At 48.5% G+C, this 144,179-nt stretch overlaps 1 protein-coding gene across 1 annotated transcript; it reads left to right on the top strand.

Annotated features, from left to right (window-relative positions):
* The first annotated feature begins 60,372 nt into the window (after window positions 1–60,372).
* On the top strand, window positions 60,373–80,339 carry LOC146796698 (NADPH oxidase organizer 1-like). The gene is made up of 8 exons (XM_085629379.1): window positions 60,373–60,503; window positions 64,624–64,704; window positions 64,805–64,880; window positions 65,558–65,735; window positions 70,789–70,985; window positions 72,987–73,100; window positions 73,800–73,917; window positions 75,547–80,339. Exons 1-8 carry the CDS (start codon window positions 60,429–60,431, stop codon window positions 76,232–76,234), a joined length of 1,527 nt encoding a protein of 508 aa, XP_085485505.1. The 5' UTR covers window positions 60,373–60,428; the 3' UTR covers window positions 76,235–80,339.
* Window positions 80,340–144,179: the final 63,840 nt, after the last annotated feature.

Raw genomic sequence — 144,179 nt, 5'->3', positions numbered from 1 at the left:
AATTGGCAAACCCTGGACACATGTCAGCCCCTGGTAAATGGTACCTTAGGTACCCAGGGCCTTGTGACCACTGAAGGCCTCTAAGGGCTGCAGCACTCATTGTGCCACCCTTAGAGGCCCTGTACCCTAACACACACACACTGCCCTGGCAGGCTGAGTGTCTGGGTACAAGACAAAACAAAGAGTCGACATGGCACACATCCCTGTGTGCCATGCCCACCACCTACACTGCCCTGGCATACATCAGCCACCCCTCTAACTGGGTGCCCTATGCCAGTGGTGTGGGCACAGGAGCATGAGCCCTGTGCCCCTACAGTACCCAGGTCCATTCCTGGGCACTGTAAGTGCAGTGCAGCCATTTAAGAGTACATGGTGCTGAGAGCTCGTCAAACACAAATTCCACAGCACCATAATGGCAACACTGAAGACTGAGAAGTTTGGTATCAAACTTCTCAGCACATTAAACCCGCACTGATGCCAGTGTGGGATTTAATGTACCAAGCACCACAGAGGGCATCTTAGAGATGCCCCCTGAAACCTAACCTACAATCCACGTCTGGTCTGAGAAGCTGCCTAGGCTGCCACACATTAGACATGTTGCTGGACCCCTGGGTAGGAGAGCCCCTGCTCTCCTGGGCCTGCAACAATGCACATCCTGGGCGAGGTGCTAGGGCTCCTCCCCCAGGATGGACAGGGAGAAGCTTCAAAGGTATGCCGCCTCTGTGAAAACCCCAGGCCACTTGCAGCCCCCACTCTGGTGGGAAGCCTGGCCGGAAACCCCAAATAAGGACAGGGGATGTGCCAGCCTGCCAACCTCACCCCTCAGGTGGGGGAGGCGAGGTGAAGCACATCTCCGGGCGCTCGCCATCTTGGAGATGGGAGGCCCTGCCCAATCAGGACTAGGCTACTGCCCCCCTCCCACAGGAGAGTGGCAGAATAGGGGGTGTACCCACCCTAGGACAGGGACCCATTGGTCCCTGCCCTTTACCTACCTGTAACGCCTCTAAATCTAGTATTTAGGGGCACCCTGAATCTTCCTTCCCCAGATTCCAGATTCCAAAATACAATGAAGAGCAAGAAGAAAGAAGACCTACCGTGCAGCTGTTAAGAAGAGGAAGACACCAACTGCTTTGGCCCCAGCCCTACCGGCCTGTCGACCCTCGAACCTGCTCCTGCTACAACCCTGCACCTCTTGTGGCTAGCAGCCTCAAAAACCCCGGAGGACCTGGCTACCTTTTGGCTCTAAGCACCTGGGATTCCCATGAGCAGAGGCTCTGCTCAAAATCAGCATCCAATCCCTGGCATCAGCCCGGAACCGCGAATCCTGCACACTCTGCACCCGCCAAGTCTGGCCTGTGCCGGAATGAACAAAGACCACGAGGACGACCCCCCGGCGACTGTGACCCTGAGTCCGGCACCCAAGGACTTCCCTCGTCTCTCCTGACGACGCCTGCAGTCTCAGAACCAGGTACCCCTCAACCGCGATCAACGGAGGGTAAGATTTCCCGACACCAAAAGGCACCCCTGCACCCGGCACCCTGCGGCCCCCTGTGCCCAACTCCTGGGTACCTACCTATCCTCCAACTACCCAACTTACCTCTCGAAGTGGTGGCGGCACCTGAAGAATCTTCGTCCCCGAGCTTGCAGTCTTTTTCCAAACCGGAGCTTTCCCATTGAAATCAATTGAGCGCCCGAAGGCTCAAAAGCACCCTGCACCCAGCCGCCCGAGTGGCCCTGGCAGTGTAACCTCTGCACCTATCTACTTCCCCATTTGCCCTGAGCAAGTGACCAGGAGCCCAGCTCCCGCAGCCGCGTGGCCTGCTAGTTAGCAGCCACCAACCAGGGCCCCCCTGCCTCCCATAGGATAAAATTGGGCTTAACTCACTCTGCACCCGGCTGCCCCTGCACTGCTGAGGGTGTAACAACAGTACCTACCTGACCCTGGGAGACCCCTGAGTCTGTGCCCAGAACCTTAACTCTGCCAGTCGAGTACTTACCCAAAAGCCGATAACTCAATTTTCTCCATAGGGTAACATTGACTGGTTTCTTCTGAAATGTAATATTCACCAAAAATCAGCCGAGTAACGAAAACGAGAATACTCACCTGCTATTACGAGAGATCCCAGTGCTGGATCTTGGTACCCAGCACTGGCCCTGAAAAATATTCACAACCATACTTACCAGTAACCCAATTTTCTTCCATAGGAAATCATTGATTGAAATTTCTTCTGTCGATTTTTGCAAACTTCAAATATTCTTTAAAAATCGTACAAATCGCCGGATCAGGTCTGAGGGACTAATATTAGGCCTCGCTCTGGACGAAATTGATGCCATTTTTGACCATGCGTCTGTTCGTGTAAGTTCCCCTCCTATGGAGGTTGTGTGGGGTCTCTTGGGGGTTCTCCCTCCTCCTCTGGGGGTCTAGTCAGTTTAACTATCTATGGGGCGACAGGTACACTGCACGTTGGGGGGGCTGTTTGGGCTCATGCAGGGGTGCAGGGAGGGGGGAGTTTTGTTGGGGCGGGTGGGCAGGGGTGGGATGTTGTTCGTTTTTATCACAAGGCAACCTTTTTTTGTGTTGGTTTTAAGGTGCTCTCGGGGGGACGAATGATGGCTTCTGTGTATGATGGGGGGTAGGGAATTAACTTTGTTGTCTTGGAACGTTAATGGACTGGGGGACAGGATCAAACGAGGTGTGGTCCTGCAGTTTTTGAAGCGACTCTCGCCCGATGTAGTATTTCTGCAGGAGACACACCTTATTGGCAATTCCTTCTGTGCCATGAATCGGCGTGGCTACCTCCTAGTGGCCCACTCGGGCTTCACGTCAGGCTCAAGGGGTGTGGGCATCATGGTAAAGAACTCGCTCCCGTTGGAAATTGATGAGGTGCTCCACGATGATAGGAGACGTTACACTGTCTTGGTGGGGAGAATGGAGGGCAAAGTGGTTGTCTTTGTGTCAGTCTACGTCCCACCGGGGCTGCAGTCGACCACCTTTGCAGACCTGGGGCGCCTCCTCCTTGGCCTTCCGGGGGGGCTTCTGGTGGTGGGGGGGGACTTTAATGCGGTGGTTTCTGGGACTGTGGATCGTCACCCCCCTAGGGACCTCCCCCGGGCACAGGCGTGGCTATCCGGCCTCTTGGATACACTGGGATTGGTGGACTGCTGGCGCTTAAAACATCCCACGCAGCTGCAGTACACATTCCACTCGGGGGCTCATGGTAGTCTCTCACGGCTTGATTATGTCCTTGTCCCGGCGGCCTATGTCGGGAGGGTGGGGGAGGTGCGCCATTTAGCACGGGGTATCTCAGATCACTCCCCGCTCCTGTTAAATTTTGATGTCTTTCCGAGGGGTGAGGGTAGGGTAGTCCCAATCAATTCCTGGTACTTGCGCGACCCCATCATTCGCGCTGACTTGATTAAATCCTTGCAGCGATATTTTGATGAGAATGTGGGGTTCGTGCCTTCGGCTATCTCCCTGTGGGAGGCCTTCAAGACAGTTCTTAGAGGGGAGACCCTATCCCTTATTTCCCACGCCCGGAGGCGCGAGCGGGAGGAGGTGACCCGGGTGGAGGCTGAAATAGCCGAATTGGAGGGTGATCTGGAGGGTGGGGTGACGGATGCTGCACTACATGTCCTCCAACTCAAGCAGGCGGCCTATAGGGCCCTCGTCACGGAGGCGGCCAGGGGCCTCAGTAGAGAGCAACAGGGGCGACTGTATGATGTGGGTGATAAGGCTGGTAAACTGATAGCGTGGTTGGACAAAAAGGAGAGAGCGACTCGTGTGGTCCCGCTGATTGAGAAAACGGATGGTGTGTGTGTGACTGAGCCAGAAGAAATTGTCTCCTGTTTCGCGGATTATTTCCGTGAGGTGTATTCCCCGGTCTCTTCCTGCTCTGAAGAGGATTCCCGTGCTCTGCTTAGGGATATCGCGCTGCCTTCCCTCTCAGAGGAGGACAGGGTGTCGCTGGACGCCGCTCCCACCTCCGACGAGATCGCCCTCGCCATGCGTTCGGTCGCTTCTGGCAAGGCCATGGGCCCGAATGGTATCCCTATCGAGTTGTACAAGTTGCGACCGGATACACTGGCGCCCCACCTCCGCGCAATGTTCCTGGCGGCCCACTCGCTGGGCTCCCTCCCGCTGGACCAGCGTCTGGCTACAATTGTGGTGATCCACAAGGAAGGGAGACCTCGGGACCGGGTTACATCCTATCGGCCTATCTCGCTATTGAATGCAGAGCCCAAAATTCTCACCAAGGTACTGGCCAATCGGCTGGTCGGCGTGGTGGGCGATCTGGTTCATCAGGACCAGTCCGGCTTTATTCCCCATCGCAACACGGCCCTTAACCTGCGGCGTTTGCATGGGGTGCTCGCACGTGTCCCATTCATACGGGAACCGGCCATTTTGGCGTCCTTAGACGCCACCATGGCGTTTGATACGCTTGAGTGGCCATACATTTGGGCGATGCTTGCGAAGTTTGGATTTGGCCCAGGGTTCATTAGTTGGGTCAAATTGTTGTATTCGGGCCCATTGGCGCAGGTGGTGGTGAACGGAAGAGTATCGGCCCCGTTCGAGCTGGGCCGGGGCACGCGACAGGGCTGCCCTTTGTCGCCGCTCCTGTTTGCGCTTGCCTTGGAGCCCCTGGCGGAGTGGCTGCGGTGGCATCCTTCTATCCGTGGTCTCCGTTGGACCCCCGAGTATGAAGACCGCGTGTCCCTATATGTTTTTTTTTTTTTTTTTTTTTTTTTTTTTTTTAAATTTTTATAAATTTTTAAACAAACACAGAAAACTAAAAGAAAAACAAAAGGCGAGGCATAAAAACAAACGGCGCAGGGCAGGCTTCCTCCGGGGAACTCCAGGTCAGACCATTAAGCAGCACACGAACGGAAGGAGTACCGGGAGGCTGGGGACGGGGGGGGGGGGGGGGCCAAGGGAACTGAACGTCCATATATAGTCATTCCAAAAGGTGCCCGGAACCGTCAAGGGTCAGGGGGACATGGCGATATCGGTGTCCACCAGGGGGGGCGTACAGATACCCCCGCGATAAGCATTCCATTGCCCCCAGATTCTGCCCCATGCCCCCGGCTTACCACGGGCAACATACACAGTCTTCTCCCTGAACATACACCAGTCCATATTCTCCTTCCATACCGACACGGTGGGCGGCCGCTGGGCACCCCAAAGCTGCGCTATATCTCTCTTGGCAATCATGTTCCCCAGGGCCGCCCACCGAGTCTGAGCCGCGCTATAATCATTGGGCTCCCACACATTCAGAACACAACGACGCACCTCCGGCAGCAGCACAACCCCAGTGACCTGTCCCATAACCGTATGTACCCGGCGCCAGTAGTCCGCCACCTCGCGGCACTCCCACAGGATATGGAGAAAGGTGGCACTGAGCCCACAACCCCGCTTACAGAGCCCATCGTCGGAATATCCCATCGAGACCAAGCGAGGACCCGTCACATACACCCGGTGAAGAATCTTAAGCTGTACCAACCGGAGACGGGCCGGAATGGCGACCTCTTTGGGGGACGACAGTGCAGACTGCCAGTCCTCGTCGTCCAATTCCACCCCATCCCCCGTCCACGCCTCCCGAAGGCGCACCAAGAGGTCAGCCCGATGATTAATCAGTTTCTTATAAATTAAAGAAATAGTGCTGTCCGGGACATGTCCGTCAAGTATGCGGTCCTCGAGGGGCGAGGAAACCGGGATCGTGGTCCCCTCTCCAAAGACCGAGAGCAGGGCGTGTCGAACCTGGGCATAGCGGAAGAACTCCCTATCCGTAAGCTCATATTCGGCCTGAAGAGCCGCGAAAGTCTTAACCGCGCCCTTATGCCACAGGTCTCCCACTTTGCTGATGCCAATCGTGTCCCACTGGTCAAACCCCTTCGTAGTCCAGAGGCTCCCCAGGCGATCGGAGGCGAACAAAGGAGTAGCACATGTCAGTCGCTCACCCCAGCCCGTGGCAGCAGTGGCGGCCCTCCAGGTCCGCACAGCAATCTTAGTAGGACCCGTAAGGGTCCGGCCAGCCGAGCGGGAGTACAGCGCCCTGTTATAGTCCCCGCCGGGAAGCAGGAACTTGTCCATCTCATACGCCGGGTTCAGGCCAGGCGCATACGTGGCATGGTTGATGGCCGAAAGCTGCGCGGCCCAATAATACCTGCGAATGTCGGGAAGCGCGATGCCCCCGTCATACCAGGGGAGAGTAAGCTTAGCAAGAGCAATACGCGCCCGCCCGTCCCACACCAGTCTCCTCTGCAGGCTCTCTACCTCCCGAAAGTAGGCCACTGGGATGACGTCGAAGGAATTCTGGAGTGCATAGAGGAACCTGGGAAGGGACATCATTTTGAACAGCGCGGCCCGACCCAGCGGGGACAGGGGCAGCCTGCACCACCGGGCCGTATCCTCTCGCAATCGCCGAAGCGGTCGCAGGAGATTCAGCTCATAGCGAGCCACCGGGTCCAGCGAAACGTATATCCCCAGGTACTTAAAGCCGCTCAGTGATACCTGGATCGGAAGCCGAGGCGGTAGGAGTGGAGGACCACCGGAGATCGGATAGACGCAGGATTTAGACCAATTGATCGTGAGACCCGAATTATTCCCAAAGGAAGTCAGAACGTCAAAGAGGACGTTGAGCGACTGCCGCGGTGAGGTGAGATATAGGAGAATATCGTCCGCATACAGCGAAACCCGATCTTCAAAGCCCGGGGCCCACCGGATCCCTTGAAGCGAGGGCTCCCAGCGGAGCCAAGCCGCGAGTGGCTCCAGGGCGAGAGCGAAGAGCAAAGGGGACAACGGGCATCCCTGCCTCGTGCCCCTGCCGAGGGCAAAGGGCCGAGAGACCCGCCCGTTCACCACCACCTGAGCCATGGGCCCCGTGTACAGAAGCTTCACCCAGCCAATAAACCCTTCCCCAAAGCCAAATTTAGCCAAGACAGCCCAGAGGAATGGCCACTCGATGGTGTCAAAAGCCATCGTGGCATCCAAAGAAACCAGCACGGCCGGTTCGGAGAGGAGCTCCGCCCTGGCAAGGGCGCCATGAAGACGCCGCAAGTTAAGAGCGGTGTTACGATGCGGGATGAATCCGCATTGGTCCGGATGAATCAGATCGCACACGACGCTCAACAGACGATTGGCAAGGACTTTCGCCAGGATCTTAGGCTCCGCATTTAGCAGTGAAATAGGCCGGTAAGAAGTACAGCGATCTCGCGGCTTGTCCTCCTTGGGGATAACGACTATCGTGGCCAAACGCTAATCGGCCGGGAGGGAACCCGCCGCCAGAGACTCACGGAACATGCGACTGAGGAAGGGCGCAAGCCTGTCAGGGCGCAATTTATATAGCTCAATGGGCAGACCGTTGGGACCCATAGCCTTGCCCGAGCGAAGGGAGCGGATCGCGGTCGCTATTTCATCCACCGACAAGGGGGCGTCCAGCCGCTCACGGTCCTCAACGGACAGGCAGGGCAAGGCGATATCCCTCAGTAGAAGGCGAGAGTCGTCCTCATCCCTGTCAGTCACTGGGGAGTACACAGCCCGGAGGTGGTCGGCAAAACATTCCACAATCTCGTCAGGCTCCGTCACACACACACCATCCGCAGCACGCAACTCCGGGACCACACGATTCACTCTCTCCTTCCTGTCCAGCCACGCGATCAACTTTCCCGCCTTGTCCCCGGCATCGTACAGTCGACCCTGCTGCTCCCTATACATAGTTTTGGCCGCGTCAGTGACCAGGGACCTATATTCAAACTGTTTCAGGCTGAGGGCATGGAGCCCGTCCGGAGTAACATTCGCCTCCAAGGCCGACTCCAGCCCCAAGATGTCAGTCTCCAGCCTCACCACTGCCTCACTCTTGACCCTCTTAGCCACCACTATCTGGGAAAGGGCGTGTCCGCGGATCACGGTTTTAAAGGCTTCCCACAGGGACATTGCAGAAGACACCGACCCCTCGTTATCCAGGAAGTATTGGTCCATAGCCTTAACCAGGCTGTCACGAGTCGTAGGGTCTCGCAGGTACCATGGGTTAATGGGAGCGATCCGCCCTGCAGACCGCGGCCCGGTGTCAAAAACAAGCCACAGCGGAGAATGGTCGGAGATACCCCGCGCCAGGTGCCTGACCTCTCGAATCCGACCAGTCTGCGCCGCGGGCATAAGGAAGTAGTCTAACCTAGAGAGACTCCCATGCGCCCCCGAGTGAAAGGTGAATTGACATTGGGTCGGATGCATCAATCTCCAACTATCCACCAGGCCGAAGGTCTCCAGCATCCCACCCAGCCATGCCTGGGCAGCGGGGAGGGTCCTTGGTGGGTGACGATCCAGTTCACCCGAAACCACAGAATTAAAGTCCCCGCCCATGAGCAGGAGGCTGTCCGGAAGGTCAAGCAGCATTCGACCCAAGTCAGTGAGGGTGGAGTTCTGGAGGCCCGGGGGGACGTAAACTGAAACCAGGGCAAGGGGCTGCCCCTCCCACCTCCCAATCAAACACACATAGCGCCCTCTGTCATCCGAGACTATCTTAGTGATCTCCACCGGAAGTGAGGTTCGCAGCAGAATGCCCACCCCCCTGGAACCAGTTGTGAAACCAGAATGGGCCACGAGGCGGTATCCCCCCCTGTTCATTGCATGACAAACATTGCCAACCAGATGCGTCTCCTGGAGAAACACCACATCAGGAGTCAGACGACGCAAATATTGCAGTACTACACCCCGCTTGATACGGTCCCCCAACCCATTGACGTTCCATGACATAAGCCTCAACCCGTCCCCCCCCATCCCCCCCAATAGATCAAGGGTCCCCCAGCCTGCAGCACAGTTCCCAAATGTGGACAAAAATCAGTACCTCGCCCTGTAAACAAAAAACACACAGCAAAACAAACCCTCCTCCCCCCCAACCCCACCCCAGGACCAACTCCCCCCACCCTGCACCCCTGCGGGCCAAAAAACCCCCCCAACTTGCAGTGTGCCTGTCGCCCCACTAACCCCATTCTACGAAAAGAACCCCGAGGAGGTAAGGGACCCGTCCCCGCCCGCCCCCCTCACTGGTCCTGGTAAAACACAATATGCAAATGAAATAAGACCCGATTGTACTGTGCAAAAAGGCAAAATCAAGGACCAAAAGTCATTCTAAAGGGGACCCATCACCTGCGGTGCCCGCAGAGGGTCCGGCACGGCCACCTCCGTCCGGCAGAGAGTCCAGCCAGTCACTTGCAGCCACAGGAGAGTCAAAAAAGGCTGTCCGATCCCCATGTTCCACTCGGAGTTTTGCAGGGTAGAGCATCGAATACTTTAGGCCCAGCTCACGGAGACGACGCTTCACCCCTTGGAATCCCATCCGTTGTTTCTGGACCAGTTGCGTGAAGTCCGGGTAAAAATTGATGGTCGAGTTCTCATGGCGAACCGGGCCGTGGGTCCGTGAGGCCTGAAGAATAGCGTCGCGGTCCCTGTAGTAGAACAGTTTGGCCACGATAGGCCTCGGGGGGGCTCCCGGCCGTGGCCGACCGCCCGGAACTCGATGGGCCCGCTCCACGGCAAAGAACTTACTTAGGCCAGCCGAGGACAACTGTTTCAGGATAAGTTCCTCGACCACGAGGTCAACCGGGCGGCCGTCAGAGGACTCCGGTACACCTATGACGCGGATGTTGTTGCGTCGGGCCCGTCCCTCGAAGTCCTCAAGCCGCCGGGCCATATGGTCGTTAACCACCCTAATGTCTCCAAGCGCGGCCCGCAGATCCGACACATCCGCACCGAGGGTGGAGGTCCGTGCGTCGAGAGCCTGGACCTTCTCGTTAGTTTTGGAGAGGTCGGCCCGGATCAGGGTGACATCGATCGCGACAGTGTCAATCTTACGGGCCAGGGCCTCATATTGCGTCGCGATGGTTTCCCTGATGCCATCAATGGCGCCCATAATGTCCTGCAAGGATAGTTCCGTAGTGGCGGTCGCGCCTCCTTCCGCAGTATCCGAGGGGAGGCCAGCAGCGCCAGAGGGCCCCCTGCCCTGGGTGTAGCGGTCCATGTTATTGCTCTGGACTGCCCCCCCGCGGAGGGAAGCCTTGGTCTTGCGGCCCTCGGGACCCCCTTTGCCCCCCATGTGAACACGGTCACCCGAGGGGACCTCCAATCAAGAGGTGTAAGGCACCAGCAAGAAGACCACAAAATGTCGGTATAGGGGGTCCGAGGCGATAGGCGCTCTAGTGGCAGATGAAAGAAAACCTCATGCAGAGGCCCAGGAAGCACCTCTCCACCCCGAGCGCACCTCCCTGCCGGTCTCCTGAAGTGCAAAACCGAAACCGAAAGTGGTGGATCGGCAGCTGGCACCGCGCTGAAGCCGCTGTTGTTCAATTGCAGCCCGGTCCCTCGGGTCACCTTCACCCCGGTCACCTCCGTCGGGTGGGTCCCAAAAGTTCCGACGACGACAACTCAGGATTCCCAGGTCCGATTTGAGTTTTGAAAAGAGATATACGCTCAGCTGGTCTTTATCTCCCAGATTCCATAAGCCAAGTCAGGATATTCTCAGGATAAATTCCGAGGAGCAGAGAGGGTCCGGGGAGCCCTGTGCTCACGCGACCATCTTGGATGCGCGCTAGGCTCCTCCTCCCCTATATGTTGATGACATCCTTCTGTACCTAGCCTCCCCACGTAAATCACTAATAGTACTGGTTGATGTTTTACATTCATTCGGCCGCAACTCCGGCCTTGTCATCAACTGGGCTAAATCATGTGTGTATGTGCTCTCTGGGGAGGCTCCCATCCTCCCGCGGGGCTGCCTGATCCAGATCGCCTCGCGGGGGTTTAGGTACCTGGGTGTCTTCATTACTCTGGACCCGGAGGCCCGCTACGAACGGAACTTGCTTCCCCCCCTCCAGCGCCTGAAGGAGGACGTCGCGCGCTGGCGGCGCCTGCCGCTTTCGCTGCTCGGCCGGGCGGCATTGTTCAAGATGATGTCGTTGCCGCGCTTCCTGTACGCTTTGCAGAACACTATGGACTTAGTCCCGGCGCGCTACTTCCGTGAGGTGGAGAGTCTGCAACGCCGCCTGTTCTGGGACGGGAGGCCGCGTATTGCCCTGGCGAAGTTGACGCTCCCATGGTATGACGGGGGGATTGCCCTCCTGGATATTAAACGGTACTATTGGGCCTCCCAGCTAGCTGCAATTAACCATGGCCTATACGGGCCTGCCTTAAACCCGGCATTTGAAATGGACAAGATGCTACTGCCAGGTGGCGACTACAATCGAGCGCTCTATTCTAGCGCGCCCGACGCTCGTCTGACGGGCCCCACGCGTGTCATGGTGCGAGTGTGGCACGCGGCCAATGCAGCTATGGGGTGGAAGGACCGTTTGACCCGGGCGTCACCACTATATGCGTCTGAGCGGTTGGGCTCCCTGTGGACCTCGAAGGGCTTCGAGAAGTGGGACATAATAGGCATCAGTAAAGTGGGTGATCTCTGGACGAGGGGAGGATTTAAAACGTTCGAGACGCTGCAGACGGAATTTCAGTTGCAGGGCAGTGAGTACTTTCGGTACTTGCAGGTCCGTCATGCACTGGGCTCCGTCTTCCCAGACGTTGCCTCCATCCCGGAGTCTTCCCCCCTGGAGAATAGAGTGCTGGATGGCCACGTCCCGGACAGCACGATCTCACTGATCTACAAAAAACTGATCAACGACCGCTCGGGCTTGCTGACTGCCCTCCGTGAGGCTTGGGTTGCCGACGGGCTGGAGTTGGACGACGAGGACTGGACCTCCGCGGTGGCCTCCCCGAAGGAGGTGGCCATACCGGCTCGCCTTCGCTTCGTCCAGCTCAAGATACTCCACCGGGTCTACATGACGGGGCCAAGGCTTCTGCGTATGGGCTATGCTGAAGATGGGTTGTGTAAGCATGGGTGTGGTGCTTTGGCGACCTTTCTGCATATCTTGTGGGAATGCCCGGAGGTGGAGCGATTCTGGCGTGGTGTGCATGAGGTCCTGCGAGTGGTTACGCATGTGGCGCTGTTGCCTGAAGCGAGGAGATGCCTGTTGAATGTGTGGGAACCAACTGATTACTCGGCTCCGCAGACGTGGTGGGTGACTCTGGGATATATGATAGCTAAGCGTGATATTGCTCAACTGTGGGGAGCCCAGAGGCCCCCGACGGTATCGGCCTGGAAAGAACACATGGACTGGTGCATGTTTCGAGAAAAGGTGGTGTATGTGGCGAGGGGTAAGCCTGGGACATGGGTGAAAGTATGGGGCCCCTGGAACGCCTACCGCGGGGGTATCTGTGCACCACCGTTGCTGCCTGCTACCTCACCAGCCCCGTCCCCTTAGCCGACTCCTTCCCCCGGCACCGGGCACAGGGTTCCCCCAGTCCTCGCTCTGTTCTCTTCCCCCTCTTTAGACTCCTGTGGATAGTTGGGATCCCCCATTTAGGGGAGCACGTGCTGCTATTTTCGATTGCGGGTTGCCTTGTGGGTGTGGTTTTTTTTGTTGTTCGTAATTTAAAATGAAACCGTATTGTGGGGTCTGGCTGATGTGGCTTATGACGTTGTTACCTCCTGAGCATGCTCCTCTGCAACGCCACGTGTTTTATAAATGTATGTCTTATGCTCCTATCATTACTAGCGGCCGGCCGGAAGGTTGTAGGCCCATACTTGTATATTCTTGAGACTTGTAATAAACGGTTTCAACAAAAAAAAAAAAAATCGTACAAATTGTGAAAACGTAATTACTTACCTGTTTTAGATAGAGGTCCCAGTACTGAGTCTAGATACCCAGTACAGGATTACAAAAGTAACGAGAACATACCATACCTGTAACTTGAATTTTCTTCCATAGGGAATCATTGACTGTTTTCTATGAAATTTCTTCTTTCAACTTTTAAAATAGCAAAATATTGCCTAAAAATCATAACAGTAACTAAGTCGACTTTTATGACTTGTTTCTAAGAACTGTCCCAGGACTGAATCTAGGATCCAGTCCTGGAATCACAAAAGTAATCCTGAAAGTAATCTATTGCAAATAACTTAAAACTTCCATTGAACTCAATGCATTATTGTGTTTAAAACTGTGTTGCCTATTGCAACAATTTGTAACTTTCTACTAAAGCCAATTGCATATTGCAAAAGTATTTACCTAAAGCATCTCATTCTGAGAAAGTATATTTTAATACCTATTGTTGGTTCTAAATTAAAACAGACATATACTTTTTATATAAACCATTGGCCTAGAGTTCAGTTATTGAGTGTGTGAAACATTTTGCTGACAGAGTGTGTACAACAAATGCTTTACACTGTCCTCTGATACTGCCTTACTGCTCGACCAAGCTACCACTTTAGAGAGTAAGGTTATATCTAACTTTAGCCTCTGCCAAACCTCTGGGGACTGTGGACTCTGTTCACACTGTACCTATTTGGGAACAGTATATACAGAGCCACTTTCTCATAAAGGGTATTTCTCACCACATTTCAGCGGGAGGGGACACGTGTTAGACCTGGTACCATTGGCGTGAGTCTCCCTTCCATTTTTTCTGATTTCCTCCTCTGTTTTTTATGTTTTGCTGGTTTAGATGCTTTGGGCACTGTGCCACTGCCATTCAGTGCCACAGTGCAAGTGCTCCATATGTTAAATTGATGTATTGATTAGTGACTCCATGATTGGGTTATTTGATTTACTTGTCAGACCTTAGTACAGTGCACCATGTGTGCCAAGGGCTTGTAAGTCAAATGCTGCTGGTGGGCTTGCAGCACTGGTTGTGCCACCCACAGAAGTAGCTTGTAAAGTGTGTCTCAGGTCTGCCATTGCAGAGCCTATGTGCAGTCTGGTACTGCCATGCTGACTGACCAAGTGCACCCACTTGCCAGTCCCTAAACCTTCCCTTTTCTTCATATCAGACACCCCTATGGTAAGCCCAAGGGCAGGGTGCATTGTAAGTATAAGGTAGGACATGCCCTGGTGTATGTGGCATGTCCTAATAGTGAATTACAGCCATTTTCGTTTTTCACTATTGCAAGGCTAGCTGTTCCCCATAGGCCAGAATGGGCAGTTTGACTATTACATCGTATAATCCTAACTGACTCCGGGAATATGGTAGAAATTCAAGTTTAGTATGCCTGAACTCTGTGTTTGAAAATACCCCTTTTAGAAAGTAGGTATTTTCTTGCTTAACTGTCCAAGCCTGCCTCTGCTAGGTTGTGTATTGTGTGTCTGGTTCTGTGAGTGACAGGGGCTGGGGATTCCAGGGAAGAGGGTGAGTCAGCACAGGGCTGAATAGGAAGATCTGCATGTAGATGGGCGGGAGGAGTTGCACCTGGGACCTGAATAGGGCTGTGCCTTCCCTCCACAATGCTGGCTCCACCTCCTGTGGTGTGTCTGATGTCTCTGTCCTGCACTCTAAATGGAAAGAAGGAGTGAGGTAAACAAAGTGCTCCAGGACTGACCAGAACTGGTTCCGACTAGGCAAAGGCCTCTCTGCCTTCAGAGAACAAAGAGAAAAGTAGTATAATAGGGGACCCAGACCCCAAGACTTTAGATCACTTCTGGAACAACAAGAAGAAACCTCTGCCAAGGACAAGAACCAAAGGAAGCTGTAGGAGTTGGACTGCCCCCCTGCCAGTGTGTTGTGTTGTTGGGTTGGCCTGCAGTGGTGTCTTCATTGCCAAGGAGAGGAGAAGGAACATTTACAGAACTTTCATCATTTTCAGAATATTGCTCCAAGGGCTTGAACTTGTGCTTGCCTCCTGCTGAAGTCTCAGGGACAACAGACTTCACCACCAGCTCCCCTCTGAATTTCCTTGCTGGTAATTCTATCTGCAGAAGCCTGCGTGTCGCTGGGAGCTGGAAGCGCGACGCAACGAGAAGAAGCGTGTCGCTGCCACAGCTGTAGTCATTGCATCGCCGGAGAAGCGTGGCGCTGCCTCATCTCCCAGAAGCGTGTCTTCTCGCAGCACCGGAGAAGTGCGTCGCAACCGTGATGGTCAACGTCGCATCATCAGAGAAGCGTGTCGCAGGGCCTGTCGCGGCTCCAAAGTACAGAGTCGCCGCAAGGCTGCCAGGGCGTGCCGCATCGTCTCAACGTCGTCGCATCAAGGGCGCCATCTTATCTCATTACACCGGATTGGCGCATCGCATCGAGGCGCCATCTTGCCGCATCGCAGCTGGGCTGCAGCACGAGAAACTATGGATCAACTCCTCTCCAGTAAGGATCAAGACGCATCCCCTACTCTGCGCAAGCATTGAGGTGCGACGCATCATCTCCCCTGAAGCAAGGAACCGATGCATCTCCAACGCTGTGAGCCTTTTGTTTATTTTGCGTTACGCATCCAGGTACTTTTGTGAGAACTGTGTCGCATTTACCATCAACTTGAACTAAGTTAACTCTACCATTTTTAAGTCAATTTTGAGTACAGTATTGTGGATTTTTGTCTTGTGTTAAGTCTATATAAAGAATATTTATTTTTATAAAACCTGTGTGGTGTCCTTCTGTAGTGTTTTCACTGTATTACTGTATGTGTTCACAAATACTTAACACACTGCCGCTGAGATAAGCCTGTCTGCTCGTGCCAAGCTACCAAGGGGGTGAGCAGGGCTTATCCAGTAGTGTAATCCCCTTTCCCTGACTTAGAAGCAAGGGTCCCTATTTGGTCAAGGGTACCTACCCCTGCCAACTAGAGACCCCCAGTTCTAACAGGGCCTTATTTACAAGGCAGCGTTTAGCCAAGTTAAGTAGCTTAACAGCACCTTGTAAATAAGGTAAAGGGCTTATCGCCACCAGACCGCAATAAAAAGTGACGTTCTGATGGCGATAAGCCCCTTTAAATATGCCCGAGTTTGCACGCTCTTAGTATTTCCCACAAACGTGGGGCATCCCAGGTGGCGTAGCAAAACTTGAGAGGGGCCCCCCTGCAAAGTGCATACAGGGGGCCCCCTATGCACCTGACCCAGTCAGGAGTTCTTAGGCCCGCCCGTGCACAGTGCCAGAGGGGGCTCCCTTGGAACTCGCGTCCCCCGCACCACGGGGCTGTGGGGGCTATTGTTACGCCACTGCCAGGGTTGTGCATGAAAATCTGCCCGTGGTCACTGTGGAGCTGCAAAAATAATAACATGTTTTATTATATAGCGCATCATAAATAATTCGGAATATCTAAGCTTTGTAAATTTAATGGTACTTAATTTACCGACCTTGAAATAATGTTAGGCTGAGTCTACAGATCACTGCATACCTCTTTGATGGCCATTCACTTACTGAGCCATCATGCCGTATACTAGCGGGGTCAGCTCGGTATCTGCTGAATCTGTGTGCCCCCTCACAATATGAAGATGTTTTGTAGTCCTTCGAGGGGCGGAGAATATCTTTGCCTGGCACGCACCAGGTGTAGGAGGGGGAGAAACAAGGGGTCGAACCAAGGAGAAGCATCATCAAGTTTCTCCAGAAAGGCAAGAATCCTTGCGAAACATCAGGTACATGGTTGTTGTACAAGTCAAAGGCTTTTAGGGCTTGTGAACAACGAGCAACAGCAACGTGTGTGCACTTTATGTAAACAAGCACTGGCAAAGTCAATAAGTCTGGAGTTAGTGTGTTATGCATGCAATGTTACCACATAAGAGAGAAATTCACAGCAGGGAGATTGCAGGAGCAAACAGAGGACTTTGTTATGAAATATTCCCAAATGCAGTTCAATACAAGCACTCAAGTGGAGGCAGAAGGGTACACAGCATTAGTTGAGAAGAATACTCGACTGGTTTGAGCCAAGACATGATTGACAGAGTCTCCAACCAATGGCTGAAAGAGACTGGTTGAAGAAAGCTAATGGTTGAAAGGCGTAGACCCAAAGATCACTATTTAACATTGTAAGCAGATTCTCGTAAGTGGTGCTGTCAAAAACCAGACCTAATAATGTAGAGAATAATTAAATATCATTTCAGAGTATGTACTAATAAGTCGATTCTTAAAATTCTGAATTGTAGTGGGTTGGATTCTGGGCTCTCTCTCATGAATATTAAGGAGTTAGATCTCAAATTACAGGAGGCAATGACAGCAATTGTGATATGGTGGGGACAGCAGACCACCATGTCCTGCAGGAGTCCTAAAGTACCGTAAATTTAAAGAACAGCGCCCTCTGATCGGCCAATTGGAGCTTTTTCTAAAGTCGGTCACTTTGATACGGCAGGACCCGTAGCGATTCTGCATTAGACGGAGTGTTCTATTGGCCAGCAGCAACTTGGAAGAATGTTTTGCGGCGCACCTCAGCCCTCCTCCTTCCTCCCTCACAGCAGGGTCTGACTGGCCTATTGGGCAATCACTAAGCAGTAACAATGTTCACAGGGAACTTATTTTAATGAAACAATTAATCAATAAAGAGCACAAATGTATATACTCATAACTGATTCAATCCAAAAACAGGGAGAAAACCATTTCAAATCAATTGAAAAATTACTTCAGTAACCTTGAGAATTATTTACTTCAGCCGAAGTAAATATAATTTATTTCATGAATAACAATTTACTCACAAAAATTGTTTCATCACAAATTTTTGATGCTACAGGCACAGGGATAGAAAGTGAAAGAAGGAACCCAGTGAAGTGATCATAGCCTTTAAGGTGAAGAATATGTGAATAAGGAAAAGGTCTTAAAAACAATGAGAGGCATTCAACAATAACATAATTCTTTTTTGCTCTCTCTTGGTTTGTGTCGACGACGTTTCAACCCACGTTGGGTAGGGGGTCTCTTCAGGACAGTTATCTGGGGACTAAAAATTTAAATATTTTATGTGCCAGTAGTAATTTAGAACCATCCGTCACATTTAATTATACGGACGTGGGTTACTGATTCGCTTACCCAATGTAAGTCTCGTATCTCCACAGTATTCTACGTTGAACCCACTGATCGAAACAGGGTATGGGTGGGATTAAATCTCTTCAATTCAGCCTAATACAAACAATATAGACAGACGTGTCAATTCAGTAGGGCATTGTGTCAAGAGATTAACACAATTCAGTACAGCCTAACTGAGATGATAAGAATTTGCTCCAATAAAGCTATAATCTATGACCCATGGAACTCTCCTTAGTGTGCCCATTATCATCGGTCTGTATCTACCACCGTTAGTGTAATAGTTAACTCGTGAGGTTCAAATAACCCCTCATGTTATTAAATGTAATACTCAAAAACGATTAAGGAACACTCACATAAGTTGTAAGTCTCTCTCACTTGTCCATGATATAGATGGGCCGCAGGAATGATATAAAGCTGAAAAGACCCAGGGAATTGTTAGTGGATGCCTACTAATGTTTGGAACTCGCATAAGTCTTAGCCTCAGCCTACGGTATAACAGAACTTACTTTGTATAAATCCCTTGGACGATGAGTTAAGCGTCTCCTTCGCAACGGCTGCAGTGCCAACAATCCTACGAGGGTAGTAAAAATAGAAAACCGGACCATTCCCCGCATGCGTAATTGAGTTGGCAAAAGGCATTCATCACGGCCATCTTAGAGTGCCAGAACCTCCATTAGTGTTCCCTATTACTAAATAGAGGGTGTAATCTACTCAATTAGACGGTATCTAATTCCATCTATTTCTAAAGGAATTCATGTATTTAAAATAATTATATCTCCATAAAAAGTTTTTAAAGCCAGTAACGATATATCGGGTGAATTAGACCCCATGTCCACGCATGCGCTCTCAAATGGCATCGGGAGATCACTCGCGGCCATCTTAGAGTGGTTAATTTCTCTAGATACATAGGGCAAAGAGCCCATATTGGGATTAATCCCATCTCAATAGAACCGGGAATTGTTAAGGGAACCATTCAGCTTCACAGTTCCTAAGTAGGGCATGGATAAAAAGTACGAGCAGGAGTCCCACCAATGTACAGTCAAAAGTGATATCCACACATACCTATGAGGTTACCAATTAATTAGTGGCCAAGGTTCATAATCCCTATGTAGAGCATGAATATAAGGTGTGAGGCGGAGTCCCACCAATGTACGGTCGAAACTGATGTCCACACACTAAGAGATTGCCAATTCAATCGTGGCCATCCTAAGATAACAAAGTTTGCCTGACTGATATCCGTTTCCTACAACAAGAATATAAAATTGGGGGGCGTGGCCTGCAGCCAAGCAAGATGGCCGCAGCCTAGTTGGGCTCCGGGGGAACGATCGACTCCCCCCCTCATCCGTAACATATCCGGGCAGTGATCCGATCCCTAAGGTCTGGAATCGTGCAGCGGACACACAGCGTTGCACCCCGGTCCAACTCCGGGGTCCCTCGGACGCCCACGACGGAATCGGCAAGACCTGGACCTCTGCGGCCTGCCTCAGCGTGTGCGACCGGGGCCTCGAGTGACGGGGCGGCCCTGGGCGAGGCGTGCCCGAACAGATCTACACTGCGGCGGTGGCGGAGGCTGGACGCCTGCGGCAAACACTGGCGACGGCGACACCTGAGGTGGCTGAGGCGGGAGTGAGGCGAGCGTTGGACGACCCCCATCGGCCCGGGACGAAGGGCCTGCGAGAGGCGCAAGGATCCGCTGTCCATCCGGTGGGCCTGCCCGCGCTCAAGCGAGCTGCTGCCGGCCCCTGGGCCTGCGCTGCACAGGAGACTACGCTCCGGACCTGCATCGGGCCCCGCCGAGATGTGAAGCCGGCCCCTGCCGATCCGTGCCGACCCCCCCCCCCCCGACCCCCTCTCGGGGACGACCGGAGACGGGGATCGCTCCCTAAGCTGCCTGAAGGGTTCAGGCCCGGCCTGGGGGGCCCCTGGTGCATCGCTCCCCCGTTGCTCTGCGGGAGTGACATTTAGGAGGTATCGCTAACGCCATGAGCGGGAAAGGAACCAAGGGGCACCACCAAGGCAAGCTTGCTAAGTTCGCTTACACCAGGGACTCCGAGGTGTCGGACCGCGGCGGCCCCACTGGGAAGATGGCGACGACCACCGACTCGCCGAAGGTGACGCTGGAGGACATCATGATGGCCTTAACGCAGGTACAATCCACAGTGGGGTCAATCTCTACGGACGTATCCCTGCTCCGCGCAGACTTCCAGAAGATGTCCGCCAGGGTAGCAGAGGTGGAGCAGGCAACGGAGACTTTGGCGAAGGACTCCAAAGGCCTCCTACAGAGAGTGTCGCAATTGGAGTCGGAGAACAAACGCATGGCGGCCAGGCTGGACGACCAAGAAGGGCGCTCTCGCCGCAACAACGTGCGCATTATTGGGATTCCCGAAAGTGAGGGGCACCCGGCCATGGACCTCTATGTGGAAGAATTGATTAAGTCCAAGTTGCAACCCCGGGGCCTCTCGACATTCTTTTCAGTGGAGCGCGCACATAGGGTACCGGGAGGGCGCCCGAAGGTTGGGGCGCCTCCGAGGCCTGTCTTGGCCCGCCTGTTTAATTTTAGAGACAGGGATGCCATTCTACAGGCGGCGCGGGTGGCACCGCCGATTCGGCTTCAGAACTCCACAGTGTCCTTCTTTCCGGACTATACGGCTGCAGTGGCGGCGCAGCGGCGGAGCTTTGTGGAGGTCAAGAAGAAACTACGGGCTCGCGAACTTCCATATGCGATGCTCTTCCCGGCGCGTCTCCGGGTGGCGGCGGAGGGCAAAACTTTCTTCTTCGACACACCAGAGGAGGCTCATGACTGGTTGGAGGGGTGGCGCCGTGCTGGTGGCGCAGGGCGTTCGAGCCGAGGGACAAGGCGTCCCGGGAGTGAGATCGATCCTACTGGACATGAACAGCGCCTTGAGGAGGTTGAGGAGGAACCCACGGGTTGATGCGGCGGCTCGCATCCTGACCGAACTGCAGTTCAAGACTACCCGCTGGGAACTGATGCTGATGTAGTGTCCGCATACTGATTTGGGGACATGAACGATGAGACCTGGGGACGGGGGATGTCCGGGTCCCCCTCGGACTCCACGCTCCCTAAAAAGCGCAAGTACTGTTCGGGGTTCAAGGGACTGAGCACTCTGCTAAGTTGGGGTGGCGGGCAGTTCTGAGTCCGTGTGGCAGGGAGGCAGGGAGGGGGGTGGGGGGACGGGGTATGTTTCTTGGTTTTGTTTCTTTGTTTTGGTTTGATAGGACACAGCTCTTTGACTTACATCATACACATGTTCTGCACACAACCTGGGCCACACTATGCTCTACCCGCTTATGGCTTTATCTCCTCTCCCACCCGCCGTGAAGTCAGACTTGACTACTCCAATAGCCTCTGACACTGACTTGACCCCGGTGCAGCCCCTCTCCTTACTGACCTGGAATGTACGGGGTTTAGGAGACAAAATCAAACGAGGTCTGGTCCTGCATAGTATTAAACGGTGTGCCCCGGCGCTGGTCTTGCTTCAGGAGACCCATCTCACCGGCACGGCTACTAAAGCGCTGGACAGATGGGGATATAAGATGGTGGTCCACTCTGAGTTTACTTCTGGGTCCCGAGGGGTTGGCATCTGGCTGCGCAAACAGTCCCAATTAATAGTGCTTGATGTACACACGGACGGAGCCGGGCGGTTTGCCGCGGCTCACATACAATGGGAAGGGCATCTTTATAATGTAGTGTCGGTCTATATCCCTCCTGGGTTGCATGCCACGGCGTTCCCGGCACTTAGTGAATTTCTCCTTACCTTACCGGAGGGAGAGGTGCTGCTTGGGGGTGACTTTAATGCGGTGATGAACGATCACATTGACCGGTCTCCGCCTCGGGCACAGGGTAGCGGCGCAACGCGACTAGCAGGCTTCGTGGCGGCGCTAGGGCTCACAGATCTTTGGCGCTGGCACCACCCAGAGACACGCTCCTATACATTCCATTCTGGGGTGCACAGCAGTCTAACCCGCATTGATCACTTTCTGGGCTCTCCCGGATGCCTCTATAACGTTGAAAGTATTGACATTAGACCCAGAGGCATCTCTGACCATTCCCCGATCCTTCTGCACTACCACAGTTCCCACCTGATGCGCCGCCGCGTTTACCCGATACGCCCCAGCTATCTGCGCCTCCCGAAGATTAGTAAATCCATCACACAGGGGTCGAAACTCTACTTTCACGAGAACGCCGCTTCGGTTGACTCTCCCACAATTCTTTGGGAAGCGTACAAAACGGTGCTGCGAGGCCAGGCGATGGCGGCCATCACAGGATATAAGCGCATGCAAACGTCTGAGTTGCAGACGCTGGAGCTTGAGCTCCGGGCTGCGGAGGCTCGTCAGGCCGAAACCCCCTCCCGTGCAACCTCCCATGACCTACGAGTGGCTCAAGTAAAACACAGGGAGCACCTGGCAGACCGTGTTAAACAGCGACTTGAGGCCTCACGGCATACGGTCTACGATGTCGGCGATAAAACCGGCAGGCTACTGGCGTGGTTGGACAGGCGAGACAGCGGAGCCCGATGGATCGCGCAGTTGGCTACGGCCGAGGGGTCGACAACGTCAGACCCACGAGAAATAGTGCGCACCCTGGCGGGGCACTTTCGTGGTGTGTATTCCTCCAACTCCTCCATGTCGGAGGAGGTGGCGCTGACATACATTAGTGACCTGCAGATGCCTAAGCTCTCCCCTGAAGCCAGGGAGTCCCTGGAGGCCGATCTTACGGTCGAGGAGCTGCAGGTGGCTATTGCGGCATTACAACCTGGCAAGGCACTGGGTCCTAATGGCATCCCGATTGATCTGTATCAAAGGCTGCCCGAGATGCTGACCCCACACTTGCTGAATATGTACAAACATGGCCTGGAGATGGGGGAGCTCCCCGCGGACCAACGGACGGCCACCATCGTGGTACTGCCAAAGCCGGGTAAGCCGGCGGACCAATGCGCCTCCTATCGCCCCATCTCTCTGCTTAATGCAGAGGCCAAGATCCTTGCGAAACTGTTGGCCCTCCGACTCACGCCACACTTGACTGACATAGTGCACCCGGACCAGTCGGGCTTTATGCCCGGGAGGAGTACCTCCCACAATCTGAGGCGCTTACATAGCGTGCTGGCCCGAGTGGACCGAATTCAAGAACCCGCTGTTATTCTCTCCCTTGATGCCCGTATGGCATTCGATATGGTGGAGTGGCCCTTTCTCTTCGCAGTATTGTCTCATCTGGGGTTTGGGCCGAAATTCTGTGCCTGGATCCGACTCCTGTATACCAAACCACTGGCCCATGTCGCGGCCAACGGGCACATGTCGGAGGATTTCCCCCTGGGGCGAGGTACGCGACAGGGCTGCCCGCTCTCGCCGCTGCTTTTCGCCCTAGTACTCGAGCCCCTCGCGACATGGATACGGTGGGAACCTATGATGAGAGGCCTTCGATGGTCGGCGAACTGGGAGGACCGCGTCTCCCTATACGCGGATGACATACTGCTTTACTTGTCATCCCCGAGGCGATCCATCCTTACATTACTTAATATTTGCGTGGTGTTTGGCCGGGCATCCGGCTATACGATCAATTGGTCAAAGTCGGTCCTCATGGTGCTGAGGGGCCCCCCCCCTCGACTGTCGGAGGGCTGCCAGATACAGGTGGCGAAGGGGTCGTTCAAATACCTGGGGATACATGTTGCCTTGGATCAGATGGAATTTTTCAGGTGTAACTTAAGCCCTCAACTGGACCGCCTCAAGCAGGATGTGCGGCACTGGGGAACGTTGCCCTTGACCCTGGTGGGGAGGGCGGCACTCTTTAAAATGATGGCCCTGCCGAGGTTTCTCTATGTGTTGGAAAATACTCCTTATCCGGTGCCACCGGCTTATTTCCGAGCGGTTGCAGCGCAAGTCTCTAATTTACTCTGGGGCAACAAACCAGCACGCATTGCACAGGCGAAACTGGTCTGTGGGTGGTACGATGGGGGAATTGCTCTCCCAGATATCCAGTTGTATTATTGGGCGGCGCAGCTCAAGGTGATCAACCAGTGGCTCCATGCGCCGCAGTCAGATCCAGCGTATAAGGCAGATAGGGATATACTGGGCGAAAGGGGTATGCTTGCCCCATTGTATGATGCCCGGCTGGCCCCGCAGCTGATTGGCCCTCTGCGTCAGACTGTGTCTCTCTGGCACGTGGCACAGGCCAGGCTGGGGTGGCGCGGAGTCCTGACGCAGCTTACGCCTCTCTGGGACACGAAGCGACTGGGACGGCTCAGGGACAGCAAGGGCTTTGCCGCTTGGGACGCTATCGGGATCTCGGTGATAGGCGACGTGTGGCACAAAGGGGAGGTTGTTCAATTCGCTCGTTTGCAACAACAGTATGAGCTGGCTCCCTCAGAATGGTTCCGATACCTGCAGATGAAACACGCCCTAACGACACAATTAACCCCAGGTGTGCAGGTTCCAGAGGCATCTCCACTGGAAGACAGGCTGCTGACCGAATACATGCCTAAGCGGGCCACATCTTTCACATACCGCAAACTGATCAACAATTTGCCGGACCCTATGGGGGTCTTGCGGGAGAAATGGGCTGACGAGGTCGGCGATTTCGATGACCCAGATTGGCGGGAGGCGCTGGCGTCACCGCGCGAGGCGGGTATACCCTCACGGCTGCGTCTTGTGCAACTTCGTATTCTACATCGCTCATATTTCACCAGAAGCCTATTGCACAAACTGGGCAGAGCACCACATCCCTTCTGCCTGCGGGGTTGCGGGGAGGAGGGGACCTTCTATCATCTGCTCTGGGACTGTCCGGTTCTTCAACTCTTCTGGAGGCGAGTGCTGCGAACGATGTCGCAGGTGTGCGGGGTATCACTGCTGCCAGAACCCAGACGCTGTCTGTTGAATGTGTGGGAGCCCACAGATCTTAGTCGCCAGGCGCAGGGCTGGGTGACGGTAGGGAACATGATGGCTAAACGGATCATAGCCCAAAAATGGGGAGCGGTGGAGACACCGCTACTGTCGATGTGGAAAAAGGACATGGATGGGGCTATGTTTGCTGAACGTTTTGTATTTATCAGGCGGGGTTGTCCTCGAAAATGGGTCAGAGTGTGGGGAGCATGGAACAAATATAGGGGCAACATATGTGATCCACCACCTCTTTCTGATGAGGAGTCATCTGACTCGGATGACTAGAGAAGCTGAAGGGAAGAAGGGGAGGGTGGCTGATAATGATGGCCTCAGGGGGCCCGATCTAGGTCTACTTGGAGAAATGATGATTAGGTATGATGTTTTGTCTACTTTAATATGTATACGATCTGATTTCGTGTCCTTTGTTATAACTTTTGTGAAAACAATAAAAATTTCTTTAAAAAAAAAAAAAAGAATATAAAATTGAGCTAAAGTCTCACAATAATCAAACATTTTTGACATCACATTCAGTATTTACAACAATCATTTACATTTAGATCTATTGCATATGTACTAAATGATTATTCTATTCAGTTGAACATTTGCAACAGGCAATGAACCATAACATAAGGTCACTTTACAGTACTGACCAAGCGGCAGGTGTATACCAAAATAAATCAAAATATATTTATGGCAAATGGTCTAACAAGCATCGTCATTGATCACAGTATCTACCCGTCAAGGCAGGAAGAATATTCAATTGAGCAGATCCCTACTCAAAAAAATATATCTATAAACCCTTTCAATGGAGGCTGATGAATCTTCGCCATTCTTCCAGACTATTCAACCCTCTACTTGTCGATTGACATTTGTCAATCCATTTACATTCTAGGGTTTGTAGTAGTAGAGAAATGTCACCTCCTCTAGTCGGTAACTTTGCTTTTTCAATCACCTGCCATCTGATGTCATCTGGTGAATGTGCTTTCTCTTTATAGTGTTCTACCAAAGGGGCATTCTCTGTCAGACACCGTATCCTACTCCGATGTTGGCAGATACGGGCTTTTACTGGCTGGGTAGTTTGCCCTATATAGATCAATCCACATGGACACCAGATACAGTATATTACATTAGATGTTAAACAATTAGAAAATTCCCGTAATGTATGGTTTATGTTTTCATGGGAAAAGGATTTTGTTTCCACAGTAAATATACATGCAACACAGCTGCCACATTTAAAATGACCAGTTATTGGTGGTAAAGCCCAAAGCTCATTAATAGTTGTTTTGGGTTTAGTGATACTGGTATCAGAGTGAACCAGATGGTCTCTTATATTTTTACCTTTTCTGAAAGAGAACATAGGTAATTCTTGACCCACTTCCAAGGTGTTCAGAGTGAGCCAGTGTCTTTTAATGATCTTTTGAATCTGTGTACTCAGTGGAAATTACCCAGTTCATAGGGACATATGGGTTGCTCTTGTGTTTTCTAAAACTATTGGGCAATCAGGCAGTTCCTGATGGGCTGGTCGGACAGGTCAGTGCGTGGGCCAGTGGCGTAGCAAAGGGGGGCAGGGAGAGACGGTTCGCCTCGGGCGACACTAGCTATGCCACTGGCCTCAGACTTTTTTTTGCAATTTTAGGTGGTTTTTGTGGCCAGGTGGGCCAGTTTTCACTGTGGATTTCCCTGACATTACCACTTTTTTTTTTAACTATATGCTTCGCTAATGTGGGCCACTTTTATTATAGTGCCCTGGCCTATTTACTGATATCGCTGCTTTGTCTATTCAGGCAATAAACCATTTAGTGGCCACTTCAATACCAGGACACGCTGTTAGGAATTTCTTTAAATTTAATTTTTGATAATTACTATTATTTAATTCGTAACATGATAATTCTTTAGAAATTATACTGATAGTGTCACTCTAATTCAGTTTCACTTTGTATTTGTTATGTTTATTAAATTAGCCTTTATTATTTGAAAGTTGTTGCTACTGTTGTCCTGGCCTTCACATGATCTGCAGTCCCACTGCCAACATCTGGAAGGTATGTGGAAATTTTTACTTAAGGCTGGAGAACATGCTGTGTCCTTGGGTCTTTTGATATTGACAAGTATGTCTGTGAGGATAGACATGTAAGTAACATGTGCTCCCTATCTGGACAAGTCCATTAATCTACAAATATTTCTAGAGCATAGGAATTTATTGATAATGCCAATATATTCTTCCATTGCCAGTTCATTTTTCATTTGTAATTCTAGCCCAATTATTAGTTGTATCTTGATCCTCTTCCAGATATACTAAAATAGCTCACCCTGTGTATACACCTGTATGTGGATGATACTCGGCTGTACATGAAGTTGTCATTTCTGAAGGATATCCGTACATTAAAGGCCATCCTTCTAAAGATACAGTCCTGGATGTCAAACAACTTCTTCCTACTAAAGCCTCAAACAGCAGCTTTCTTACGCATAACCCCGAGACATAACAACAAACTGGCCGCAACCATTCTGAGTAAACTCTCCCTCAACATCTTTCTTCAAAATGTCTGACCAAAGCAAAATCCTTCAGCTTCACTATCAACCATACTCTGGCTCTAATAACACACATCATCAAAGTGGCCCAGTCAGTAAATTACATCCTTTAGATCCTGAAAAAAAGCAAACTATCTTCTGATCCTCAATGATCTAAGAATCATGGCCCGCACCCTAATCATCTCCTCCCCAGACTGAGGTACTGTAATTCATGCAGGAGTTCCTCTGTCTTCTCTCATTCCTTCACAGCGGTCTACCATGCAGTTGCTCGGTCGATCTCCTCCTCAAGGAAATTGGACCACATAACAACAGTAGTGAAGGAACTCTACTGCCTTCTCACCCATGCTAGAATATAATTCAGAAATTGGAACTATCACTCACAGGGTCATTCATTTCAAGACCCCTGCCTACCTTACTTCCTTTCTTCCCATCTCTGGTGGATATGGAGGACTTTGGAGGCAGAACTTTCTCCTGCCATCTCAGGTGCCTTAGTGCAAAGATAGTCCTTCTTGGGAGCCGCAATAACCTCTGGATCTCCCTTCCTCCTTCTTATGAAAACTCAAACTGTCCATCAAGACTCGGCTAAACACCACTCTGTTCCAGATTCCCCCCAACAAACTGCTTCCAAATATGCCTGGTTGTCCCTCGTTGCAAACATTGTTGCCTTGTTGTGATGTGTATGCCCATTTCTGTTTCTCTTTAACATTGTATCTTCTGGTTAAAACACAATTTACACCTTTTTTTGGCATAGCTGCACAATAGAAACCTGTAAATAAATAAATAAATGTGTTTTTCAATTCTCAGGGACAAAAATAAGTCTGGGTGGTGAACTCCGTCTATGGAGTTTTCCACACTCCGTGTTACGCGAAGCTCGTGGAATTCAGAAAAACTCCGCTTCGCATTGCAGAGCGGAGTTTTTCTTGTTGCTCGCGTTTGTCAATATCAAGTTGGTGAGCGCGAGAGAGGAAAATCCACCTCCCAGCGAGATTTTTCCTTGTTCCCGGTCGTCAACATCAAGTTGGCGAGCGCAAGCGTGGAAAATCAACCTCCCGGCGAGAATTCCCATCGCAGGCGGTCAGATTCCTCATTGCGAGTGGTCGCGTATGCTCCCGACCGCTCGCTTTGAGAAACTGCCCACTCTCATTGAGATGCTGCAGCTCGAGTAAACATCTACTCAAGCGGCAGAAAAGAAGCAGCGCCCACTTGTGCTGTGCATGATGCCGTTCGTGATGATTGTATAGTGCGGACAAGCACCTGGCACTGACAATCACCGCAAACTGCATTTATCTAAAGAAACTCTGCCGCTCGCGGAGCTCACTCCTCAACTTCTGCCCAGGGTTAGACAAAAAACCTGGCTCTGTAAAACAATATATGGCGATTTCCTTCCTTTTTCACTTCACCCTAGTTGACGGCTGCCGATGTCAATTGCGTGGTAAAGGCATGCGTGGTAAAGGAATGCGTTGTTTAGATGCATTAGTTGTTAGGGCCGTGTAGTAGAGGCAGGTGTGGTTTAACCATGGTTGCCTCTGTCATAAAACCACTGGAGCCACTTCCATGGTAGTTCTTAGTTTATGGGAATTCATTGCAAGTGATGCTGCCCTGGAGAGAGTCTAGTATATTTTACCCCAGAAGTGCAACATGACGGCATCACAAAGTGTAGGAGAGTGGCATCGACTGCATAGTTGCCCCCAACTTTTTGCTGATGTTTTGACTGTTTTATGACACTAGCCAGGCTGTGGCCCTGCTATCCAGGACCCCAGCCTATCTGCTTCTTCTCTAAACTGATGTGAGTACCCTAGGTACCTTCCAATTGGATACTGAGGACACCCTATCAGCCCCTTGTAGATGGTACCCTAGGTACCCAGGGCATGGGTCCCTCAGAGGCCTACCAGGGGCTGCAGCACTTATTGTGCCACCCCTGGGACAGCCATACCAAATGACACCACCAGACCACTACTGTAGTCTGGGTAAGGTGGTGCTTGCACCCCTTACAGGGATATAGGTATCCTGTATCCCACTTAATACAACTCATGTATCCTCATAGGTCACCCCTAGAGCATGCCTTGCCAATCCTACAGGGCAGGGTGCTGAGATATGTGTGAGGGGGGACCCCTACCTGAGTAGGGCCCCTCTGCAACCTTCGTAAAATCATTGCTGGGTTGTTTGTAGTGTAGCCATACCATATACTCTTAACCGCATTATAAGTATATCGCGATAGCGTGATAACTTGAGAATGGCTACACAGAACCATATAGTGTTTAGTGTCAAACATGTAGGAATCATACCCCCAATCCAGCCATGGGATTGAGGGCATGATTCTCCCCTGCTAGAGGGGCGATATGGGAAAAGCAGCAGAATTTAGACACCAATTTAAAAGTGCACGCGTAGTACAAAATGGATGCTACCCGCCACCCACACGACTCTGGCTGCCTGTTGCTGGGCAGAACTCCAGTCACGGCAGCTGGAAAATAGGGATCCTGTTGCAGGGAGTTGTTCCCACCTCCCCAGACAGACTATGTGGATTGGAACTGGGTGGGTGTACCATAGGATACCTTTCAGAGTTGCAGGTAGGCTTCTCCGGTGCCTACATTCTGCATACACCGCCTGGAACCGGTTCAGGGGCATCCTGTCCCCTGCCCTGGCGGAAAACACACAAAGGGGAGAGGGTGTAGCCACCCTTTCCCGCCGGACCTCTCATTGGTGGGCTCTGATCTGGACACTCCCCTAATCTTTGTTTAAAGGTGAATACTGGGTCCCCAGGGCCTCAGATTATTCTTGAACTTCACAGTCTTGACTTTCAACTTGCTGCCGCACAGCTACCTGAAGAAATCTCCCTTGGGGTAAAGGAGTTACCTCCCTGCTTGGCAGGCACCTGAAACACTGCAAGTGACCCAGTTGGAACCTTGCTGCTCTTTCGGACATCAACGACTCTTTCCTACCTTGAGGTGGGTTTCCAAGCATCCCAGAGGCCAGTGAATGTGCACAGCAAAGCTCTGCACCGTGGACCCCGTGGGCGCCGAGATCCCCAATACCCCAGGACACCAGCCACCTCTTGCACAGCACCCGACCCCGACAAGTGGGGAAGTTGTGCTTTGGCCCATTTTTGAGCCAACCTCTCAGCATCATCTGTACCAAAGATCGACACCCTAGCCCGCTCCGGCGATCCGTGGGCACATCTTTACGCACACCAAATTGCTGCCTCCCGCGGCCCCTTGTCTCTCACTTTGTGGGCCCTAGTGGAGGTCAATCTTTGATTCCAAGAGTTCCCCTGGTTGCTCCAGGCCTGCCCTTTAGTCTCCTTGCTGGAGACCTTGCTCAGACCTCGTGGGTCTGCACCAGTAGCTGCTTTGTGTTTCTTGCATGGGTTGCACTTGCCAAGGCTTAGTGGATCCAATCCGGATACTAACACCGCAGCGACCCTTATCCTTTGTGGGACAGTCGCCCTCCAGAAGCTGGCCTTCCTTGACGCCTCCTGGACCACGTGGCTGATGATCCAAGCTACACCTCTTCCACCTGGAAGCACCCGACATTGAAGGGCTCCTTGTCTTGAGCCCCGTGGTCACTGTGCCGTGACCCAGACTCTGTCCCCTCTGCTTTCAGGTCCTTCTCTACAAGATCTACATTTTCATTCTTCACAACAACAACGACGCTTTTGGCTCGCAGCAGTTCTTCACGTTTTGCCATTGAAAATCAGCCCGCGACCCGGCATCGAAAACGACCTATGCACCCGGCTTCCCTGGGGCAGGTAACAGTGGTACCTTGGTACTCTCGTGGGTGTGGGCCCTTCAAAAGCTTAACTCTAAAGTGTTGAACTTGAACTCCTGCTAGAAGTGTTTTTAAACTTGTAAAATTCAACCGCGACATTCTCCATAGGCGGTAATGGAGATCCTGACAGTAAATTTAGTCACTGCACGCGTCTCCCGTGGGTCCCCTTCCTCACTACCTTGGGTGGTTTCACAAGGGGCCAGCGACCCTAAATGCCCTAGGCATTGTCTGTAGAATTCTCGTGGTTCATATACCACTTTTTTGATATAGGGTTTGGTCCCCCCCTGGGGCCCTGTGATTCCAGTGCTATTTATTGTAACTATCAATGCTTGTTTGAATTGTATCTTCACCTCTAGCCTCATAAAGAGACTAGTGGGGTTATTCCTAGAGTAAATACATATATTTTATATATATACCTGTGTGGACTACTCTTTCATTTGGTTATTCAAGAGGTTATCTATGGTAAAACAATAAGCTTAACACTCCTTCAAGACTTAGCCTGAAGGCTGCTCTCCACAGCTACCACTAGGATAGCTTTCTTTAAAGGTTGTCTTTAACCTATCACCATAAGAGTCGAAGTGGACTGGTGCAAGGTGGCCACTATAACTAGTGACCAGCAAATGCCAGGCCAACTTCTCACATTGGTGGCAGCGGTGGGATTTAAGCTTGCCATTGTTTTACCAGATAACAAATTGAATTTCTAAAGTGAAAGCCCCTTGGTACTAAAGGTACATATAAATTTAAGCTTAGATTACAATAAGTTCTACTGAACTTAGGAGTTGTGTGTAGAGGGCTTAGCACACCTTGACTACAACTCAAGAAAGGGTTCAGTAGGCCACACCTAGTGTAGGTAGATACACCAGTACCACTACACTAGAAATGTCTTCAGGTTCAGGAGCTCATAAGGCCCTGGAAGGACCCTCAAGGGTCCCAGTCGACAAGTATGACCACCTCTCTTTTGCAGAGCTTAGGGAGATGGGCACTGCTAGGCAACTGAAGACAAACAAGGGTGCCAACACTCAACGTCTCAGGGAAATCCTGCTCATAGCAGACTTCAAGCAGACTCTAGTGTCTGAAGGGGTAGACAGGTTGGGTGGGCATCCTGCTGAAGATGACACCCAAGTGGTGGACTCTGAGGAGGACCAGGAAGAGGAAGTTGAACTTGACCTGGATGAATCAGACTATTCACAACATGGAGGTGATGGCCCAAGAGGCACTCCCTCCATCCCTAATGGGAGAGTGGTGGATTCAAACAGAAGGAACAGATCCCCCTCAGAGGGGTCTAACCATTCTGAGAGATCCAAAAGGACCTCTGCCTCTTCTCAGAGAAGAGAATCCTCCATGGAGAGGAAATCCAGACTGATCCAGTTTGAGCAGGCTAAACTTCAGCTCAGGAGAGAACAGTTAGCATTAGACAGGGAGTCCCTGGAGCTTCAGAAAGCTTCAAGAAAATGGGGTCTAGAGACCCCTGGTGGCAGTAATAATACCCCTAGAGTTAGAGAGAAAGCTCATGACAATAGGAACCTGCATAAGATTATGCCCCCCTATCAGTCAGGGGATGATATCCATAAATGAATCACTGCACTTGAGAGGGCCTGTAAAGTTCAGAGGGTCCCAGTAGAGCAGTGGGCAGCAATCTTATGGCTCTCCTTTGCAGACAAAGGAAGAGACAAGCTCCTCTCTGTCTGAGAAGAGGATGCAGATGATTATTTTATCTTGAGAGATGCTTTGATAGATGGGTTTGGCCTAACCACTGATCAATATAGATTAAAGTTCAGATACCCAGAAAGCACAGAATCAAGATTGGGTAGACTTTGTAGATTGTGCTACCAAGGCACTGGAAGGTTGGTTAACTGGCAGTAAAGTAAATGATTACCAAGGATTATACAATCTCATTATGAGGGAGCAGATCCTTAACAATTGTCAGAATCAGCTCTTACATCAGCACCTGGTGGACTCAGATCTGACCTCTCCCCAAGAATTGGGAAAGAAGGCAGACAAATGGGTCAGAACCAGGATCAAGCAGAAGGTCCAGCCCCTGGGGGGTGCAACTAAAAAGGAAGATGCCAAAAACTCTGAGAAGGGTGGGGAAAAGGGAAAAGACCAGCAGTCTTCAACAGGCCCCCAAAAATCAGCATCTGATAATTCCCAAGCTACTAAAGCGAAACAACCAAGGAAGCCATGGTGTAAAGTCTGTAAACAGAAAACCCATTGGACTTCAGATTGTAACAAGGCCAAAGACTTCACAAGTACCACTACACCTGCCCCTAAGGCATCTGTTCCCCTAGTTCAGCTATAGGTGGTGGTACACAGAACAAAGGGATAGTTGGGTTGACCCTGGGATCTGGAGAGGAATCTGGCCTAGTCAGAATGCCTACTCAGACTGCATTAGTTTGTGATGGGGACCTGTCCCTATTTGTGAGTCCCAGTGGTCTGGCAGTGGTCTGGGCAAATACAAGCAACAGCCTAGAATAAATGGAAGGGAGTCTCTAGCTTACAGGGACACAGGGGCCAGTGTCACCATGTTGACAAAGGACCTTGTGGACCCTAGCCAGATCATACTTGGAGAAACTTACCAGGTGACCAATGCAAGCAATGTCAGTACTAACCATGCTCTGGCAGTTGTTAACTTCTCTTGGGGAGGGGTAACTGGCCTAAAGAAGGTTGTGGTGAGTGCAGACCTACCAGTAGAATGTTTGCTAGGGAATGATTTGGAGACCTCAGCATGGGCTGAGGTGGAGCTAACTACCCATGCAGCGATGCTGGGTATCCCAGCAGAAGTGTTTGCCCTGACAAGGTCTAAAGCAAAGCTGACACAAACTGAACAGGCCTTGGATCCTGGAAAAAGGGACCAAGGACCTTCCAAGAGGAGGAGTAGCAGGGGTAAGGCAGTGCCTTCCCCCCAGGATCAGTCTGAAGAGACTCTCTTAGCAGAAGAGGATCTAGCACCTGAAGAAGGAACTGTCCCAGATGAGCTTGAACCTGATCAGGTTGAGTTCTTGGGGACAGGGGGACCTTCTAGGGCAGACTTGAGCCTGGAGCAACAGAGCTGCCCCACTCTTGAACCCCTCAGACAGCAAGCTGCTGCTGAGGCTGCCGGGAATGCCAGTGGGACCCATAAGATATATTGGGATGATGGACTTCTGTACTCTGAGGGTCGAGACACCTAGCCTGGTGCAGCCAGGAGGTTGGTCACACCTCAGAAGTTATGGGGTTTCCTACTCACACTGGCCCATGATATTCCCTTGGCAGGACACCTAGGCCAAAACAAGACTTGGGTCAGAATTGTGCCTCACTTTCATTGGCCTCAAATTAGTGAGGACTGTAAGAGTTTCTGTAGCTCTTGCATTACCTGCCAGGCCAGTGGCAAGGCAGGTAAATCCACAAAGGCCCCCATGATACCACTACCTGTGGTGGAGGTTCCCTTTGAACGGGTAGGGATTGACATAGTTGGTCCCCTTGACCCACCAACAGCATCTGGGCACAGGTTTATTCTGGTGGTAGTGGATCATGCCACCAGATACCCAGAAGCTATTCCCCTTACGACCATCACAGCACCTGTGGTGGCAAGGGCCCTCCTGGGAATCTTTTCCAGGGTGGGTTTCCCTAAGGAGGTCTTATCTGACCGAGATACAAACTTTATGAGTAGTTACCTCAAAGCAATGTGGAAGGAGTGTGGTGTCAACTACAGGTTCACCACCCCCTATCATCCTCAATGCAATGGGCTTGTTGAGAGATTCAACAAGACCCTCAAGGGTATGATCAGAGGGCTCCCAGAAAAGCTTTGGCGAAAATGGGATGTTCTTCTGCCCTGCCTTCTCTTTGCATACAGGGAGGTGCCACAGAAGGGGGTTGGTTACAGCCCTTTTGAACTTTTATTTGGTCACCCTGTTAGAGGGCCACTCTGTCTAGTGAAGGAGGGATGGGAGTTACCTCTCAAACCCCCTAAACAGGATATTGTGGACTATGTACTTGGTCTCTGCTCCCGGATGGCTGAGTATATGAAGAAGGCGACTAAAAACCTTGAGGCAAGCCAGGAACTGCAAAAAGCCTGGCATGACCAAAAGGCTGTACTGGTGGTGTACCAGCCAGGACAGAAGGTATGGGTGTTGAAGCCAGTGGCCCCAGCAGCCCTCCAGGACAAATGGAGTGGACCCCATACCATTTTGGAAAAGAAGGGAGAGGTCACCTACTTGGTGGACCTGGGCACTCCCAGAAGTCCCCACAGAGTACTTCATGTAAACAGATTGAAGCCATATGTGGACAGGGCTGACATGGGCTTGCTCATGGCAATGGATGAGGGACAGGAGGAGGAGAGTGACCGCCTCCCAGACCTGCTCTCTCACAACCCTGATGATGGGTCAGTAGATGGAGTAGCCTTGGCAGGCAGCCTCACTGCTCAGCAACGGTCTGACTGCAGACAAGTTCTACAGTCCTTCAGGCATATGTTTTCACTGACTCCAAGTCAGACCACCTGGTGCTCTCCTGAAGTGGACACTGGGGACAGTCTGCCTGTGAAGAATAAGATCTACAGGCAACCTGACCATGTCAGGGACTGCATAAGGACAGAAGTCCAAAAGATGTTGGAATTGGGAGTCATTGAGCCCTCAGATAGCCCCTGGGCTAGCCCAGTAGTCCTTGTGCCAAAACCTCACACCCAAGACGGTAAGAGAGAGATGAGGTTCTGTGTTGACTACAGAGGACTCAATGCAGTCACTAGGACTGATGCACATCCCATTCCCAGTGCAGATGAGCTCATAGATAAATTGGCCTCAGCCAGGTATCTGAGCACATTTGATCTGACAGCAGGCTACTGGCAGATAAGGTCAGCTGAATCTGCAAAAGCCAAAACAGCATTTTCTACCCCTGGTGGGCACTATCAATTTATTGTGATGCCCTTTGGTTTGAAGAATGCACCTGCCACTTTTCAAAGGTTGGTGAACCAAGTCCTCTCAGGCCTGGATGACTTTAGTGCAGCATATCTAGATGATATTGCTGTCTTCAGCTCCACCTGGGAAGATCACCTGATCCACCTGAGTAAAGTTTTGGAAGCCCTGCAAAAACGCAGGACTCACTATCAAGGCTACTAAGTGCCAGATAGGGCAGAGTCAGGTTGTGTACCTGGGCCACCTTGTAGGTGGAGGCCAGGTTCAACCACTACAGAGCAAAATCCAGACCATCATGGACTGGGTTGCTCCAACCACCCAGACTCAGGTCCGAGCTTTCTTAGGCCTGACTGGTTATTACAGAAGATTTGTCAAGGGATATGGATCCATTGTGACCCCCTTAAATGACTTAACCTCTAAGAGGATGCCCAAGAAAGTTCAGTGGACTGTCAGCTGTCAGAAAGCTTTTGATGACCTAAAACAGGCAATGTGCTCTGCTCCAGTGCTCCAAAGCCCCAACTACTCCAAAGAATTCAAAGTTCAAACTGATGCTTCTGAGGTGGGGGTAGGTGCTGTATTATCACAACTGAATGAAGAGGGCCAGGATCATCCAGTAGCTTTTATTAGCAGAAGGTTGACCCCCAGAGAGAAACGTTGGTCAGCTATAGAGAGGGAGGCCTTTGCTGTGGTCTGGGCCTTGAAGAAGCTGAGGCCATATTTGTTTGGCACTCACTTCCTTGTTCAAAACGACCATAAGCCCCTCCTATGGCTAAAACAGATGAAGGGTGAAAACCCCAAACTACTCAGGTGGTCCATTTCCCTACAGGGGATGGACTATACAGTGGAACATAGACCTGGGAGCAACCATGCCAATGAAGATGGCCTCTCCAGATATTTCCACTTAGAAAATGAAGACTCAACTGGTCAAGGTTAGTTTAATGTCCCTGCGTTTGGGGGGGCGGGGGGGGGGGGGTATGTAGGAGAGTGGCATCGACTGCATAGTTGCCCCCAACTTTTTGCTGATGTTTTGACTGTTTTATGACACTAGCCAGGCTGTGGCCCTGCTATCCAGGACCCCAGCTTATCTGCTTCTTCTCTAAACTGATGTGAGTACTCTAGGTAGCTTCCAATTAGATACTGAGGACACCCTACCAGCCCCTTGTAGATGGTACCCTAGGTACCCAGGGCATGTGTCCCTCAGAGGCCTACCAGGGGCTGCAGCACTTATTGTGCCACCCCTGGGACAGCCATACCAAATGACACCACCAGACCACTACTGTAGTCTGGGTAAGGTGGTGCTTGCACCCCTTACAGGGATATAGGTATCCTGTATCCCACTTAATACAACACATGTATCCTCATAGGTCACCCCTAGAGCAGGCCTTGCTAATCCTACAAGGCAGGGTGCTGAGATATGGGTGAGGGGGGACCCCTACCTGAGTAGGGCCCCTCTGCAACCTTCGTAAAATCATTGCTGGGTTGTTTGTAGTGTAGCCATACCATATACTCTTAACCGCATTATACGTATATCGCGATAGCGTGATAACTTGAGAATGGCTACACAGAACCATATCGTGTTTGGTGTCAAACATGTAGGAATCATACCCCCTATCCAGCCATTGGACTGAGGGCATGATTCCCCCCTGCTAGAGGGGCGATATGGGAAAAGCGGCAGAATTTAGACACCAATTTAAAAGTGCACGCGTAGTACAAAATGGATGCTACCCGCCACCCACACGACTCTGGCTGCCTGTTGCTGGGCAGAACTCCAGCCACAGCAGCTGGACAATAGGGATCCTGTTGCAGGGAGGTGTTCCCACCTCCCCAGACAGACTATGTGGATTGGAACTGGGTGGGTGCACCATAGGATACCTTTCAGAGTTGCACGTAGGCTTTTCCAGTGCCTACATTCTGCATACACCGCCTGGAACCGGTTCAGGGGCATCCTGTCCCCTGCCCTGGCGGGAAACACACAAAGGGGAGAGGGTGTAGCCACCCTTTCCCGCCGGACCTCTCATTGGTGGGCACTGATCTGGACACTCCCCTAATCTTTGGATAAAGGTGAATATTGGGTCCCCAGAGCCTCAGATTATTCTTGAACTTCACAGTCTTGACCTTTGACTTTCTGCCGCACAGTTACCTGAAGAAATCTCCCTTAGGGTAAAGGAGTTACCCCCTGCTTGGCAGGCACCTGAAACACTGCAAGTGATCCGGTTGGAACCTCGCTGCTCCTTCGGACATCGACGACTCTTTCCTACCTTGAGGTGCGTTTCCAAGCATCCCAGACTCCAGTGAGTGTGCACAGCAAAGCTCTGCACCGTGGACCCCGTGGGGGCCGAGATCCCCAATACCCCAGGACACCGGCCACCTCTTTCACAGCACCCGACCCCGATGAGTGGGGAAGTTGTGCTTTGGCCCATTTTTGAGCCAACCTCTCAGCATCATCTGTGCCAAAGATCAACGCCCTAGCCCTCTCCGCTCCAAGATTTCCCCTGGTTGCTCCAGGCCTGCTCTTCAGTCTCCTCGCTGGAGAACTCACTCAGACCTCGTGGGTCTGCACCAGTAGCTGCTTTGTGTTTCTTCCGTGGGTTGCGGTTGCCAAGGCTTAGTGGATCCAATCTGGACACTAACACCGCAGCGACCCTCATCCTTCGTGGGACAGTCGCCCTCCAGAAGCTGGCCTTCCTTGATGCCTCCTGGACCCCGTGGCTGACGATCCAAGCTACACCTCTTCCACCTGGAAGCACCCGACATTGAAGGGCTCCTTCTCTTGAGCCCCCTGGTCACTGTGCCGTAACCCAGACTCTGTCCCCTCTGCTTTCAGGTCCTTCTCTACAAGATCTACATTTTCATTCTTCACGACAACAACAACGCTTTTGGCTAGCAGCAGTTCTTCACGTTTTGCCATTGAAAATCAGCCCGCGACCCGACATCGAAAATTACCTATGCACCCGGCTTCCCTGGGGCAGGTAACAGTGGTACCTCGGTACTCTCGTGGGTGTGGGCCCTTCAAATGCTTAACTCTAAAGTGTTGAACTTGAACTCCTGCTAGAAGTGTTTTTAAACTTGTAAAATTCAACCGCGACATTATCCATAGGCGGTAATAGAGATCCCGACAGTAACTTTAGTCACTGCACGCATCTCCCGTGGGTCCCCTTCCTCACTACCTTGGGTGGTTTCACAAGGGGCCAGCGACTCTAAATGCCTTAGGCATTGTCTGTAGAATTGTCGTGGTTCTTATACCACTTTTTTGATATATGGTTTGGTCCCCCCCTGGGGCCCTGTGATTCCAGTGCTATTTATTGTAACTATCAATGCTTGTTTGAATTGTATCTTCACCTCTAGCCTCATAAAGAGACTAGTGGGGTTATTCCTAGAATAAATACATATATTTTATATATATACCTGTGTGGACTACTCTTTCATTTGGTTATTCAAGAGGTTATCTATGGTAAAACAATAAGCTTAACACTCCTTCAAGACTTAGCCTGAAGGCTGCTCTCCACAGCTACCACTAGGATAGCTTTCTTTAAAGGTTGTCTTTAACCTATCACCATAAGAGTCGAATTGGACTGGTGCAAGGTGGCCACTATAACTAGTGACCAGCATATGCCAGGCCAACTTCTCACACATAGTTCTTAAGGGTGGGTCGCCTTACATGAGGCTGATGGAATGGCTGTATATTTCTGTATATTTTGAAACGTTTTGTGGCTGAGTTGTCAACTTTGGACATGCAAATTTGGATAGGGTTCTCTTTGTTTGAGGAAGAGCGCGTTTGTATGCCTGGTAGGTTGCGAGTCATGCTGAATTACCGTATTTCATACCATTTCAGGTGTTAAAGTTCTTCTGTTTTGATTTGCAGATTCGACATAGAATAATATGAAATATTAACTTAAGTACATGCAAGCTGTGCTCTTCTAGACTAGGGGTCTGCAGATTGCAAAGTTACATGACTCACAATTTTGCAAATAGGTTTTTGTCTGGTGTTAGCAAAGATCTTTTTGATCTTAGTAAAATTAGACATTTTCTTACGTATAAGCCCTTTCAGACAGCCATCTTCATCCATTGATCCATTTTTGAGTCATTCACCTTTTTTTCCGGCACCTACAGCACAGACTGTAGGACAGTGGGACAGCCCACTTCAACCATTGGCTACCTTTATTGTGAATGATGGCATTCTGCTGTTTAATAAGGAGCGCATATGCACAAAAATTGTCCCCTTAAGTAACAGGGACTTCTATGACAATGTGTGCTTTTTGAGTGACTGGCAGCTCCTACAATAATAATGTTTTACAAAAACCATCAATCAGAAACCATTGAGAAAGCCAATAGGCTGTCAGCCAGCACTGGACCTGTTGGCTTTGTCAATGTTTGAAAGAAAAAAAAAGATTTGTGAGCACCAAAAAAAAGAAAGGGGCAGCTTGAGTGGCTCTTCAGAGCAGTGGGAAACATTTCTGTTTCGGTAGGGGCTGCTCAGGGCAAAGGGTGGACTCTCCGCTGCAATACTTCCTGGCCCACCTGCCCAATGGCCCCTCCCAGAGGAACACCTCCCCCCTATCTTTGTCGCCAGATCACCACAGCCACCACCCCCTCCTGTGCAGACCTCCTTGGCAATTTTGTAGTGGATAGGATACAAATTCAACAAAACCAGTATGCTGGTATCAAAAATGAAACCATGGTGATTTCATGCCCAACAAGCTCTGCGGTTAATAAGAACTGCAAAGGAGACCGCAAACACGGAATCACAAGAGGAGAGGGCCAGCCTCCTCGTGTACGGGTAATCCTTTGATCACTGCAAAAATATTTGAAATTTAGTTGCTCTTCACAGATGCAAGACTTTCGGTTTCTCGTTGATGACTTACTGTACGCAGAAGGCTGAAAATAAGAGAAAAATGCTAATACAAGTTCATTTATTCCACCTGTCCATGTTTGTGGAAGTCTGTACTTCACTTAAACTCCTTGGAGCATGAGGATCTAGTCCTGAACAGTCTAAAAGATCAGAGTAATTCTCAATCTTATATTGACTGGTGATACTTGTATTCTAAGTAGACCGTCAGCGGAGTGGAATTTCAAAATGGCTTCTGCCACATGAGTGGAAGAGCCCAGTTTCAAAATGGCTTCTGTCACATGAGTGGAAGGGTCCAATTTCAAAATGGCTTCTGCCACACGAGTGGAAGAGTCCCTTTCCGCAGAACGTTGAATGGCGTCCCAGTGGGTCTACCGGTGACCAACTCAGTACCTGTGGTAACCTGGTCTTATTGTGGCTGCTTCTCATCCTGTCTCTGCCAGCACTGTGATGGCAGTGGAGTGTCCAACGTACTTCACTGTCCTTTAAATATCTAGGTTCTCTGCACTGTGAGGCCAAGGGCATCAAATACATTCCCTTTTCCAGTAGTGAAATGCAAAATTATGGGGCCCCCTGCAGAGTGTGATAAAGGGTCCCTGAGTCTTCCGTGTCTCACAGATATTCATTGGCCTTGGGCCGAATGTGTGCCCGGGATGAAGGTACAGCAAAAGAAGAAAAGCAGAACAGAGCGGAAGAGCAGATGGGGTGTCGCAAAGTCAACATGGAGGACCAACACAGTTGTAGCCAAATCAAGAGACGAGGCCACATTGGAGTCTTTCTGGGAGTGCGCAGTGGGTTTGCAGGACCTTGGTTAGTCAAGGGGAGTGATGTTTTCATCTACTCTGCATGGTATCCCCTTGGACCAAGGCTAGATTTTCATTTTTCCACTCATCATGGCTTGCTGTGGACCTGGCTTAGGGTGGAGAAGCAAGGATTGGGCCAGCAGGGAGAACGTGATGGGCAGTTCCGAACCCACAACTTGTCATGCATCAAACAACTCTGGTAGGGGTCCAGAAACAGATGTCCTGGCTTTTGACAGGCTACTGACCGTCAGCGAGATTACGGGTTGTGAGGAATGATTGAGACAACAGTTGTGTTTTCCAGTTCACGAACCGTTGGGTTGAGGATAGAATGAGTCTCAAGTTCCCTAAGCCAAAAATGTATATGTGTCTTGTTGCAGTCTTATAAAACGGACATCAGGACCAGGCCACAAGTAATCTAATACAAACGTTATCAACACGAATATCCGTGCTGAGCATTGAAACAACGTGGAACAGATTAGCATTACTAGGAACAGGACACTCTTCGATTCTTCCAAGCCTTGAGAAAGGCCATCGTATAATCTGCCGGGGGACGAAACACACAACAGTCAAGTCCTTCTAAATAGTAATATGCTTTGTTATTTAGAATCAACTTTGGATATCTAATAAACCAACAACTTTAAAATAAAAATAAATTGTAAAGTATTATAAACAATGGATTTTTTTACTTTTAGGATCGAAGCTACGAGAAGAAGTCAATCCATAAACGATGATGGTGACTCCGTCTTAATGTCTAAAAAGCCGACACCAGTTTGGTGTCATATTAGGTAGGGGTTTGTAAAGTTGCAAATCTTTCTGTCTTGCAAACTTCATGTAGTTCTCGCGAATGCTATGATGAACACGGGTAGTTTGGGATTTTTTTCTATATGTTCTTTCACATTGAAATATGGACATTCCTGTCTCTTTCGAACTGTCAACATAAATCCAGTTTCAAAGTCTAACGAAAACCATATAAGAACACTGGAATGTTGGGAGCTCCATTGAAGACAATCAAGTTGTTCAGCGCAATACTGGCTGTTATCAGCCTTCTGCTCCATCATTACAATGTTTGTCTTTTTGTTTCTCCCTTTTTAATTTAGAACATTCTACCCTCAGTTGGTGGAATGCTCTAATAGCCTTACAGCCCATCTGCCTCGGGCAATACCAGTTGTTAAAGGCTTTCTCCCTCATTAGCGATTCGGGACTATAGGCGGCTGGGACTATAACTCAGGTTCAAGGCCTTTTACAGCTGGTATAGCTATCAGGCTATATTAAAGTTACCTAGTCCCAAAACGGCACATCCATATTCAGCATCAACTCCCACTCGAGTAGAAATGTTTGCAAGTTTAAGAAGATATTGCAAGTGTGTTGGAGATGCATGTGAGTGTAAGTCAAATTGGAAACCTCTGCAGCTATAGGTAGGTCTACAATCAGATTCTCTGCAAGACTGCTCCTCTGTAATAAAAAAAAATCACACACCCTAGCCATAATCCCAAGATATTTATTGCTGGATGCAAACATTTAAATCAGGCTTCTGTCTTCAGCACCAACACCAGGAGCTGAGGCTTATTTCAGCATGAATTTTAAAGTGTGTTTTTGGTGGATGTCATGGGCATCTGCTAGGGTGGCAAGGGAGGGCGCGTGCACCCCCCTGGATTTTTCACTTGCCCTTTAAAAGACTATGCCCCTGCTCTATAACATTGGACATTGGTTGGGAGGATGGATGATCCTAAAATGATGCCCCCTCTGAAACAATGTTGCGGACGCCCATGGTGGATGTATTGAATTTGCACCCCCCCCTTCCTCTAGGTGCTCGGGTGGGGCCAAAGATTTCAACTCTTATCCTGAGTTCATTGTGTGCACAGAAGTAAAGATAGCTGCTGTGTGCATAACCCAGGAGTAGCCACTCCGCTCATTTGGTTATTTAGGTTTTATTTCCTGGTTTGTCTGGGTTTTCCCTCGAGATGTTTGCACAGTAAAGTCGAGAAAATAAATCTTATTTATTTTCAATCACTTTTCTTTCTCTGCTTCTAGGCATACTATTTTTGGAGTTTTTATTGGCATCTCTCTAGGAGTTTATTGTGTTTTTCAGGCAGGAAAGAGGTATTTTCAACATATATTTTACATACCTTCAATGTTTTCACTTATAATTTAATTTTAACTTTTTGTGCCTCTGCCCATCTCCCCCTCTGGTCCAGCGACCCATCCCAAGTCTGCTTGCCTGTAATTAAGCAATGATTCACTTTCTTAGGTGTGGCCTAGAAACAGGTTTATTTGTCTCGTGTACCTTATATTTACCATAATATTAATAAGGAAACGTATGTCTGCACATTCAGACAGGTTCTTCAGTTGGCTTTATTTATCCACTGATCTCTTCAAGTGTCATTCATTCTTTGCTCCGCCCACCAAAGCGAAAGGCATCGAGCAATAGGTCAGGTCCGCCCCTTCATCAGTTGTCTGCCTTGCACTCTGAATGACGCGATTTTTCCTGATTGCACGTGCACAACTACTTGAAAAAGAGTGCACTTCGGTGCCAGGGCTGGTGTGCCCGTGCAGATGACCTCTTCCGTTATTTTTTATTTTTTTTCTCCATTTTGTAATAACTCAGATGTTAGCAAATACAAATGCACACTTGCCCAGGCCAGACCCATTCGCCTTGCCAATGCTTGTTTCGATATGTGGCCTGCGTACAGCTAAAACATTCGTTGATTATCTTTCAGTTTCCATTACTAATATCTTAATAAATGTTGTTACATGAAGTCAAATATCTTGTTGATGTGCGCAGTGTGGTCCACCTTAGAATGTCTTTGTCAGTCAAATGACTCCACATCACTGTGCTTCTATGCCTGGCCTTCCTTGTGCAAAACACTAGACTGTGCTCTTTCCTCCAAATGGGACAATTAAAGTGAACAAAGTCTACAACTCTAAAAATACATTTGTTTGTTAAATAAAAGATTATGCTGTAAAATTGATGGCCCAGGGACATGGAGTTGGTTGCTCTGGGTGGCACCTGTTGGAGGAGACAGACGCCCCTTCCTGCCCCCGGTGGTTCGAGAAGGACAACAGATTTCAGTTTGGACAAGACTGATGTCACACCTACAAGTCTAGCTTTCTTGCCAACTCCTGTATTCTCTTTTACCGCTCTTTTTTGCCATGGTCAACTTACTGATTCCATTGTCCTGCTTCCGTTGTTGTTAACATAATACACACCACAACAAGCATTGACAAAGTCAACAGGTCACACCTTTTGTCTTTCCCAATGTTATTGGCAGGTGCATCTCAGGAAGGGCCAAACCACAAAGCTTCCTCCTTGTGAAGTGTGACTTACTCATGGAGAAAATCCGAAATGCAAAACCGAAGGTAAATCACTAAGGCGGTGTGGATGTGGCACGCGATGGATACATGCGGACGTCCTCCATACCGGAAGTTTTTCCACAGTCGTGTCACCCCGAAGAGTGGTTCACTCAGGTCTTCCAGACCATGTAATGCACATGTGGTGAACTCTCTCAAAGTATGACTTTTGTGACTTTTCACCAAACATTGAAAACTTCCAAACTTACCCCTACATGGGTAATGTGTAGCTTACCACCTTTCCCAGAGACCATTCCCAGCTATTTGTTTATGTTTTATGCTTCTGTAAAGGCCCAGGCATTCCAGACTTGATACTTAAACAGAACTTTAAATAAAAGCGCCTATTTTCATTTTAACATGGCCTTTTTATGACTTTGATTACTTTAATTATCTGCCAGGCCTCGTTAATGCAGCTCCAGAGCACGTCAAAAAAAGTGCTTTCTTCTTAGAATTGCTGTTGTAAGTATGCAAAGATAGGGGGAAAACTTACCAGCTTTAGGTGATTTTCCAAATTTGTGTAGTATCCATGACATTAACATACTGTCACGCTGATATAAACACCTGCCAGGTGCAACCGTAGGTATGAGGAGTGCAAGTGTGAGTAAATACATCAAGTACATCAGTACTCTGCAGGGTTTGGGGAAGGAAACACCGCATAAAGAATCATGTTCCAGGAAAAGGAAAAAAGGATTATTGAAACAACTCTTAATTTTTAACCTATCCTCCACATTGCATGTGCTCATTGTTTGTAGGGGAGGGAAAGTCAAGTGCTCCCCAGAAAGAAATGTCAACAATCTACTTTTCTCCAGGGTGGAAGTGACTCTCGCAGGGCTCGTTACACCTATGCCTGGGCGTCCTGTGAAACAGACAAACTGTTGTAAATCAATGCAGTGAGCATCTGAACATCTATGCGGCTGGAAACGTATGACCAGGGCCACTGGGATTATGTGATTGGTCGGCTGCTGCGTTTTTTTGCATAACAATTGATTTTCTGCATTTGCCACATATTCCATCATTTGTTGCGTAATCTGCAGATTTTACCCTCTGAAAATTGTTTCTAGCTCAAATGGTTCAAAGGTTACTAAAAACGCAGAGACACGTGTTGCAGCGCAGAGGGAGGATCTTTGCAAAGGTTGACTGGTCACTTTTCTGTTGCCTAGTTCTATATTTATGTTTCAACCTGGTACCAATGAGGTGCAACCTATACCCGCACCGTGTTAACAAGTGTAACAAGCATTAAAAATGCAACAGTCTCGTCTTTATTAAAGTCTAAGCAATGCTGTTTTCATTTATTTTGTTTTTTTAGTGTTGCTTTTTATTAGTGTTTTTCATACTTTCATGTCCTTAATATGCATATGTTTCTATGTATATTTATGGCTGCATTAATATTTGTATTAATATAAATATGCGGACGTATATATTCATGTTCCTAGATGTATGTATATATACACATATAAACATACATATTTAGAAATGCATACGCATATATATACATATATATATATGCATACATATGCATATGAAGTACATGAAATATTGAATAACAGTAATAAAAGCAAACGTAAAAAGCTTTTGATTGTTCTCTAGTGCCTTTAGTCAACAGCACCTTCAAAAGTAGGATGCCGTACACTTGTCCATGAAATCAATCTTGCGGAAAACAAACATACTCCAGGCGTTTGATCGTAAGATCCCGAACATAGACAGTTGGGAGCGGGTCAAATTTTGAAAGGGGCAGGGCAGACAGCAGGCTGTCTCCATGTTGCTCTTTAAAAAGATCAGCATATTTAAAAAATAAAATAAAAACACAATCCATTTATTTAGTGCCTGAATCCGACACTCCTGCACCCTAAACATAACAAGATTTCAAAGAAAGGAAGAACACCTTTCCGTATCCAACTGTTTACCTATAACGACATATCATTTAAGTAAACCGACTCACCCGCGGAACCCAAACGTGTGCTAGAGTTGGTACATGATGTACAAAAGGAATTGTAAAGGGTCTCCGTTCCTCGCCCGACGATAACCCAAGTTAGTTCAAGCTTTGCACTTTCCCACCGTAGTCCCTTAGTGGATCACTACTTTGTGATGCATGTAAACGAGGCATCGAACAGCAGATTCTACACAGGCACTGGTCTGAAAAACTTTAAAGAATAGGGATCCTACGGCTTTGCAAGCATATATTTCCTTCCGTCTCTGGCACCTTAGTAAAAGTTTTTTTATCAGTTCTATCCGCTTTTACTAGCGAAGCATGAGCGTTTCGATGTGTGTTGAAACTGCTTCTAATGGATCTGCAACGTGTCCCGGGGCACATCATGGAAACAAAAAGCAGACTAATTAGAAAAAACAAGAAGGACAGACGCCCGTTCAAATTCCAAATAGCGCTATACGTAAAGCACCGTGTTTCCACTAACGAGTATCCTTGCCCTACTTCTGTTTTCGGATTACTATAATTTAGGGATCAATTTGACGTCTTAGTCCTTTCTTAGTTTCATTGAACACTTGTCAAACGCCTTATAACAGTATTGTAGGCGTCTTTTCGCCTTGTGTCCCTCGCGCTTCAATGCCATTTTTAGCGGTTTCCCATTGGTGCTGTTCGCACAGCGTCCGATGCAGGCGCACACCTATCGGCGCGTTGTTCCTCCCGCATGACTCTTTCACGGTATTGCTTCATGGTAGAAGAGTCGAGGTTCAATGCTGAACACGAGGGAATACAAGCAACGCCTCCCGCTTTTTTTTCTCTATTAGAGCCGTCCCAGTTGGACTGGCTCGCGAGCCGTCCCAGTTGGACTGACTCGCATGATTGGTTTCTTATCTTTATGGGGCCATGTGTTTGGCCCCATAAAGATAAGAAAACCTTTTACGCCAGCAGTAAGTCGGGGCAGCCAGTCCAACTGGGACGGCGCTAAAAGAGAAAAAGTGTACGTCAGAGACGCTCTTTTCCAATGGCTTGCCACCGTTTAGCATAAACGGTGACGCCAGCCAATAGAAAGGAGGGGCCGGGCTTAAAGCCCACTAGAGAAAACTATCCGAAAACATTAAATCTCGCCAGCGAGACTGCGCATGTCTGCGCAGCCTACGCTAGCCGAGACCTAAAAATGACAGACTAATGAAATACTACCACAAAACGTGACGCATCAAGCCACATAATTTGCCTTTTCTTGCCGCATAATTTAGTCAACCCTGCCACACAATTTGGCCCTCCCCTGATGCATAATTCCAGTGGCTGCTTCTGATTTACACCTAGTGTTGCCTAGGTCCGTGCTATCTCATTTGCAACATTGTCCACCAGAGAGGTTTGAGCTGTACAAATACCAATATATCTAGACACTTACAATGCTGTAAACTCCACATTAACCACTTTTATCTTAGTTTTTTTTTTAAAACACTATTATATTGAATCCTTCAGAAAACATTTGCTGCACACTGCAGCTGTACAAGTGCTGACAATGAGTTGCGCGGTGCAGGGGTACCGACATTACCAGTGCTATAATCACGAACTCCTGTCGGTATTTCCTACACTTCTATTTACAACTTCACGTCCCAGTGATCTGGAATAATCATGTGCTCCCAGGATTATCACGTCCTTTTCCACTTAGTTATTCATGATTCCAGGATTCGATTTACCAGCTCCCGAGCAGGTGCTAAGTCACAGTGGGCGCGAGGGGGGTGGGATGGAGAGGGGAGGGGAGGGGTGCAGCGAGGGTGTGCCGCTAGGGTAGGGGGCTCAAAGGGTAGGACAGGCTCCAGTGCTGCTGGGAGGCGGGGCTGAAATAGCCTTTGATTCTTTCGGGCATTTCCCCAGTGGGCGGAGTCATTGATTGCAGACTCTGGGCGTGGCTGTTGCCTCTGTCTCTTTCTACAGCTCGCTGGGATTGCCTGCAGCAGGCACAGGAGCTTCAAGAGAAAGAGAGGGAGGGAGGGACAGAGAATGTATTCAGAGAAGGGGAGAAAAGAGACGGGAGAGAGGAAATATATATATAGAGAGGAAGAAAGAAGTGCAAGGAGATGAAGGGAGCGGGGCTGAGCATTTGGGATCTGGCGGCTTTTGGTTCCCCGCTGAGGCCATGAGAGCAACAGTCCATGCTCCCCCTACGGTGAAGGAAGGTGTTAGGTGGAGGGTAGTTAGGGTGACCAACTGGCATGGGTGCAAATTCAGGACAGTGAGTGTAAAATTTCAGGACAAAGGCATACAACTTCGATAAGAGGGAGAAATATGCATGTGTGCAATGACGTGAATTACGTGTAACGCGAAATGGGTCAGGCATAACACTAAATGGGTCGTAGGAGTAAATGGGAGAGATTTTTTTTGCAAGGGGGTAATGAAGAAGGGAACAAATTACAAAGAGGTGTTTTTGCCCCCACAGTACACTAGTTGTGTTCTTGTTGTAATCTGAGTCAATACCTGCGACAGCAATTGCGGTAGCAAAATACTCGCAGTTTACGACCTACCTCAAGGAGGTGGTAAGCCACTAGCAAACAGGAAGGGGTCCCCAGGGGAGCCTTCCCCTTTGTGACTGGCAGCGAGAATATTTTTTACAAGCAGGCAGTGGTCCCACAGAACACTGCCTACTCTTAAAAAATTATACAGAAACGTTTCATTTTTCTTTTTTAAATGCTTCCAGTTTTCCTGTATGGAAAATGGGCTGCATTTAAATAAACTGCTTTATTCAAAGAGCAGTCACAGACATGGTGGTCTGCTGACCCTAGCTGGTCACCATCCCTGTGAGTGTTGGCCGCTCCCAATGGGGTTGCAAATTGCGGCCTGCCTCATGAATATTGCGGCAGGTCGTTTGCGACCCAATTGGGAATCGCAAACAGTGTCTGAGACCCTGTCGTACACTCCATTTTGCAAGTCGCAAAACGTCACAATTTGCAGCTCGCAAAATGGAATGGTCATACATCTGGCCCTAAGAGGCAAGAAAGGTGTCATGTAAACCCTGTACAATGCCCAGAATATTATAGAACCACATTATAGTTTTTTAAATCAAACACAATAGATTTTTTGTAACTGCTATTCTGAATTCACATATTTGAAAAGTGCTTTCATGTTCTATAATGAAGAAAAAGAATTTTGAGTGAAATAAAGTATTTACCCAAGAACAATTTAAGCGGGAAGCCACTAAATAGGTATCAATTTATCTTTACTTATATTAGTAATTTGTTTTTACCTTGTTGTTCATGTTTTATATAGCAGACACGACCTGAAGGTACAGGAGTGCTTTACATGAGCACCAATTACATTACACAATGTCACCACTCATTGCTCATAGGGATGGGGAGATTACATTATTTATCCAGAATCACAGATGAGCCAACTCCAGGACTTGAAGCTGGTTCCCTATTCCCTATAAGTCTTCAACTTACTCTGGCAATAACACCACATCATGAGTATGGGGAAAATCAGCATTTCCTTTTGGCGCTAATAAAAACAGAGTTTTAGACTCTGTTTTTATGTGCACTAATATGTAAAACTGGCAAAATTAAAAATGTCGATTCCCATCAGATGCTCCTGTCTCCCTCTCCAAGAATTAAGGACAAAGCATTAGGCTTTGATGCCTGAGGTAATTCTTGGAGAGGGAGATTAGAGTGTGCGTGAATGAAGACTGGCATCAACATTTTATTGTTGGTAGTTTTACCAACTGTTCAAACAGAACAGAGTTGGAACACATATTTCTCGGTTTTACTGAATATTCTTATTTCTTACCTTGACTTCTTAACCTGTGTCAGGAGCAAGCTACAGCAGTGACTGGGAGCTTGGCAATATTGTGCACTGGCCTGCAGGAGCAGATTACCGGCAGTGCAGTGCTTCCAGTCTGTCACTCTCACAGAAGAGGCCTGCTGTGCTGAAGCCTGCCAAGAAATACTATTATGCAGGGCGTAGGAGGCAGGAAAATTATTTGTTTCCGGAGTTCTCAACCCTGGGCCCGCCCAAGCTCACATTTAAACCAATAGCTTTTGGGGCGAGCTCAGGCTATGGTGTGGTGGAATGCTTTTTAGGTCTCGCCTGACCCAGCGCATGCGCTGGTCTGGCGAGACTTATTGAGAGGGCTCCAAAAAGTGCTACCAGGCCAGCCTATAGCTACAGTGCATGTGCGCGGGTGCGCGCGCCGCGATTACTTTCACGGCCGCTTTGATGTTTGATCACGATCGCGATCACTTTCGCGGCCGCTTGGCATAGCCAATAGGTCTCGCTTTTGGGACCTTATAAGTATTTAGTTATGCAACTGTTGCATGGCTAAACACTTATAAGGTCCCAAAGGCGAGATACTGAAATGCTTTGCTCCCGGTGAAGAACCAGAACCTTTTGGACCTGGCGGCGCAGGGTACGCCCTCCGTCTTCTAGGTTCACCTGCTTCGATACACAGAGACACGGGACACTCTGTCGGCGTTAGAAGATTAGATTTATTTAGCTGCAGCTAGTACAGTTATCCTAGAAGTACACAGAGTAGGTTCTCAGGAGACTGCCACTTTACTCTGTGGCGCATCAGGTTAAATACTATACAATACAAAATTATTAACGAAGCACACGCCCCAAGCAAAGAAGAAAAGAGCCAATAGGGTAAGTGGAAAACAAAGCGGAACCAGTAAGGAAAGTTCGAAACAAAAAGATCAGATGTCTCGAAGAGTCCGCTCCTCCAACTATATTTGTTATCCCACCCCCGAACTGATTCATTAACAGAATACGACTGACTTGCAGGTGGTGAGATACGTTTGTGTGTATTGGAGGACGGGCATGACACAAGAGAATGCCAGCAGGAGACAGTGAAGGCCAGTCAATAAGATATGATCAGGAAAGAATGGTGTGAGCCTACAGATAGTTGGAACAGGGATTAGGAGAGCCAGACACGGATTAGTGTACTCGGCTAGTCCAAACACCAGCCTCGCAAACAAGTCCGAGGACGTATTTTGACACCAAGTTACGGGAGAAGCAGAATAGACCTTGTTCGCCGTGCTGCCTGAGTGATGGCAACACAAAATGGCGGCGGGTTACAAAATGGCGGGTCGATTCGATCGTAATCGAAAATCGAAGTTCCTCACCGGTTCCCACTCAACTTCACCAGCGCCGCTGAAGAATTGACATCTAGCCTCACTTCAGTGAAGGGTGCAGAGGAGGGCGGTATTTGATGTTTGTAAAAGGGTGTTTCTGTTTTTTAAAAAACAGGGCATGTGCACGAAACAGACTCTTTATAGCACTTGACTTCTTAACCTTCAAACGGTTGTTATCTCAGCACAGTGGGGAGCAATGGTGACGGTCAGTAGAGGAAGCAAGGAATATATCAGAGGAGAACGCTGTTTGGGCAGATTGCGCTTCTAAATAACTTCCTCGCATGAGCAGCAGGCAGTGCTTAATTTGTGCCGGTGCTTTCCGGTGCTTAGCACCGGCACATAATCATCAGGGCCGGGTCTACACCTCAGTCCCACTCCCACCTTGTATCAACGACTCGACTACACGTTATGCGTCGATGTAAGTAGAATTTACTTTGCAAACTGTCTCCTGAGCCCCGGTGAAGAGTGCTGGTGTTGAGCCGGCAGCCGATAATAAATGCATGATACAATTTCCTGTCAGTTCAGTGTTGCCAGTGGGCGGGCACTGTTTGGGCTGGATATGGTTCTGTATGGTAGGGGATGAGGCAGCCGCGCTTGCGTGCGTGTGCGTAACGTTTTTCAAAATTCAACAACGTCGAGAGCACTATTTTTGAAGCATGTGCAGCTAGCGTGTGGAGCTGCAGTGTGCAGGAGCAGGCCTCGTTCTTCTTTAAAGGCAGAGCCTACAACCTGAATAACCCAGTAAGTAATCAATCCAACCAATGGTGCTTTTTTTCTTGTGCTTCGTCACCGTTGTTGGTAAACACTTGTAAACCGAGTCTGACAACGTTGTCCCCAGTGTGTAATATGGTGAGGTGTGGCAGTTGGGTATTCGGATGATGTGTGGCAGTCTGTGACGTGTTGAAAATTGAAATGTAACTTACGTGTATTCATTTCCTACATCAAGCCTCGTGGTTCAGGTTCTTTGTGCAGTCAGTGGTTTTGTTCTGGGGTACGCGGATCAGTGCAGCCTTCGCCCTCGTGACACCCCTAACTGCTGGTAGTGGAGCAGCGATGCTAGACATTGATTCAGCCCATGGTCATATCTGCAGTGAGAGCACGAACAAATGCACAGCCACAGACACCTCTATAATTTATTTGATACATGGTGTTTAATTTACTTTCATGCACGCAGGTCGAAAGACCTGTTGTGTCAGCAACACTGCAGACCGGTCTGTGGAGTGACTGAGTCCGTGTGAATGCAGCTGCTGGTTTCAGTACCCTGCTCACGTGCCATCTGCTGCTGTGGGCCAACAGTGGGGCAGTGTTTTGTCATCATGGGAATCGCATGAGATAGCATTTTCCCTCCGCATTGCTGCTTTTCATGCAGCTTCCTCTCGAAGCATGCGTCTGTACTCTAAGAGATGTAGGGGCAGATTTAGGCTGGTTACATACTTAAACTGGGACTGTGACATTGTTGAAGTAGTATCCATTGTGCCTGGCTCTCTAGCCTATACGACACAACTACATGTACATAACAGGAATACACATGCAGAAGACACTTTGAGCGTATTTTATCTGCTGTGTGCTTTTAAAAGAACTCTTCCAAGCCTTGCAGTCACACCAGACTCATGGCTTCTGGTTTGAAGAAAGAGAAGCAAACTTAGCCAAAACGAAAATTAACTAAATCAACAGTGCTCCGTATTTTTAAAGAAAGAATGTCCTTCGCATTTCATGCCTTTCAAAAGCTGTGTTTGGTACTTCTCCCATACAGGCTGCAGTATCTTATACTCTTTCTAGAGCTCCCATAACCCCAACAAGCTCCTTTGACACAAAACTACCACCCAGGACAGATGTAAGATATACTCCCTGCAGATCTGTGTGCATGTTCGGTATGGTAGGTAGTAGAGGTGAGGTAGGACAGGTTTGTCACCTCTCTGTGCTACGGCGACGTAACACTGACACCTGCATTTAATTGACCTGTCGAATATCACCCTCTCCAGCTCCGATTTCCAAATCTCACTTGAGCCAATGGTTGTTAGAAAGCCTGGCGTTAAAACAGGTATTCTAAAGGCACATTAAATATGTTTCACTCTAAAGACTAACCAGTAGTCAAAGTGGGGAAAAAAAGTCGGGGTACGGTGGGCAGAGACTCAGAGGACGGGAATACCCGGAGGATTGGGTCAGTGGGCGTTGTTAGTGATGTGGCAGTAAAGAGCAAAACATCCCAATTTTTTGTATTTGTTTGGCATTTCACTGACCAGTGACAGCTTTTTACGTTATTTAATTCCTATCAAAACCTTACTTGGAGGAAGGCTCCCTTGCTGAAATTCAGATCAGGTATTACATTTGACTTTCAGCAGTGCCATTTGAGGATGTGAAAACTACGTGTGGGGTGCCACAGGACTTTCCGCTCTCCCCATACTTGTTCAACATTTACCTCCTTCCATTGATTAAGTCTTTAAAGGAAAGGAAGGTGGTCACCTTTAACTTCGCTGATGACCTACAACTGCTTTTCACGATCGATAACTCGCCCCAATCAGTTTCCGACTTTCAGTCCACCATGCCGCATATTTGCCATTGGATGGAGTGTAATCAGTTGCAATTGAACCCAGGAAAAACCGAACTGGTTTTGATGGGTGGCAGCCAGAATTTCTGGGGCCCACACTATTGGCCAAACAAATAAGGTTACCCTCCAATCCCCTCTTCCTCGGCCAAGAGCCTTGGTGTCACTATATCCAATGACCTATCCTTGAAGACACAGGTAGGCTCAGTGATTTCCTCCTGCTTTTTCCAGCGGCGCAGGATTAGAAAGATAAGTAAGCTACTCAACCAAGCAACGCTAATACAAGTTGTGATAGCCATGGTCCTAACCCACCTAGATTATTCCAATGCAATCTACCTTGGCTTTCCTCTCGGTCTCACAAAGCGGCTGCAGATGGTTCAGAACCAGGCAGCTAGACTGATTCACCATCAACCTGGGTGGCATCAGACCTCCCCTCTCCTAAGGAAGTTGCACTGGCTCCCCATCCCTCAACGCTGTGCTTTTAAAGTTGGTTGTCTGCTGTTTAAATCTCTTCACGGCTAGGGCCCTGGATTCATAGATAGCCTTATCTCACGCTACTCCCCATCACGCAACCTTCGCTCAGCCCATCTTCAGCTTCTGGTAATCCCCACCTTTAAGCTGAAGCGACAAGGGGGAAGTAGGTTTTCTACCTTGGCTCCTAGATTATGGAACTCCATCCCCTTGAAAATCAGGTCCAGTACCAATCTACTGAAATTCAGGAAATCCCTTAAAACTTGGTTGCACACCCAGGCCTACGAATAAACTGTGACCGACTCAGCAACAGCCCCTCCTAGAAGCAGCGCCATGAAGCGAACTGGTGTACGAGCGCTTTAGAAAACTTTTTTAATATAACATAACGGCCCATAGAGTAAGTGGGTGGAGCCAGGGGGAGTGGGTGGAGCCAGGGGAAGTGGGTGTGGCCTCCAACAAATATTTGAGCACCTGGACTTCATATTTTACAAATTAAGCACTGGCAGCAGGCAACTTAATTAGTGCTGGCATCAGGTTTCTAGATGCATGAATCGGGAGGCGGGAGACTAGCCTTCAAATAGGTAGTCTCCCGCCTGAATCGGGAGGGTTGGCATGTCTGCAAAGGGTCAAAGTTCAGGACAAAAATTCAGGACAGGAGGTCAAAATTCAGGACAAAAGGTAAGTTTTACAGACACATCAGAGGGGGTTGCGCAATAGTATATAAGTAAGTAAATAGACAACCACTTAAATACAAGTGAAAATAAGTTTGTATTAGGCTGAGACGATTGTGAACTTCATAGTTTTTCAGTATGCGTGCAGCTTGAAGCAAATGTACTGGTTTCTTTGTGGAAACAAAACCGCCCCCACCCCACCTTTCCAGCTCCCAGAGAAAACGCCCGATGCCCGGTCCGGCCAGTCGGACCATGCTACCACACTCCAATGGCGCCCCTCATCTTCACATAGACCCTCCCTCATGTGTATTTAATTTCTTCTATAGTGCTACTCATTCGACGTATGTACGGCAGGGTGTCGGAGTGAGTTACATCACACACATATTATATAGAGACAGACTCATATAAATGTGGAAGTCAATGTTTAGGAAATGTTGCTTAAGATAATGGGGCTTACAATGTGTAATCATACTTTCATCCATCATTTAGTCTTTCACCATTCATTCTGTCCTTCCATCTGTGCCCATCCATGTCCATATTCAACCATTTACAAACCTATCCATCATGTATCCTTCCATCCATCATTTCACTCATCCATCCCTCCATCCACCCTTTTACTCAGCCATCCATCCTTTCACCCTATCCATTCGTACACTCATCCATCCATTCACTCATCCATCCAGCCATTCACCTATCTATCATCTATCCTTCCATCCATCATGCCACTCATCCATTCCTCCATCCACCCTTTCACTCATCCATCCCTGCATTCATCCTTTCATCTTATCCATCCATACCCTCATCCATCCACTCTTCCACACATCCATCCATGCACTCACCCATCCAGCCATCTACCCTTTCACCCATTCAGCCATCCTTTCACTTACTCTTTCATTCACTCATCCTTCCACCCGTTCAGTCATCCATCCTCCCTTTCTCTCTCCATCCCCCTTTCACTTAAGCCATCCATCAGTCCATCCACCCACCCATCCATCTACTCATCCACTCATTAATCCATCCATTGAACTTATCACTCATCCATCCTTTCACTCATCCATCCATCCTTTCTCTCATCCATTCACCCATCTATCCATCCTTTTTTTCATCTAACTGCCCTTTCACTCACTCATCCAGCCTTACATCCACCCTTTAACTCACCGTCCATCCATTCAGCCTTTATCTTATCAATTCATCAATCAATCCATCATTTCACTCGCCCATCATCCACCCTTTCACTCATCTATCCACCCTTTCACTCATCCATCCATCATTTCACTCATCCATCCATCCCTTTACTCACTCACTCACCTTTTCACATTAATTAGGAGCTGAGCCTTTGTCCACAGAGTTGCAGACAGATGAGGCCCATCAAGAACTTCACCCTCGCTGTAGTTCCTAAAGCAAGGGGTGGTGTGGGGGAGGGTTCACTATGCCCCTGCACATGGGCAATCTGAAAAAGTGGAAGTCATGAGTCATGCATGATGCACAGTGCCAGGGCGTGAGGCGACTGTGACATGGTGTTGTTTCCAGGGCTTTAAGTGGGATGAAAAAACTATGGAGGGCTCTCCAAAGGGAATGTTTGTTGTAATTAAGGGTGTGACTTAAAAAACCTACGCTAAAAATCTGTGCTTAGTATAACGTGCCGCCCGACTGGTATTTGCTTTGCTTCTGTCATTGCACCAAGATGTATAAGAAAACAAGTAAGGTTACACCTAGAACAAGTAACGTTACACCTACAACAAGCCAGAACTATTGGCTTTGTAAATGGTTGTTAGTTGCATAAAATAAAAAAGCAGCAACCATGGCTTCCTTGAATATAATATTGAAAATGCGTCTGTTCTAAAAGATGAGACTCTGGGAACTATAATCCTTCCCTTTGACCTTCTTTCACCCCTTCCTTTGGTTAACTGGATTCTCAGGTGGCAGCAGCGTGGGCGTGTTTGCACTTCCATGTGGCAGAAAGGAGGAGGCCACCACATGCTGTGCCAGCCCAGGCTGACCCCCCTTGCTATTCTGTATGTGGCAATCAGCCCCACACAGTGACAATGGGCGGGAGGGGCTGCTCTTGTGCTCAGAGAAGTGCGAAGCGGCCCCATCAGGGGGCTGAGGCCTCTCGCAGGGAAACAGAACAGTTCCCTCAAAGGCCCAAAATTACGGACAAAAGGCCTCTTTAAAAGGGATCCTCACGGACAACGGAAGTGAGACCCAATTACGGACGGTCCATGAAATGTACGGACGGTGGGTCACCCTAAGGGCAGTGGTGCGGCCCCAGAGTCTAAGGTGGTTTTACCAAGTGTGTTTTTGCCTCAGTAGTATCAGGCTGGGCATTCCCCACACCCTGCACTCTCCGCTGCAGGGTGACGGGGCCACATGGAATCAGCCGCAGCATTGTCTTTAGTTTATTGACCTTCCAGCCTCCACAGAAAGCCTTCAATTCAGAAATAGCTGTGATCACTCGCAGTATAGCACAGTGAGTTAAACACTACTGACGTTTAATAGCTGTGATCACTCGCAATATAGCACAGTGAGTTAAACTCTACAGGTGTTTAATAGTTGTTCTTACTCATAGTGTAGCACAGTGAATTAAACACTACTGACGTTTAATAGTTGTGATCAATCACTCGTAGTATAGCACAGTGGCTTAAGCACTACTGACGTCTAATAGCTGTACTTACTCGCAGTGTAGCACAGTGACTTAAACACTACTGACGTTTAATAGCTGTGATCACTCGGTGTAACACAGTGAGTTAAACACTACTGACGTCTAATAGCCGTAATCCCTCGCAGTATAGCACAGTGAGTTAACCATTACTGACGTCTAATAGCTGTGATCACTCGCAGTATAGCACAGTGAGTTGAAAACTACTGACGTCTAATAGTCGTAACCACTCGTAATGCAGCACAGTGAGTTAAACACTACTGGCGTTGTTAATTGTAATCACTTCACTCGCAGTATAGCACAGTGAGTTAAACAGACCTGTTATGTTTGGTTGAAAAAGTGTGTTGTAGTGGTAGGACCTGTGTCGGATGAAGTGCCTGAGGTCCAGACACATGCTCTTGTCGTACTGATGTTGCACGTATCTGTTAGTTTCTTCTATAGCGCTTATGTGCTTTTTAATGGCGGTGCGCTATAATACACTTTTACATAAATAAATGAGCGAATCTCTGTGGGACTGAATATTCGAAGGAAGGAATTGTTTTATAAAAATGAGCAACTGCGTGTAGATGAGGTGATGGCATAGGTTCGGTTCGATGGTGTGTAGTAGCTCTAAATATATACCAAAAATATTACTAGATCGCACATGAGCGGTTGGTTTAGCAATCAGTTCTGATAACTGTACCCACAAGTGCGTTCAGTGGATTTTAAACACATTTTTGCTTTGCAGCACATTGCATGCTCCTCACCATTTTGCCACAAAATATTTTCCAGAGAACATGGTCGAAACAAATGCATCCTTACAAAAAACATGAATCGTTTTTTTAACCACATTTTATTGATTGTTAATAAAAAAAATAGCAGCATGCACAGTGCAATAACAATATAGATGCTCTTCTAACAGACACACATCATGGTTGAATGGCTCCATCGTAATAGTCCTACCATTTCCCCCATACTTTACGGTGTTTATGGGAACAACCGCTTACATGTAAATAGCCTCTTGGAGAGAGGTTGTGACCTTACAAGCCACAGCTGCTGACGATGGAAGTGGGCCAGGGTTGAACTGGGATCAAAAATCGGCCTGGGCACTCCAAAAAAGAAGTGGCCCTCGTTTGCGTATTGCCTTTCCGCAAAACTCTGCTTCGGCGAAGTTTTATGAAATGAAATGGGTGGGGGCAGGTTTTATCAACTTCACTTAGATAAAAAAAATTCGCACAGATTTGTTCTCACAGCTGAACCATACATGAATGCAAGTGAGACCACTTCCACTCAGGCCCCCTGCCCCCCTATCCCTCCCCCCCCTCAATCCGCATATATTAATGGACAGGCCCAGCGAGAGAAAGGAAGTGATACCTCGCCAATCTGCCTCTAGAAGGGCCACTCAGGCACCCACTGGGCCGCTGGCGGCATCCTAACAGCACAGACAGCCCCCAGGCTGCCCAACAAAGCAGCCCACAGCTGGAACTCGGCTATAGGCCCTTGGAGCATTTCCCGAGTGCCCACCTTACCATTACCAATCCCAGCGGCGGCTGAACACCCTGTGATTCTGGGCCAAACCGCTCAATCTTCAGGTGGCAAAAATAAAAAAATAAACTGAAAAAAGTGGCCTTGTGCAATGTACCTGGGCAAGACTGTAGTAGCAGGCGCTATGTGACCACTACGTTCTTGCTACACATTGCTGCAACTGAGCGCCCATGGTCTGTGCTCTTCCCTGAGGTATCTCGCTGTGTGCGGTGCTTGTACTGTCACAGTGCCTCGAAAGCCGGCGCAGAGCGCTATAATTAGACAAGCCTGTGAAGACCATGGTCAGAGTCCTCCTGTGACAAGTCCCTGTCTCCTCTTCCGGCCGGCACGCCCCTCCCCTTGCAGTCCATCCCGGCATTGCTTCACCTTTGATTGACAGCTCCTCAGGCTGTGAGTCGCGTGCACCGGGGATTTATTTGCACGTAGGCCTAGGGCCTGCAGCGTCCAGGTAGGAGCCAGTGTGAAGAAAAGCAGCAAGCGGGAAAGACCAAGAGACGCACCCCCGCCCCCCCCCCCCCCCCCAGTGGGAAGCCCCCGGCCCCTCCCCTCGCCTCTTCATAAGGAGGCCGGGTGAGTGTGAAGGCACACTGCTAGGAAGGGCTGAAGCAGAGCACAAGGACAGCTCCCCGAAAAGTGCAGCATGAGTCAAGGCAGCACCCAGCGGTACCCCTTGGAGGCGAAGGGTGTGGGTGTGGTGCAGCATCACCGGAAGAAGGTAGGTGCCTACGGGTCACTCACTCGTCTCCAGTGCATCTCATTATCTAGGGAAGGGGTTTATTTGATCTGTTTGTGGTGTATTACAGCATTCATGTATCACTAACCATATGAGGGGTGCTGAAGCGCTTGCCTACATGGGGTAGCATGTGGCACCGTGTTGGGTGTGTCTTTGTTTTTCATCCTATGTGGGTGGTGTTTGCATGTCATGTGTGAGGATCAACTACATGTGGTTATCGTGTTCTAGGCAGAGCCACAGGAATTATGCGGCAGGAGAGGACCAAATTATGTGGCCGGTAACTGCAAATTTTGCGGCAGAACGTGGCACATTTTCTACTAGTATTACTTAATATTTCATCATTTTAAACCTGGTAGCCATCTCTGGGCAGTGGGGGTACCTCAATAGTACCACTTTAACATCCAAATATAGCAACGCGCAACATAAAGGTTTACAGTCCAGCTTTGCAAAAGGCCTCCCACTGTGCTGCAACAAGAGTTATCACGTGTTGTGTAACTTTTGAACCGTTTGATCTAGAAACAATTTTATTTTTGTTAAATTCGTAATTATGCGACAGATGTTGGATTATGTGGTAAATGCGCCAAATGTATAATTATGCAAACATTTCAGCCACACAAGCGCATAATTCCAGTGGCCCTGGTTATAGGACACCGTGCTCACCAATGTGATGGATGAAGTGTGAGGCAATCGCGCAGTTAATGGCTTCTGTGAGCTACTGGCCCCGCAGGCCCCTTTATGGTATTTCTTGTGCTCAAAGTCCACTTCGCCGGTTACCACACTGGGTTGTCCATTCTGAGATATTTTGTTTACGTTTGTGGTCCTGAAAAGTTATAGGCTAAAGGGAGTAGTAGTGCAGAGATCTGCTGGGGTGGACTTTGTTAATATCACCGCAAATCTTATTGTCATTGTGAGATGCCACTACATGGACGTAGTATGTTGCTAGTCGGTACCTGCCGTTTTGGACTATTTGAGAGTCCTCCAAGGGCCAGTACATGGCAGGTCTCTTTAGTTATTCCACGCCTGTTCAGTTGGTGGTGGGTGGTTTATTGCTGTTGACTAGTACACCACTTTGTGATGGAGATGGCACGTAGCAGTTCTGCTAACCATAAGAACTGTGACTACTAAGTGTGGGTTATGTATTGTTTTGTTATTGCATTATATAGTACTTACTACCCCCTGATGAGGCGCAGTTTGTGGGGTGTTTGTTTTTTGTGTTTTTTCGGCTTTTGGTAGTAGTTTTTGGTTTTTCGGTTTAGCCAGACTTCCAGTGAGCCAACAATGAATACAGTGCCATTTAATGTTTGATTAACTTTTAATGTGTATCGATTTTTGCGCTCAGTGGACTGTACGTAAGTGCTGTGCACCCACCTGGTCCGTTGCCAAATGCACGCTGATGGCACCCAAATCCTCACGAGGAGGAGGAATGGCTCATGGAGCAAACCAAATATCACTACTTCGAACACATAGACCCATGGATGAAAGAAAACACCCCCTGTGTGGATCGAACCAACAATGAACTCCTATCCATGGGCGTGGCAGCTCCCAGCTCCTGCCCTTGTGTGACCTACAGGTCTTGCAGAACTTCCTGCAGCCTCCCTGGAATATAAAAAAACAAACTTTGGGGTATTCTTTAATGCCTCAGAACAGGACAGCACGTGAAGCCAGCACTTGAAATCCCCCCAATAGTCTTAGTCTCGGTGGCGGCAAGAATGAAATCCGAAGGTGTCAATTATTCACAAGACCTGCGGGGCATAGAACAAGGGTAGTTTAAAAACATGTCCCTCGCTATAGCCCAGCTACAAATAATGTATTTGCCTCTCCAACCTGATTGATCGTTTTAGTATTTACTTATTCTCGTTTGCAGTACCCTGAAGTGACCGTAAGGGGGCGCTGCAGCCCCTTAGAAAGCTCTGTGAATAAACAGAAAGAATATTGTGGAATAGGTTTGGCAGTGGGTGGAGTCAGTCGCATGTTGAACTCTGACCCATGAAAGGACGGTTGGGCTGCTGTGGTATCAGTGACGTGTCAAAATGGTACCGCTGAAATGTCTGTGAGCCACTCACATGTCAAGTTAGTGTCTCTGGAAGGCTGCTAGAGCTGGGGAGGAGTCAGTCACTCGCCTGACTAATGCCTCGAAAGGCCTGTAGAACCGGTACAGTCACTTACCGATCAGGTTGGTGAATCCGACAGCCATTACGGAAGGGCGGAATTAGTCACGTTTCAAACTGAGAGGCATTGGGTACGGAGATGGAAGCACTGACAGACCAGGCCAGTGGCTATGAAAGGCCTTCGGGCTGGGATAGAGTCAGTCACAAGTCTTATTCATTTAAAAGGCCTCAGGACTGGGTTATAGTCATTCACAGGTCAGTTTACTGCATTCGAAAGGCCATTAGAGCCGTGGTCGATTCAATCCCGTGTACCCGTGAAAGGCCAGGCTCGCATTACTGAGTTTCATGACCCTTTGAGAGCATGGCATTGTGCATGTGTCTTTACCCGGAAGAGACTGGTTAGAGCAGCTTTACTGTTCCTGCCAGACGTTTTGTGCTGAATCCAGCTTCCTGCCGGTACCTTGGATGACTCTCGAACAGAAGGTATTCATTCCCTCGCATTCAATTTTCACACTCCATATCAGGGGTCACTTTACCTATTATTTTTGCAAGATTTTGCAGAAAAAACTCGCACCCGTAAGAGCGACCGATTACAGCTCCAGCTGGCCTTCAATAGCAACATTGTGATGGGAACTACAGGTGCCGGGAAGGATCTAGAAGCCACAGCAGATCACCCTGGAGCTCCAAGCTTCACAGGCTCATCCTGTGAATCACTGGTCATGGGTGAACTGTTCAGATCATGGGGTCAGTGGGGCCCAGTAGTAGTTGCCAGGGACTTGTGGGAGATGAGTGGGTGCAGGAATGATGGAGCAATGTTCCCATCGAGGTCGGGTGGTGTGAAGGTCCAGCTTGGGGACACCCCAAAGTGGCTGATGGTGGTACTCATGTGCTCTTAGGGCATACATGCCAACACTCCCGATTCAGGCGTGAGACTACCGATTTGAAGACTAGTCTCCCGCCTCCCGATTCCTGCAAGCAAAAACCCGATTCCTCGGGGTTTCAGCTGACAGGGCTTGGTAATGTGTAACGTGCTAATTCTTCCAGCAATAGTCAAAATGGCGATGCAGGGGCTCTAGAAGGGGTGAAAAACCAACAAAGCCCCATTAACAACCGAATGGTCTTTTAAACACCTGTGAAGTATGGGGGGGGTTGGGGCGACTGCGTGCGTGCCCGGAAGCTGTTTCAGCCTGGGCTGAGGGGGGGGGGGGGGGGGGGTGTATGCACTGACCGCAACCTGCCAGGCCAGTGCACAACTCTTGCATGCCCCTCTTTCTCTGCCTGCCATTGCGCTCCATGCTTCTGAGAGGTGATAAAAAAAAACACGGGTATTTGCTTTCAAATGTCCGATCCTGCAGCAGCACACTTCCAAAGTCCATACATGACAGAAACCCGATTGAAGGCCCCATTCTCCCGATTCTTTTTTTTTAAATCTCCCACTTTGCTCTTCTGAAATGTTGGCATGTATGTCTTAGGGGACCAGACACACAAAGAGGGGAGGCCGCTGGCAGTAGGTGTCTACCGGTGCATGGATCCTGGAACCAAAAGACAACCTCTGATGGATGTGTGTGGGCAGAATCCTTGAGAGTGGTGATGTGAGTGAGTGATGTGCATATTTGAACTTGCTTGGATGATGAATATTTACTTATGCTAAGAGTAAACAGTATTGTATGTACTTTTATTATTTGATCATTAGAATGACCAACGATGGTGCACATAGTCACTAAGTTGTCATTTTACCTCTTTTTAAAAAAAAAATCACATCTTTATTTTGTACAAAATAACTCCAGGCCTTTTGCGCAGTACCACGGAATGAGTTAGTGCAAAAAATTGGAAATTGTCCTGTTCTCCGTATTTAGAGCGCTATCAATACCAAAGGTCTCTTAACACAGCAGGTGGGACATTCGACGGGGGTCTCATATCTGGCCAGTAAGGCTCTTATTTACAAACCCACGTGTCCTGTGCCCCTAATAGCTCTTTCCTTTCTTCCTCTGCAGACCTACATGTTCCTGGTGCTCTGGTCTGATCGCAACAACATCCTCATCTACAGGACCTATGAGGAGTTCAAGAAATTCCACGTGAGTACACAAACGCCAACCCGGAAGTAGCGCTTTGTTTTTGGCGGGAATAACAGGAAAGGGACCCGCGTACTCAGACATGCTCTCTTTTATGTTCCAGGTGAGTCTGAAGAAGAAGTTTCCAATTGAAGCCGGACATATGAAGAAGTCTGAGCGCAGCATTCCTAAGTTCAAAGGTAACACGAATACATGTGCGAGGCCCACGTTTAAATGTCGAAATCAGTGGAGCACCTCATGTGAGGTCTAGTGCAGTGATTAATTTGAGCCGGTGGTTTCCGGTGCTCAACACCAGCACTTAATCATCAACACTGGCGCTTGAGCACCAGTTAAGGACACATCTATTTTTGGGAGGCACAGGGAGGTTAAGGGATTTGCCCAGAATCACAGGATGTTGAGCCGACACCAAGACTCACACCTGGTTCCCCAGCTCCAACGTCAGCAGCACTGGCCATTACGCCACATCCACATCCTGTCAGATCCTCTCCCCACTTGTAGTGTTTCATTGTTAGTAGTTGATTCTGTGTTAGGCAGCACTAACAGGAGAAATAAGCTGGTGGAACCTGCCTCGTGACGAGAGCACTGAGACTTATGTTTTTTTACAAATTAACCACTGGCTAGTGATCTTTTTTGGACAGAGTAGATCCCATTCCCTGGCAACGACTGGACCAGCTGTTCAGCTTGCCAGCCTTTTCAAGGAAACTTCTATAGATTGTTTGCCATTAATGCTGCTGCACGCATCTTACAGCAAACCTAAAACACACAAAAACAGTACGAACTCCTTAAACAGAGCTGGGGTGCACTTTAAATTTAAGTCGTCACTGACCCTTTGTATATTTCCCCATTCACCTCTCAGATGCTCCTGCCTTCACATTCAGGAAGGAGTCCAGAAGGTTCTTGGCGCGCCTCAAGCTGCTGGAGAGTTACGCCCAGGAGCTGCTGAAAACTGACGCTAAGATCTCGCAGGGCGAGGTTGTCACTGCTTTCTTCACACCGCAGACCAGGGATTTTGATCCTGCCTTCACCGAAAGCAGGTCTGGTGCCACAATTACTTTATTTTAAATCAGTCGTACTGTGCATGTTTATTGTGTGCTGAATGTATTAGTAGCAGATCAATACCCAGCCTTGCATGCACGAATGGCGCCTACCCTTGAGCAAGGAACTGGAGCAACTTCCTGCATGCGAGACTGGGGGTAACAGAACAATAAAGCATCTTCCACAAGCCGAGATGGGAGGATGCATTAGACCCAGCCAAAAGCAAATCCGTCTTGACCCAGCTCCAATAGGAACATTCCAGCCCGAACTACCCAGCCAGGTTCTCTCCGAACTGGAAAACAAGCAACCATCGACCGGTTCCCCCCTGATTGGGGCTCTTCAGTCAGGTGTATCTTGGTTCCAGTGGTACAGTGAGCTTGAAACTCATATCTGGGCATACCATTGGCCGTTTTCACTCTGAGGGAAGAGTGGAAAATTGAGGAATAATGTGTGCTAGAGCCACATCCTTCAGCAGGTGGACTATCCTCGTAGAGGCAGGCTTAGAGGCACAACCTACCCCACGCTTGAAAACCATGACTTCCCTCCTTGAGCTGGGGCAGGGGATTTAGGAAGCCTTTGGACTGGGAGGTATAGCGTAGAGGACCTCACGAGGACCCCACGAGCAGTGAACCAAAACACATGACATCTGTAGGAGTGTCGTTCACAAATACAAAACATGAACACTTATAGCAGACATAATCACATTTCATATACAGTATTAATCATTAAAAAACATAATACACCTTAAAATTACATATCTACATCTAAAAAACACATACTTTTCCTCAGGTTGATGCATTTGTTTAAAAAGGAAGCGGTATAAAAACAAATATCAGCAGATTGTAAGTTAAAAATCAATTTCATAGCCTGCTCAACCATCCGTGTACCATATTTAACAAACATGGGCTTTAGCAGAATAACACGGAAGTTAGAGTACAGTTTACAAAATAATATAAAGTGCATTGTGCTCTGCTTGGAAAAACCGTCACATCTACAAGGGCCTATAGGGTATTTTCTCATTACAGGATGTGCCACCAGATGATGCACTATTCCAAATCTCAGTCTGGTTAGTACAAATTTATGTGTTGGTCTGGTGACAAGAGTTAGATAGACGGGAAATCCATCCATGGACAGATATCTGTTGTAAAACATAACAGTGGACAAAGAACCTGCAATTACTATTCTTTTCCTCTCGACAAAGGCTAGAAAAACCCTTTTCAGCTCAGTCTTGGGGATTGATAAAACAGCATTTGGATCAGTTACGATATTCAGGTTGAAAATATCCGAAAAGCACATAATAATGTATTTAATCCAGGGTATTGCTTTTACTTTATCTAATCGCATACAGTCCTGGATTATAGACCTAGTGAAAGATTTTTCTTCATTCAACCAAATTGATTTCCACAACATCAAAGGTCTAAGTGACAAAAGATCGGATAAATAGTTAACATTTAGTTCATGATGACATAATGCATTAGAGGCCGAGGTGGGTAAACACAATACTTTTTTTAGGAAAGAATTCTGTTCCAGTTGCAACTCATGTACGCCACTGTAACCCCAAATTCCAGCCCCATATAATGCAATCGAAACACATCTAGCCTGATAAATTTTTACCATGTCTCTGGTCCTACGATCCCCAATTTTCTGTGCAAATCTAAAAATTCCATGTGCATTTCTAGCCATTTTATTGCGTATATTATTAAATTCATGTGTCCAATTTTTATCCTCAGCAAAGGTTATACCTAAATAACAGAATTTGTCCACCTGCTGCACTTTTAGCTTGTCTATAAAAAACCCTTTCGCTGCATGTTTAATTTTCTTTGGGCCACAGATCATTGTATAAGTTTTGCTTTTGTTGATAACTAATTTTTTATCTTCAATAAAAGATACAAAACTATCCATTAATCGTTGTAACCCTATCGGAGTTCTTGACAGCAATACAGCATCATCGGCGTATAATAACACCGGAACGGGGGTACCGTTAATCATTGGGGCATCTGCAGGTACTTTTTTTAAAATAGCATCAACATTATTTATAAATAAAATGAATAAAAGGGGAGCTAAAACACAACCCTGCCTTATACCGCGTTTAACGCTAAAGTTCCTGGTGCATTCACCCTTCCTGCCAAAACGTACACATGTTTTTAGTCTCTCGTACATTCTGGCAAGAAAATAAATTATGCCCTTTGGCGCCCCTAATTCTAACAAGGTCATCCACAAAATAGAGTGGTCGACCATGTCGAAGGCGCTACTTAAATCAGCAAAGCACATATAAATATGGCCAGATTTGGCTTCACTGTATTTCCCGATCAATAATTCTAAATTAATGCATTGATCGAGTGTACCCCTACCTTTCCTAAAGCCATATTGGCTATCTGTCAGAATATGGTCCTGTTCTACCCATTCTTCCAGTCTAACCAGCATAATCCTACTCATAACTTTTACTGAGGCATCCAATAATGAGACTGGTCGGTAATTTTTTGCATCGGACCTAGATCCCTTCTTGTATATAGGTACAATTATAGACTCCTCCCAAGTTTGCGGGGGGCCTATACAGACCGCGGCATTAAAAACAACAGCCAACAACGGACCCCATACTTCTGGCGTCTCCTTGTATACATCACTTGGTACCCCATCTGGGCCTTGGGCCTTTCCTCCCTTACTTGCCCTTATCCCTCTTTCCACTTCTTCCACAGTGATATCAAGTGGTATAATAGGCCAGCTTTCTGACCCAACATTACTATTTTTATTAGAGTCAAAAATACTAGAGAAATGGGTAATCCATCCTTCACAGGAAACATTTGCTGTTAACTCAGGCATATTTGTTTCCTTAAGGAACGGAGAATTAACTGTTGTCCAAAATAATACAGAATTCGAAAGTTCTGCCGCCTGGTTAAGAGATTCCCACGCTTGTAGCTGCAAAACCTTCTTCCTTTCTTTAATAGCCTTTTTGTATTCTAGCCTCAGAGTAGTTATTAGTTTTTTATCCCTAGGTCTTATTGCTAGGGCTTGCTTAAGGTCGGTCAGGGCAGCCGAACAAATTTTATCAAACCAAACAAAGCCAGACTTCTTGCTGCCCCTACTACCGCTTGTGAACTTGTCGTTAATGGCATTGTTGATACCTTTAAAACTAGATAAGACCCGCTCATGATCTAATCTATTTTCTAAAATAAAGACAATGTCTGCTAAATTCTTCATGATAATGGGAGGATGCATTAGACCCAGCCAAAAGCAAATCCGTCTTGACCCAGCTCCAATAGGAACATTCCAGCCCGAACTACCCAGCCAGGTTCTCTCCGAACTGGAAAACAAGCAACCATCGACCGGTTACCCCCCCCCCCCCCCCCCCCCCCCGATTGGGGCTCTTCAGTCAGGTGTATCTTGCCTCTGTGTAGGTGACCCTAAATACAACAATATTGCTTGTTCTCTAAGGAATTCCCTGTCAAGCCTCATAAGAAATATAGATCCTTTCCTTTAGAGAATATTTAAAGATTTACTTTTGTTGAGTTGGATAACACTTTTGTTAATGGTATCGTGTAGTTGTCTTTTTAGGGTTTGTTACCATACAGAAGTCTTTGGGATTTTGTGATATCTCGTATGGATTGGAAAGGAAGAGAGAGTTAGGGTAACTTTAGACAGGTGTCAAAGATGCAGCAAATCTAGCTTCCTGGATGAGGTTGCTTTTGCTGCTGTTCACTGTCTTTCTGTATTCTGGGTCTCAATGCGGAGCTCGCTCCTGTACCATATTTAAATAATAAATATTTATGGAGCCGATAGACCCAGGTGTAGTAAGCAACAGAGAGCATTGGAGGCCACTGCAGGGGAAACAAATTTGTGATGTGTTATTTAAAAGATCCACCAACATCCTAGTATGTCCAAGAACCTGGGCATGTTGGGGTCCAGAGGAGAGTCTGATCCTTAGATCACTGCAGCGTGGTACCACTTCACAAGCCAACATTGGGGCGTCACCCAGACTAGTGTCCAAATCTGGAAGCCATGTACACAAGGGGACAATGGAGCACAAAAGGAGGGACAGGTATTTAAATCTGTCCAGTAGGGAGGACGGCAAGGACACTTCAATACTCCCAGAAGTATGGATGTAACGGAGAATGCGAGCTAATGCCAACCACAGTGTAGAACAAGTGTTCATGAAACAAGGCCAGGTGGGGGTATCACTTAGCTATGATTCAGGAATCACTCAGGGAAGTACACCTTGGCCGGAGTGGTATGGACCCTGCCGCCAGCGGGCAGTCCGGCACAGCTCGTAACAGAGAATAGGAAAAGTCCTGGACAGATAGAGTGCTTTAGATACTGCTTTGGTTAAACCTGGTGATGTTGCAAAGCGGACAGGCTAGATCAGCAGGTCCAGCCTTGAGTCATCCTGCAGGATCTATCTAGCTTTGGATGAGCTTCAAGTGTGAGATCTAAGCTCAGGCACCAGGGTGATACTTGACCCAGGCCTCACGTTTGATTTCTGTGGTATCTCGCATCTGAGATTTTAATGCACATTATATACAGTCCTCAGTGTAGCTTAGATCTCATCGCCAGTTTTCAATATGCCATCAAGTTAGAAAAGAATGCTCCAGTCATAGTTGAGAACAGCAGGGGTTTGGTACCCACACTGCATTGCCATGTGACTCTAGGTAAGAAGTGCCCTAAATTCTCACTATAGTTCCATGGGTTGCTTCACGGGAAAGAGGGATTGTGGGTGTGGTTGGGTGGGGGAGGAGATCTCTTGGCCCTGACAGTAGCAGTACTGCGTTCAATGAAATGTTTGCTTTGAAAAGGTGTTGGCAGTTGTTTTCTTCTCTGCTTTGGTCTGTTTGGGTGCATCAAAGTTGGTGGTCCTGTGAATATAAATCCATGAAAATTTGATTTCAGGATCATGGTTTTTGTTAGTTACCGTGCCAGTTAATCACCACATTGACATGAGACCTTCCCTTCTTGTGAACATTCCACTCACCACATCCCACCAGACACTAAGCTTAGGACACCAAAATCCTGCTGTGGCTTTTTGCTTTGTACTAAATGGCGTCCATGTCTATTCTCTAGCATCGTCATCATGCCCTCAGAAGCACGAGGCGGGAGCAGGGAGATGTCGAGGCAACAGGCCAGTGACGCAGTCATTCAACCAATAAGAGCCGAGCAGTACTGTTGCCTGGAGGCGTACGAGGCCACAGATACTAAGAAACGCCCCTTCAAGGTCCGTCGTGGAGAGCTCCTGGACGTTTTACTGAAAGACACCACAGGTACTCACCTACTCACAAATGTATTCCCTTACTAGCAAGTACCGTAGAAGAAACATGTTACATTTGAATGTACCCATAATAAGTATTTGCATGCTTTAGAAAACTGAAACCACATCAATCATACATGTGTTAATGTCCCACATACACCCATAGAAGTACCCAAACACCCATTAATGTCACACAGGTAACCATAAAGGAACCCAAACACCCATTAATGTCCCATATACACACAGGTACCCATAGAGGTACACAAACGCTTACTAATATCGCATGTATGCACACTGTTGTACCAAGGCTCCCATTAGGTGGGTACCCAGACAACTGTTAAGTGTACTTATACGCAAGTTAATATCCTAAATACAACCAGGCACCCATAGAGGTGCCCAGAAAACCTATTAATGTTTGGTGATGTTGTCAAACTGATAATGTCTGACACGCTTCCAGCCATCGACAAAGGTACATAAAGACGTACCTCTGTGGCTATCTGAGACCTCTGTTCTCCTCACACCAGTACCCACACAGTCCAACAATCAGGGCTAGTATTATGATACAGGAATTCCAGACACTCAGCTAGGGCATAAGCAATAGGATGGCACCATACCGCTTCTAGAAGCACCAAGTGGAGCCCCCTTGAGAGTGCAGGGGCCATCTCTAAAATGTCACTCTGCCTAGGGTGGTAATTGAAAACTCTTGTGCTGGCCCTGCTCTCTGTGGTTGTAGGGCGGATTCATAGGTTTCCATGCAGACCACCAAAGGCAGAGGTGCCCTCTGCAAACAGTTGGCAGCTCTTCTGCAGACATTGTGGCACACTTCAGTTAAACCCTTCCACAAGGCCCCCTTCAGCTGTTTTAGCTTGTGAATCCCATCACTGGCCATGTCCGCCCCTTTACATTTCAATGCCATGCCGTTTGCCCAACTGCACACCACAGAGGGGCTCACAGGACAGCATTTTGAGGCTGCTTACATGACCTCTGTCCTGTGAGAATTAGCTGCGCACTGTTGTTACTTTGGTTGCAGAAGTTTGCTCCTGTGCCACTGAATGCCAGATTTCTGCCCCTACTGGTGTGTGTATGGGGTCCTTTAAATGCAACTTTCCAGGCTGTCATTGTGTGTGTTGGAAACTTCACTACACTTGTGGTCTACCTGTGCTGTTGTTTCTAATGATTGACTTGCGTACGATGGAAGCTTGCACTGCTGCCCAGCAGGCGAGTGGAGAGATCACTCCCAATAGCAAGATCTTTCTTGGTCAGGACCCTGTTTCAATTGTGAACACAGGATCAACCGGTGCAGGTTGATCCTTTTTGAGGGGGTAGGTCTCTCAGCCAGCTCCTCACCCGTCTGATACCACAAGAATACAGCCTTCTGTTAAAAACTAATCACTCCCAGGCCCTTTCCCATACAGGCTAAATCAATACACAGACCGTCTTCCCCAAAGAAACCGGGAGCAGCTTTATCTGTTCCAGCAGTTATTCATGCAAGGCGGCAGGCTTTGAAGGAGCTTCTGAGCAGCAGCTGTTCCTATTCACCCGACCATCCCCTTGCACCCTCCTGGATACACCTTCCTTTGCAAGTTTTAAGGTGCCTGCTGCATCCCATTTGAAAGGATGAGAAACTTTGGATTATTTGGGTTGAAGGGTTCACCTGATCTCTGAAGATGGCGCTTGCCCATATGCTGCATCTGTCAGCAGTTGGCTCTGCTGTCCCCATAATGTGCTTATTCCTGTCCACCCTATAGAGGTGACTGGTATTGATGTTGCTCATGATGTGTGTGTGCTCGTGACCCATGACGTAGCTGTTCTGTGTTTAAGGGTTCCTCACAAATAATATATGTGCTCAGTCCCTATTAGAAAGGACTTCCTGTGCTTCACATCTTCTTGCTTTCCTTGCATGATCACATAAAAACCAGATATGGCTTCTACATGATGGTACCAGACAGCACGTCATGGTTGGGGCCTTTTCCATTGTCGCTCATGCCGGGCCTTCTTTCTCGCTTTCCTGCAGGCTGGTGGTTGGTGGAGAACGAGGAGAAGCACCTGGCCTGGTTTCCTGCTCCCTATCTGTCCAGGATTTCAAAAAGGAAAAAAGCTTCTCCGAGACGCCCGTCCACAGACACTGGTAAGGCTGAGAGTTCTTTTTCCAAACTTGTGTAATCACCAACTTTCGCACCGACCAATCATATGGCCCTCTCTCCTGCGTTAATGTCCTCAGTCCTGACTCTGAACTGGGTACTGCTGGGCACCCTCAAACACCAGAGAAGAATAGTCCATGCATGCAACTGCAATGCATGCAACTGACTTTATGACTCAAACACAACAACATAGACCATGTTGTTGTGTTGGAGTCATAAAGTGTTCTTGGGCCATCTGGTCAGGCTTTCTATTTTTAACCATGTTTTGATAGTCGTCTTTCATAGCAAGGTGTTTTAGGGGGCACTTTGTGATAAACAGAATCGGGGGGAGGCCATCTTGACATTCAGAACTACTATGGGCGTCTAACTGATGGTATGGGCCACACCAAAGATGCCCTTCTTTAAATTTAATTCCAAGCAATCTAATTTGCATGAGTTGATAATCCAAATGAGGGTGGTCCTGCTTTCAGGGTTCTTCTTGATCCAGCTTATGGCCTGTCTGTATTGGAGTTGGCACTCAATGCCTGCCGGAAGTCCCTTACTTTATTGGACTAACGGATACGACCATAGGTCAGTTTTTTGTTTTTAAAGCTATCATTTGCAACTGCGTTTAAAAATGGCTGAACCAGTTACCCAAGAATGGGTAGAGTTGCGTTCTGAAAGAATGTTTTTCTCATCCTGTTTAGGAGAGCTTTACTTCGCAATAAAATCTTACGAGGCCAAGGACTCAGACGAATTGTCCATGAAAATTGGTGTAGTGGTTGAAGTTCGTGAAAAATCTGACAATGGCTGGTGGCTGGTGTGGTGAGTTTCTTTTGTGTTTGGCTTTACATGTTGGTGTCCCCTTCACTTTCCTTATTGTACACGGGCTTAGAGTTACCAGATGTCTCCATCTCATGAGATGCCATTGTTTGTAGTCCAGGAATTTCCCTTTGTTTTCAGGTGTGCCAGATTGTATGGCTCAAATCAAGTGAAAGGAGACTACAATTCCCAGAATGCACTGATTTGGTAAATGAAAGTCTGGGTTTCGCCGCCAGATGTCACAGTGACATCTTGTGGATGGTTACTGTTTGGTCTCTAACAATTTGCTTTCATTGCTGTTATCACAGAGTCCAATGTGTGGACACACGACCTGTAAATAACTCTAAAGTAGCCCTTTTAAATGGGGAGATTTCAAGCCATGAATAGTTTTCAGGCTGCCATTGCAATGAATTCCAAACCAGGGAGTCTTTTTGGTGTGATGCACGACCTGGCTTGTAAATACCTTACCCGACAACTTGAAGCTGTGGAACCAGGACTAGACTAGAGCCTTATTCTGGGCACTGGGTGACTTGGACTTATGTAGTTAGATTGAATAGTGTTATTTCTCACCCCTTCCAAAATGAATACAGAATCCTGTGCCCCCCCCCCCCCTCAGTCATACGGAGATTCAACAAGAGGGGGGTGTGCCGGTGCCAGAGACGCGAAAAAAGTCAGTAGCTAACAAGACAGTACTAGGTGTGCAGACGGCACCCCCTGCATACTTTTACATACTATCTTCCTAAAATAGGGGTCTTAAAGATGTCCATCTTTTAGCGGCATGTCTACTATGTGCAAGATGGTAGGAAGCATTGGTTTCTTGCGCCCCGGAACGTCGCACTAGATGGCGAAATGAGCAAGTGATAGCTGTCTGGGGTCGGTCTCAGTGGACATTAACATTTGATAGTCACTGTCATGCCTAGATGATTTTTAGAAGCACAGTCCTGATTGAGTTGGATCAATATGGCTATGACATAGTGTTGGCAATGTTTTATTCCATAACAAGATGATTTGAGGGACACTTGTATTAGATCAACAGGTTCAAGAAAGACACCTGAGATATCTGTAATAAAATATAATTAAAAGGAATGAGAAAGTTGTGCATTATTTGTGTGAGTGTATAATCCAAGAGTAAGTGGCCCTGCTTTCAGGGGTCTTCCTGAATCAGTTTCTCAGCACTTGGACTCTCTGCATTGGAGTGGGCACTCACTGTCTAGAGGAAGCTTACTTAATCATTGTGTGGGTGCAGAAATCTTCCATAATTCATATTTCTGGCTGTAACCCCTTATGAATGCTCTGAGATGTCAGCCAGGATGTCTTACATGTCACGAAGCAAATTGTGGTTGCAGATATTAATTTCTTAGTTTAGGTTGTGTTATCTCCATAGTTTCCACATTTCATTTTCTTATTTTTTTGTAGAGCTGAAAAAATTCTCTTAAAAAACAAATCCTTTAACAGCTACTACCTATTTGTGGTATTTACCAAAAACCTACAGGTGCATACTTTGTAAATTGAGTATAAGATTTAGCTTAGTTGGCCCATCCTTACCCAGACCCTGCATCTACAATACCAATGCATCGCTGTCTGATTTCTTTAGATGGATTGTTTGCAATGATGCTCTACCTCTCTTTCTAGGTACAATGAACAGGTTGGGTACGTCCCATCAATGTTCCTGCGGCCATACAGAAATCCGCATCAGACGTTCCAGGCTATTACAAAGAATGCTTTGTATTCATCCACGCCAGACATTCGACAAGCTGCCTGCCCAACTCCGCCTAGTCGGGCATCCCTTGAGGAGGTGCTGTCACAGAGCAACAGCTTCGAAGATGGGACTGGTGAAACGGGGAGACCTCTGCAGAGAAGGAAATCTAGATCGCTCAGCAACCTTACCACCACATCTTCGAAGAGGGTCCGGTCCCCACTACCTCTAGAGCTGGATGTCTTTCCAGAGCAGGCATCAAGTGGCGTGAAGTGGAAGCCCACCTCATCACCAAGGCATGTCAGCCTTTCACCAGCCAACACGGAGCTTCTCTACAAGAACAGTGGTGCGGTAGAGGGCCATGAACAAGGGATCAGCAAACCAATGCCAAGAAGTCATCTTAGCAGGGATGCTGGGCTTGGGGAGAGCTCCTCGACAAGTGGTTCAACCGAATCTCTGTCTTCTTCTAGCTCAGACTCCAGATCTAAAGTTCCTAATATCCCACAGAAGCCAGGAGCTCATGAGATCATGCAGAGGTGCACCACCTTCACCAAGAAAGCCTTACAGAGCTCAGCAGCCACCCATGACTCTATGACAATATCAGGGACACCTGAGATCGTCTGAAGCGAGCATTTTCAGGAAGGTAGATTAATTGCAGGAATATGGTTACTAAAATAAGAAGTTACAGCGTGACACCTAACTTGATCTCAGTGGTCTAATGTCCTCTCTTGCTGTTATGGCGGAAGGAGAGAGTAGCCTCTCGCAGCGGTCACGTGTTATGCAGATGCATCTCAAGAACAAGCATGTGTTACGTATAGCGACACCGAGCGATGCAAGAGTTAAGTATGCTTTAATGCAAATAACCTGCCAGTAGGCTAAACTGTAGTAGAATTTTCTCTACTTAATATGTTTGTATGCAGCAAACAGCGAGTTGACTTGTGTCTAGGTGTTCAAAGCAAGGACACCACTGGCTATAACAATAGTCATGAGTTTATATTTCATGTTTGGAAAGTCAAGTTCATATCTATAGGCAAGACATTTTTTGATCGCTTTCCAGTGTAAGTGGTCTCTGTCATTTCCCATGTTGGCAGTACCGAACTAGAGTCGGTGGCCACAAACTGAACGTACGCAGAGCTGTGATGCAGACGAGGGACAACAGGAGAATCTATTTTGAGATAATCCATGCGATAGTTGTCCAAATGAATGATGTAATTTACTGGGATTACAGTTCTGGATCTCTGCATTCAACAGTACGTAACGTGAACTGGCTTGAGGTATTTTGTTACTGTGGTCAGCTGACGGTATCTGAGATTGAAGTGCAAAGTGGCGGTAAAACCTGCAGAATTTTGCTGCAATTCCTGCATTTGCCTGGGATTCATCTCACCCGCAAAGGATTCAGAGCAATTGGGGTTGTGTTGGGTGCAGAGATCCCTAGGTGCAAATACCTGCCGCGGTCCGTGCATGTAACAGCGGTGGGGCAGTGGCATAGAAAACGTTCAGGGAGCCCTCCTGCAAGGTACATGGAGGGGCCCCCGCTCCGTATTTAATCTGGAGCTCTCAGGCCTGAGTACTGTGCTGAGGGAGCCCCTGCAGCTCGGGGGCCTGTGTTACACCCCTGCGGTGGGGCGCTGGGGCCAGATAAGGGGAGATTTCAAGGGACGATGCAGAGGGAAAATTAAATTAATAATTAATTTTCCCTCGTCATTGTCCCCCAAAATCTCCCTTTACCTGGCCCCAACGCCCCACTGCTGTTACCTGCAGGGACCGTGGGGGCTGGCGAAAAACTCAACAAGGGCTTGGTGGTCGATTGTCCTGACTACTGCAGATGAGTACAGTAAAGCAGGTACAGAATAATGGTTCTTGACTGCGAAATCCAGCATTTGATAGTTACTTGCTCCTTACTAACCATACTATCATCAAATAACAATTGGGTTGACTCTGGATCCTGGTCCCTCAAGTCAACACTCCAGATAGTTGCTGGAACTCCATATAATGCAGCTACCGGCTTAGCCACAATACAACCCTGGCATTAGCAGCATTAAAAGACTGCTTCACAGAATGCAGTCCCTCCAGTTCTTGGGTGTAGGAAGACATACTGGGTAGCTGAGAGCGACCATCACATGCTGGAGTGCATCCCTTCACCCATAGTTTCCAGCTGTATTTATGGAGGGCAGATAAGGCAGAATCAGAAAGCTTCCTACAAAACTGTAGGCTTCCTGTTGCTTCCGCCTGGGTTTTTGGAAGCGATTGCTCTTTGCAGAAATAGCAAATGAAGGCCTGGTGACAAACAACGCAAGAGCTTCCCATCCTGTACGAAAATTTCACATGCTGGAAGGCGCTATGCATCCTAAAGATCCTGGACTGGTTGCAAGCTGGGTCCCTGTATGAGAAAGTTTCTCGATTGTTGGACCCTCAACCAGTCTCACCCAAACTTGTGTTGTGAAAGTGCGGTGAAACGAACTGTGCGTTTTTAGGGCTAAAGCACCCACATGAATGTTGCTGCGTCTCTTCCACAATGCGCTTTCAGTTATTACATTTAATCTCTTCTTCCTTGTGTTAGAGCCTTGTGATGTTTCAATAGCATGTCTGTTGCATATGGAAATTGCATCCTTCCTAGAAATATCAAAAAATCCATGTATCCTTTTTAGGTCTCGGCTCGAAGGCTGCGCTTGCGCAGTCTCGCTCCGAGATTTAACGTTTTGGAGTGGGGCTTTAACCCGCCCCTTTTTTTTTACCTCTTCTCCATTGGCTGGCCTCTTGAATGCTGGCCAGCCATTGGAGAAGAGGTTTGTCTCTCCGAACAGGCCCCGTCCTTTTCGGATTCGGGGGCGTGTTTTTTGCTACTTTTCAAATTATCTCCTCCAGCCAATGGCAAGAGGAGAGAAAAGAAAAACACGCCCCCGAATCCGGAAACGCCGCTGCCTTTCTCCGAGGCATTTCTGCTTCGCCTCGGAGAAAGGCGGTGGTTTGCTTGTTAGCCGTCTTGCGTGCGGTCGCAATACTATTCTTTCCACCCTCTTCAAGCTCACTCTCGCTATCACTGGGGTATTTGGACATTTCTGATTCTTCCATAGACTACTCGGCTGCAGGAGACACTGAAAAGAAGCAGTCACTAATTTCATTTGGCAGCCTCACATCCCCCCGTTGCATCCCAAGCATTGTCACGACACTCTCAGACAGATCTTTATTCCGGTCTATAGATGCATTAGAGACTGAATCAAGATTCTTAGAATTAACTAGGCCGTGCTCTTGTGCACCTTCCAGTGATCGAGTACCCTGTACAGTTAAGTGAGTGTCCTCTGCTGCACAAGCCCCAACTGACACCATTTCCCCTCTCCCGCTGTGCGAGGTAAATGTTATTCGTATTATCCATATTCATCCCCCCAGCCATTATTACAGTATTACTGCTTGTGTCATTAATATTTACACTTGGAATGGGTGGGGTTGGTAGGGGAAATATCCTGCATACCTTGTGCCTGTTCCGCTGCGGGGGTTTGAGATAACTGTAGGCATGTGTTGGACTTGTCTGCAGAGCTCGGCGTTGTAGCAGCTGCCTCCACTGCCTGCGGCTGTTGTTGCTTGTGAGCTGCCTCTTCCAGCTCTTGCCTCTGACCCGATCCTCGCAGCATCTCAATCACTGCAGGGTCGGCCGGGCGCGCATTGCCGGCAGCCCCGCCTTTCCCTTTTCGTCCTGCCTCTGACTCCTGGAGAGCACGCCACCCCAACCACAGATTCTGAGCCGCAGTTTCCTCACCCAGCAACACCGCTCCTGTCAAGGTTGATGTACGGGCTGATTTCACCTCCTCATTACCGCCACCAGCCGCGACCTTTGGCCCCATCTCTGCCACAAACCCCAGGCACGGAGCACAGCACGAGTGGAGCAGGGCTGCCGTCACCCAAAACCGGACAGCTGAGAGCCCCTTCCAAAGTATCAATGTTCGTTGGCAAGTCCCGGTTCCCTCGTTCCACCATCCACCGGCATCCCAGAGGTCTGTTTTAATCAGTTTTACTTATTTTTGCTCAGTTCATAATCACAACCCAACAGTCAGTATGCTGCTACTGCTAACGGCCGCTACATGGCCGCCATCTTGCTTCTCAAATGTGGGTCTCATTGTCTGTCAATGACCCTTCACTTACCGATCATGCAAACTTGAAGCAAACAAGCATTTACAATGCAACGGTCTCGGCATTGTTAAAGTTAGAGCTATTGGCATTGCTCATGACATTATTTTTGTTTGTTTTTTTAAAACATGTAAAGAAATGGCATTGTTATTTACAATGTCAATAGCTTAATCAGTGTGTGTGTAGGTGGCTCTGTGTGTGGGTGCAAATGCAATAGGTCTCGCATTTGAGAGTGATTAAGTTATTGACATTGTAAATAACAATGCCGTTTCTTTAAATGTTTTAATAACAAAAACATAAACAAAAATAATGTCATGAGCAATGCCAATAGCTCTAACTTTACCAATGCCGAGACTATTGCATTGTAAATGCTTGTTGTAACTGGATGTACTGCTTAATATGTCATGTATTTGTGTATTTAAAATAACTTATATGATACCTGTAACTTGTAATTGGTAGGTATTTATGTACCTTTGTTTTATTGTTCACTGTTTACTTTAAATAAAAAAAGTTAATTTCCTAATGAAAGTGGCATTATCCTACTAATTTGTATTCCATAAGAAGTTGAATAACATAAATGCTACAGCTTTAATGCACTGAATATCTTTTTAATGTAATCTATATATATTTGTGTGTTTATATATATATATATGTTTGTTTCCAAAAGTTTCCCAGCTTTAAGAACGCACTCCACAGCAGGTAGGTTTCACACCCTTTATTTGCAGATGAAAGTGAAGTTGCATTTCGACCTTTTTCAATCCTCCTGCCTGACGCGTTTCAAAGCTCTTCTGCTTCTTTTTCAAAGGCATCCGTGATTACACAGCAATGTTCCTTGAACACAGTATTCTGCGTGCTCCTTCATTTATAGGCTTCCGGTGTGCCTTCCTTAATGGATTTAAATCTACTGTTGCACGCTGGTACTTGTGGTCGTATTTTGGCAATTAATTATACCTTCCAGTAGGTTCTGTGTGATTCACGTTACTTCCAAGGACAAATTAAGCCCTCCAGTGGGCCTCGGAATGGAATTTCACCGTCCCAATTCATTGCGCTGCTGAGTCTGCATCGGAAAGGAAGATTCCCCTCCTGCAGCCCCTCGTTCGTTCTATGGGCGGTGCAGTCCTCCACAGCAGGAAGGGCCGTGTATCTTTGTTTCCAAAAGTTTCCCAGCTTTAAGAACGCACTCCACAGCAGGTAGGTTTCACACCCTTTATTTGCAGATGAAAGTGAAGTTGCATTCCGACCTTTTTCAATCCTCCTTCCTGACGCGTTTCAAAGCTCTTCAGCTTCTTTTTCAAAGGCATCCGTGATTACACAGCAATGTTCCTTGAACACAGTATTCTGCGTGCTCCTTCATTTATAGGCTTCCGGTGTGCCTTCCTTAATGGATTTAAATTTACTGTTGCACGCTGGTACTTGTGGTCGTATTTTGGCAATTAATTATACCTTCCAGTAGGTTCTGTGTGATTCACGTTACTTCCAAGGACAAATTAAGCCCTCCAGAGGGCCTCGGAATGGAGTTTCACCTTCCCAATTCATTGCGCTGCTGAGTCTGCATCGGAAAGGAAGATTCCCCTCCTGCAGCCCCTCGTTCGTTCTATGGGCGGTGCAGTCCTCCAGGACCTTTTGTCCTTGGAAGTAACGTGAATCACACAGAACCTACTGGAAGGTATAATTAATTGCCAAAATACGACCACAAGTACCAGCGTGCAACAGTAAATTTAAATCCATTAAGGAAGGCACACCGGAAGCCTATAAATGAAGGAGCACGCAGAATACTGTGTTCAAGGAACATTGCTGTGTAATCACGGATGCCTTTGAAAAAGAAGCAGAAGAGCTTTGAAACGCGTCAGGCAGGAGGATTGAAAAAGGTCGGAATGCAACTTCACTTTCATCTGAAAATAAAGGGTGTGAAACCTACCTGCTGTGGAGTGCGTTCTTAAAGCTGGGAAACTTTTGGAAACAAAACACATATAACATATGAAAAAACAAAGGTTAAAGGGACATTATAGTTAAATGAAAATGTTAGAACCATTTTAATCGAACAAAACCACTGAAATTCACCAGTTATAGTTATCTCAAGTAACTGTAACTTGTGCCCTAAAGTAACCATAACTCATGCCCCAGCCATGCAGTGTTGTCATCAATGAAAACATTTCTCAGTCCAAGGTGCACTCCGAAGCAAATTCCAATTACTTTTTTGGGAATGCAGCAAAACCAGCAATAATCAGAGAATTCTTATTTTCAGATGCCTGACGCGTTTTTGACTTCCCCTGTCCTTGCTTACAGGGCAAATGCATGACAGTTCAGCAGATTGATTGCAAGCACTCTTAAAGTGAGTATCATAACAAGTGCATGTCGGTATAAGTAGTCCTGCACATTTCATTTTATCCCAAGTGGGTTTGCTGAAGCCAAACATGAAATTAAAACACAGTTCATCACCCTCCAGTGGGCAAATTCAAAGTAACATTACTGGGTTTGCCGGAAATCTCCTGAATAAATATATTGTGAAACGAATGCTGAGGAGCGACGGAGTGACTGGATATATATATATCAGAATCGGACCAAGCAAAGCCATAATGCACTCCAACAACTTTGGTGAGGATGCAAATCTACAGATCCAAGACATGGATTTATTAAAAGATATGTATGATCTGGATGTCAATAACCATCAAAGTCAAGGAGATGATATCTCTCAAATATTGGGAGCCTGTGGAGTCACGAACATTCAGACCAGTCACAGTGGTTTAAAAATGAAATCTAAATTTAATCCCAATTTCCGCTCGACAACATTGAAGCATACAGTACAGCACTGATAATTGAACTAAAAAAGATGCTCAGGAACACAACAAAGTCGAAAAGAGACAATTTATCTAAACAACAGAGACAAGCCATTAATGGTTTAGAGAAAGATCCGAACATTATCATCAAGCCCTCCGATAAGGGGGGCAATGTTGTCATCATTGACATGGTCAACTACAGAGCAGAAGCCATGAGGCAGTTATCAGATGAAACTTGCTATGGGAAACATACAAAGAAACAAAAAAGAGATTCCAGGATCACATATCTAATTGGTACCCTCAAGGCCTACTCGACATCGAGGCATACAGATTTCTGAGGAATGACAAACCGCGGATTCCTTGCCTGTACTTTCTGACAAAAATACACAAAGACGCCACAAATCCACCAGGGCGCCCGATAGTTTCCTCCAATGGTGATCTGTTAGAGAACACATCGATCTTTTTGGACAATTTCCTTTCACAATATGTACTAAATCTTAGGTCGTACTGCAAGGACAGTGCTGACTTTTTACGAAGGATACATGATGTCCAGTGGGAGGAAGGTTATCGTATGATAGCATTAGACATTTGTTCATTGTACACTTGCATTGATCAGACCACAGGTGTATCTGCATGTGTGTATTTTCTGAAAAGTAGACACATTAGCCTTTGGAAACACAATGAGATGCTAGAGACCATGATGCTGTTTTGCCTGCAACAGAACATTTTTCTCTTTGAGAAATCAGTGTACCGACAACAATCTGGTACAGCCATGGGCACCTGTTTTGCCCCCAGCCTGGCAAACTTGTTCCTGGGTTGGTGGAAGGAACAGGTGGTCTGGACAGAGAAATTTGAACGATATACCGATCACATACTTGTATGGATCAGGTATATCGACGACTTATTCCTGATCTGGGATGGGTCTGAATCCCTGGCCAATGACTTTATCCATGAGTTAGGTGTAAACAATTTAAATCTCAAATTTACCCATAAAATTGACACAAAGTATTGTGAATTTTTGGATACAATTGTTGAGATCAAGCAGAACAAGATTACCACTTGCTTGTTTCAGAAAGAAACAGCGGAAAATACCGTATTGCATGCGGCGAGCCACCATCCTATCTCTCTGGTTAACAGCATCCCTTATGGGGAAGTGCTGTGGGCCCGCCGCAATTATAGTACTGATGAGGATTTCCAGACAGAGCAAGATAACATCTTAATACGTTTCAGGGACAGAGGCTACAAGGATGGTGTACTAGACAATGCTTAGAATAAGGTTAGAAACATCTCACAGAATGAGCTATTATTCAACCCATCCTCCAGTAAAATCAAAAAACGTACACAAAAAGACAATAAAGTACCTAGGATGATTACCACCTATAGCAGAGGTGCATGGGCCCTCAAGAAAGCTATGAGAGCTCACTGGAATCTTTTCGTGGCAGATCCTATAATTGGTAACAGGGTAGGCAACAGCCCACAAGTAACATACAAATGAGCCAGATCATTGCGGGACCGTTTAGTCCATAGCTACCCACCAGACACTGCACATACACATTGGTTACAAGCCCCCGCTGGGTTTACTACGTGTGGGTCATGTAAAGCCTGTCAGAATGGCAACAATTGCAAGGAGTATGCGACGAGTCTAGGTGGAACTAAGAAAATTGCTCAAAACATTAACTGCAACAGTGATTTTGCTGTGTACGTGCGTGAATGCCCTTGCGGTCTCCGGTACGTAGGCAGCACAAAGCTACCACTGAAACAATGCATACTACAGCATTTGCGAGCTGTAAAGAACCGGGATTTCAACTATCCGGTGGCGCGGCATTTTGCTGAGAAACACAAGAGTAATGCTCACCATTTACTCTTCTTTGGGGTTGATAAGATTTGAGCGCACATACGCGACGGCAACAGAGAGAAAAGCCTCAGGGTTCTTGAGTCCAAATGTATAATAGAATGGGATTGCAAAATACCGAAAGGCTTGAATGGGGGAGAGGAACTTGCCACCCATATAGGCTGCTAAGTTATGTCCACCAACATACTACTGCTCTCTCACTAGTTTCAGTATTTTTAATGGGTTCAAGTAGGTGTCACATCACATTTTTTTACATGGACCTTGCCATTGGGGCATTGGTATCCTTATATAAGCCAAGCTCGGCAGGCACATAATTAGTTTATTCGCATTTGCGGACACGCTATCCAAATACTAGAGGATTAATTTCTTATGTATCTTATCCATAGATCCTGAGGTCCGTAACTTTCGCATTCCTTTTATTCACTTTCTACACATTTATCACTATTAATATTGGAACATTCACTACTCACAGTTCCCATTGCTTAGCACTTTACCTAAGGTCCACCTTCCTGTCTCAATCACCCACTAAAACTATCAGACGACACATTAGTGCATCTCATATGCCACACAAGTTTAATGCAGCACAGGTTTTAGCATATAATTTTGTCATTGGGCACTTGCCCAGTATCGACCTAGAACATTTTCTTACCATTCTGTTGCAATGGCAACCTTATATGATGTAGTTTCTACAAAGATTTCGGTTATACCTCAATACTCGCGTCCACACAGACACTGGTCTGATTGGAATATCCGCATTCACATACGCCATACTGACATTCTAATTTATTTCAATAAATGCAGGGGTGCCACAAAAGCGCTTGATAAGATTACGCTCCTACATATACTAGAATGCCGTAACTCAACAAAACTTTATTGGTTGTCACATAAACTGACATAACGAATTGTATATTTTACCGCATATTGCGTGGTCATTATTGGTAGAGTTACGAGGTGTTATCATGATTGAATATACTACCGCAGGTCAACAGAATGGAGATATTTGATACGAATATACAAATCACTATGCTTTAACAGAAAGCTGTTGCTGTTATTTGACGCTGATAACTTTATTCAGTGACAATTGATATGACAAGCATAAAGCGGTCAGCGGAGCCTGCGCTCCGATATATATTTTTTTGATGCCACTTACTCTGCAAAATATTATGATGAATTTACGAAATTGAATGTAATTAACTAATTACCAATGTTTGATTTATTTATATAATTTATGCAGTGTTTTTGACAATTGTCACATTTTGAATAAGCACTGAGGCGCGCGATATGGAGGTATTTTTTCTATGTCGTTTAACATTTGGTCGTATTTCTTTGGGTAATCAATGTACAGGAAATTGCTTGACAAAGGCTTAATGCCGAAACACGTTGCCCTTTGGTTTGTGCACAATAAACTTTGTGCTTCTTCTTCTGGTGTGCCGCATCCCGTTATTTAGGTCAATTGGGCAGAAATACGGAAATCCTTGCATATATATATATCTCAAACAACAAAAGGTTACCCTTGAGGAAGGAGCCACCAGGTAGGTATTGAATGCACTTTTCTTTAATGGGCTTCAGCAGAGCAAAAACAAAGCGTGTTTAAAAGTCCAAGGCAGCCTCTGCCAGACACGTTTCAGGTTTCCCTTTCATCAATGGCAAGGTTGCAGCGAGATTTCCAGGCAAACGTGCTGCTAATTAATAACCTATGGACCTCCCCCAGTGGGCGTCTTGGACTTTTAAACACGCTTTGTTTTTGCTCTGCTGAAGCCCATTAAAGAAACGTGCATTCAATACCTACCTGGTGGCTCCTTTTGTTGTTTGATAGATATATGTGTTTTCAGTGAAAAAAACAAAGGTTTAAGGGATGTTACTGTTAGAGTTACATGCTGTAATAACGTTAAAGCTAATGTTTAAAAAACAAAAAAGTCTGAAATTCACCAGTTATAGTTTACTGACCTAACTATAACGTCCGCCCCACCATGGACAACTTATAACCTCACAAATGACATCACTCATGGCATTCTGAATGACATTCTAGATGATATCACTGATGGTATATCAAATGACATCATTGATGACATCACAGATGCCATTAGTGATACCCCCATAGTAATATACAGCATACAGTTACTGAGTGTAAACATTTGGGTCAATAGCATGGAAATAGCTCAAGTCTTGGAAAGAGTCAGAATTGTGCATTTTAACAGTTCTATGGTGCTCCCTTATACAGATCGCTAACATTTGGATGGTCCAATCACCATAGGAAGGCAGGTTCTTCTTCAAATAAGATTTACTTCCATATAAGTGCTCTACCCACAACTTCACCTCCAGCCACATTTAATCTCCAACTGCCCTCATGATTCTACAACAAGAATCCTAACACATGTGGACCCTACCCACACTAACGTTCCCTTGTTACCAAGATAGGCATACAATCCCTAGATACCAGGATACCACTCATCTCCCTTCTTTACCAACACACCGTATAACACAAAATAAAGTTTATATTTTACAATAAATACACTATCTGTACATTACAAAATCCTTAAACCTGGCAGGACTACTCCAGCTACGGCACAGTCCACTCATCGGCTTCTGCTCAGTTTTATTCTGTTTCGCCTTGTCCAAAACGTCTTCATTCCTTTCTTTGAGGATACCATTGTTAATTTTAGTTACTCTATTCATCTTCCAAATACGTCCATCTTCAGTCTTCACCGCATTATTAAACAATTCATTAACTCTCAACTGTTTGCTGTTCTTAGAATACAACTCATGAGTAACTGGAGCCTCAATCCTCACAACATCCCCCATTTCAACATGGAATGCCTTCACAGCTTTCTTCTTATCAACATAACTCTTCCTTTCCTCTACTTTCTTACTCACCCTACTTTTCTACGCATCATCCACACCCAACTTCTCACTTTTACATTCTTGATTCCAGAACGGTGACAACACTAAATTAGCTCTCCTCCCCATAAACAACACAGAGGGAGTTCTGCCAGTAGTACCATGAGGCATCACAGTACACATCTTAACCCTTTTCATTACTTAGTTCCTCCAATCCCTTCCTGACCCCCTTGCCAACTGTATGGCCTCCTTAATGGTCCGAATCATTCTCTCAACAGTGCAATTAGTTTCTGGGTGGTATAGGGCAGACCTTGTATACTTAATACCACGTTCCTTCAAAATCATCTCCATCTCTCTTGAAACAAATTTTACCCCATTATCAGACAAAACTGATTCTGGCAAACCCTCTCCAGCAAAAATCTCAGAACATAAACTCCATGACCTTCCTTCAACACACCTCATCAATAACTTTCACCTCCAGCCACATAGAATACAGATCCAACAATACAATGATAAATGTCCTTGTACTACACCATTGAGAGGTCCCAAAGTATCGTCAGGTACCTCATCCTATGCCTTCTGTGGTAATTCTCTAACCACCATCGTCTGTTTCATAGTTTTACACAATTTATCGCTCAAACAACGATCTTTGCAATCTCTCTCTTTATCTCCTTGTCTATTGCTGGCCTCCAATATTTCAACCACAATCTCTCCTTAGTCCTAGAAATTCCTTGGTGACCCTCATGAGCCATGCATACCAGCCCTTTCCTTAAAGAAACCGGGGGAATTAATCTCATTCCTCTGAACACAACACCTTCATCCACAGACAACTCATCTCTAATACACCAACATTATTTTTCTTCTTCCTCCAACAATTTCTTCTCTCCCCAACCTCTCTCTAACTTAATAATAACACACTGCAAAATCCTAGCTGATTCTACCGCTTTCATCCACTCCTTCTTTTCTACTACCCCATCATTCAATATGCACACCTTTTCGTCATCTCCTACATCCTCATCTTCTACATCACCTTCCCTGACAATCCTGAATAAACAATTCACAACATCATTACTCTTTTGAAGCACATGCATTATCTGAAAATCATACTCTTGAAGAGCCACAACCCACTTTTCAATTCGGCCAGACACATTGTCCACCCCATTTTTAGGAATATATCTTTAAGTGGCTTATGATCCATCCTTACCATAAATTCCTGTTCTCCAAATAAAATCTTCAACTTCTTGATAGCACAAAACACCGTTAGTGCTTGTCTCTCACAATCACAGAATATTTCACTTCATCTGGTTTAAGGGCTACTGAAATGAAGCTTATGGTTCTCTCAACTCCTCCTTGAATCTGTATAAATGTTGTGCCTAACCCTTTCATTCTAGCATCATTACAAATTACATTATCAGACCTGGGACAATAACTCTTTAAGTCCTGTTTATTTTGTAACTCTTCTATTAATTGCTCGAATGCCTCCATACACTTCTTGCCCCACTTAAATTTGACACCAATCCCTTAACTCAAAGGTTTTTTCTGAAAACCTCTCAATGAACTTACTATAAAATTCCACAAGCCCTAAGAAAGATGCCGACTCTTCATTAAATTGAGGCTCCAGCATTATTTTGATTCTTTAAACAAAATCCAACTTGGGTTTCAGCCCAATTGTCAAGGTGTGTCCCCAAAAATCCAGTTGGTTCCTGTGAAGCTTACACTTCTTAGCCTTAAGAGTTCAACCTTTATGACGCATCCTACTAAGTAATTTGCGAATTCTGCCATCATGTTACTCATGAGTGTCCCCAAAAATCAGTATATCATCCTGACGTACTTTAACTCCTGAGAGATCACCCAAAATACCATCCATCGCTCTCTGAAAAACAGACACCACTGACACCAGGCCAAATGGCATTCTCCTGAATCTGTACGTACCATCGATTGTTATGAAAGCTGTAAGATCCATAGAATCCTCATGCAGCCTGATTTGATGGTATACAGAGGCCAAATCAAGCGTGGAAAACCACTTTGCATTACCCAGCTTACACACCAACGCATGAATACCTGGTATAGGAAATTTGTCAACTACCACAGTTTTATTCAACCCCCCTGAGGTCCACACATAAACAAATATCTCCACTCTGTTTGCTTGCTATGACCACTGGGGATAACCATTTCATGCCCTCCACCTTTTCAATAACACCAGCACCATCCAGTTTCTTCAACTCCTTAACAACAACATCCTTACCTTCAAGCTAAGCCTTTCTGACATCGACAACACAAGGACTGGACCCATCTTTAATATTAATCTTGAGGAAATAGCCCTTTAGGCACCCCAAAGAATACTGAAATACTGCAAGATATTCCTTTCACACAATCTTCGCTTGAACATCATCCAACACATACTTAGATCTTGAATTGACACCAACTGCTTCGCATTCCTTTTCTTTAACAACATTCAACCCCACTCAGTCACTCAACCTAATAGGGGTTAAACATTTGGATCCAAAATGGGACCTAAGACACGTTGGTTAAACCAACTTATTACTGCATCTCCCTTCTTTGCCACATATATATTCCCCTCAGCCAACCTCCCAAAATACTTCAACATGCCATCAAAATATCCCACCAATTTTATAGGTTCACCCCAATAACAAGTTGGTCTGATATCTGTTTTGAATAAGTGCACCTTGTTTTTAATATTATTTGGAACATTTCCTGCTAAATTATAGTAAGTTTGGCACCTGAGTCAAAAAGCATTTTATCCTTTTGCCCTTGATTCAAAACATAATCTTGAGGCTCATCACCCTGCTTACTTGTTACTTGTAGTATAATCTACTCACAGTAATCCTCCTCATCCATTATGTCATTAACTCTGTCCTCTCTATTTTGCTCCTGCTACATATACTCAAATTGCCTTTGCGTAATCACAATTTATAAGTGAACTTCCAACCTGTACATTTCTTGTAGTTGACCATGTGGCCTACTTCCCCACACCTGAAACATTTCCTTTAAATTATTTCATTTTGCTTTGATTCTTAAAACTGTTTCCACCATACTCTTCTACACCAGGGCGGGCCTTATACATGGCTGAATTTGCACAACTATTGTCATTCATAATGGAATTTTTCTTTATCACTTCTAAACACGCTAAACTATGTTCCAATCTCTTGGTTAATTTTATAATTTCCATCAAAGATGGATCACCCCGTGACCACAATTAATCTCTAACCTTTTCATTACTGCATCCTAACATGAATTGATCCCTTATGCACTCATCCAACGTATTCCAAAACTTGCAAGAAGATGCTAACTTCCGCCACACTGTAATGTATTCCTCCACAGTTTCTCCTTTCACTTGCATGTGCTTTCCAAACTTAAATCTTTCCAAAATAGATGATACTTTAGGCATAAAATAGTTATCAAGTTTCTTTTATATAAATTTCAAACACATTTAACCCATCACGCTCACAATTTGTTAATTCCGAAGATGGTCAAACACTCCCTGAATCTCTGAACCTAAGCAATGTAATAAGTGCGAAGCTTTCCTTTCTGCTCCCAAAGTAACCCCACAAACTCTGGCATACCTTATAAATTTTTTTTCAGTTTTTCCCATTTAATAGCAGTTTCACCCAGAGATGACTGTAAAAATGGCAGTGGAGCAATATTCTGCATGTTAACTGATAAACCGTATGTAAATACAACTCACATACAATTAAAAAATAGTGGTTCAATAACTATACTCTTAAAGTACAACAAAGTACCTCCAATGTTCCAAAGAGAAGCTCTTAAATGGCAGCTGAGGCAGTACAGAAATGAGCTACAATACTGAGCACACGTCACCTAGAAGTCCTGAAAATTGGTATGCGGTGTGTAAATCACCGACAATCTGACAATGACCCGCTGGTGTGCAAATCACCGCACTGATTATTGTTGACTTCTTGAAACCAAAACTTGTGAGCCACAGGTGTGCGGATCACCAACTGTGCGATATTTCCAAAATAATTACCACACTCTGCACGTCTCGACTTGCTGTGCCTGCGTGATCCGCTGGTGTGGGAATCACCGATCCAAGTAGTACCAACAAAATGGCTCACATGTTGCAGCACATCACAATGTACAGATGACAGACGTGATCTGCTCATGTGCTCACCGTGAAATTTAATTCCTTCAAGATGGCTCCTAGAGGACCGGCCAAACTGTCATGTGCACTTAGAAAAGTGAAAACCACTCCTACCCCGCTCTGGTGTCAGGAAGCGTGCCCCGCCCGACTTCCGAAAGAAAAAGAAAATCATAATACAGTCTTGTTATTATCATTTTCTTTTTTTCGAAGCTGCAATAGCTGTGAGGCAATGCTCCTCCGCCTTAGGGGAGCAGCCGCCACTGTGTAAACTGAGGGGCATATTAACAATAAACTGGGGGGGCGCACTGTAGCTCCAGAATTGCTAATGCCGCACTCCGTCAGCTTATAAATGAAGGGATGTGCTGTATTTACAAAAATGCAGCTCACCCCTGCGTGCCTCCTAGCGCTGGCAGTAAATCTAGCTGCCTAGTGCCAACACAGGCACCCTTGCACCTTAGTGCAAGAGTGTCTATGTTGCAGGTGATGTTTTGCTCTTTATAGGTGTGCCTCAGAATGCAGCGCACATCAAAACAGCAAAAACGAGGAGAAAGTAATAATTTATCCTTGTTTCGCCAGGTTAAGAAAAGGGTTTCCTGGTCTTATTTCTGGGGCTGCCCCATACTTACGCCACTTTTGTAAATAGGGGGCATCGTCAAAAGCAATGGGTGTTGCAGGGGAACGCTCACTGCAACACCCATTGCCCGCCCATTTCACGCTAAGTGCTGCATGAAAAGGAGCCTTATTTACAAGGCGACGTACAGCCAAGTTAAGTGGTTTAACGCCACCTTGTATATATGGCGAGTGGCTTAACACCACCAGAACGCTATTAAAAGTGGCATTCTGGTGGCGATAAGCCCCTGTAAATATGTGTGAGAAAGATATGCCCCTGGGTTTGCATGCTCTTAGTATTTCCCACAAACATGGGACATCCCAGGTGGTGTAAATTGGAGGGGGCACCCCTGTGGAGGGGGCCTGCCTGTGCACAATGCCAGAGGGGGAGGGGGGCCTTGGAGCCAACAGCTGTTTCGGGTGTAGTGGTACTCCTGCGGGATCCAGCGCTGCACTCCTGTGAGGTACCACAGCACTCCTACAGGAGCCACCGATCAAGCTTCTACACCATGGTACTGTGGTACCCTGCAAGCTTCAACAGGGAAAGCTTGCATGTTACTATAAATACCAAGGAGGTGAAGCGGGCCCTGTTGCTAACCCACCTCCTCATACGGCCGAACTATGTCATCAGTGATGTCATTTGAGATGTAATGAGTGATCAATGTTATAATTTAATATGTCATGAGTGATGTAATATATGAGATGATAAGCAGTGCATGGGGGTGTGCAAGTTATATGTAACTCAATAAACTATAACTTGTGATAATGTTTCATTTTGGTTTTTAACCATTACTTCTTTTATTTCAAAACCTAAATATAACCTCACTTACCCCTTTGTTTTTTTGCAGTGAACTTCTAGTTTTTAGGTCTCAGCCTGACGTCTGCAGCGCATGCGCTGCTCTCGTCATACGAGACTTCTTGGAATCGATATGATTCCAGAAGCCTCGTCCCAGCTCTGCCTTCAGGTTACATTTGTGCGCATCGTTTGGCGTCACTAATTATGCCAAAGGCAGTGCAATGATTGCACTGAAGAGATGCCAATCATTCCCTGTTGCCACCCTGTCTCCTTTTAGGCACGCCCACCGGGATTGGATCCATTACGGGCGGATTTACACTCTCCTTTAAAGGACTAGAAGCACTATTTTTTTTCATTTGCAGCGCCGTCCACACGCTTGTAATGGCCGCTGACAGCCTCTCCTGCTTCAGTCCCCCACCCTTGCAAAATGTGGAATTCTGCTGCATTACCAACACACCTTATCTCTCTGGTGTTTAGCTTTTTAAAGCAATCTATTCATGCAATCATTTGCGCATTATGATGAGCTGACGAGTATATTTTGTGTGAGGCGGGGTAGGACTACAGAGGTATGTTTGAATGGTCCTAGTTAAGGATACAATGTATATTTGTAATACATGTCCTGGTTTGCGGACATGAACCCAGTTGTCTTCGGGGTAGTTAGCCAGGCCTTGGAAGAAACGTGGGCTCTCATTACACAGGGAGTGCAGCGTCATCTTAGATCTTGCACGGCAAGGATGCAATGAGCCCCAGTGGGATACTCACCGCTTAGAGGTGATGCAGACACACCACAGAATGAACACAAGTTCCTTTTGTGCACCCCGCATGTGCGTCTGTTGTAACTCCGCGCTTGTGCCCTGGTGCTGTGCACACGGAAGCAGGGCCACGGGAAGTAGGGCTGCGGGAAGAGAGGCGCCTGGAGGGCACTCGGCCTTTGTGTACATTATCGTGACCCTCTGTCGGGCAGCAGCTCAGTGCTGTATTTAACAATTGACCCCCTGATGTACACCCACTCACTGTGCATCAAGATGAAGAGAACCAGGTCAGCTGAGCTGCTGTAGAGCCACAGAAACCAGGTCAGCAGAGCTGCTTTAGAGGGAGAGAACCAGGTCAGCAGAGCTGCTTTAGAGCCAGAGAGCCAGGTCAGCAGAGCTGCTCTAGAGCCTAAGAACCAGGTCAGCAGAGCTGCTCTAGAGCCAGAGAACCAGGTCAGCCGAGCTTCTGTAGAGCCAGAGAAACCAGGTCAGCAGAGCTGCTTTAGAGGGAGAGAACCAGGTCAGCAGAGCTGCTTTAGAGCCAGAGAAACCAGGTCAGCAGAGCTGCTTTAGAGGGAGAGAACCAGGTCAGTAGAGCTGCTCTAGAGCCAGAGAACCAGGTCAGCAGAGCTGCTGTAGAGCCAGAGAACCAGGTCAGCAGAGCTGCTTAGAGCCAGAGAAACCAGGTCACAGAGATGCTTTAGAGGGAGAGGACCAGGTCAGCAGAGCTGTTCTCGAGCCTCAGAAACAGGTCAGCACAACTGCTCTAGAGCCAGAGAACCAGGTCAGCAGAGTTGCTTTAGAGAGAGAGAACCAGGTCAGCAGAGCTGCTTTAGAGCCATAGAACCATATCAGCAGAGCTACTTTAGAGCCAGAGAACCAGGTCAGCAGAGCTGCTCTAGAGCCTAAGAACCAGGTCAGCAGAGCTGCTCTAGAGCCAGAGAACCAGGTCAGCAGAGCTGCTTTAGAGGGAGAGAACCAGGTCAGCAGAGCTGCTATAGAGGGAGAGAACCAGGTCAGCAGAGCTGCTGTAGAGCCAGAGAAATCAGGTCAGTAGAGCTGCTTTAGAGGGAGAGAACCAGGTCAGCAGAGCTGCTTTAGAGCCAGAGAACCAGTTCAGCAGAGCTGCTTTAGAGCCAGAGAACCAGGTCAGCAGAGCTGCTTTAGAGCCAGAGAACCAGGTCAGCAGAGCTGCTCTAGCTGACACTGACTGACTCTGACTCACTGACTGACACTGACAGACTGACACTGACTGACTGACACTGACTGACTGACACTGACTGACTGACACTGACCAACTGACACTGACCAACTGACACTGGCTGACACATACTGACTGACACTGACTGACTGACACTGACTGACTGACACTGACTGACACTGACTGACTGACACTGACTGAAACTGACTGACGTTGACTGACTGACGCTGACTGACTGACGCTGACTGACTGACACAGACTGACACTGACTGACTGACACAGACTGACACTGACTGACTGACGCTGACTGACTGACACTGACTGACTGACACTGACTGAAACTGACTGACACTGACTGACTGATGCTGACTGACTGACGCTGACTGACTGACACTGACTGACACTGACTGAAACTGACTGACACTGACTGACTGACGCTGACTGACTGACGCTGACTGACACTGACTGACACTGACTGACTGACACAGACTGACACTGACTGACTGATGCTGACTGACTGACACAGACTGACACTGACTGACTGACACTGACTGACTGACACTGACTGACTGACACTGACTGACACTGACTGACAATGACTGACTGACGCTGACTGACTGACACTGACTGAAACTGACTGACAATGACTGACTGACGCTGACTGACTGACGCTGACTGACTGACACTGACTGACTGACACAGACTGACACTGACTGACTGACACTGACTGACTGACACAGACTGACTGACACAGACTGACACTGACTGTCTGACACTGACTGACTGACACTGACTGACTGACACTGACTGACACTGACTGACACTGACTGACACTGACTGACTGACACTGACTGGCACTGACTGACACTGACTGACACTGACTGACACTTACTAACACTGACTGACACTGACTGACATTGACTGACTGACCCTGACTGACTGACACTGACTGACAGACACTGACTGACAGACACTGCCTGACAGACACTGACTGACAGACACTGACTGACTGACACTGACTGACTGACAGTGACTGACACGGACTGACTGACACTGACTGAAACTTACTGACACTGACTGTCTGACACTGACTGACTGACACTGACTGAAACTGACTGACATGACTGACACTGACTGACACTGACTTACTGACACTGACTGAAACTTACTGACTAACTGACACTGACTAACATTAGGTCTAGCCTTTCATTAAGTTAAAGCCATTTGCTTTGCTATACAATACCATTAGCAAAGCAAATGGCTTTAACTTAATCAAAGGCGAGACCTATTGCATTTTCAATGCTTGTTTTTAAATGTGAGCTAAGATCTTATCACCATACCTAACATCCCCTTAATATTTGGATTGTTGTTGTTTTTTCAGCGAGTATATATTCACTGAAAAAACACAAAGGTTAAAGTAACGTTATAGTCAGGTGAAATGTTCTGTAACAACATAACATTTAAATTCTAAAAATCACAAAAATTCACCAGTTATAGTTATAGTTATCTCAAGTAACTATAACTCGTGCTCTGAGGTAACTATAACTCGAGCCCCTGCCATGTACCGTTTCTCATCAATAATTTCACCGCAAATGTTGCAGTGATATTATCAATGATGTCATAGAAGATGTCATGAGTGATATAATATATGGGGTAATTAGCAGTGCACGGCGGGGGCGCAAAGCCCCCTCCCTGAGCCTCATTAGGCCCTGGGGACTTCATCCCCCAGGGCCTTTTTTTTTTTAAGGGAATGGGTCTGCGTGACCTCTCCCCCCATGCAAGCCACTTATTAAAATAAAGGGGAGAGGGGCTGGGCTGCGTGACCTCCCTCTGCAACCCTTAATTGGCCTTGGGGACACCATCATCCATGGCCTTTTTTTATTAAGGGAATGGGGGCCGAGTGGCCAACCCTCCCCAATCCATATTAGGTCATTGGGACCCCATCCACTAGAGCTATTTTTTTAATCAAAGTTCTCAGTATCATCCCACTCAACGCTACTCATTACATTGAATGCCGAGGAATGGACTGGTAATTCAACCCAGGTGACCTATTCGCACCTGACGTGGGGGGCGGGGCATGGATGGACGGGAGGGGCAAGGGTCAGGGAAAATAATCATTTTTTTAAAAACGTACCTTTCCTTTCGCTGCTGTTGCCTCCGACGGCCGCCTCTGTGCTCTCCTAGCAGTCTCTGTGAAAGCAGGCTCCCTACCCAATCCAGACGCTGCTCTCATCAGAGCAGTGGCTCTCATGCTATGAGAACAGTGCCAGGATTGGTCTGAGTGGCCCGGTCTGCCACACAGACAGTCCCTGGGAGCCTACAGACATAGAAATGCTCATGTCTGTTTGGTCGGCTTAAGACGGCCGGTCAAACTTACATGCGCACTTCTAAGTACCCACCATTCCTCCTGGACCTCAGAGCCGCTGCTAGGCATGGACAGTGTGGGTAGCTGCCCTGGGCCTCGTACTCAACCCACCATCATGGGGCCCCACACCGAACGTGTTTCCTGTCGTTTCCCTGTCAATGCAACTGAAAGAAAGGTGTCTCCTTGTAATTAGGATCCATGGGAGAGTGGGAGGGGCCCTCCCCGGGCCTCTCAGGGATGGTGTCTGGAGGCCTAGGGGAGGGAGACGCTTCCTCTTGTCCCAATTGCAAGGAGACCCATTCAGAGACACTACAGGACGCCCATTGTCTAGCATTTTAGCGCCCCCACAGTTTTAACTTTTAGCCCACAAGCAATTCTCACACCTATCCGGCTGAAGGTGTGAGAATTGCTTTTGGGATAAAAGTTAAAACTGTGGGGCCGCTAAAATGCTGGACAATGGGCCTCCCGCAGTGTCTCTGAATGGGTTCACTTATCTAAATTAGAGGGGCCTTGCACATTCCCTTTTGGCACAGGGCCCCGCAAATCCTAGAACCGGCCCTGCCGCACCTGCCCTACATGCACGGCTAAACCAGTCACAGAAAAATACAATTTTCTTTCGCTGACTCTGACGAGTGGGGCGGCACTCCTCCGCCATTACGGAGGAGCCGCCCCTGCATTATTAGCAGCTGTGCTTGAACCCACCGAGTGTTCTAGCCTCCTGGCAGGTGTTTAACTCACTGTTTCTCAACTCCCCATGTATCCCGCTGGCGTATTGCCATTCGGAAGTTCTAGCACTCTGCATCCCCCACCTCTCCTGTCCATGTGAGAAGGGAGCTCCTTTACAGCAAGAAAAGTAATCTGCGAGCGAGCATCTCTAGGGCTTCTGTGCCAAAGTATCTACATAGTAGGGAGCTGCGACGCAGCGTCCTTCCTGCAGCAGTGAGCTATGTAAACATGACTACTCTCCCCGGGTTGGATTGGTAACGTGGGCACCCGGGCAATGCCAGAGGGGCCGGTGTCCAGTTCCGGATGTGGGCTGCTTTTTTGAGCAGTGGGAGTGGGGGGGGGGGGGGGGGGCGGGTGATTTGGGTGGTTTCTGCATTGTTCGGATACTGCCAGCGGCCCAGTGGGTGCCTGAGTGGCCTTTCTGGAGGCAGATGGGCGTCCATTACAGGCAGAGGTGTCACTCCCTTTCTCTCGCTGGGCTGGCCAATTAATGTGTGCATATTGAGCGGGGACGGTGGGGGGGGGGGGGGGGGGGGCAGAGGGGTTTAGCAGTAGTGGCCTCACTTGTTTTCAGGTGTGTTTCACCAGTGAAAACTAATCCGTGCATTTTTTAAAATTTCGCTGTAGCAGTGTTTTGCGGAAAGAAAATATGCAAATGTGGGCCACTGTTTTTTAGCGTGCATGGCCGATTTTTAATCCCAAACCAACCCTGTCTCTCCCCTAGTGACTCAGACAGCAGAGAACCGGCCTGTAAAACATCATCAATCGAGAGGGGGGATTCCACAGATTTCTTTCCTTAACTGAGGTCAGGTGAGTTGTCTGGAAAGGCCCTACCTGTGCGTGTCTGCAAGTAGCAGAAATATGTACAATAATAATCCACATTTGTAAAGCGCGAACAACCACCCGTAAGGGTCTCTAGGCGCTGGGGGCCGTCGGGAAGATTAAGCAAGCTATTGCCCTGAGTCACATGGTGCTGGGCTAATCTGCCTCCAGCGCCGGGGATCGAACCGTGATCCCCAGATTCCGGAGTCAGTCGCCCTGGCCGCGGCGCCACGCCTCTTCCCATTCAATCAAGATCAAAATCACTGTAAGAAAAGATGTCAAAGTGGAAGAAACCTGCCGAACAGGAAGACCTGATGTACAAACTACCCTGGCGCTCGAGCAACAGCAGCCCCCTTCCGCCCCAGCCTTGTTTTCTATAAAACAGTAACCTCATACCCTCTGCTTCCTCGTATTTTTCTTTGATTTCAACAACTTCCCTCTAGGTTGCTGTCCTGAACCCACAGGGACTTTTTTTAGTCACTGAGATTCAGGAGGTGTAAAAGTTTCATTTCCGGGGGCGGAGCTTGGCTCGACACGAGAATGGCTGCTTGAGCCTCGGGCTCCGGCATGCAGAGAATATAATCCTTTAATTATCCTGCCTCACACCGTGCGGAGTGAACGTGGAGGACTAGCCATGGGTGGCGACCTATGCAGAGGCACGACGGGGCGATTTTGGAGAGAGTAGAGTGCGGCTAACGCCCGGCGTTCGGGGCTGAACCGTAGAGGAGAGGAGGCCCCTGATCCCCGAGCTCGGGTGGAGCGAGGGCGCGACGATGTCGCTGTGCGTGCGGCGCTATGAACTAACTGTGCCGGAGCGGCAAGAGGCGCTTGATTCGAACTGAGGGGCGAGGCTGTGGCGAGGACCGCAAGTGCTGGGAAAAGATGCGGGGTGCCTGGTGCGCGTCCCTGGTGCTGCGGAGGGCAGGGAGCGACGGCTACGGTGGACCGCGCCACAGAGAAGAATGGCGGCCTCACAGTTGTGATCACATTTGGTGCGCTGAGAGTGACGGCGGCGGTGGCCCCCTGGGAACAGTGGAGCGCACAATATTAGCGGCAGTGGTGAGCCTGGGGGCGTTGCACTGGCCGGAAGATCTGGAGGGCTGCTGACGGAGGCTGAGCGGACGGTGCCATTGAAGCACGAAGGGGCGCGGCCCCGGTGGCTCCCCGCTGCGGCCGGAGGTGACGATCTCGGCGGGGGCTGGTTTGCACGGCGGGTCTTGCCGGGCTCACCGACGGAGTGGTAGCGTACTGCACGGACCCCGAGGGGTGCGGCGCTCGCCTGAGGTGCGTCGTACGGTGAGGGGACAGCTTGAGCGGCGGTGGGACAGCCGGGGTCGATCCCTGCAAAGGGTCCTGATACTTGCCCGACGCCCGTGAGGGCTCTCACCGGAACAACAGAGCGGAGCGCACGAGGAACGGACTGGCGAGGATGCAGCAGGCGAGACCGGAGCGTCGGAAGAAGTCTCTGGTATGGCTCCAATTTACTATTGAAAATGCTAGTCCGGCTGGGCCCTTGGCTGACCGGGCACCACTGAGCTGCGGCGGGGGACATATGGAGTGAAATAGCCACGGCTCTTGAGGAGGTGAGCAGCGGCGAGCAGGGCGGCGGCGTCCCTCTGTGGGAGCCGCTGACGCGTGTGGCGCATAGGCTGGAGGCCGAAGTTTGTGCGGGGTCGCTATTGGATACAGCTCACAGAGAGTCACTTGTACCTCCACGACCATAGGGGTGAAGCAGTGGCATAGACGAGCGCCGCCCAGGGAGGGACGGCGGCACAATGGGCAAGTCGGATAAATCCCAGGCGAAATTGACTTTTGAGCAAAAGCGTCCCAAGCCCCAGGAATCGGTGGAGGGAGCTGCGGGCGGTTCGGCTGCCCCCCCTGACGACGCACAGGACATTCGTAGTCTGCTGATCTCTATGGAGAAAGGCCTGCAGTCGGGCATCCCCTCCCTGGGGGCAAAGATTGATGCGCTCTCCTATCGCATGGACCGCATGGGGGAGCTACTTGTAGGGGTGGAGGAGGCGCATACCTCGATAAATACTGAACACAAGAAACTGGGGCGTATCATGCAGGTACTGCAGGACAAAACCGAAGACCTGGAAGCCTGTGCGAGATGCTGTAATCTATGCATTACGGGATTGCCGGAGACGACGCCAACGGGTAGGATGGAACACTTTGTGGAAAAGATGCTAATAGATCTGCTTGGTCCGGACGTTCTCTCGACTATGTTTGTGGTGGAGAGGGCGCATAGGTCCCTGGGACCCAGGCCCCCGCCGGGGGCGCCGCCGAGACCAATCATCGCAAAATTGCTGAACTACAGAGACAGGGATGCCGCTCTGCGGGTAGCGAGGGAGAAACAGTCACTCACGTACGAGGGGTCGTCTATCTCGCTATATCCGGATTTCACTGCCAGGGTCCAAGAAGCCAGACGGCAGTTCATCCCGATTAAAAAACAGCTGAGGGAGAAGGGCCTGGATTATGCGATGCTATACCCTGCAAAGTTGCGTGTTAACAGACAAGGGAAGACTCACATCTTTCTAGACCCTAAGGCCTTGCAAAAGGCACTGAAAGACTGGAGTAAGGAGAGGAGGCGCAGTCCAGCGCGGACATCGAGTGAAGATGAGACGAAAGGCTCATTGGAGCAGCAGGACTAAGCATACTCCGGTGACGGGTGTGGGCTTCGCTTGGGGCGGGCTGAGGGGATGTAACGCAAGGGGTAAGCTGGTAAGAGAATCACCATGATAGCGCATTATGTCCTGGGAACTCCCTTTAGAGGGTAGGGGTCTGTTGCCCGCAGGGCGTGGTGCAGAGTTGGGTGTTGATATGTGGAGGTAGCGTTTGGCCTGGAGCAGATCTACTGTGGGCACAGCCGAGACCTACTATACTGTCGTTCCTAGTGTAGGGGTTGTGGCGACCGCTGCGACCTCGTGTCATGGACGTAAATTGTGTAAGGATGGTCATACTGGCTCACGTTTCCCTGCACGGTGGGGCATGTACTTTTGATCTGTGCGCGGAGGTTGGGGCTTGGTACTGCGCAAACTTTGTTTCATACTTCTCTACGGAGCGACCTCCGCCCACGAGTGCGTAACACAAACTTGAAGGGTTGATTTGTTGAGCGGGTGGGTGGAGGGAGGTGTGGGTAATCTCTAAATGAGATGCAGCATGGCTGAGTTGGGGGAGGTCAGCTGTGGGTGGGGGGAGGGGGAAGGGGGAAGGAGGAAGGAGGCTTTGTTTTTTGTTCAGAGGTTAGTCCGACAGTCTGAGCGAATAATATGGTGGTCACCCGGTGAAAGTTCATTATTTTTGGGAACGAGGTCAATACACTGCGAACAGGACGCCAATGGTTAGCACGGCAGTACCACATGGGACGATTAACATTATAAGAGTAGTGACTTGGAACGTCAGGGGCTTGAATGACCACCGTAAAATGCGCAGTCTTGCAATACCTATGCAGTCACGCCATTGATGTGGCCTTTCTACAGGAGACGCATCTCCTAATTCCAATCCGTTGTTTTTCACCCACTTTGCCACTTTAGACAGAGGCCCACCCAATGCACATCAGTACTGACCCTACTCCTCATGTGAACAGTCCATCCTGAACCTTGGTCATCTCACATTGTGGCTCATCACTTGTTTTGTTGGGAAATGAAACTTTTTTTTTTTCTTTTTTTTTATGAACCATTTTCATGATCGATATCCTACCCACTAGCGAGAGAGGGAGGCCGATCCAAATCTCCACATCATCCTCCAGCTTATCTATGGCTCTGCCATAGTTTTCCCCTTTCAGTATTTCAGGGTCGGTGTGTAGCTTTATTCCCAGATATCTGACCGCGTCATCCGACCAATGTAGCGGGTCCTCCATCTCAAAGGGAGTAGTGGATGGGGTAAGCGGAAAGACGATGTACTTATTCCAATTCACCTGCAGGCCAGAAAGGGCCCCGAAGTGTACCACTTCTCTCAACACCGGAGCCAAATTATTCTCTGGGTCCCGAACATACAGAAGGGTGTCGTCTGCATATGTGGACACCACTATTTTATAGGTGGGGAAATTCACACCCCTAAGGCTGTGGTATTCACGTAAGGCGCAAGCTAATGGCTCCGCCACCAGGGCATATAGTATTGGCGACAGTGGGCAGCCCTGACGTGTTCCCCTGGTAATGTGGATAGCGTCCGAAACACGATCCCCCAGCCGTATCCTCGCACTAGGTGCCGTATAAAATACCCCCATTATTTGCAGGAACACCGGGCCCAAGCCTATTTTAGTTAAAACCTGACGCATAAAAGGCCATTCTACTGAGTCAAACGTCTTCTCCATATCGAGGAAAACCGCGAGTGCTTTAGTGTCCTGCCGGTCATGCTGCATGGTGCCAAAAACCGTTCTCAAGTTGTAGGTTGGATTTCTGCCAGGCATGAACTCCGCCTGCTCCAGAGCCACCAGGTCTGGTGTCAGCAGCGCAAAGCGCGTAGCCAATATTTTCGCAAATATCTTAGTGTCAACATTTAGCAGTGACAGAGGCCTGTAGGAGCTACACTCCTCCAGGGGCTTACCTGGCTTAGGGATAGCTACCAGTATAGCCTCACTCATAGACTTTGGCATTTGGCCTGTAGCGCACATGTCATCAAACAGCTGTGAAAGATGTGGGAGCAGGATATCCGGGAAGTTTTTATAAAAAGCGACCGTTAGGCCATCCGTCCCTGGCGCACTGTTCGCACGCATGCTCGCCAGAGCCTCAAGGATTTCGTCCTTCTTAATGGGGAGAGCTAGGAATTCTCTACGGGCATTAGAGAGGGAGGGCATCCTGATATGGTCCAGATATTCCCGTATCTCGTCATCCATATCCGACTGTCGCGAAGCATATAACGCCGCGTAATATGACCTGAAGCAGGCCGATATATCCGCCTCCTCCATCAACAGCTCCTCAGCGTCCGATCTGATCGCAGTGATATTAGCTTTACCCCTTCTAGCCTTCAGTAAATTCGCCAAGACCGAACCCGGCCTATCACCCTCTCCATAAACACTGGCCGTGGTATACTTCCCCAAGTGTTTCACCTCAGCGTCTGCAGCCTCGTGGTGTTCTGCTAATAGTGTCTTTAACTCTTCTACAGAATCGCCTCCATTGCCCGCCAACTGTCTAGCCTCTGCCTCACCCAGTCGACGCTCCAGATCCGCCAATCTTTTTCGGATATCGCGCAACACCCCTGAATGTTTGGCCATGGCCACCCCTCTAATATAGACCTTAAACGTTTCCCAAACCGTCTGGAAACTGTCAACGGAACCAACATTGGTGTCAAAAAATGTAGTTATTGCCTCCGCCAGTTCCTCCTTAAATAGGGGGTCTAAGTGCGAGTAGGGGGGGAATCGCCACGTGAACGGCGGTATAGTCTTCCTAGGCGCGTCTATAGTCAGCAATATAGGGGAATGGTCGGACAAAGTCCTCGGCAACACCTGACACATGGGCACCTGCGGAATGAGTGTCGACGATACAAGCCAGTAGTCTATACGTGTATGCAAATTGTGGTAGGCCGAGTAATGAGTGAAGCCCCCCACTGTAGGGTTAAGCGTCCTCCATACATCTGAGAGCGCCATGTGAATCATCGCCCTGTGCAATATTGTGGCAGCAGCCGCAGGGGCCCTAGCCGGTCCCCCCGATCTGTCGAGGCTTGGGTCCAGAACCACATTGAGATCACCTCCCCACAAAATCTGAGGAGCCACGCAGCCCCCTACAGTGTCGGCCAGTTTACTGTAAAAGTCCGGGCAATCATAATTCGGGCCATAAACATTAACCAACAGCAAGTCTAGTCCTCTGCCCCGGCAGCGTGAGAGCACATACCTACACCCCCCCATCTGCCGCCACCAAATGCGCCGTGAAGTCTGACTTCGGATTAAACCAGGTGAGAACGCCTCTAGCATGAGTTGAAAACCCAGCCGCGTGCACATTCCCTCGCAGCCCCCAGGTGCGTAACATGGGACTCCGGTTCGGGAGATCCCTCAGACTTCAGTTCTGCACAAAGTTAACGACATGAAGAATTCAGTCCATACAGACTTGAGCACCCCATAGACTTCAATCCCACTCGACCGTAGGCTTCAGCTACACAGAAGGTTCAGCATCCCACAGACTTCAGTCCCACACAGACTACAGCATCCCGCATACTTTAATTCCACACAGAGTTTAGTTTCCTGCAGCCCTCAGGCCCACACAAAGATTACCACCACATAGACTTCAGTTCCTTACAGACTTCAGCATCCCACAGATTTAGGTCTATTATAGACTTCAGCATCCCACAGACTTGGGTACCTTATAGACTTCAGCATCCCAGACTTCAGTTCCACACAGACTTCAGCATCCCACAGATTTAGGTCTATTATAGACTTCAGCATCCCACAGACTTTAGGTACCTTATAGACTTCAGCATCCCAGACTTCCGTTCCACACAGACTTCAGCATCCCACAGATTTAGGTCTATTATAGACTTCAGCATCCCACAGACTTAGGTACCTTATAGACTTCAGCATCCCAGACTTCAGTTCCACACAGACTTCAGCATCCCACAGACTTAGGTCCCTTATAGGCTTCAGCATCCCACAGACTTGGGTCCATTATAGACTTCAGCATCCCACAGACTCCAATTACTCTGGTGTAATCGAAATTCTGCAAAGGCCTAGAAATTACCACATAAGTTCCACAGTCTTCCATTCAACTTACACATTTCAATTCTTCTGGTAACATTATAGCTTTGCAGAGGCGCAGATTCCGCAGGGTGGCAGGGATGTGACACCAATCAAATAAATTCATTTTTGGATTGGTTATTGTGCCTGGTGGCCCTGAGTCGGGTATGTTGTGTATGTGTCACTTTTTGTTGTTCTCATTTCACAGAGGGGTTTTAACTTTTTCATTTTTTGGATCGGGAGCTTAAATACATATAGGGCCAGATGTACAAAGCCATTTAGCATTTCTTAACAGGCCGCATCGCTATTTCGTCCCATTAAGAAATGCTAAATGGCCTTTTCAGATGTACAAAGGCCAGTTCGCAGTCGCAATTTGAAATTTCTACCTGGTAGAAATCGCAAATTGCAACAGTGATTTAGGAATCACAAATAGGAATTCCCTATTTCCAATTCTTAAGCACATGTACGTAGCATTTCCTAAATGCGCCTTGGGCATTTAGGAAATGCTATTACCATCAACTTGAGGTTGATGGAAACCGTGTGGAAAATTTTAAAATGCATTTAGAAATGCATTTTTTTAATGTGACATGAAGCGTGCGTATGCTCTTGAGGCATATGTGCACCTACATGTGCACAACACATTTCGGGGTGCCTCCAGGAGGGCCTTAAGATCAGAGCCACCCTTGGGTTTGGATTTTCTAAATTGCGATTTCCTATTAAGAAATCGCAATTTGAGAAATGCACACCATTTCCTATTTTACCCATAGGTCGGAATTCAATTGCATTTCCAATTTCTGATTCCCTAATAGCGATTTCAACTTTGTAGGAATCGCTATTAGGAAATCGCTAAATTAGTACATATCATTTTGCATTTTTTAAATAGCGATTCCTATGAAATCAGTATTTAGGAAATGGAAAATACCATCTTCGTACATCTGGCCCGTAGTGACTGGTTTAATAAAAAGTAGTAAATCTGCACACTTAGAGTATTTACTGAATGATTGCAAATGTTCTACTTTTTGGAATTCACAACTTTTTGCAACAGTAAGCATGGCACGCTGCACCCGTCTCAGGTTTCCAGGCATACAACTGGCGACCAGACACCCATAAGGTGATGGGATGAATGCTTGGAAATCGTCTAAACACTGGCAATCGCCTGAGGTTGTATTCCTACTAGGCCTGGGTGAAATTTATATTATGCCGGCGTAATTTCGGGAACTTTGCAACACTCTTGTTACACTTGACATTATTATGCCACTTTGTGTAATTATGCGATATTCGCATTACAAAGTTACAGTGAATTATGCAATTTGCAGTAAAAACTTAGGGGCATATTAACAAGGGCTTTATCTCCACTTTTTTGGCTTTAAAAGCCAAAGAAGCAGAGATAAAAATATCGCCCTATCAACAACAGGGTGCTAACATGCTAAATCGCATGTTAGCACCCTTTCTCACTACGCTTCCATTTGCATCTCTACTGAGCAAAATAATAGGAGAAATGTCACTAAGCGACATCTCTCCTATTATCAAGCTTCACGCTAACCCTGTTAGAGAGAAAAAAAGCAGCGCTAACCACGGTTAACGCTGCTTTTTTACGTCTGCTTATTTTCAGACTTACCCATGTAATCCAATGGGAGGTGGATCACATGGCTATGTCCACCATGGGCTATCAACAAGGATATCCCTATCCTTGTAGTTTTATCGCTGCATTACCAGCGATAACCTCCCAAAATGCCGCTATCGCTGGATTTTATTTCGCCTAGGCGGTTAGCGTTGTTAATAACGCGATAACCAGGCGATATTATCCAGCGATAGCGGGCGTTAAAAAAATTCATGCTAAGCGCCCTTAGTTAATTTTCCCTGTTCCTTGTTAATATGCCCTTTACTGCGAACGCACAGAGCAACAGACTGTGAGTGGCTGTAGCTGGTGGTGTTCTTGCTTAAATGCATCTGGCACCAAAAATGTACGTGAGGAGGATGCACTGCACGCTAAAATATAGCGCAAATTGACAGATTTGCAATTGGCATAATAGCATGTAATTTCACTGTAATTTGAGAGACAAAAGCAAATTATGTGAATTTCGCACACTCCTAATTCCAATCCGTTGTTTTTCACCCACTTTGCCACTTTAGACAGAGGCCCACCCAATGCACATCAGTACTGACCCTACTCCTCATGTGAACAGTCCATCCTGAACCTTGGTCATCTCACATTGTGGCTCATCACTTGTTTTGTTGGGAAATGAAACTCTTTTTTTTCTTTTTTTTTTATGAACCATTTTCATGATCGATATCCTACCCACTAGCGAGAGAGGGAGGCCGATCCAAATCTCCACATCATCCTCCAGCTTATCTATGGCTCTGCCATAGTTTTCCCTCATCAGTATTTCAGGGTCGGTGTGTAGCTTTATTCCCAGATATCTGACCGCGTCATCCGACCAATGTAGCGGGTCCTCCATCTCAAAGGGAGTAGTGGATGGGGTAAGCGGAAAGGCGATGTACTTATTCCAATTCACCTGCAGGCCAGAAAGGGCCCCGAAGTGTACCACTTCTCTCAACACCGGAGCCAAATTATTCTCTGGGTCCCGAACATACAGAAGGGTGTCGTCTGCATATGTTTATATTTGCTTTTGTCTCTCAAATTACAGTGACATTAGATGCTATTATGCCAATTGCAAATCTGTCAATTTGCGCTATATTTTAGCGTGCAGTGCATCCTCCTCACGTACATTTTTGGTGCCAGATGCATTTAAGCAAGAACACCACCAGCTACAGCCACTCACAGTCTGTTGCTCTGTGCGTTCGCAGTAAAGGGCATATTAACAAGGAACAGGGAAAATTAACTAAGGGCGCTTAGCGTGAATTTTTTTAACGCCCGCTATAGCTGGATAATATCGCCTGGTTATCGCGTTATTAACAACGCTAACCGCCTAGGCGAAATAAAATCCAGCGATAGCGGCATTTTGGGAGGTTATCGCTGGTAATGCAGCGATAAAACTACAAGGATAGGGATATCCTTGTTGATAGCCCATGGTGGACATAGCCATGTGATCCACCTCCCATTGGATTACATGGGTAAGTCTGAAAATAAGCAGACGTAAAAAAGCAGCGTTAACCGTGGTTAGCGCTGCTTTTTTTGTCTCTAACAGGGTTAGCGTGAAGCTTGATAATAGGAGAGATGTCGCTTAGTGACATTTCTCCTATTATTTTGCTCAGTAGAGATGCAAATGGAAGCGTAGTGAGAAAGGGTGCTAACATGCGATTTAGCATGTTAGCACCCTGTTGTTGATAGGGCGATATTTTTATCTCCGCTTCTTTGGCTTTTAAAGCCAAAAAAGTGGAGATAAAGCCCTTGTTAATATGCCCCTAAGTTTTTACTGCAAATTGCATAATTCACTGTAACTTTGTAATGCGAATAGCGCATAATTACACAAAGTGGCATAATAATGTCAAGTGTAACAAGAGTGTTGCAAAGTTCCCGAAATTACGCCGGCATAATATAAATTTCACCCAGGCCTAGTAGGAATACAACCTCAGGCGATTGCCAGTGTTTAGACGATTTCCAAGCTTTCATCCCATCACCTTATGGGTGTCTGGTCGCCAGTTGTATGCCTGGAAACCTGAGACGGGTGCAGCGTGCCATGCTTACTGTTGCAAAAAGTTGTGAATTCCAAAAAGTAGAACATTTGCAATCATTCAGTAAATACTCTAAGTGTGCAGATTTACTACTTTTTATTAAACCAGTCACTACGGGCCAGATGTACGAAGATGGTATTTTGCATTTCCTAAATACTGATTTCATAGGAATCGCTATTTAAAAAATGCAAAATGATATGTACTAATTTAGCGATTTCCTAATAGCGATTCCTACAAAGTTGAAATCGCTATTAGGGAATCAGAAATTGGAAATGCAATTGAATTCCGACCTATGGGTAAAATAGGAAATGGTGTGCATTTCTCAAATTGCGATTTCTTAATAGGAAATCGCAATTTAGAAAATCCAAACCCAAGGGTGGCTCTGATCTTAAGGCCCTCCTGGAGGCACCCCGAAATGTGTTGTGCACATGTAGGTGCACATATGCCTCAAGAGCATACGCACGCTTCATGTCACATTAAAAAAATGCATTTCTAAATGCATTTTTAAATTTTCCACACGGTTTCCATCAACCTCAAGTTGATGGTAATAGCATTTCCTAAATGCCCAAGGCGCATTTAGGAAATGTTACGTACATGTGCTTAAGAATTGGAAATAGGGAATTCCTATTTGTGATTCCTAAATCACTGTTGCAATTTGCGATTTCTACCAGGTAGAAATTGCAAATTGCGACTGCGAACTGGCCTTTGTACATCTGAAAAGGCCATTTAGCATTTCTTAATGGGACGAAATAGCGATGCGGCCTGTTAAGAAATGCTAAATGGCTTTGTACATCTGGCCTTATATGTATTTAAGCTCCCGATCCAAAAAATGAAAAAGTTAAAACCCCTCTGTGAAATGAGAACAACAAAAAGTGACACATACACAACATACCCGACTCAGGGCCACCAGGCACAATAACCAATCCAAAAATGAATTTATTTGGTTGGTGTCACACCCCTGCCACCCTGCGGAATCTGCGCCTCTGCAAAGCTATAATGTTACCAGAAGAATGGAAATGTGTAAGTTGAATGGAAGACTGTGGAACTTATGTGGTAATTTCTAGGCCTTTGCAGAATTTCGATTACACCAGAGTAATTGGAGTCTGTGGGATGCTGAAGTCTATAATGGACCCAAGTCTGTGGGATGCTGAAGCCTATAAGGGACCTAAGTCTGTGGGATGCTGAAGTCTGTGTGGAACTGAAGTCTGGGATGCTGAAGTCTATAAGGTACCTAAGTCTGTGGGATGCTGAAGTCTATAATAGACCCAAATCTGTGGGATGCTGAAGTCTGTGTGGAACGGAAGTCTGGGATGCTGAAGTCTATAAGGTACCTAAAGTCTGTGGGATGCTGAAGTCTATAATAGACCTAAATCTGTGGGATGCTGAAGTCTGTGTGGAACTGAAGTCTGGGATGCTGAAGTCTATAAGGTACCCAAGTCTGTGGGATGCTGAAGTCTATAATAGACCTAAATCTGTGGGATGCTGAAGTCTGTAAGGAACTGAAGTCTATGTGGTGGTAATCTTTGTGTGGGCCTGAGGGCTGCAGGAAACTAAACTCTGTGTGGAATTAAAGTATGCGGGATGCTGTAGTCTGTGTGGGACTGAAGTCTGTGGGATGCTGAACCTTCTGTGTAGCTGAAGCCTACGGTCGAGTGGGATTGAAGTCTATGGGGTGCTCAAGTCTGTATGGACTGAATTCTTCATGTCGTTAACTTTGTGCAGAACTGAAGTCTGAGGGATTTTAAAACCTGTGCCAGTCTGTAGCCTTTGCGATGTTAAAGTCTTTGCGTACTGAAGCGTTTGCGTTGTAAATGTCTATGCGGGACTAAAGTCTGTGGGATGCGAAAGTATGTGTTAGAATTAAATCTTTGGGATGCTGAAACTTATGTGATACTGATGTCTGTGGGACATTAATGAACGTGTGGGACTAAAATCTATGGTGTAGGAGGCTGGCTTAGTATGTGGCTCACACTTATGTAAGTGAAGCACCTTGCACTAATCCAGACAATCCTTTTGGTGGTTTTAGTGGTCTTAGACAACCACAGAAAGCTCTCTAAATGGTAGCTGTGGAGAGCAACCTTCAGGCTTAGTCCACAAGGAGTGTAAAGCAGTTTGTTTTACTAGTACTAATCATATAGTGTAGGTTAAGTGAAAAAGAACCACACAGTGTAGTTCTAAAAATAGGTATTTATTATAAACACTCACTAACACATTGTAATATCTTCTCCCCGGAGATATAAACACAATACACACAATACTTCAGTAATAGAACACGTAAGTAGCACAATACACAGTGGTCTCCAGGGGGAGACCTAAGTCGAGACTGGAACGAGAAGATGTAGAAGAGCGGAGGACCCAATGAACCATCCAAGTTAAGTCACCAGAAACCCCATGGAGGCTGTGTGCAGAGTGGGAACACGACTGCGTGCTCAATGAAAGTCAATGGGTAAGTCGCAGTTGCAGTTTTTAAGAAGAAGGACCATTCCCAGAGGACCCTGAAGAAACCCTGTGGAAGATGGAAGTTTGGAGAGTTACCTCACCCGTGGATACTCCAGGAATCAGAATACCGACACCAGGGAAGCCGGGTGCATGGGTGAGAATTGACGTTGGAAACTGCCGTAGACCACAATGAAGCACTTCAATGAAGATGCCGCTGGCGAAGCAGGTGAAAGAGTCCGGTGGAACCCAAAGATGGATTCACAAAGAGAGGTACCTGAAAGCAGAGGGGACAGAGTCTACGCCACTTAGGAGTGACCAGGAGGCACGGAAGGCAAATGCCCACCGATGTCGTAAGATGCGGGAGAGTTGACGTGATCTTCGCTCTGCAGCTGTGCGGACCAGGTAATGCTGTGGAAGACCAGGAGCCATTCACGAGCTGTCCCATGTCGGATGTCAAGAGCCAGGGTGTCTGGCGGGAGCACCAACAAGCCTTGGCAGCAGCAACAAATGTGTCAGACAAAAAAGGTGCAGTGTCGGGCCCAGCAAGATCCAAAGGACTCACCACAAGCGGGTAAGTCAGAGTAGGCCCCAAACAAACAGGGGAGCACACTGGAGCCAAAGAAGACCCTCATGGGGACCAACAGGCCGAAGGCACAGGACTCTCAAGACGACCTAAAGCAGCTCACCAAGGATGCAGTTCCACAGTGCAGAGGAAACGGTGAGGACAAAGATCTTGGTAGTAAGAAATGCTTGAGCTTCTTAGAGCCTGAAGATCTCTGGAGGAGAGAGTCAACAAGCCTTGGCAGCGGCAAGTCAACGCGGTGCACAGGGGTTCTGCTCAAGCGGTTCCGATGAGGGATACTGGCTACAAACTTGCTGTGAAGACATTGCAGGTGTCAAGGGATTTACAGAGCCACCATCTGTGTTGCTGAAGCTTTCAGAGTCTGTAGGAGCTCAGGAACAGCAGACCTGTCGGATGCAGGGGAGTGACTCATTCACTCCAAGGGAGATTCCTTCAGGTGTCTTGGATGCCCACAGACCTGGAGAAGAACCTATATGGAGCACAGGCACAGACAATGCAGAAGACTGGCAGGACAACAAGACCAGTAGCAGCAGGAGTCTTCACAGATGCAGTCTCGGTTCCGAAAGCGAAGTCCAACGAAGTCCAAAGTGCCCAGACGGTTGAAGATGAAGTGGTTTCGGATCTGAATCTTGTCCCACAACGAATCTGAAGAGCCACCCACAGGTAAGCCCTTAAGTACCCTAAGGGAAGGGTTGTGCCAATTCAGGGATCCCTCCCGAGGAGGGATTGGACAGTGGGGAGGATACTCCCATGTCCTTTGTCCAGTTTCATGCCAAAGTGGGAGCAAACGGCTCCCTGAACTGGTTCCAATTGGAGTATGCAAGGAGGGCACCAAATGTGCCCTTCAAAGCAGTCTAGTGGTGTTGGCAAGCGCTCCCACCTCATCCTAATACACTAAACCCTTTCCTTCCAGTCACAGGAAACCTATTGTCCTACCTACCCCTGCTTGAGCTTGGCTCAGCAGCAGGAGGGCAGAATTGTGTCTCTGGTCAGCAGCAGCCATAGCTTGCTGTAAGGGTCTGTAAGACTGACACTGGGAGCACGGAGGGAATTATACCGCCAACACAGTTTACAGTGTTATGGTATGATTCCAACATGTTTGATACCAAACATGCCAGGGTTTGTTACAGCCAGTTTAGAGATAGCCATCGCGTAATGACACATGGCCACTCTATGTATTGTGATGGCTGATGCACTTACAACGCCTGGAAAATGGACTCCGTTGATTTGTAGGGGGGTCCTGCTCATGCAGAGGCACCCTCACACTTATAAACAAGCACCCTGCCTTCGAGACTAAAAGGCCTGCCTTAGGGCTGACTTATAGGTTTTAAGTGTAGCGACTTCAAATGTAAGAAAACGTATATCTGTCGTAAGGTGCCAGCACCAGCTTACACAGGCTGCAATGGCAGGCCTGTAGTCACAGTTTAAGTGGACTCCCATGGGTGGCATAATACATGCTTCAGCCCATGGGGGACCCCTGGGGTACCTATGCCCTGAGTACCTTAGTACCATATACTATGGACCTACAAGGGTACACCAGTAGCTAATCTGGGGGTACCTAAGTACTCACCATGGTCCAATTTAGGGCGGAAGCACAGAGACTGGGGTCCTGATTAGCAGGAACCCAGTCAGACTAGTCAGAAAAACAAAATGACACCAGCAAAAAGTGGGGGTAACCATGAAAGCAGATCCTACTGTCATACAAATGGGTTTCCAATTTGTGTGTGGGTTTAGAGTCTGGATGTTATTGAACCTTGTGTGCTGAAGTCTGTGTTATTTAACTGGGTGCGGAACTGAAGTCTTTGGGATGTTTAATTGTGTGCAGAACTGAAGTCTGTGGGATGCTAATGTTTGTGCAGGACTGAAGTCTGTGTGGAACTGAAGTCTTTGGGATGCTGAAGTCTGTGTGGGACTGAAGTCTGTGCTGGATGGAAGTCTGTGGGATACTGAAGTCTGTGCGGACTGAAGTCTGTGGGTTGCTTCAGTCCATGTGGGACTGAAGTCTATCGGATGCTGAAGTCTGTGTGGAACTGAAGTATGTGTGCTGTTTAACTGTGCGGACCTGAAGTCTGTGGGATACTAATCTCTGTGTAGGACTGTAGTCTGTGGGATGCAGATGTCTGTGTGGGACTGAAGTCTGTAGGGTGCTGAAGTCTTTGTGGGACTGAAGTCGGTGGGATGCTGAAGTCTGTGTGGAACTGAAGTCTGTGGGGTGGAGATTTTTGTGTGGGCCAGACGTTTGAAGTTTATTATACTCTGTGTGAGAGTAAAGTTTGTGGGATGCTGAAGTCTGTGTGGGACTGAAGTGTGTGGGACACTAAATATTTTGTGCAACTGAAGTCTAAATTCTGAGTGGCATTGAAGCCTGTGAGATGCTTATGTCTCCATGAGACTGACGTCTGCAGGCTGTTTAACTTTGTGGGGACTGAAGTCTGGGATATTAAAGTCTGTGCAGGACTGAAGTCTATGGCATATTAAAGTCTGTGGGGACTGAAGTCTATGGCATATTAAAGTCTGTGGGGGATTGAAGTCTGTGGGGGATTGAAGTCTGTGGGATATTAAAGTCTGTGTGGGACTGGAGTTTGTGTGGTGCTCATGTCTGTAGGGACTGAAGTTGGCATGTTGCTAATCTTTGTTTAGTACTTTCGAGATAAACTGTACAACACTGACTCATGATAGTGCTTAGGTCACCGCTCTGAATTTAGCATTGAAAGCCCTTGGATTTGGTGATCTGTGAGAGGCGTGATCCTCTACATCTCATTTAGGAAATGTATCTCCCAAACACTAAGGTCTAAATCCCATGAGAGGGACTTACAGGCATTCATAACCAACAATCGTGGGAAGTAACTTTCAGTCTCGTATGAAACTGGCCAATATCAACCATTCCTGGAACGCTCAATCATGACTGTGGGTTAAAATTTACTATATACGCATTGACTTTGGGCGTGGGGAATACCAATGTCAATGGAAAATGAAAAGAATCAGTAAGAAGCAGGGCACAAGTCTGAAAAATTGGGGAGACTGATTAGCATATGCAGTGCTTAATTTGAGCCAGCGGATGCCAGTGCTCGGCACCAGCACTTAATTGCCTGAACTTGCACTTATGACAGTTGCCACTTGGTGGCGCTGTTTCAGTAATTTAAAGATAAGCAGGAAAGGAGTTATTTGTTAATTCATTATACATTAAAAACAACTAATACCTGCCACCCAAGCCATTCTTAACCAGATACATGCTCAGGACGGCTCCCGGCCGTCATGAGTCATGGTAGTTTTTTGCTCATGACAGCCGGGAGCCGTTGCCGTTGCCGCTCCGCCCACGCGCAGCATATTCCCCGCATGTGCGGGTGAAATCATTAGTGGGGGGGAGTTCAGATGGCTCCTGGCCGCCATGAGCACACGCCCACCGTGATTTATGACGGCCGGGAGCCGTCCTGAGTACCTGAGCGCCACGCCCAGCCCCGCCCCCCCTCGCACCGCGGTGGAATTTGCAGCGCGTGGAAGGGGTTAAAGCTTTGGCGGCCTCAAACAGTCTGAATTGTCACACTTGTAGCAGTGTGATGGTTAGCAGTTGTGTAAGTACAGTGGAAATGTGTGGTGCAAACTGTGATGGCTTCCTGACGAGGGCCCTGGCACTTATCTTTTTTACAAATTAAGCACCGAGCCTATGCAATTATGGCATATATAGTGACAGTGTACAAAGTGATATGACGCCACACCCCTAGACTATTCCAAACAAGCATTTGCAATGCAATAGGAATCGCATTAGTGAAAGTTTGAGCTATTGATATTGCAAATGTTAATGTTTGTAAGTAGTAGCATAAGTAATAAAATAAAAACAAATAAAAACATATGCTCAGCTGCAATCTTTCTTTATATAATTGCATTAAGGATGCAGTACCTTATGTGTATAGCACTGTGTCACCCTTACACCTGCCTTTAGGCAGGCGTAAGGTTTTGACTCATTTGCATCCTCGAAGTAGTACAGTGAAATCTCATAGATTTCACTGCATCACTTCTACAAGGCTTACTTGCGTGGGAATGCCCCCTGCATACATTATACCTGACGCAGGTATAATGTAGCGCGTGGGTTTACAAAGTGGCGCATCTGCTTAGATGCATCACTTTGTAAATAGGGAGCAACAGGGGGCATGTTTTACGCCACCGATGCGTCACAAAAAATGACGCAACGGAAGCGGAAAACTGTCGCAAGGCCTCATAAATAAGGCCCTCAAGGTTTAGAAACAGCCCTCGTGCACTTCAGCTAAGGAGAGGAGGTCAGAATGTTTCTTTATGGCTCTATTGCAAACTGTCAGTTTTAACAATTGAATGCTGTATTCCAAAAATGCATTTGCATTGAACATTGTACAATTTTTGTTAGTTTTTCCGTTTAAAAGCAAAAGATAAAAAGCAAACATGTAGAGTAATATACGAAAGGATATATTTTCAAAATTACGTCGAAAAAATCCACGTTTCAAATGATCATGGCAACTGTCCGGAAAAAAAAACCAGCCTGAAATCAGACATTTCTGTCAATTTAACGGAAACACCGCAATGTCTCAAATGGCAGGTAATACATTTTTTTTTAAAAAGTGTGCTTTGAATATGGTTCAATAATTAACCACCACAGGGGCAGCCCTAACCACCTGAACCAGGGGCAATCAATATTGTATCCTAACAATGGTTCACAGTGTGCACAAAGTATTCAAAATACAAACATATTTTTAGATCACATATATTTAAATCACACAATACTAAACACCTAAGAAAAGGAAAAAATATGAAAAATAAATAATAAAGAATATGGCCCTTATATAAGAAACACATTTTAATTATAGAGATATAAAAAACATTCTTTGTAAAAAATATATAATATCGTGAGGGTCAGACATATAAGCTGGTACATATAACAATTACGTAAACATACAAAACCAGACAGATGGTATACACAAAAAGAGGTTACATGAAAGTCGGAGTTCCAAACCAACACTAGAACTACAACACACAAGACAATGTGTCCTCCATAAATTGTGGCCACAGTTGCATCGACAGCGTTTCGACCTTTGTCATAAGAACATGTTCATCATCAGGACAGATAAGTAGCTGAGCATCCCACTAGATAATCTATAAGGTAACAAAATACCATATGATTCTTAAAACCAGGCCAAAATGAAAAAAATATTTTTTTAAAAAGGGGAGAAAATGTGCAATAGTTAAGAAAAAGGGGGAGAAAGTACCTCACCATCCCAAAACAAAAAATGGGGCTTGTGTTAAAAATATACACAGAAATAATAAATCAAAAGGAATAGATCTTGTGAGCCCAAAGGAAAGAAAAAGTAAAAGTAAGCCCTTCTTATTCAGACTAACAGTGCATGAGATATATAGGTTTGTATCTCATACTCACTTTATTTGCCGGGAGATCACAAACCAATTATAACTCAATGCTTGTGTATTTAAAACTTTATTTCTACAGGAAAAAGGAGAGGAAAGACAAATCTATGGGTCCCCTTAATAATGCAGGACAAACATCCAAATGAAAAACACAAACCAAATTACTTACATGTTTGTGTAGGATGAAGAAATCAACTGAACAAGCTCTAAAATTCAACTTCTTGTAACTCGCAATCTCAACCACTGTAAGAAATTATGGAAACCTAAATAAGCAGCGTGCTGGGCACACATCTAACGGACTTATCAATAATTCGCCGATGATTTGGCAAAATGTCAGCTGAACATACATTACCTGTGTAAAGTAAATCATACACAGTCAGTCGCAAATGTCAAGAATCCCTTCAGTGTCTGTTAAAAAGGAGGCTCCTACACTAAATGGAAAGAAAAAAGAGAATACAATCTCTCCGTGAGGGGCCACGTGGCTCCATAATTACATAACTCCAATACTAAATCTGAACTCCTCACTCGAAGACCTAATAGAGGACAGCTTACCGTCAGTGAATGAATCCGTCACAACTCAATTGCCAAGTAACCATCTCCTTTAGTCAACCGCCACTAAGATTCCCGTTTTAAACAAGCGCCGAGACAAGCGGAAGACGGAAACAAAAAAGAGACTTCCGCGCATACACAGCTAAAATCCACGCCATCTTTAAATGGGGTAATTATACCAAAACGGTAATGTAAGGCAAAGTTTAAACAGCGATTTTTGCAACAAAAAATCATCACTCAGCTGTCGAACAACAAGTCACAATTAAAAATTTGCGAACATACGTGACAAGAATTTTCAATTCTATTAAGGACACGGAGGCGAGGATTATGCTTCTCATTTCTTTACTAGAAATTTGCTCAGCAGCCAATCATATTACAATATAACAAAAAACTACAATACCCATGAACCCAATGGGTATGACGAAATAACCATAGAGTATGCACATATAAATAGTCAGCAAGAGAATACCACATCCTCTTTCTTTGGAAAATTAGCAACAGTCAGAAGAAGAAAAAAGTGCAACAACTGGAAAAAAGGCGTGGAAGATAAAATCGTAGCTCGAACACTTCAACTGAAGACCAACAGGATAGAACAGCTGATTTGATGTGTGAAACAACATCCCCCAAAACAGGAACCAGCAGACGTCCAAAAAATAATCCAAGGTAAAGAAAGAAGCGCAGCTCACTTCGGATCAGAACCTGAAAAAAGATATAAAGTGGTAATATACCATTCCGAAATGAAAAAGAAAGCATAGAATACTTAGGGAGGGAAGAGAAAAACAAGGACTGTATCCAAATACATCATAACAGTATACCAGAAATATATAATTGAAAAATTATCATATGCAAAAGGCATAACAGAAAAAATGGGTGGGATAATCCTCGCCTCCATGTCCTTAATAGAATTGAAAATTCTTGTCACGTATGTTCGCAAATTTTTAATTCTATGTCAGGACCGGAGGCTCCGATTATGCTTGTTCAAAGCTGAGCCACCACAACAGAAGCAATATCCAGAATAGGTTTATAATAAAAAGTCTTAAACATAGAATCAGTTGACCAATCAGCTGCTTTCATAATATCTATTAAGGTCACACCCATAGAAAAAGCCTTGGAAGCCATAGCTCCACGAGTTGAGTGTGCACCAAAAGTAGTAACATCAATACCAGCTTCACCCATGAGCCATCTGACCCATCTGGCTAAAGTAGCCGGGGTCACAGGGCGAAAGGGTTTTTGCAACGCAATCAACAATTGACCATGTAAATCTTGACGAAAAGGAGCAGTACTTACCTCATAATCCTTAATACATTGCACTACACAGAGTTTTGGATTATTGGGAAAACTTGGGTAAGTGATGAAGGCAGTATTAGACTTAGTACGTCTGGAAATGGAAAAAGTAACCCCTTCAGGAGAAAAAGTACGACTTGCAAGATCTAGCGCGCGAACATCAGACACACATTTGCAAGAGACTAGACACAACAGCATAGTTAACTTTGCTGAAAGTTGTTTGCGGGACAAAGATTCGTTGGAAGGCCAAGCCTCCAAGAAACGTAAGACAATAGACACATCCCATAACGCAACATACTTTGGAGAAGGAGGTTTTATCAATCTGATACCTCTGAGTAATTTTGAAATCAAAGGATGTTCACCCGCAGGTTTACCATTAATAGGAATATGCCCCGCAGAGATAGCCGAACGGAAATTGTTGACAGTCCGATATGCAAGGCCGGAGGATGCCAGAGAAGCTAAAAAATTCACAATCAAAGCGACATCCGCAGAAGAGGGATCCACTTGCCGTTGAGTGCACCAATCACACCAACGTTTCCATGCTGCGGCATAACGTTTGTGTGTGTTGGGAGACCAAGCTTCGTTGATAAATCTGGAAGCGTCTCGCGAAAGGCCTGGGATCTGCCAGCGATCCCCGAAACCCGCCATGCCACCAGAAAGAGTTGACCCGACTCTATGAGAGGATGAGGATTGTTGAGTGGATCCAATAACAGATTCCACAATTGGGGAAGAAGAACTGGAATCGCACAAGACAACTGCAGGAGAACAGGGAACCAAGCTTGAGCCCTCCAGAGAGGGGTGATCAGAATCAACTCCGTCTGATATAGTTTCATGCGTGCCAGAACCCTGGATATCTTGACAAACGGGGGAAAGGCATAACACAGAAGAGACGGCCAGGTCTGAAGAAATGCATCCGTGGCAAGAGCCTCCGGATCCGGACGCCAACTGAAAAACCGAGGAAGTTGAGTGTTGAGGCGAGAGGCAAAAAGATCGATCTGGCAGGGGCCCCACATTCGAGACAGAGATCTGAACACTCGAGGGTGAAGTCTCCAGTCGCTGAAGTCGCGAAGATGTCGAGAATTCCAGTCTGCTATCAAATTGCTGTGACCCGGCAGGTACTCCGCAATCACCGTGATGTTTCTCTGGAGGCAAAAGTGCCAAAAGTCCTTGGCAATTTCTGCCAGAATCTTGGAACGTGTCCCCCCCAATTTGTTGACATATCAAACCGCTGAGACATTGTCCATGCGTAGGAGAATGCAACAATTCGTCATGCGTGGAGACAGACAACGGATCGCAAACGACCCCGCCAGAGGCTCCAGACAATTGATATGGAGAGATAGTTCCTCCGAGGACCACCGGCCGCCCGTGGACATTGGACCGCAACGGGCTCCCCATCCCCACCGACTGGCGTCGGATTCGATCACCACCTCCGGAGACACTCCGAACAGGGCTCCGCCATTCCAGGACTCCATGTGTTCCAACCACCACAACATCTCCCACCTCGCCTCCTCTGAAAGAGGAATCTGATCTGAGTATCGGAGGCCTTTCTGGAGATGCCGGATTTTGAGTCGCTGAAGTGCCCGATAATGGAGGGGACCCGGGAAGATGGCCTGAATTGAAGAAGCTAACAGACCGACAATCCGTGCTAGAGACCTCAATGACACAAGCTGTTTGTGTAAAATCAATCTCAACTCCCGTTTGATCATCCTGATCTTCTGAAGAGGCAGGAACAGTTGGCAAGAGAGGGAATTGATCAGAAAACCCAGAAATTCTATCGACTGGGAAGGGCGGAACATAGATTTCTGAGGATTGACTAGAAATCCGAGTGACTGTAAAAGATCTATTGCCCAGTCCAAATGGAGCATTAACAGACGCGGACAGTGCGCCATGATAAGAATGTCGTCCAGATAAATTATCAGACGAACTCCCCGAGATCGTAGAGACTCTACCACAGGCCTCAGAAGTTTCGTGAAGCACCAGGGTGCTGACGAGAGGCCGAACGGGAGAACCTGGAACTCATACCAGACACCCTGCCATTGGAATTGGAGAAACCGGCGATGAGAACCATAAATGGGAATTGACAAATACGCATCCTTTAGATCTAGACGAACCATCCAGTCCCCTTCCTGAAGAAGATCCCTCAAAAGATGGATGCCCTCCATCTTGAAGTGGCGATAGACAATCCAGCCGTTGAACTCTTTCAGGTTGAGAACCAACCTGGAACCACCTCCTTTTTTCTGAATGAGAAAAATGTGGCTGGAAAAACCCTGCGGGTGAGGAGAAGACCGGACAACCGCCCCTTTTGTCAGAAGGGAGTCTATTTCTGCGGAAATAATCGCCTGATCCTGAAGGGAAAAAACCAAGGGTAAAGGAGGGACAGGTTGACTTGGGCAACTGAAAAACTCTATCCTGAAACCCTTGACCGTCTCTAACTCCCATGCATCGTTGGAGATCAAACGCCAATTGGGAAGAAAAAACTGAATTCTGCCCCCCAACATGACCTCTGAAGCAGAGATCAGACTCACCTGAAGCGGAGGAATCGTGGTGCCCTCCTTGATTGCCGCCGGTACGCCCCTTCCGGAATTGGTGTCGACCTCGACGGGAAGGGTAGAAGGAAGGCTTGTTGGTGGAGTAGTTGGGGTCCTGACCTCCTCCACGGTGGGACTGGAAACCACGCTGGTTAGATTGGTTATAACCTCGGCCGGACGATCGTCCCCTATATCGACCGGCCCTTCCAAAAACCGGGCGAAAAGCCCGTCTGATAGACGCTTGCGCCTTATCAAGACCACTAAAAGTGGCCACAAATTTAGTGAGTTCTTTGAGGAAAGACTGGCCAAACAATAAACCCTGTGCCAAAGGACCAGATTCAGAAGTAGAAAGTTCAGCCAATTTTGGGTCCAATTTCAGTAAAATAGAACGCCTACGTTCCGAAGACATAGCACAATTGGCGTTACCCAATTGACAAACTGCTCTTTGAGCCCAACCAATAAGGTCATCCGGGTCAATGGCAGAGGAAGACTCCTTGGCCCGATAACCTAAATCCAAAATTTTGGTGAGGGGTCCCAATAAATCCAAAAGTTTATCTTGACAAGATCGCCATGCTCTGTCAATGCCCCTTTTAGGGTCCTTGGCATATTTTTTTAGATATGTCACCATAGTGGGATCCACCTCAGGGGTGTCCGCTAATTTATCAGCCAAGTCAGGACGGGGACACTCAGAGCGAAGACGGAAATGCACCTCCTTGTCAAAAGGTTGACGAATATGCGTCTGGACGTACTCCGCCACCTCAGGAGACGGGAGCCAAGAAGAAGAATTGGGATGAATGATATCTGAAGGTTCAAACGTGAGAACCTGGGGATGCGACGGCGCATCAACAAAATGCTCCTTGCGAGCCTTTTTACGAGGAGGAGGAGAAGATACCCCATGGTCAGAAGAAGATGGAGAGGTACCGTCATCGTCTGTTGGATGAACTGAAGGGGAGGAAAGCTCCTTAGGAGGTTGACCATAAGAATGTTCCGAGGAAAGGGCCTTAGCCAGCTTTACAAAATCTGACCTGTGAGGATTAGACAATTTAGAAGATTTAGAGGACTTGGAGGACTGAGAAGATTTCGAAGATTTAGAGGACGAGGGCAACCAACCCTGTTGCACAGCATATTGCGATAAATGACGTTTTAGAGGTGTAATAGCGCGGACCAGCGCTTTATTCACAGAGGACTGTACACCCAAGTCAAGAGCCTCTACCAAATCCTGCTCCATAGAGCCAGAGGCGTCCTCATCTTCATAATCATAATAATAGTCATCTTCCTCAAAATAATCAGCCATGGCAGAACCTGGCGCAAATAATGCCCACTAGAGGAAGGAAAAACAACAGTAAATCTGGTATGCCAAGCACAATAAAGGGGGAGCGGCACAAACCCCGAAGGCAAGTTTAAACAAACAGGTCAAAAATGAATCTGAAATATGAAATATTTAGATGTGGAGGGAGGACTTGCCAAATGAAAGCCACTCTAGGCAAAGCCTATGCAAAATTATACAGCCCCAACTGCTTCAAACCTGCAGCAGGACGTCAACAGGGGCAAGAGAAATCAGGCAGTGGGCATGAGCAAATAAAGCGCTGCTCTCGCGCTGAATTCCTGAGGAAACAGTAAGTTTTACCAGGAAAAATGGCCGCCGCGCATGCGCGTTAACGGCCGCCTGAAATTAAACGAGGAAAGACCTACGTGACACGCGCGTAGCCTTTCAGCCCCTTAATTCACTCCCGCTCCACTTGAAATGAGGCGCGGGCAAAGAGCGCCCGAACCGGGGAGGCAGACACGCGCTCCCTGCAACGATGAAACCGATATCAAGCAAAGAAGAAATCCAACAGCATAAAACAAGGTCCGCAAGCGGCGCACAGCGCTGAGAATGTAAACCAATGCAGAATTTAAACAACAGAGCAATACAAAACAAGCGGTATAAATAAATAAACAAATAGCTGTAAAGAGAAAGAGAAATGCACTTAACTGGCTGCGGAGCAGCAAAGAAAGAGGATGTGGTATTCTCTTGCTGACTATTTATATGTGCATACTCTATGGTTATTTCGTCATACCCATTGGGTTCATGGGTATTGTAGTTTTTTGTCATATTGTAATATGATTGGCTGCTGAGCAAATTTCTAGTAAAGAAATGAGAAGCATAATCGGAGCCTCCGGTCCTGACATAGAATTGTACACCACAAGGAAAGCGAATTAACAGATAAAGCGCTCGGCAAACTACTAGGTCGGCGCCATCTCAAATAGGGGCATTAGCCACATAGAAATTAGAAACTGAATCCGGGCTATTAAAACCATCACCGAAAAAGATGTGAAAAATCAAATAAACTAATGCAAAAGAAATAACTGACCATCATTTTATCATCAATTAATTAAACAGTGCAACAAACAACAAATAATTGTTTCGACATTTTCAATGTACAGAATATAAAATTAATTGGCAAAATGAAATTGCATTCTTCAGTGTTCACATTCATCATCAATAAAGTTTTTTTTTTTAAAAACACCAGTAATAGTATACAGCATGTAGCAATATAAAACAACTGCACACATAAATGATAGTAGAACCATAATTTCAATCTGAATCTCCAAGCGCCCCACATTTTCCATTAACACAAGATCTGAAATATAAAGGGCGTGACCATTTAGTCCGAGCAGCTTTACCTCGGGCGGAGACACCTAATCTGACTACTATGTGGGGGTTGAATAAAATAGTGGGTCATTACAGATGTGGCGGCTGCCTAATGTGTGACTCGAGTTTGAATACTAAACAATTTGTTCATGCCAACATATGTCACGACTTGAGGGAACATTCAAATTGTAATACGCACAACGTGATATATGCAATTTGGTGTCAATGTGACCTCATATACATTGGACAGACAACGCAAAAAATCAAAATACGTTTTGGCCAACACAAGAGTCGCATTCGCTGTAAGACGTAAAATGCACCTTTGGGTGCCGATTAGGATCCTGGAGAAACCGGGTACGAACTGTCGGACGGAGGCTTTTCTCCGTCCGACTCGTACCCGGTTGTAAAACTTTACAAACATGCAAGTACGATTCGCACGGAAACACTATTTCCGTACGATTCGTACAAAACACCAACCGAGGAAAATAAACATACAAATGACATCCGGAAAAGCGCCAAGGTGACGTCGGGACGTATGCAGCCTGCGTTCCACTAACCAGGAAGTACGATTCGCACCGACGTCATCCCGCACGGAGAATATTTTCCGGCAGCCAAAAACTGCCAGGAAATCAGGACGACGCGCACAAGGAGCACCTGTACACGACGGACAGACATGGACCCGAACCTACGTGTTATCCCGGCCCTCATAGCAATCGACCTCCTCTACAGGTACCGACGCAGACGCCGCAGGAGGTCAGAACAACACCCAGGGGCAAAGGGGGGGGGGGGGCAGGGGCAGGACACAAAACCTCCACCCTAGTCACACAGCACACATGCCCTGGACATACCTGACCTCCAGGCCCTGGTCACTTCGAGGGGGTGGGGTCGTGTCCAGCAACGGCAGCGTCCGCCACAACGGAAGTGGGCGACGACGCGAACCGGCAACACAACAATACAGGTACGTACCGTACCCACGCCTTAAGAGCGTGGGTACGAGTCGTACCACGCCCACACCCACGTCACCCCAACAATGGCGGTACGGCCCGTACCCATGTGCCAAAGGCCTGGGTACGGGCCACACAAGCATTCCACAGCGTGGGCACGGGTACGTACGGACCGTACCCTCACCCGCGTATGTATGGAGCGTACCCCCACCCCAACAGTGTATGTACGGACCGTACCCCCACCCGCGTATGCATGGAGCGTACCCCCACCCGCGTATGTATGGAGCGTACCCCCACCCCAACAGTGTATGTATGGACCGTACCCCCACCCGCGTATGTATGGAGCGTACCCCCACCCCAACAGTGTATGTACGGACCGTACCCACACCCGCGTATGTATGGAGCGTACCGCTACCCGCGTATGTATGGAGCATACCCCCACCCACGTATGTATGGAGCGTACCCCCACCCCAACAGTGTACGTACGTACCGTACCCCCACCTGTGTATGTACACCAGTGTATGTACGGACCGTACCCTCACCCGCGTATGTATGGAGCATACCCCCACCCCAACAGTGTATGTACGGACCGTACCCCCACCCGTGTATGTACACCAGTGTATCTACGGACCGTACCCCCACCCGCGTATGTATGGAGCATACCCCCACCCCAACAGTGTATGTACGGACCGTACCCACACCCGCGTATGTATGGAGCGTACCCCCACCCCAACAGTGTATGTACGGACCGTACCCACACCCGCGTATGTATGGAGCGTACCCCCACCCCAACAGTGTATGTATGGAGCGTACATGCCCAGACGCAGGAGGGGTGGGTGTAGAGTCCTCCCAGCAGTGCCCAGACACAGGAGGGGTGGGTGCCTATCACTCCCAGCAGTGCCCAGACGCAGTAGGGGTGGGTGTAGAGTCCTCCCAGCAGTGCCCAGACACAGGAGGGGTGGGTGTAGAGTCCTCCCAGCAGTGCCCAGACACAGGAGGGGTGGGTGCCTATCACTCCCAGCAGTGCCCAGACGCAGGAGGGGTGGGTGTAGAGTCCTCCCAGCAGTGCCCAGACACAGGAGGGGTGGGTGTAGAGTCCTCCCAGCAGTGCCCAGACACAGGAGGGGTGGATGCCTATCACTCCCAGCAGTGCCCAGACACAGGAGGGGTGGGTGCAGAGTCCTCCCAGCAGTGCCCAGATGCAGGAGGGGTGGGTGTAGAGTCCTCCCAGCAGTGCCCAGACACAGGAGGGGTGGGTGCCTATCACTCCCAGCAGTGCCCAGACACAGGAGGGGTGGGTGTAGAGTCCTCCCAGCAGTGCCCAGACACAGGAGGGGTGGGTGCCTATCACTCCCAGCAGTGCCCAGACGCAGGAGGGGTAGGTGTAGAGTCCTCCCAGCAGTGCCCAGACACAGGAGGGGTGGGTGTAGAGTCCTCCCGGCAGTGCCCAGACACAGGAGGGGTGGGTGTAGAGTCCTCCCAGCAGTGCCCAGACACAGGAGGGGTGGGTGCCTATCACTCCCAGCAGTGCCCAGACACAGGAGGGGTGGGTGCAGAGTCCTCCCAGCAGTGCCCAGACGCAGGAGGGGTGGGTGTAGAGTCCTCCCAGCAGTGCCCAGACACAGGAAGGGTGGGTGCAGAGTCCTCCCAGCAGTGCCCAGACGCAGGAGGGGTGGGTGTAGAGTCCTCCCAGCAGTGCCCAGACACAGGAGGGGTGGGTGCCTATCACTCCCAGCAGTGCCCAGACACAGGAGGGGTGGGTGTAGAGTCCTCCCAGCAGTGCCCAGACACAGGAGGGGTGGGTGCCTATCACTCCCAGCAGTGCCCAGACACAGGAGGGGTGGGTGCAGAGTCCTCCCAGCAGTGCCCAGACGCAGGAGGGGTGGGTGTAGAGTCCTCCCAGCAGTGCCCAGACACAGGAGGGGTGGGTGCCTATCACTCCCAGCAGTGCCCAGACACAGGAGGGGTGGGTGTAGAGTCCTCCCAGCAGTGCCCAGACACAGGAGGGGTGGGTGCCTATCACTCCCAGCAGTGCCCAGACGCAGGAGGGGTAGGTGTAGAGTCCTCCCAGCAGTGCCCAGACACAGGAGGGGTGGGTGTAGAGTCCTCCCGGCAGTGCCCAGACACAGGAGGGGTGGGTGTAGAGTCCTCCCAGCAGTGCCCAGACACAGGAGGGGTGGGTGCCTATCACTCCCAGCAGTGGCCAGACACAGGAGGGGTGGGTGCAGAGTCCTCCCAGCAGTGCCCAGACGCAGGAGGGGTGGGTGTAGAGTCCTCCCAGCAGTGCCCAGACACAGGAGGGGTGGGTGCAGAGTCCTCCCAGCAGTGCCCAGACGCAGGAGGGGTGGGTGTAGAGTCCTCCCAGCAGTGCCCAGACACAGGAGGGGTGGGTGCCTATCACTCCCAGCAGTGCCCAGACACAGGAGGGGTGGGTGTAGAGTCCTCCCAGCAGTGCCCAGACACAGGAGGGGTGGGTGCCTATCACTCCCAGCAGTGCCCAGACACAGGAGGGGTGGGTGCAGAGTCCTCCCAGCAGTGCCCAGACGCAGGAGGGGTGGGTGTAGAGTCCTCCCAGCAGTGCCCAGACACAGGAGGGGTGGGTGCCTATCACTCCCAGCAGTGCCCAGACACAGGAGGGGTGGGTGTAGAGTCCTCCCAGCAGTGCCCAGACAGAGGAGGGGTGGGTGCCTATCACTCCCAGCAGTGCCCAGACACAGGAGGGGTGGGTGCAGAGTTCTCCCAGCAGTGCCCAGACACAGGAGGGGTGGGTGTAGAGTCCTCCCAGCAGTGCCCAGACACAGGAGGGGTGGATGCCTATCACTCCCAGCAGTGCCCAGACACAGGAGGGGTGGGTGTAGAGTCCTCCCAGCAGTGCCCAGACACAGGAGGGGTGGGTGCCTATCACTCCCAGCAGTGCCCAGACGCAGGAGGGGTGGGTGTAGAGTCTTCCCAGCAGTGCCCAGACACAGGAGGGGTGGGTGTAGAGTCCTCCCAGCAGTGCCCAGACACAGGAGGGTGGGTGCCTATCACTCCCAGCAGTGCCCAGACACAGGAGGGGTGGGTGCTGAGTCCTCCCAGCAGTGCCCAGACGCAGGAGGGGTGGGTGTAGAGTCCTCCCAGCAGTGCCCAGACACAGGAGGGGTGGATGCAGAGTCCTCCCAGCAGTGCCCAGACGCAGGAGGGGTGGGTGTAGAGTCCTCCCAGCAGTGCCCAGACACAGGAGGGGTGGGTGCCTATCACTCCCAGCAGTGCCCAGACACAGGAGGGGTGGGTGTAGAGTCCTCCCAGCAGTGCCCAGACACAGGAGGGGTGGGTGCCTATCACTCCCAGCAGTGCCCAGACGCAGGAGGGGTGGGTGCCTATCACTCCCAGCAGTGCCCAGACACAGGAGGGGTGGGTGCAGAGTCCTCCCAGCAGTGCCCAGACGCAGGAAGGGTGGGTGTAGAGTCCCCCCAGCAGTGCCCAGACACAGGAGGGGTGGGTGCCTATCACTCCCAGCAGTGCCCAGACACAGGAGGGGTGGGTGTAGAGTCCTCCCAGCAGTGCCCAGACACAGGAGGGGTGGGTGCAGAGTCCTCCCAGCAGTGCCCATGGAACGCAAAGGGTGGAGTAGCCACAGATACAATGCCCACAAATGTCAGTCAGGTGCACAAAGACCCTGCAGTACATGTACCACATGTGTGCGAGGCTGGGAGTACACACATGCATAGCGCCTAAAAGAGAACATGTCCACATGAAGTCATGTCAACAGTCTACATACACAAGTACAGTGACCACCAAGGATGCCACGAATGATGCAGGTGGAGACATCGCTCAGCATGCATGTGCAAAGTTGAAGGAGTCCGTCACACACCCAGCTGATGTAGACACAGCTCAGCACCACATAGTGGAAACACCCTGCAGGGAAGATGTCAGGTTACACAGAGGAAGGAACACACCTTGGGACGATGTCACCATGCAGTAACTGCTTACATGAACAAAGTAATTTAGCCAACAGCTTGTGATGGCACACAGATACCAGGGTCCACCCTATGACCAGCACAAGACTACATTTCCCACACATCCAACACATTATCACCACCCAAAATCATGGAGCTGGTCCACCAACAGTAATACCAGAGAAACAGTAGTGTTCCAAGGAAAAAACAAATTGCTTTATTCAGCAGGATGTAAGTAATAATCATCATAAATGTCAATATATAACAGGCCCATAGGGCAGTCCATGACTCAAATCCGGATGGGGGACACAGTGGTACGTGTGTCCCCTAGCTTGCCTGCACAGTCAGACTCCTTTGTCTTCCACAGGGGGGGGGGGCATCATGTTGGGGGGAAGGACCAGGCACCACAGGGACAGGAGGGGCAAGGGGAGGTGTTGTGGGTGCAGGGACGGATGACTCCAACACAGGGGGTGGGGCAGCGCCAAAGGTGGATTCGAGCACGGCGCTGCACACTACTGCCAGGTCGCCCAGCGTCTCCCCTGCACTCGAAGGAACCACAGGCCCCAAGGAGGGGGGGGGGGGTTGGAGGGATGGGTTGCAGCGCTACTGGGGGGGGTGTGTGGACAGGGGGGGGACTCAACTCCCCTGCCGGTGTCCTGCCTCCACCGCTTGCGGGGTGGTGCCACACTGGGGCTGATGGACAGACTGGGCGGACTGACCCTGTGTCCGACTCTTGGCCAGGAGAGCTGAGGGGAGTGGATTTGGAGGGTGGTGGTCGTGAGGAATGTGGACTCCCACTCTGGCTGCGTGTCTTCCGTTTCCCCCCCGACCCAGTGGGTGTGCCTACTTCACCCTGTGTGTGCGTGCCAGGAGGTGTGCGCTTTGTCTTCCCTGCTGGTGTGCTGCCTGTGTCTGGTGGGGTGTGTGCATGCTGACATCTGGGTGTACGTGGGACAGGCATGGGAGTGGGAAGTGTGGATGGGGCATGGGTAGGGGGTGGGACGAAGTGCCGCAGGAGATCCACTGCTGCAGTCAGTGTCGAGTCAATAGACCGCAGCAAGTTGCGTTGGTCAGCCTGCGATGCTGAAATGCCCTCCAAGTATGCCTCCATGTTGTTGAGCACTCGGCTGTGGCCATGGAGGACATTAAGCATCGCAGCCTGACCAACCTGCAACTGCCGCAGGATGTCCACAGACTCGGCATTGGCGGCAGCAGTGGAGACAGGGGCAGGGGGTGCGGTGCCTGGCAGGAAGGAGACACGTGGTGACCTAGCACGCCAGGAAGGGACACGAGCAAGTGGGAGGCCGGTGATGGCAATGGAGGGGGCGGGGAGAGATGTTTTGCTGCTGTCAGCTGTTGGAGCAGCCTCCGCCCCCTCGGAGAGCTCAGCCTCGGACCCGTCAGCTTCATATTCTGTGGTGGCAGTGGACAGGTCCTCCGGCTCACTCCCCTCGGCCTCAGTTCCACTCGATGTGCCAGCTAAGATGTCACTGCTGGCACTGGTGCCCGGTCCCTCCGCACGGTCCGTGCCGGTGTCTCCATCCGTGTCCCCCGACGATGCTGTGGGCAAGGTGAATAAACAGGAATTAATCAGACACCTATATACATATGTCACATGAGTCAAATCTACATAGGTTACAGTGCATAGCCTGAAATGAAAGATGAGTAACATCTACAATACAAGGTACATATATAGGCCCTGCAACACACAGTTGGTTCACCCACCATGCCACTGAGAAACTATGGAGAGCATGACACATTTGCAAATGACATGATATGGATTTGGACAGAGGAGCCAGGCTCTGGGGCCAATCCAGCACCGCATCTGCACCACACAGCGTTGCAGTAACTAGGGATGAGCAGGGACCATCTCCATGAACTTGAGGCACATGCTGCAAAGGTAATACTTAAAAACATGCCCAACATGAATGGGACACTGCACCTTGAGTGTATGTCCAGACAAACATCACACACTGGCCAGACCGAGCAATGAGATTTCAGGTGTCGACATGTAGGCCTTGCCCGCACCAACCACCCCCTACATGCGACAATTTGATGTGACACAGGAAGCACTTGCATCTCTTAGTCTGGGAGAAATACACATGGGCTGCCAGAAACCCATATTGGACCCAAAATACCCCCTGTGCGCCTGTACAACGATCTCATTTACAAATGGCCATCATCAGATAATTGTAACAAGACACACAGGCACTGGCCACCGTGAGTATGAACGAGGAAAATTAGGTCAGGCTGTACAGTGGACACTTGTAGAACACGTTACGTAAATATACATGGTGCCAGGGGACAATGGCACAGAGCACATCCTATGCTGTAGACACTGAGAGTGTCCACATATTGTGATGACACACATGATACCTAGCAAAATATGCCCCAGGGGACAGTAGTGGCCACAATATTCCATGGTCCTGAATGGTAATGACTGCAACACAGGCCACCATCCCTGCACTCTGCGTATCGCACACTCATGCACATCATATCACAGGCCACAACATAGGACATGCTTGCTTTAAGGCATTACACTTCAGAGACATACTCCTATGTCTGGACTCAGCATCAGTGCCAATTGACATGGACCCCACAAGTACTGAACTGGACAGGGCACAGGCAAGGTCCCAAAACCTGTTACACACCACCCCCACACATGATGCTGCAAGCATTGGTCACGTGGATAAACTGCCAGCCCAGATGACCTTGTGAAAGAGTGACTACACACAGACCAGGGAACACATGGCAAGGAAGGGAAGGGAGGAAGGACAGCATCGCTATACTGTGGGTGACAGGACCTGCACCGCACATTTAAACACTGGCAGTGTATCCATGCAACTGCGCACTTACAAATGCTGGTGACACACAACAAACACACATGTACCTACCCCCTTCCTGCTGCTGCTTCTCCCGTAAGCGCCTGTCCATGTCAGGAAAGTCCACCGCCAGCACACGCTTGTGGATGTGGGTCAGATGGCGACGCCCATGGTTCTTAGGGCCCACAGGTGAGTCCCCCAGCAGGACCCGTGCGATCCTCCGCGTCCAGCACCGGATATCCTGCCAGCGTTTTCTCACCTGGGCCAGGCGCCGCTTGTGACCCTCCGTCCTCCTCAGGGCACTGACGGCGTCCCTCCAGATCTGCTCCTTGGCAGAGGCGCCTACCTGTGGGGTTGAAAAAGTGAGACTACATCAATACACCTGCCACATGTCACAGAGACACACATTAGAACTATTTTTCTGGTTTCAACAAGGCATAGTATGCAGCCAAAGCATTGCACCTTTGTCATAGGGACTTTTTTCTCTGTGTAAGGGCAAATGCACCACGTGCCATTGAAAGTACACAGGTGGCATGAGGGGTACGACACAATAAATGATCCAGACTCACACTGTGCATCAGAAGGTACACCAGGATTATGTGCAGCACCTCAAAGCAGTCACATGCCACAGGCCACTGACGCTACCTCAGCAGAGTACACAGACACACAGGCACAGGACATACACCTGCCATTGCCAAATGCAGCTACAAACCTCACTCTGCACATGTGCCACTAGACTGGGGGGGCTCACAGGTGTGGGGCTGGCTCTGCACGTCAGACACACAGCACTGCTCCCTGCTCGCATCAGATGGGCAGGGTATATCCATCCCTCATGCAGCTGGGGTGCTACACTCCACATATGCACCCACCCACATGACAGGGGACTTACACACACACCGATGTCCAAGGTACGCCCACATCATGTGGACACTCTCAGCAGAGGTACACTGAACAAACACACATCTGTGGGTACAGTCACCTGTCACACTGGGGTGACCACAGAATCACATGAGGACTGTAGAAGCAACATTCCCAGGAGGATTAGACAGGCAGAATGTGGCATGCACCATGCAGTGATTGTCACAGTAAACACAATGCAAGTGAGGACGGCAGACATGCACCACAGCATGCTCTGGCTGGGAGACATCAGGCATTCCCCCCCTGGGACCCACTCTACAGTACAATGCATGTGTGTCACACCTGGACACAATGCCAGAAGTCCCAGTCACAAAAAAGGGACACAGTCTGTGCTAGTGGACTCTGCACTCACCTGAAACCCTGGTCGCCCATACAGCATGGGGTACTGTGGGAGGATCACATCCAGCAATGCCAGATTCTCCTCCAGGGTGAAAGGCTGGGCCCTCTCCACAGACCTTGACATGGTGCCAGGGAATCACGACCAGCAGCAGTGTTGTAGAATCAAAAGATGTGCAGGCAAGTGCTCTCTCATGGGACCTGGCTGCCTTATATCTGCCTTGCTGGCCTGTTTCATGCACAGGAGTACAGAGTGATTGGTCACTCACATTTGCATCCTATGTTTCCTCCAATCCCTTTAAACCTAGCACAGTCAGTGGCTTTGCTTTTTTTTCTTGAGCATGATGTCAACTCCACTACCACTTTGCAACAAAGTAGATTCTTTCAAACCGACTTTTGCTGGGCACCTGATGAAAAAAATTCAAACTTTAAACTTGGTCTCCATGACAACCAGCATGCATGTAGGGCTTTATACTTGTCCCTCATGTGTCCCCTATGTAATTTGTTGATTCACACACAGGTACGGTGCGTTCCGGGGCCCTAGGGCACCCCAAATGCATAGCAACGGACCGTACAGGCGTGTGTACGGTCCGTATCACTATGGGTACGCATACGCGAGCAAACCCATAGTGATACGGACCGTACACACGCGTGTACGCTCACTATCACTATGGGTGTGCTCGCGTATGCGTACCCATTGTGATACGGACCGTACACACGCGTGTACGCTCACTATCACTATGGGTGTGCTCGCGTATGCGTACCCATAGTGATACGGACCGTACACACGCGTGTACGCTCACTATCACTATGGGTGTGCTCGCGTATGCGTACCCATAGTGATACGGACCGTACACACGCGTGTACGCTCACTATCACTATGGGTGTGCTCGCGTATGCGTACCCATTGTGATACGGACCGTACACACGCGTGTACGCTCACTATCATTATGGGTGTGCTCGCGTATGCGTACCCATAGTGGTACGGACCGTACACACGCGTGTACGCTCACTATCACTATGGGTGTGCTCGCGTATGCGTACCCATTGTGATACGGACCGTACACACGCGTGTACGCTCACTATCACTATGGGTGTGCTCGCGTATGCGTACCCATAGTGATACGGACCGTACACACGCCTGTACGCTCACTATCACTATGGGTAGGCCTACGGCAGCACTCCCATAGTGATAGGGAACGTACACACGCCCTCAGAGCGAATGTACGGTGCCTTTCACACATAACAGTGGTGACAGGCAGCACACAGAAAGGAATAGAGCTGACATACTTGTCCACGGATGGACATCAAGGCATTGTCTGGGCAGTACTAGATGTGTGGGGCACAGGTGTGAAAGGCTGTGATGTGGCACATTACTCCTGAGTTGTGAAGGCAATAGATGTATGATGAGATGTGTACAGATGTTATGTGTGATGGTGCACTATGTGCCAGACATGCCCTTCACTCCTTTGACATGTGTGCATGTCGTACAGAACACTTGAGATGAGCGTCACTGGCATGGCACAGTCAACAACACACGCAAGTGTCCCCTGATGCCCGCTACAGGGGTTACCACACCTGACATGTGACTACCCACGTTGCACGATGTGACTATGTCATGTATGTGTGGTGTGTTCCCATTAGCTTGATGTTGGTGTTCCCTCAAATGCATCTGCAGTTGCTGCAACCAACATGTGTCTGTGTGTAGATGGCCATGGCACACTGTTACGCACACCAGGCCACATGTGGTATCGGATGTAAGGTGTGTATGTATGCATGGGACACGGAGTAGCGTAACAAGGACCTGTCTGCATCCTCTCAATGTATGTGTGGTCAGTCATGACATGTACACCTTCATGGCAAGGTGTGTGGGCTGTCCTAGTGTAATGTCATGTGACCTGTGGCTCTAGTGTTCCGCTACCTGTCTCTGCAATCAACATCCTACTTCTGCTGATATGTTGATGTATGTCACTCCTGTATTGCGTCTGGCTGTTCACTTACACTGGGACACAGCTAGTCCCATGCCATGGGATGTGGAGGTTCACAATCCCCGTGTGTAGCTGGGTCTTGGTAGGAGTGTCACCTGGCAGCCATACGTGTCCAGGGCATGTAGCACATACCTGACTCCGTATGTAGCATATGTGTATTGACAGATTAACATGTGCTCAGTACATATAAATTGTTGTTGTAGTGCACTCACTCTTCCTTGTCACTTCCAAATTACTGCAGAGCGCCGCCTCTTCCCCGACCAATTCTGGACTTGGCTGACATGCGGGAGAATGACTGTATACGCTGCTACCGCTTCCCCCAACCGTTGATTGAGGAGTTGACGGCAAGGTTGGCACCACACCTGCAACCGCTGCACAGGTATCCTACGGCACTGACACCCAAGCTGAAGGTAATGGCAGCCCTACATTTTTTTGCCACGGGTACCTTTCAATATACCATAGCTCATGTTGGTGGCATGTCCCAGAGCATGTTCAGCCGTGTGCTGCATGATTTTTTAGAGGCCATGTTGCTTCACCTGGATGAGTTCATCCATTTCCCAACTCCTGAACAGTTGACAGGTGTCAAGCGTGGATTCTATGCCCTGGGAGGGATGCCCCATGTCATTGGGTCCATAGATGGGACACATGTGGCTTTGGTACCACCACAGGCACAGGAGGTAGCGTACAGGAATCGCAAGCACTACCACTCCATCAATGCCCTTGTGGTGTGTCTGTCCAACATGGTGATTTCACATGTCTGTGCTCGTTTTCCAGGATCAGCACACGATGCCTACATCATGAGGCGTAGCAGGGTGCCTGAAATTATGACGCAGCTGCGCAACAAACGAGCATGTGTTGTTGGTGGGTACACTCTGTCCTGTATTTTGCGTAGACTTCCAGCCCGACTGCTTCTCCTGTCCTACTTATGTCCATGTGGTTTCCATGTAGGGGACGCTGGCTATCCCAACATGCCATGGCTGATCACACCTCTCCGCAACCCCAGCACGCCGGCCCAGCTCCGCTACAACACCGCCCATGGCCGGACAAGGCGAGTGATAGAGAGGACATTTGGCCTCCTGAAGAGCCGATTCAGGTGCCTACACAAGACCGGCGGCGCCCTTCTATATGCCCCGGCGAAGGTCTGCAAAATCTTCATGGTCTGCTGCATGCTGCACAACATGGCAGTTGAGAAAGCTGTGCCACTCATCCTGGATCAAGATGATCAGGACCATCCACCCGTGGAGGACGAAGGGCTTGGCAATGGGGCTAGTGATGTGGAGGATGTGGTTCCGCAAGAGGATATCCGGAGTCGGCTCATACGCAACTTCTTAGCTTAGTGGTGAGTACCAGTGTCTGAGTGTGCACGCATTGGTCCTTGTGTGGCATGTGTTGCAATGTGTGTGTCCATCTGCATGTATGCCACGTGAGTCAGAGGTGTGTGTGGATGTGTCACTCGAGTGATGGTGCCAGTGATGAGTGTATTTCCACAGTCATAATTGTGACCTAGCATGTTGTCATCCTGACATGTGTCGAGTACATGCACATGCAAGTGGATGTGCTTTTTGTGGCTGACTTCTTGTGTGTCTCTCATCCCCAGGTACTTGCGCATGCCGTCTGCTGGTTGCATTGTTGTGGCACTGCTATTCCTCATGGACACGTCATCGTGTGCTGACTCAGCGTTACATGCATGGACAAGTTTGGAAGTCTCCTTAGGGTAAGGGGTGCATCAGGGGTGTATTGGGTGTGGCAGTTGTTTATGATGTGTGCACACTGCCCCTGTCGATGTTTGGTTCCTCTGCAGACATGTCGCATCACCATGGGACACATGACATGTAGCTGGATACACCTGAATAGATGGTCAGACTTGTTGACAGTCATCTGTAATGGGATAGTGGATTGTGATGATGGCATAAATGTGTGTAACACTGCCCTCGGACACATACGGTTTGCATTGGCTTGACATGGTGTGAGACTTCCACATCAGAGGATTAATGGTGTATGGCAGCCTCTCCGTGAGCAGCAGGGGGTGTTTAGCTGTTACCCGACACTTGTGTGCCAGTTCCATGGATATCAAGCATTTGTGGTGCAGAAGGGGGGTGCCAGTGTTGGACCCACATGTTATTCCACATGACCTGTGTATGTGTACTCCGAGTTGCCTCTGCATTCCGGAATACATGACTAATAAAGGTGTCCCTATGCCTCCAAGGTGCCTCTTCTCAGTCAATGCTGGTGTGTTGCCACGGTGCATACGGCATGTCTGGCATGGTTTTCAGTGATAGTGGCTATGTGTCTATGTGTAGAGTAGCAAGATGCAAGCTGTTTGTCTGGGATTAGACTCTGTATTGTGCATGATGTCCATGACTGTGTGGGTATTGTGACATGTGCCATCCCCATGCATCCAACGTTGGCCAGGCCACCATTCTCTGCATCCACCTGACTCAAGCTTGCAGGACATGGTTCTGCCACCTGTCTACACATACCTGGGTGCCCCCCAGGACACTCCACATGATCCCTGACCTCTGCGCATGACTCTTGCTGTACTCAATATGTCTGTCGGCACGGTTGTGCGGCCACCCCCTCAGCTGGTTGGGCCCATCACGGGTGTGTATGGTGCTCCATGTCTGTCTTGCCTAATACATTGTGACCCATGTGTGTCCTGTGCCAGACTCAGGCCCCAGGGTATGGATGGTTGAAGTCATATGAGAACTCAGGCATGGTTAGACTTTACAAGACACATGTAAGGTAATAATGCAAAATGTAGGCATCATCTCTTGATCGTGTAAGTTTTTATTTGTGTTGGGGTACGTGTTGGGGGGGGGGGTATGACAAGAGGGGCTTTCCGGGTGTGTGGAATCCAAAGTTCACTGGGGGAGTTGGTATCCTCGCTATTGGAAATCATCAGAGTCCATGCCACAGTCTTTGTCAACATTGGTCAGACAGTGACCAGCAAGTCCATGTGGCAGAGAATGTCATTTGCTGATGTGCTGCTGTTGGGCCAGTGGGCCAGGTGCCAGGCCAGGTGTTCCGGGAGATGGTGCTGTTGCGCCGACCCTCACGGTCTTTTCCGTGGACGACCCGCCCTCCTGCGGGAACCCTCAGAAGCAGGCCGTGACGATGTTTGGGATGCTCCGTCGGATGTATCCTCCTCCTCCTGATCCCTCCCTGTGGGTGGTGATGTTCTTCGCCTGGTGGCACAGGGAGGGTTGCCCATGTTGTCGGCTATCCGACGGAGTGAACGGTTAATTCCCGTGAGCACCGTCACAAGCTCAGCCTGTCTGTCCTCCATCCGTCCTTGGTGTCGCTGTTGACAGGCATGTTGCTCCGCATGTTGCTGGGCTTGCTGGGTCTTGATCTCCTCGAGGGACCCCTTCATCTCGTTGAGGGTGGACACAACCTGGCTCATGCCCGTGGTGTCCTGCCGGTATGTGTCCAGGATGTTTCTTACATGGGAATATACCGGTTCCGCAGCCAACTGGTCAGGCTCGCGCCTCCGCCGTCCTCCACTCCCACCACCCCTGCCCACTTGCACCTGGCCTGCCCTTGTGGGCACATCGGGTCTCCGGGACCCCTGAGGGGTGGCATTTGCGTTGTCGCCTGCCTCCTCCTGGGTGCCCGGTACACCGTGTTCCTCCTGGTCAGCTTGGCTGCATTGTGGTGGTGGGGCAGGGATCCTGGGTGTCTCCTGGGATGTGGCAAGAGTGGGGGTGGTGGTTGGCCCAGTTGTACCTGACGCAGGTGCTGCAGGTGGTTGGACACCAGAGGGGCCAGGTTGGTCGGGGTCGTCCACAGAGTGGTGAGAGTCGTCGCTGTCGGTGGGATCGTCATCCCGCAGAGCCAGGTCCTGTGAGTCTTCCCCCCCAGTGTTAGGGGGTGATCCACGACGTTGACCTGTGTGTGAGAGAGACAATGTTATTTTTGTTCCATGCAACATCCATGTTTCATTCGTTTCAAAGTTGGCACATTTCCTCTGGGTATTTGGGTATGTCTTGCATTCCACTCACAGTGCAGTGTGCATGGGTATGTCCCTTGGCCACAGCTTTTGAGACTTTACCTATGTGTGACACAGTCTTACTTGCTGCGTCAATTGTGACTGCAGTCAGCAGTGGAGTGAGCAGGTGTGGCGAGCCATGCATTGGCGCCTTCCGTGTTGCACTGTACATGGGCACATGGAGTTGTTCCACACACTTATATAATGCAGGTAGCTGGCGTTGTGCTCGTGCACAGGTTGAGACATGGCCCAGTGTTTTGCCATGGAGAAGAGAGGGGGATTCAGGCACTGGCCACCCTTGTCTACATGCACGCAGTCCACCTGCTGACGAGCAGACATTCCCACACCACCCAAGGCTGAATTGGTCTCCCTGTGTATCCCTTTCTCACTCCCTCTCTGTCCCCCTCTCCCTCCCTCCCTGTGTCAGCCTCCTCCCTCTGTCCGTCTCCCTGTGTCTCCCTCCCTCTCTCTCCCCCTCTCCCTCCCTCTGTGTGTCACCCTCTGTCACCTCAGCCCAGCTTCCTAGGCACACACTTTTTGATGATCTTTGAAGGGCCCTTGGCTTGTTCATGTGAGTTTGTTTCTGATCTCCAGGCACCCATTGGGTGTAGTGTCTGTGTCTGCGCTGCTGCTGTGGTGGTGTGTGCTGCCACTCTTTCACAGTGTTGGCTGTTCATTAGCTGCTGTCATGTGCAAAAAGTGCCTTCACCCCCATGTCTTCATGCAAGGCATCCGCCATTTGCAGGCAAGTCTTTCCTGTGTGGGGACACACTGTTTGTCTGGCTGTGACCTAGGCCATATGGGCAGAGGGCATTGTTGTCTGCTTCTGAGTTGCACTATGTGATTTTTGAGGCCCACACTCCCGCCATCCGGGTTACCGTGTCTTGTGTTGGTGTTTTCTGTGGCCTGTGACTTGGCATTGTCTAGCTGGGTGCATGGGGCATGGTGGCGCTAGTGGCATGTGCGTGTTTATGGAGTGTGGTTGAGTCATGCGATAGCTTTGGGGTGGTTGCGTGCATAATTGTGAGTTTGGTTGTGGATGACGTTCCCCCCATGTGAGGTGAGTTGTTTGTGTACTCACCAGGCTCTCGGAGTCCTTCTACTCCCTCCACTCCCACCAGCGGCAGTATGGCCATCACCTTCTCCTCCCAGGGATGGTATTGTACGCGTCTGCGGGGCGGCCCTCCTCCAGTGATGTTGGCCTGGTTGTGGTCGTCGGTCATTTTGCGGCGGACCGTCCTCCGCAGATCGTACCACCTGGCTTGGCATTCATGCCTGGTCCTTCTGGTGGACGCAACAGCATTCACAGCATCGACAATCGTCTGCCACATGGCTGTTTTTTCGGAAATGCTGGTCTGTCTGACCAATGTTCCAAAGAGGTGTGGCTCGACTCTGATGATTTCGTCGACAAGGACCTCCAACTCTTGGCTAGTGAACTTTGGATTCTTGTTAGTGGGCATGGTGAGGGGTGTGGGTGTGGATGGTTGTGGGGGTGTGGGTGTGGATGGTTGTGGGGGGTGTGGGTGTGGATGGTTGTGGGTGTGTGGGTGTGGTTGTGCAGGTGTGTGTGTGAATGTGATGAGGGGGTGTTTGTGAAGGTGGTTGTGTGAAGGTGTGCAGGTATAAGCTGTAGTGGAGGTTGTAGTATGGTGCAGTTGTTTCTCTGTGTGGTCTGGCAGCAGTGGGTCTGTTGCAAAGGATCATGGTTTGTGTGTTTTGGGCCTTTTTATTGGTCCATTGGTGGGTGTGGCTGTGTTTGAACTTTGGGTGGGTGTGTTATAAGGAGTGGTTGTGTTTTGGGCCTCTGTTTGGGAGTTTGGCAGTTGCAGGTCAGTGGATAGGTTGTATTTGTGCTTGTTGGACATGTTTTGTGGCTTTGTGCGATTCGAATGGAGTCTTCTTGTGTTGTTTTGCTTTGTCCTGGTTGTGTACGTGTGTTTTTAGCGTCTGTACAGTGCGTACATCGGCCATTTTGTTGTACAGTGCTGTCCTTGTCTCTGGCTTGGTACGACTCGTACATGCGCGATGTGGGTGAGGGTGCTGGTGTTGGGGCCTGGGGTGCGCTCCGTACTTAGACTGGTGGGGTGTGTGTTCGCTACGTACATACACGGGTGGGGGTACGGTCGGTACATACACTGTTGGGGTGGGGGTACGCTCCATACATACGCGGGTGAGGGTACGGTCCGTACATAAACTGTTGGGGTGGGGGTACGCTCCATACATACGCGGGTGGGGGTATGGTTTGTACATACACTGGTGTACATACGCGGGTGAGGGTACGGTCCGTACATACACGGTTGGGGTGGGGGTACGCTCCATACATACGCGGGTGGGGGTACGGTCCGTACATACACTGTTGGGGTGGGGGTACGCTCCATACATACGCGGGTGAGGGTACGGTCCGTACATACACTGTTGGGGTGGGGGTACGCTACATACATACGCGGTGAGGGTACGGTCCGTACATACACTGTTGGGGTGGGGGTACGCTCCATACATACGCGGGTGGGGGTACGGTCCATACATACACTGTTGGGGTGGGGGTACGCTCCATACATACGCGGGTGGGGGTACGGTCCATACATACACTGTTGGGGTGGGGGTACGCTCCATACATACGCGGGTGGGGGTACGGTCCGTACATTCACTGTTGGGGTGGGGGTACGCTCCATACATACGCGGGTGAGGGTACGGTCCGTACATACACGGTTGGGGTGGGGGTACGCTCCATACATACGCGGGTGAGGGTACGGTCCGTACATCCACTGTTGGGGTGGGGGTACGCTCCATACATACGCGGGTGAGGGTACGGTCCGTACATACACTGTTGGGGTGGGGGTACGCTCCATACATACACGGGTGAGGGTACGGTCCGTACATACACTGTTGGGGTGGGGGTGCGCTCCATACATACGCGGGTGAGGGTACGGTCCGTACATACACGGTTGGGGTGGGGGTACGCTCCATACATACGCGGGTGAGGGTACGGTCCGTACATCCACTGTTGGGGTGGGGGTACGCTCCATACATACACGGGTGGGGGTACGGGCCGTACGTACACGGTTGGGGTGGGGGTACGCTCCATACATACGCGGGTGGGGGTACGGTCCGTACATACACTGTTGGGGTGGGGGTACGCTCCATACATACGCGGGTGAGGGTACGGTCCGTACATACACTGTTGGGGTGGGGGTACACTCCATACATACGCGGGTGAGGGTACGGTCCGTACATACACTGTTGGGGTGGGGGTACGCTCCATACATACACGGGTGAGGGTACGGTCCGTACATACACTGTTGGGGTGGGGGTGCGCTCCATACATACGCGGGTGAGGGTACGGTCCGTACATACACGGTTGGGGTGGGGGTACGCTCCATACATACGCGGGTGAGGGTACGGTCCGTACATCCACTGTTGGGGTGGGGGTACGCTCCATACATACACGGGTGGGGGTACGGGCCGTACGTACACGGTTGGGGTGGGGGTACGCTCCATACATAGGCGGGTGGGGGTACGGTCCGTACATACACTGTTGGGGTGGGGGTACGCTCCATACATACGCGGGTGAGGGTACGGTCCGTACATACACTGTTGGGGTGGGGGTACGCTCCATACATACGCGGGTGAGGGTACGGTCCGTACATACACTGTTGGGGTGGGGGTACACTCCATACATACGCGGGTGGGGGTACGGTCCGTACATACACTGTTGGGGTGGGGGTACGCTCCATACATACGCGGGTGGGGGTACGGTCCGTACATACACTGTTGGGGTGGGGGTACGCTCCATACATACGCGGGTGGGGGTACTGTCCGTACATTCACTGTTGGGGTGGGGGTACGCTCCATACATATGCGGGTGAGGGTACGGTCCGTATATCCACTGTTGGGGTGGGGGTACGCTCCATACATACGCGGGTGAGGGTACGGTCCGTACATACACTGTTGGGGTTGGGGTACGCTCCATACATACGCGGGTGAGGGTACGGTCCGTACATACACTGTTGGGGTGGGGGTGCGCTCCATACATACGCGGGTGAGGGTACGGTCCGTACATACACGGTTGGGGTGGGGGTACGCTCCATACATACGCGGGTGAGGGTACGGTCCGTACATCCACTGTTGGGGTGGGGGTACGCTCCATACATACACGGGGGGGTACGGGCCGTACGTACACGGGTGTATATACACGGGTGGGTGTACGGTCCGTACGTACGGGGGTGTACATGCACGGGTGGGGGTTCGGCGCGTACATACGAGGGCTGGGGGGGTGGTTGGGCGCGTACATACGGGGGCTGGGGGGGGTGTTTGGCGCGTATGCAGGCACATGTCTCCATGGTTGCTATGGGAGTTCGGTGCGGACGGTGTTTTTTCCATACGGTTGTAACATCGGGCGCACGGGATGGATCGTACTTGCGCGGTCGGACTTCACTTTTCACATTTGTATGGTAAATCGTCCGGGGACGTGTCGGACACATTTTCCGACCCGAGGACGTGTGGGGAATTATTCCCAATGCGATTCGTATGGACTTTTTCCCATGCGAATCGTACTTGGCAGTTTGTACGGCACTTGTACGATTCGTACGGTAAAAAGACCGGATACGAGTCGTACGGGGAAATTTTTTCCAGGATCCTAATCGGCACCTTGGTGTCTCATTTTCTTGAAATGAATCACGCACCTTCAGATTTGCAATGGCAAGTCATTGAGGTGATACGGACACCCTTGCGAGGTGGGAGCATTGCTAATATTCTGAATAAATGCGAATGTTGTTGGATCCTCCGCTGTGATAGCAGAAATAGAGGTTTCAACACTATGGAGGAGTGTCATTCTTTAACCTTTGGATAAGCCTCCGATTTTGTGCTGTATTTACAGGGGTTTAATTCTTGATGTAGTTAGTACAACATCTATATCTACATTTGTTGGAGAGTATGTAACTGTTTTT

The sequence above is a fragment of the Triturus cristatus genome, chromosome 10 (genome assembly GCF_964204655.1).
Source record: "Triturus cristatus chromosome 10, aTriCri1.1, whole genome shotgun sequence".
NCBI classification, from domain to species: Eukaryota; Metazoa; Chordata; class Amphibia; order Caudata; family Salamandridae; genus Triturus; species Triturus cristatus.
The sequence above is the reverse complement of the archived record's forward strand: the minus strand, read 5'-3'. Positions and strand labels throughout refer to the sequence as shown.

Excerpts from the sequence above, each read along its gene's own strand:
- LOC146796698 (XM_085629379.1), top strand. The coding sequence starts at position 60,429 with ATGAGTCAAGGCAGCACCCAGCGGTACCCCTTGGAGGCGAAGGGTGTG. Across the intron at positions 60,504-64,623 it reads TGCAGCATCACCGGAAGAAG|ACCTACATGTTCCTGGTGCT; the intron begins GTAGGTGCCTAC and ends CTTCCTCTGCAG. Across the intron at positions 70,986-72,986 it reads TTTACTGAAAGACACCACAG|GCTGGTGGTTGGTGGAGAAC; the intron begins GTACTCACCTAC and ends GCTTTCCTGCAG.